Source organism: Erythrolamprus reginae, chromosome Z (assembly GCF_031021105.1).
Source record: "Erythrolamprus reginae isolate rEryReg1 chromosome Z, rEryReg1.hap1, whole genome shotgun sequence".
In the NCBI taxonomy this organism is placed as follows: Eukaryota; Metazoa; Chordata; class Lepidosauria; order Squamata; family Dipsadidae; genus Erythrolamprus; species Erythrolamprus reginae.
In genome coordinates this window covers 29,581,263-29,725,441 of record NC_091963.1, presented here as the reverse complement: position 1 = coordinate 29,725,441, position 144,179 = coordinate 29,581,263, and the positions used below count along the sequence as shown (strand labels likewise).

Here is a 144,179-nt window from a genome sequence, read left to right as displayed (position 1 = left end):
ATCTTGATTGTATTGCTTAGACCACGATATCTTGCGACATAGTAACCCAAAGTGTCTCAAGCCAATTAATGGAGATTTCACAGAGAAAAACGAAAGATGTCCTGGCTGTAGGCAAATACTAGTTTTCATGTTCTCTATGATTCCTTCCTTGTTCTTCCAATCATCTATTTCTTTTTCAGAAATAGATGATTCTTGCTGCTTGTTCACTTCCTCCCACACTGTGGGAGAATGTGCATTGTTCCTCCTATGCCACATGCACAGTGCCAAATAATAATAATAATAATAATAATAATAATAATAATAATAATAATAAATAAAAAAAATAAAATAAAAATAAAAATAAAAATAATAATAATAATAATCATTATCATTATCATTATCATTATCATTATCATTATCATTATCATTATCATTATCATTATCATTATCATTATCATTATCATTATCATTATCATTATCATTATCATTATCATTATCAATATCATTATTATTTGGCACTGTGCATGTGGCATAGGAGGAACAATGCACATTCTCCCACATTGTGGGAGGAAGTGAATAATAATAATAATAATAATAATAATAATAATAATAATAATAATAATAATAATAATAATAATAATGGCAAACATAATTCGCCGCTACATCACGCAGTCCTAGGTGCTTGGGAAGCGCCCGAGTGGTGATGAAATATGAAATCCAGCATAGTGATCTCGTTTGCTGTGTTGTACTGACATAATAATAATAATAATAATAATAATAATAATAATAATAATAATAATAATAATAATAATAATAATAATAATAATAATATAAAATTAAAATTAAAATTAAAATTAAAATTAAAATTAAAATTAAAATTAAAATTAAAATTAAAATTAAAATTAAAATTAAAATTAAAATTAAAATTAAAATTAAAATTAAAATTAAAATTAAAATTAAAATTAAAATTAAAATTAAAATTAAAATTAAAATTAAAATTAAAATTAAAATTAAAATTAAAATTAAAATTAAAATTAAAATTAAAATTAAAATTAAAATTAAAATTAAAATTAAATAAAAACAAAAACAAAAATAAAATAAAAATAAAAAAAAATAAAAACAACAACAAAGCTGAAAACAAGATGGTGATGCATGCTCAGTGCTGGAAACTCAGCTACTGCCCATGCACAGAAGAAAAAAATCCTGGGGAAATTTCCAACAAAAATAAATTTTAAAAATTCCAAAAAAATTTCCCAAATAAAGATGGCAGTGTCCAGGGACTGGCACCGACATAACTGGCTCTGCGACATCATTGTGATGTCAACAGCAGCTTTCTACCAGTTCAGTGAAAAGCAGTCCAACCAGGAAGTACCCATCTCTGGTTGAAGGAGACCAAATTTCCTTTGGAAGGATGGGAGGGGAGGCTGGGATGACAACTCCTGTTGCAGTGTCTGCCTCTTAACCTGGACTGTCTCAAAGGGCTGAATTTGATTGAGCAAGCAAATGCTGACCCACCTTGAAGCAGACATTCCTTGTTGGACTTGCAATCCACCCTTTGGCACATGGGGGAGGTGATGTTGGTGCTGGAATTGTAGGAAGCGTCACCCCTTCAGCCAAATGCTTACAAAGGAACACAGCCCTCTCCTCACAATTGACAACATCCCACAGTCCAGCAGCATCTCCCGTTCTCATGGCAACACAGCCGGGATTTGGGCCTGGCAGAATGGAAGACCAGAGCCAGATTAAGTGCATCGCATAGACAACCTAAACAGTATAAAAGCTCCCCTGCTAGAATGTATTTGCTCTGACAAATTCCATACCAGGCATTTTTGCATTCCAGTGAGTGAACTGAATGGGACTCCCATTGGTCCAGTTGAAAGTTCCTGGATTTGCTACATCTGAAAGGCCGGTCCAGAAATATTTTTCAGGACGGTATCCAATTTGGCTAGTCAGGAAGGCCTGCTCAAATCTGTGGTAAAAATAATTCAAATCAGGATGGTCTCTGATTTTCTCCATTTCCAAATTCTACAAGTGGTTAATCCTAGGATCAATTTACATTTTTTATTAGTTAATCAAACTTAAAGGGTTGTTGTGGGGAAAATAGGAGGATTCGGAACATTTCTATATATTATAAAGCTGGGATAAAGTTAACATTATAATCATCATTCTCTCAGATCTGTATGTACAGATTTACAGATTCCTGATCAGAACTAAGGAGTGTGTTTCCATAACATACATTAAGGCTAGCAGGACTGGAATTGAATATTTGTTACAGCAAAGACTACATATTCTTCTAAAAATTGAGGATAAGGACAGGTTTCCATCTTATTGAGGTCTCTTAGTAAATGCTGTCTGAGGAAGCCATCACCAACTATGGCTAAGGGTAGGGCTTGCCCAATCCTTGCTACAAATAAAAAAGCCACATGCGGTAGCTCTCTTGGTTTAGCTATCTGACCAAGGCTGCAGGAAGAGTGCGGGAGGAAGGAAGAGAGAGAGAGAGAGAAAGAGAGAGAAAGAAGGATAGATAGACAGACAGACAGACAGACGGACAGACAGACAGACAGACAGAAATAGAAGGTAGGTAGATACATAGAGATAATAGGTAGGTAGGTAGGTGATAGATGGGATATTTTGTCCCTTTCAACATATTTACCTATTCTCCACAGAGATAAGAAATCCTTGGTTTGTTTCACAAAATGTCTTTGCTTCTGAAAATGTTCCAGGTGTCTTGCCAATAAAGTAACAATAGAAACCATTTCTTTTCCAGCCCTGTGAATGTAGCATACATACACACAGAACAAAATTAGCCTAAATGTATTTATTTATTTTATATTTTCATCCTGCCCAACCAAAGATTCTCAGATTCACAGAGGTTATCTTGACCAAATAGTGATCTTTAATTATTTTAATTTCCTATTTTATGTGGTACGGTATGTAGTAATAGTCACAGAAGCTAAAAGGTGCTGTGAAATTAATAAATGTTAATAGACATAAATTCATAGAATTTAACTTCTGTATCAACAGCTTCAGATTTGTTTAATTTCGTGAGAACATTGCTGAAATTTGGATATCCATAAAACCATAGCAGTTTACTTTAAAGTAAATTTGTACATGTGCCAGGACAAACCAACATTTTTCATTTTCAGATTCTTTAAAAAAAAATCAAAATGTGTTCCTTCTATTTAATCTCAGATATGCCTTTTTTTGTTTGTTCAGGGTTTTTTTTGTCATAAAGATGAATAAATTGTCTTCTTGTAATATTGCAAAGAAAATCTTTCTATAAATGTGATTGCTGAGAGTCAACATCAATGTTAGGAGTGGAGGGAATTATTCATCTCAAGGCAAAATTAGCTTTCTGGATGGTATCCCCAAAACTTCATAAGATCAATAACTATTATAAAAGATCAAGAGTTCTTTTACACAGTTCTTTAGGCTTACTTTCTGGCAATTTGGATCAGCAACTTCATCTTGTCCAGTAAGAAATTCTGAAGATTCTTTTTTACAGATGTATCCTAATTCCTCTTCACAGAAATGATCCGCCATGTATCCATCCTGAGGATGAAAGGATGAACAAACCTCACTGAAAGGGAATCCAGTCCTTTTTTTTGTAAATGATTTGTGTTTTTGCTTTTATTTTTCCATGAGCTGGATTACTGCACACTTGTTACAGCTTCATTTGTCTAAAACCTGCAGCCATACTAACATCTTGCAAAAAGATGTAAACGTTTAAATAAAGTTGGGAATGATAAACATAGCTTTTGGCTTACATAAATTAAGTTATTTCAAAATAAGAATTCATTAATATTACTTCACATTTCCAAAATATAAAATATAATTGCATTGTTTCTTTTCTCACCAAATATACACCAGTAGCACACTTAATCCAAATTTTAAATAAACTTTTGTTCTTCAATCAATGCAGTTTAAAATTTATTCCCAGTCTTCTGAAAAAAATGCTCAATTGAACTTTGATTATATTTCTTCACTTACTTATTACAATCAGAGAAAGGCTACTAAAATTTTTACTACCACACTGTGGCCATGGCTTATGCAGGACGCCCTGCATTTTCTTTCAACATCTTTCATTGCGAATTGGGTGCTCTGGGGTGGAGCTCCATTTTTGCTACCCCAGGGGTGGGATACTGTCCTGGTCCAGGCAGTATCCCGCCCCTGATTACATACATTCATACATTTTAAAGCAAAATATTAATTACATAGTAGCAATCCACTTAAGTATGAATGGACATTTAAAGGCTCCATTAGGCTTTTAATTTTTGTTTGTTTAGTAGCTAATTTATTTATTGGATTTGTATGCCGCCCCTGTGACTAATCAGGGTTACTTGACATAATTAATCACTTTATTACTAAAGTCCTGTCCCCCTCCAAATATTAAGTCCTTAATCACAAAAGCCCAGCCTTTCTATATAAATAATCTTACATATTCAGTTCTGACTCTGATGAATAATAATGGCTCATGCAGCCATGCAAGCCATTATGGATGTACCCAGATACACCCATATTAGTCCATCATTCTGCGAGCTGCACTGGCTTACTGGCACTGAACACAACAGAGCCACAACAGAAAAGGCCCTTCCCCGGCAAGCCGGCATTGCTTGGCTGACAGGACCCAGAGAAAGCCAACTCTGTGCAATCTAATCGGTTGCTGGGATATGTGAGGCAGAAGACGGTCCCCTAAATAACCTGGTCCTAAGCCATGTAGAGCTTTATAGATGATAACTGTTCTGAATATGATAAATATCAGTTATTTATAAAAAAAACAAAAACTCTTTGAGGGTTGTCTATAATTTTAAAAGTGGATAGAGGAAAATAATTAAGAAATGTTGAGTTATGGAATAAATTATATTACAGAAAATATTTAAACAAATTTATAGGCACACATTTTATCGAAGAGGGAAAAAATGTCCACCAGACAATTAAGGGTTTTTATTGTTACCTCTCCACTCATTACGATACAGTCTTCCTGTATGTTGCTTATAAGTGTGGGTTCTCCTTTCTGCCATTTAATGAAGCTCACTGTAGTACCATCACTCCATTCAAAATTTGAAGAAATCTTCTGGTCATTTAGTCCTATCCATAAAATATCTGTTGATTCTAAAAAGATAAATCCATTTTATTCATTTGCTCTCAAATTTAATGAAGTCCAGAAGTTGAAATGAAATCCTCCAGCCTAGAGGTCTTCAAACTTGGCAATTTTAGGACTTATGGACCTCAACTCCCAGAATTCTCCAGCCAGCATAGCCTGCTCCAGCCCCTAGAATATGTTGGTCAGGATATAAGAGAGTTTATATGTGATATAATTGCCAAATGATAGTGCTAATCTGTCATGGATGTAATTGCGTCATTTAAATCATACAAGCTGATTAGCTACTTTACAAATATTTTAAGGCCTAAATAAATACTCGTCTTTTTGTCCTGCGATGGCTACATCATCAACTATTCTTTTCTTTTCCTGGCATCTATGTACCCACAGAATATACAAAATAGGAAATATAAAATAGAATATACTTACTGTAGCCAAGCTGAGAAAAAACAAAGCTGTATTCCTCAATGTCATGTATACTTAACAAATGTCCACCATCCCTTTGGCAAGAGACTGAGGCATCCTTCCATGTTTTGCGATTTCTGTTCAGACGGTAACAGTGCTTTGCATATCCAACCCAGTTAGCTGGACATTTAACTGGCTTAAGATCGTCTAAAAAAGACAGAAGTTATATGTAAGCCACATGTATATGTTCATCAGTGGTGGATTCCTACTGATATGTCCTGGAGCTCCATCATAATAGTGATGAGAATTCAGCAGCTCCCCACATCTATAAACATAATTGTGTACATAGGATTTTTAGGCTGTTTAGTGGACCTTTTTGGTCTAAGCAAAAAGTGCATTCAGAACCTGAATGTCTGCATCTTCTCCAGGTATCTATTATTTCACATTATTCTAAATAGATTGCTCTGGGGCCAAAATCACCAATAGGAAAAGAATTTTTTCAAAAGTGTTATTTGGGCATGAGCGCCATGCATATAAGTGAAAGAATATTTATTCAGATAACTTAATTTCCAGTTTACAACTTACCTGAAGAAGGTGGAGACGCCTTTACTGAAGAGTTTGTTCTTTTACAGATGTATCCATGCTTCGCTCCACACAGGTCATTTTCCCATTTGCCAGTCTTAGTCTGCATCAATCCACATATTTTTCCTGTTTCTGAAGAGGGGTTACCTGTAACAAAGAGTGAGCCAGGTTGCCCTATCACTGTCCAAGATTATAACATTTTTAATCTATAAAAAGTAATAATATTTTCCTGCGTTCTTCTTCAATTGTACCTCAAGATACAATTAAACTGCACTCGCTGTTGATTAGTCTTCGAATGCAATTCAAGGTGTTGGTTATCACCTATAAAGCCCCTGATCAAATTATTTAAACTGTATTCTGCCTCATACATCCCAGCGACTGGATAGGTTGCACAGAGTCAGCCTCCTCCACACTCCATTGGCCAAACAATGCTGGCTGGCGGATCCTTGGGGGGAGAGTCTTCTTTGTTGTAGGCCCAACGTTCTGGAACCAAGTCCCCCTGAGATTTGCACTGCCCCACACTCTCCTTCCCTTTCAAAAGGTATTAAAAACACATCTATGCTAGCAGGCCTGGGGATCCGACCATTTGTAGGTAAGAGGTATGATTGATTGTTTTTATAGTAGGTTTTATATGTTTTGAAATGTTTTATACTGTATTATTATGTAATATGTTTATTTTTATTATTGTGAGCTGCCCTGAGCTCGCATGGAGAAGGGCGGCCTATAATCTAAACAAACAAACAAACAATTTTATCTGCTATAGTAAATATACATGAGCTTTCCTATATCCTTTGTGGCTGTGCACATATCATTAGGGCAAGACATTGCATTTTCTATCCAATTAGACATTGGGTTATTTCATACGTAATTGACCAATGGTGGTTTCTGACAAATGCCATTTTTCCAGTTGTTGATTCCAATTGACCCTTTAGATCAAATCAAAAGGGCAAGTCAGATCACGTCCGTATATGAGGAAGAACAATTTTTCAAGTTTTCAATTTTTTTTCCAAAATTTTCAAGCACAGCTTCCATCTCAACTGTCATGATTGACAGGAATAGGTGGCATACCAATGAGGAATGGAGCCACTTTGCACTCTACAAAATGCCTATGAGCTCTACAAAAGAGAATAAGCTTACTTTACTGTAACTCTACAAAAGAGAGTTTCACCTTATACCATGAAATTAAATGCCATCTTCAATGTACATCATACACAAGAAAACTATAAAAATAAAACAAAAACACACATCCTTCACATTATGTACAATTGAATTTAAAAACCCTGATACTGCATTAGTATTATGCTATACAGTAATACATATGTGAAGTTGCAAAGATATCAAGTTGCCACTTATACACTATACTATTTTTGCACATTGAGTTAAACATAGCTACTGAATCTGTTTTAAGAGTGTTCTATCGGGATCGGAATCATCTTTGGGGTGATGAAAAAAGTGAAGGCCACAATTCTGTAGGAATCAATGTTTATATACCGTATTTTTCGCTCCATAAGACGCAGTTTTTTCCTCCCAAAGTAGGATGAAAAATCAGCCCCGTCTTATGGAGTGAAGATGCAGGCAGGGAGGGGGGGGGAGGCGCTGGAGCAGAGGGGGGGGCGGCGATATACAGTAGAACCTCGACATACGAATTTAATTGGTGCCGGAAGGAGGCTCGTGAGTCGAAAAGCTCGTATGTCGAAACATTGTTTCCCATAGGAAACAATGGAAAAGCGATTAATGCGTGCAAGCTGGATACTACAGTACTGGCAGCGAACTGGAGCAGCAGCTCCGCCTGCGTCCCGGGAAAGCGGCCGCCCGGGCCGAGTGGATGGAAGGAGCCTGGCGGCGGGCAGGGCTTGTCAGTGGGCGGGACGCGCGAGGGAGCGAGCGATCCGGCGTGTCGTGCTGCCCGGGAAGGCGAGCGGTGCGCGGTAGGCGCGGGGACGGGGACAGGGGGGGGAATCGTCTGAACACGGTTCCGAGTTGGGGGTTCAGGGGGGGTGCTGGAAAGCCCCCCAGGCCGGCTGCGATCTTTTAAAACAGCCGCGCCGCTTCCCAGCTGACTCCTGAAGCCAAAAGCGAACTTCCGCGCTTCAGGAGTCAGCTGAGAAGCGGCGCAGCTGTTTTAAAAGATCGCAGCCGGCCTGGGGGGCTTCCCAGCACCCCCCGAACCCGCTTCCCAGCTGACTCCTGAAGCCGAACGCGGAAGTTCGCCTTTGGCGTTTGGCTTCAGGAGACAGCTGGGAAGCGGCGCGGCTGTTTTAAAAGATCGCAGCCGGACTGGGGGGCTTCCCAGCACCCCCCTGAACCTCTAAAATCTAGGTGCGTCTTATCAGCAGGTGCGTCTTATAGAGCGAAAAATACGGTACTTCTTATATACTCCATATAAGAACTCTAGAGGATTTCTAAAGAAACTGTCAATTAAATCAAAAATATAATAAATACATCTCATCTCATTACAATTTTTTTTTAAAAAAACACTACCTTGACCTTTTTAAGAAAAACAATTTTGGATAATACAACAAGAATGTCCAAATACTGTATTCTTATCTTATTATCCGTACATATTTACAAAATATTTTGTAAATGAAATACCAATGGCCTTCTAACTATAAACATTTACTCACCTGGAGCCCAGTTTAAATATTTTAAAGGTTGGTCATTAATCCACTGCCATCCACTGTCAAAATCTAGATGATTAAGACCCATCCAGTAGTTGGCTTCTGAACATTGTGCTAATCCTAGTTGAGAAAGAAAATTCACATATTGATTAACTCTGTAACTCTGAGGATAAAGACAAAATAGACAAAGTAGAGCTGCTATTATTCCTTCAGGCTGTAGTTCCAACCAAAGATTGGAACTACAGCCTGAAGATGGTGAATGTGATTTCGCCGAAACGTCGCATAGACATGCAAAACATTACACAGGGCAAAACCCAAACTCAGAACAATCTACATACATATACCCGTGAAAATTTACGAAAACAAATATATATATATATATATATACACACATATATATGTGTGTGTATGTGTGTCTGTGTCTGTTGTATCTCTGTGTGTACACAGTATGTAACAACCACTATATAGGACAGACAGGCAAATGTGCAACTATAAAATCAACCAGCAGTCAGAAGACACAATCAAAACACAATGAAAATTCAATTGCATGAAAACAATCAAACTCATTGTGCACCAAGGAATCCTCAATTTCACCATGTCCTATTTATATTCTTTTTTATTTGTACACTGAACATTAACCTCACAACACATGGACAGACTTAACCATGATTTTCACAGGGAAACTATGAGTATCTTAAATCAAGGTAAATTTAAAAATGCTAGGGAACTTTTGAAATTTGGCACTCAGACACATCAGTGTGATGTTTGCTCCCCTTCCATTGGTGAGAGTATTGTTTTCTGCTTAATTATTTGATGTTAATGACTATTTGGGTGTTAGGTGGATGAAGGGGGTATATTCTGATTTTTTTCCCTTCTTAGCTTTTTAATTACCATTTTTGAATGGTATGTAAATCTTATTGATATAGACACATGAAGGTAACTACATTTACATGCTATTCAAAAGTGACAATTAAAAAGCTAAGAAAAAAAACAAAAAATCAGAACACATTCTCTTCATCTATATTACACCGAGGCAAGGAGACATTACCATCACATAATTAAGCAGGACACAATATTTTAATTAAAGAACAGGGAGAAAACAGCACAATGAGGATGTTGTCTAGTTAGGTAATGAAACATCTTCAAGCAAACAATCAAGGTCAGAGGACACCAAGAACTCAACAATTCAACCTGACCTACGAGTATTTTCTTCTATTGATATTAATGTATTAATTTTAAATCAATCTGATAAATGTCCATCTGGGGAGAGGAGCAGCATACAAATCTAATAAATCTATAACTGACTAACTAACTAACTAACTAACTAACTAACTAACTAACTAACTAACTAACTAACTAACTAACTAACCAAATAAATAAATAAATAAATAAATAAATAAATAAATAAATAAATAAACAAACAAACAAACAAACAAACAAACAAACAAACAAACAAACAAATAAATAAATAAATATCTTTGGAATCCAAGTTCAATTATGTCAAAATGCTTGTTCCTTGAAAGTGGATAATTCAAAGCATCAAATATTTTTGAGAAGATAATTTCTCTAGAGGAAAACTGATATTTCTTATATGAAACTTTTAACATTGCAGATGAGAACATATTTCTTATCAGAAATGCCTTTAGAGGCCTTTTAATAAATGTTTTGTTATGTGATACCTGTCAAATATGCTTGTTCATGTAATCCGTTGATGGTCAATAATTCTGAATTTTGTTGCTGACAGCTTTTTCTTGCTTCATCCCATGTTAGAGCTGAGTCGGAATTGATCTGGTAGAAATCTCCTGTCCAGTGATTTTTAGTCCAGAAAAAGGTATCACTTTTATCTGTAAGCATTATGAAAAGTAGAGTCAGCTCACTAGTAATAAAGTCCAAATAGCAAGTAGCAAAGTATTTATATTTTCATTGCATTATTTTTCATTGCATAGTTTTAGTTAATAAGAATTGCCAAAAATTGAACAAGTAATCTGAAAGTTGAGTGGTACTTTGCACATGGCAAGTGGTGCAATGGCAATTGGTAATCTGAAAATTTTGAGTGGTGCTTTGCAAATGGCAAGCCACTTGGTGAAGTAAATCAACTCGCCACTTCTAAACAACATTGCCACATAACTTCACTGGATAACAGAGACCTCTATACATCTATATTAGGAGTAAAGCCAAGCATAGATTTAGATATTCTCCTTCAAGACATACAGTAGAACCCCGACTTACGAGACTAATTGGTTCCGGAAGGAGGCTCGTAAGTCGGAACGCTCGTATGACGAAACATTGTTTCCCATAGGAAACAATGTAAAGTCAATTAATCCGTGCAACAACAAAAAAAACCCGCTGCCGCCGAACGCGGAAGTTAGCGTTCGGCTTCAGGAGACAGCTGCGAAGCGGCGCGGGTGTTTTAAAACGTCGCAGCCAGCCTGGGGGGCTCGGGGGCAAGCCCCCGAGCCCCCCAGGCCGGCTGCGACGTTTTAAAACACCCGCGCCGCTTCGCAGCTGTCTCCTGAAGCCGAACGCGGAAGTTAGCGTTCGGCTTCAGGAGACAGCTCCTTGGCGCTCGTATCCCGAATGTGAGCTCGGGAGGCGAACAAAAATGTCGCTCCCCTCCCAGCTCTTATCTCGAGTAGCTCGTAAGTAGAGCTGCTCGTATGTCGAGGTTCCACTGTAAAACTCAATAATGATCTCAATCATCCAGGTTTTGATTGCACCAAAGTACTTTTTCTAAACGGCAATTGGACTTTATTGGTTTTTAATTTGAAAACATTTCCCTTCTCATTCAAGAAGCTTCTTTAGTTCAAGAAGCTTCAGAACTAAATAAGGTCCTTGGATGAGAAGTCTTGTTGTCTTTTGGGGGGGAAAACATAATGGGACACATTGAAACTAATGCAACATGGTTGTATGGGGCTTTCTGTATAAATGGTTGATAGCAATTGGTTGAAATAGCCTTGACCTTATTACACTGAGAATCCTATATTGATTTCCAAAATACTTCTGGACCAATCTAGGGAGCTGTTTTTAACTTTCAAGTCTTACATTGCTTGGGACCCATATACAGTAGTTTTGTTTAAAATCTCTCTTAGCAAGAATGTGCCTATCCTGTACATACACCTTGAAAGCCTACATATAGGTTTAGGTTTAGGTTTAGGTTTAGGTTTATTGGATTTATATGCCGCCCCTCTCCGCAAACTCGGGGCGGCTCACAACAATAATAAAAAACAGTACAGTACACAATACCAAATCCAATGCCCACCCATCCAGATTCCAATTGAAATTAATAATCTCATAAAAAAAACAGTATATATAAAAAACAGGCACACAGTCAATCAATCAACAAAACAACATGGGCAAGGGGGAGGTGTTTTAGTTCCCCCATGCCTGACGGCAAAGGTGGGTCTTAAGGAGTTTACGAAAGGCAGGGAGGGTGGGGGCAATCCTAATCTCAGGGGGGAGCTGGTTCCAGAGGGTCGGGGCCCCCACAGAGAAGGCTCTTCCCCTGGGTCCCGCCAGACGACATTGTTTAGTCGACGGGACCCGGAGAAGGCCAACTCTGTGGGACCTAACCGGTCGCTGGGATTCGTGCGGCAGGAGGCGGTCCCGAAGATATTCTGGTCCGGTGCCATGAAGGGCTTTATAGGTCATAACCAACACTTTGAATTGTGACCGGAAACTGATCGGCAGCCAATGCAGACTGCGGAGTGTTGGAGTGATATGGGCATACTTGGAGAAGCCCATAATTGCTCTCGCAGCTGCATTCTGCACGATCTGAAGTTTCCGAACACTTTTCAAAGGTAGCCCCATGTAGAGAGCGTTACAGTAGTCGAGCCTCGAGGTGATGAGGGCATGAGTGACTGTGAGCAATGACTCCCGGTCCAAATAGGGCTGCAACTGGCGCACCAGGCGAACCTGGGCAAACGCCCCCCTCGCCACAGCTGAAAGGTGTTTTTCTAATGTGAGCTGTGGATCGAGGAGGACGCCCAAGTTGCGGACCCTCTCTGAGGGGGTCAATAATTCCCCCCCCAGGGTAATGGACGGACAGATAGAATTGTCCTTGGGAGGCAAGACCCACAGCCACTCCGTCTTGTCTGGGTTGAGTTTGAGTTTGTTGACACCCATCCAGGCCCCAACAGCCTCCAGGCACCGGCACATCACTTCCACTGCTTCGTTGACTGGACATGGGGTGGAGATGTACAACTGGGTATCATCGGCATATTGATGATACCTCACCCCATGCCCTTGGATGATCTCACCCAGCGGTTTCATGTAGATATTAAATAGCAGGGGGGAGAGGACCGACCCCTGAGGCACCCCACAAGGGAGAAACCTCGGGGTCGACCTCTGACCCCCCACTAACACCGACTGCGACCGACCGGAGAGGTAGGAGGAGAACCACTGAAGAACAGTGCCTCCCACTCCCAACCCCTCCAGCCGGCGCAGAAGGATACCATGGTCGATGGTATCGAAAGCCGCTGAGAGGTCAAGGAGCACCAGGACAGAGGACAAGCCCCTGTCCCGGGCCCGCCAGAGATCATCCATCAACGCGACCAAAGCAGTTTCCGTGCTGTAGCCGGGCCTGAATCCAGACTGCTGAGGACCTAGATAATCGGCTTCATCCAAGGACCGCTGGAGTTGAAGTGCCACCACCTTCTCGACAACCTTCCCCATGAAGGGAAGGTTGGAGACTGGACGGTAGTTATTAAGCACGGCTGGGTCCAGGGAAGGCTTCTTGAGGAGGGGGCGCACAACCGCCTCCTTATAAAGTGGCGGAAAGGACCCCCTCCCCAAGGAGGCGTTGACAATCTCCTGGACCCAGCTCCGTGTCACCCCTCGACTGGCCGAAACCAGCCAAGAGGGACACGGATCCAGTAAACAGGTAAATGGCTTAGGGATCCATAGGTATTCTTCTTGTGGTAGCCTCTCATTATGCCCCCAAGTCATCACCCACTTTACTCACACTTCGCAAAACTATTAAGATAATTCTTTCTGATAGATTTTTCTGCAATAAATGGATCCAGGCTGCATTTGTGAGATTAACACAATTTAATTATATTCAACTGGCTTTTGTTTCATTTCATTTCATTTCATTTCTTTTATTATTTTGATTTTATTTGATTTTAATATTTTTGAGCCACTCAACTCCCTCAGAGGTTTTTATGTGTCTTCATCATAATGTGTACAATAATGTTACTGCAAATACCTAAAACAAAAAATAATAATGAGGCTCAACCTGAGTCATTCTATGAGTGGACATGAAGATAGCAGCCGTCATGCATTTAGAGGGCAAAAGAGCCAGTTCTGCATAATTAATTTATCTTCATCACATCCTTTAAGAGGACCTCTATGTTTCCACATGAACTCCACTATCAGTATTATTCTCATGCCTGGAAGAGAAAGGCAAGCAACCATGGTTTGCTAGGATGAAACTAGTATGACAACCCCTTGCCCTTTACAAATGAATTTTCTCTGATTGTTTTAAGAGTTTTCCACTGGGTGGTTTGTTCATTTGTTTGTTCTGGTTTGCTAGCTCATAGAATAGGAAGTGGAAGAGGAACTAGCACTTCTAAAACCAACACTTCTAAAACCACAGTCAGTCATACATACGTTAGGCTTATTCAGCAAATTTCCTATTAGTAATTTATTAAAAACTACTTCCTTACCTCTTTTTTAAATTGGAGGTATAAGGTATAATATTTTTTTCATCTTTTCAAGCTAGGCTAAAAGATACAGTGATGCATCTTTGGTTCTGTTTGAGCTTGGCTGTTTTCTTGCAGACTATCCAAATTGGGTGGTTAAATAAGAGTTTACCTTTTATGGGACAATATCCAGATAAAGAGTGTTTGTCCACATCTGAAGTTGTTCCACACCAAGGTCGTTGGTGTTCATCATCATTAATTATGCATTCAGCATGCCATTTATCCATATACTTGAAAGGAAACATGCATGGTGCTCCATGGGCATTTCCTTGTATAGTAAATAGAGCTATGAAAAAAGAAAACATATTTACCTTAGATTTAAAAATATTAATATGAGAGTAGAAATGCTACCTCAGGTTTAGTTCTGAGGAATGCGTACAGTCAGTTTGTGTACAATACATTTAACCATGTTTAAACATTTTCAGAATTTATATCTTAGAATATAGTAATCATGCATCATTTAAATATCTATTCATTTAATGACCATTCAAAGTTACAAGGGGACTGAATAAAGTTTTCATACACATGACTATTGCAGAATCCCCATGGTAATGTGAGCAAAATTTTGATGCTTGGCAGTTGGTTCATATTTATGATGATTGTAGTGTCCCAGTGTCATATGATCATCTTCTTACCAAATCAATGGGAAAGCCAGATTCTCTTAATAATCATGTTACTAACTTGGCAACTACAATGATTCTATGGCAGGAAAGGTCATAAAATGGAGGAAAACTCATTTAACAACTGCCCTGCTTAGCGAAAGAAAATTGGGGCTCAATTGTGCCCATACATTAAAGACTACCTGAACATTCCATTTTTCCTCAGATGATATAAAAGACAACAACCCTAATATGTTAAAGGACAACTAGATAGTAATATAATTTGAAATTATACCTTTAGATTCCAATTTTTTTCAATTTTCATGTAAAGAAATTCAAAGAGGGAGATAAATTAGGTAAGCAAATTCAGGAAGGATTAATGTTCGGATATTTACCTTCATATTTCTGGTCACATAAGCTTTTCTTTGTTCCGTAGATCTTCCAAACACTCTTTAGGGTGGGGGTTGCTGTTAATATAACCCCATTCTCACGTACATTAACAGCAGTTAAAAACAGATCTTGGTTTGCAACGTGTGCAAGTGTGTCATTTCTGCATTTCCATTTTTGTACATTAAGGGTTTTATTGCATGGTGACAGTGTAACTGGAATCATGTTTGTTGTTTGAGGTACACTCAGACATAACCTCGCTGCCATATTCAATAACTGATCCTCAGAAAACCACTTAAAATTTTGCTTGTCGCTATACTTGTTGCAGGTCTCGAGGGACAAGGAATTAGATTCTTGAAGTTTTAGGCAAAGATCAAGATTTTCATTGTATATCAAAAAGGTTTCACTGTCTATAAAATGAACCAAATGATTATAATAAATATAGAGTAACCACATTCATGCTGTGGAGATAGATAGATGTACATATCATTTTCCCCAAAAGAATGTATAGTTTTATGCTATACAGTGTTATACTATTCTACTTTTATCCTATACTATTTATATTATTTCTGTGCTTTCCACCTTCTATACATTTTAAATACTTAAATAATTCTATTTTATCTCAGATTTCATTTATTTTAATTTAACATTTTCTATTATTAGAATTGGTTAAAATATAGCAACCAGTAGAAAAAAGATTTTTTTAAAAAAGGTATAATTAAAAAAAAAACATTTATAACCTTAATTTCTAAAACATTATTAGATACAATCTGTAATCATAGAAAATGCTTCCATACATTTGTGCTGAGGGAAAAATGCAAAAAAAACCTGAAGACAGTTTTGTCACAGTCAGTTCTGTCTATGACAGAAAACAAATAAATTAAATGATTGAATATTTAAATAATTGAAACTAAATACATATATTTTAAAATAATTTAAATAATTGAAGAAATTTTACCTGTTATTTGAAAAGCTGGCTGAATGAGAAATGAAAAAACTAAGAACAAAAAAGTAGGCATTGTAAATAATAAATCATTCCAAAACTACCCTGAAATTAAGAACCAACTGAGGTAACTTCGTTTCAGGAACTCTTTTATATAAGAGCAAAGAAGACAGCAATATTTACTTCTGCCTTCAGTGTTATGAAATGTGTATTGTAATAACAGAGTTATAAATAATATTTGGCTTCTAAGTAAAAGACCTATTTCCATAGAAATTTACTCAGGGATTTACAATTAACCATTACAGACTCATCATTCATATATCTATGCCAGGGATGAGTTCCTCCCAGTTTGGATTGGTTTGTCTGAACTGGTAGTGACCAACTGGTGTTGTCACAATGATGTCACGGTTCTGATTTGGTCACTGCCAGTCCGTGGGCACTACCATCTTTTTTTGAATTTTTTTCCTTCTAAGCATGCGCAGAAGCCAAGTTTTTGGCACTGTGCATGTGGTTGCCATCTGGTTTTCAGGGTTTTTTAAAAATGAAATTTAGAATTTGGGGCATTGTGTATGCAAAGTGTGTGCTCCAATGCAGCACGGGAAGAAGTAAACGAGTAGTGAGGTAAGTTAGAATGCAATCCTGAGCTATACATGCTTACTTTACATGCCTATTAAACTATGACACCAAGAAACAGTTTACGTGAAATGTAATACTATTTATACAGTCAGTGACTAGCGAAATTTGAAAAAATATAACATAAAAGTAAAATCAAATGGATAAGATAAAATACCAGCATAACAAGGAATCTTTATTATAAAAAAATATATCACACAACTATGATGATGTTAGTTGGCAGAACAGTTATGTGTGTAAGTATAAATCTAAAATATTAATATTATGTAATATAATCTGTCGTGTAAAAATTTATTTATTTATTTACTTACTTACTTACTTACTTCTTTCTTTCTTTCTTTCTTTCTTTCTTTACTTACTTACTTACTTCTTTCTTTCTTTCCTTCCTTCCTTCCTTCCTTCCTTCCTTCCTTACTTCCTTACTTACTTACTTACTTACTTATTTATTAGATTTGCATGCCGCCCCTCTCCGTAGACTTACTTATCACCTAAAACAAAATAGTTAACAGGCAGTAAATCTTTTTTCTATTTTTATTTTTATTCAAAAAAAATTACAAAACTCTCACGTTAAAAAAAGTATAAACAAATGAAGAAAAAATACAAAAACAAACGACCTTTAAAAAGTGCATTGAAAAAAATAAAAACCTAACATCTACATACATATTATCCCTCTATTTGAACACTGATTAATACATTACTACAATATTGCAATTTGTGTGGGTCGGAGGGGCTCAGAAATTTTGACTTCGGCTCTGCTTTAGCCTCCTGGTGCGAAGTTTTGGGTGAAGGCTGGAGGGAAGCATTGCTGGTGGCGAAGAGCTGGAGGGCGTCATTCCAGTGGTACTGCATCATGGTCTAGAACTGGCTGACCACCTCAGTCCACTGAGCCTCCAGGTGCCATTACCTGGTCTTGCACTTTCTCAGATCTTCCCTCTGCTTGGAAAGCCTATGCTTATAATTCCCAGTGAGGTGCTTCTGCTGGGCCTCTTTCTTGTTAGTTCCAATTTGAACTGAAACCGCTGTTTGGCTAACTCTTGCTCATGGTGCCTGCTTACCTCCAACAACTGCTTCCTGTTGAGGCCCTAAGGAGCCTAGGCATGCAGATAAGGAGTAGCTGGAAGGGGAAGGGCAACTAGAGGCCAGCAAGGCAACCCTTGATGTGAGCAACATCAAGTTAGATTAGATTAGATTAGATTTATTCAATTTGTATACCACCCCTCTCCGGAGACTAGGAGCGGCTCACAACACAAAACATGGTACAAACCCAACAATAAAAAGCAATTTAAAACCCTGAGTATAAAAAACAATCATACATCTCAGACAAACCTTGCATAAAATGGGAAACGGCCCGGGGGAGTCAATTTCCCCATGCCTGACGGCAGAGGTGGGTTTTGAGGAGTTTGCGAAAGGCAAGGAGGGTGGGGGCAATCCTAATCTTGGGGGGGAGTTGATTCCAGAGGATCAGGGCCACAACAGAGAAGGCTCTTTCCCTGGGTCGTGACAGATGACATTGTTTCATCGACAGGACCTGGAGAAGGCCAACTCTGTGGGACCGAACCGGTCATTGGGATTCGTGCGGCAGAAGGTGGTCTCGGAGATATTCTGGTAAGTTGGACATGGCTACCTAGTCACATGATCACTTAGCCATGCTCCCCCCCCCCAGGTGATTAGGCAGATCATATTAATGGTCATCAGGCTTTAAAATTATGAATATAAAGTTGAAAAGTTGGGAAATCCTGACTATATAATTTATTAACAGAATAACGCCGGCTGACTTACCGGCCCCATGACGATGTTGCGGAAGGGCCGGGCAGACTCGGACCCTTCCGATGGCGGCCACCATCTTGTTTTCGGCCGAAATCTCGCGAGGCGAGATTTCGGCCGAGAATGCCCTGCCCACGTGGCTGGGCATGACGTCGGGTCCGGGCGGGGCCTGCTGGCCCTATTTAAGGGACAGCAGGCCGGGAAGACAGCCTTTTCGCCCGGACCTGGTGCCTGAGCAGACACTTGTTTGGTGCTGCTCGGCCGCCATTTTGGGTCTCCCTCGTGTTGCGGCCGCCATTTTGTGGCCTACCGAGGGGGCGAAAAGTGCTGTGTATCGTAGCCAACGAGGTTTATCCGAGGCGCGATTATTGCTAATTGAAAACTTTTCCTGCTTCAAGACGACGTCGTGGCCTTACTCCTCTCCACTTGGAGCTGTCTTCAGCGATCCCCCTCGGGCCCGAGGGGGACTGGTAACCTCCTCCCGGCTGGGAGGAGGGTGCGGTGGGGGGTGTTCGGTCTGGGCCCCCGGTCTTGGGCGGTTGTTGTTTGGGAGGCCGGATTGCAGGCCTTTAAGGCCTGCCTGCGCAGGGAGGCTTGCCAATAGCAATATAATACAATAAATAATAATAAATACTGTATCAATATAAATATAATTATAAATATTATAATACAATAAAGGGGTCGAGGGGGTAGCAGGGGCTTCCCCCCCCTTTTTTTTCTGGAACCAGGCCCTAGGTAGGGCCCTGCGGTGGGGGATTTGTGCCTGCCACTCGTTCAGGGGCTTCGGTCCTAGGTTGTTTTGGTGGCTCATTGCATTCTAGGGGAAAACCTGTGATGGCTCCTAAGAAGAGGCCTGCCACTGCTCCTATGGCCCCGCCAGCGGCGCGCCCCAGGAGGGCCCTTAGGCCTTCTGCCCGGGCTCGGGCCAGTAGGGAGGGGACTGCGGGGGTGGTCCCTGAACAGGGGGGGGGGTCTCGTTGCCTCCTGCCCCTCAACCTGATCTTTCTCCTGCTATGTCTTGGGCCAGGGTGTTGGAGAGGCTCGACGAGCTCGAGCAGTGGAAGAGCGGTGCGGTCCCCGGAGCGTCCAGCGATCCAGTACCCGCGGCGTTGGGGAGAGATCCGGCGGCGGCCCAGGCTGGGCAGATGGCTCCGTTTGGACGACAGGCCCCGGCAGGGCCTATGGCGGCTTTCCCGGGCCCTGCAGCATTGGGCCCCCCGTGGATGTCATCAACCCCGTACGGGGCAGGTGAGGCTGCACCACACACTACATCACTGTCCTTTCTTCCTCCCCCCGCCCCGGGTTTTCCCCCGGCGGGGGTCGGGAGTGGGTCCAGCTTTTTGGGGGCCTCCGCGGGCACCTGCGGGCAGGTTTGGGCCCCGCCGGTTCCTCCTCTGGGGCCGCAGGCGGCCGGTGCTGCCCCGCTGTCCGGGACGGGCCCTGCGGGGACACCTGCGGTGCCAGGTACAGGGGGGTGGGTTCCCCCGGCCCCTCCTGTCATGCCCCCGCTCCCGGTTTTCCCTTATCCTCACGGGGCGGGAGTTTTTGGTGTGGCGGCCAACTCGATATGGGACCCGTTCGCTTGTATCAAAGCGGGGGCCATACCGTGCGGGCTGCCGTCCACCCCTCTGGGATGCCACCTTCACCCGTCGGTCAAGGAGGCTATTTGGCGGGGTGAATACGTGGATCTTTTTTCGCTTTTGAACCGAGAGGTTCCCAAGCAGGAGAAGGAGATTGTCCCGGGGGAGAAAACAAAGAAGACCAAGGTAACGAAATGCTTCAGCTCCTGGCTGTATGCTTTTCTTACCTATGGGTCTGTGGTGATCCAAAGGCAGCCGGCTATGGCCTCTGCCATGTTTAAGTATATCGACTTGATTGCCCGGGCCCATTTCGAATATAAGGGCACCATCTGGCGCCATTATGATAAGGGTTTCCGTATGAGGATGTCGGTGGAGCCTAACTTGCCATGGGATATGGTGGTCCCGGACCTGTGGTTCCGGGCCACGCATATGTCTGGGAAGGAAGGGTGTGAGCGCACGGATAGTGGGCACTTCATGGAGGAGGAGCCTGGCGCGGCTTCGCCGGCCAAGGCGACTCCTGGTGTGGCTGGCAAGGGGGCCTCGCCCGCTTGTCATGAGTTTTCTGCAAAAGGGGCGTGTTTTCGTCCCTTTTGTAAGTACAAGCATGCCTGCGGGAATTGTGGGGGGTCCCATGCAGCTTCAGTCTGTCCCCGCCCCAAGAAAGGGGCGGAGAAGAAGGGCGGGGGTCCAGGAAAACCTCCCCCACCGGCTGGGGGAAAAGGGGCCCAGCCCAATTAATGTATCTGTGCTCGAGGGTTGGTTGTTCGACTACCACCCTTGCCCGAGAGCCGAGTTGCTCTTGAGGGGCTTCTCCGAGGGATTTAGGATCCCTTATGTGGGTGTTAGGAGGGCCTTCATGTCCGACAACCTCAGGTCGGTTGTCGGACATGAGGACATTGTACGGGCTAAGATTCGAAAGGAGGTGGCTGAGGGCAGGGTCCTTGGGCCCTTCCCGGAGCCGCCCTTTCCGAATCTTCGTGTGTCCCCCTTAGGTGTGGTCCCCAAAAAGGCGAGTGGTGAATTTAGGTTGATTCACCATTTGTCTTTTCCAAAAGGGGAGTCAGTGAATGACTTCATTCCTGACGAGCTTTGTTCGGTCCGGTACGCATCCTTTGATGCGGCCGTGGCCATGGTTAGGGAGTGTGGGGTGGGAGCCCTTATGGGTAAATGCGACATTAAGTCGGCATTTCGGCTCCTCCCCATTCACCCAGGCGACTTCGAGCTGCGTGGCTTCCATTTCGAAGGTGGGTTTTATGTGGATAGGGCATTGCCTATGGGCTGCTCTGTTTCCTGCTCCCTTTTCGAGAGCTTTAGTACCTTCCTGGAGTGGGTGCTCAGGAGGCGTAGTGGCCTGGGGTCCGTCGTTCATTACCTTGATGATTTCTTGATGGCCGGGCCTGCGCAATCGGAGCAATGCTTTGCTTTGATGCGGGACTTCGAAGCCCTTTGTGCTCAATTGGGGGTGCCTTTAGCCTCTGAGAAGACCGAAGGCCCTGCCACCAGGATTACCTTCCTTGGTATTGAATTGGATTCAGTGGAGCAATCTTCCAGATTGCCCCTGGATAAGTTGATTAAAATCAGGTCCAAGCTTGAGGCGGTCTTGGGCTGCAGGAAGGTTACTCTTCGGCAGCTCCAGGAGCTGGCTGGGATTCTTAATTTTGCCTGTCGGGTAGTGGTGCCTGGTAGGGCCTTCTCTCGCCGGTTGTATGATGCGATGAAGGGGCTAAGTTTGCCCCACCATCGTACCCGCTTATGTGCAGGGGTCAGGGCTGACCTCTGCGTGTGGCGGGAGTTTTTGGAACGTTTTAACGGGTTGTCTTTCTGGCGGCAGGAGCTTCTTTTGGAAGCGGAGCTGCAGCTGTGTTCCGACGCCGCAGGGACTTGCGGTTTTGGGGTAGTGTTAGGTGACCAGTGGTGCTGGTCGGCATGGCCTCCGGAATGGAGTGCCTGTTCATTGGTTAAGGACTTAACTTTTTTGGAGCTTTTCCCCTTAATAGTGGCCTTAGAGCTCTGGGGAGAGCAGTTCAGGGATAAGACTGTGCATTTTTGGTGTGACAATCTAGCGGTTGTCCATGTTGTGAACGCCCTGTCCTCTAAGAGTGACAGGGTGATGCGGCTTGTCCGCCATTTTGTGCACAGGTCCTTGTCTTTGAACGCCTTGTTTTTGGCTAGGCACGTCCCTGGTTTAGATAACGGGGTGGCTGACGCCTTGTCCCGTGGTCAGTTGTCCAGGTTTCGGACCCTGGCCCCGTGGGCCCGAGAGTCGCCAGAGGTATTTCCAGCCCACCTGTGGAGCCTGGGCGGGCTCTCGAGAGCTGGAGAGACGAGGCCTCCAGGGCGATCACCTTATCGGTAGCTCCTAGCACCCTGCGAGCTTATCAGCGTGCAGGTAAGGAGTTTGGGGATTTCAGGCTGGGTAAGGGTTACCCCCATTGCTGGCCTGCCCCGGTTGAGCACCTAGCTGAATTCTGTGTCCTGCTGAAGGGGCGTGGCCTGTCAGTGAGGACTATCAGGGCTAGGTTAGCCGGCCTCGCCTTTCTGTCCAAGGCGGGGGGGTTTGGTGATTTTTCGGGTGATTTTCGCATCCGGAGGATGCTGGAAGGTTGGGTCAGGGAGCGACAGGGGTTCCCCTCCGACACTCGTCGGGCCCTGACGGTTCAGCAGCTGTCTCTGATCAATCAGACATTGGACAGTCTGTGTGCCTCTCTTTACGAGGCTCGGCTGTTCAGGGCAGCGACTTGTGTTATGTTTTTTGGGGCCCTCAGGGTCAGCGAGGCGTTAGCTTCCTCGCAGTCTGACTTGTCGCTCCGCGCCTTCCAGCTCACTGATCTGACCTTTAGACAGGGGGGTGTCTCTCTTTTGGTGAGACACTCCAAGACAGATCAGTTACACAGAGGGGTTAGACTTGAACTTAGCGCAGCCACCGATAAGTCTGTTTGCCCGGTGGCTGCTTTGCAGCAATTTTGTGTTTTGCGTGGGTCAGGGCGTGGGTACCTTTTTCTACACCAGGATGGCTCCCCACTGACCCGGTATCAATTCTGGGCAATAGTGTCTAAGGCAATGTCTCAGGTAGGCATGGATCCCGCCGGCTATGGAACGCATTCGTTCCGTATCGGCGCCGCCACTAGCGCGGCACTTTCTGGTTTCCCGGCCCAACGGATTCAGGAGATCGGCCGCTGGCGGTCAGCGGCATATTTGGGTTATGTTAGGCCCGCTGAGGATTCTGGGCAGGGTTTAGGCTAGGTAACCTCTCTGTGTGTGTCCTCTTCCAGGTTCCCAGTCCAGCCAGAAACCGACGGCGCTGCTGTGTGGCCACAGCATGGTCTTCTGGGCCGGCCGCTCCGCAGCCAGAAGCGCCATCGGGACCCAGCTGTCGTTGGGACGGTGGGTCAATGTGGTTTGGATGGGCCGGAGGGGTATGCGGTGGGAGGGGCTCCTACCGACGTTGCTGGGTACTCAGCATCTCAGGGCGGTACCCGGCGCTGCTGGGCGGGCGGCTACCCAGGGTCGCGCCCAGATGGGACTGGGTGGTCGGCAGCCCATAGCCGCACCCAGATGGCTGGTCTTGCACCTCGGTGGCAATGACCTATGCCTGCTTGGCGGTCTACCATTGATCGTCCAGGCGCGCGAAGACCTGCGGCGGCTTCGCACGGTTTGGCCCACCACGCAAGTGGTGTGGTCAGAGATCCTTCCAAGGATCGTTTGGAGGGACGCCATTTCCCTTAGGGCCATCCACCGGGTTAGACGCAGGGTGAATAAGGCCGTGGGAAAAACTGTCAAAGAATTAGGTGGGGTTGTAGTGGCCCATCCCCTCATCACCGTAGATCGGCCGTGGCTTTACCGGGCCGATGGCGTTCACCTGTCAGAACAGGGGAACGCCATTTTCTTACAGGACCTGCAGAGGTCTCTGCGTGAGCTGGCGCAGATAGAGGGGGGGAGTCGGGGGGCCAAGATAGAGATCTGACCCCCGCTCCGTGGCAGGTTAGGGGCGGAAATCTGGGTGGTTTCAGCAACTGCGCGTTCTCCCTTGGGCATCTTTGGGGATGATTGACAGGTTCTCTCCAAGCCCATGGTGGGTGCTACCTGCGCACTTGGGGGGAACCTGTCTTTGGGTCCCGCTATTGAAGTCCCAGGGTAGGGGTGAGCCGGCGGGACCCCCCTCATGCGAGTGTATGGCAGGGTCTCAGGTGAGGGAGAGGTCCCTCACCTGGACCAGCATCGATTACGCCCATAGTTGCCCAGGAATGTTGACCTTTTACGTCATTTCCGCCCCGGAAGTGTTTGTTTGACCCTGCAGGTCCACTGTTTCCGGGTCATAGTTGAGTATGTTGATTTATGCAAATTTATGCTAATTCATGCTAATTTAATTAATAAATTATGCAAATTTATTATAATAAAAATGACCCAAGTTTAAATCCAGCTCTTGTGTCCGAGTCGTTACTCCGTCTCTTCTGCAATATAGAATAACAAAATGGAAGGTCTTCTAATCCAATCCCCTGCTCAGGTAGAAAATCCTATACCATTTGGTTGTCCAATCTCTTCTTGAAAATTTCTAGTGTTGGAACATCCACAACTTCTGGAGACAAAATGTTCCATTTACTAATTGTTCTAACTGACAGGAATTTTTTCCTTAGATCTAGATTGCTTCTCTCTTTGATTAGTTTCTATGTATTGCTTCTTGTCTTGCCCTCAGGGTGCTTTGGGGAATAGGTTGGCTATCATGTCATCCTTAGTTTTTCTTTTTATTAAATTATACATACTCAATTCCAGCAACCATTCTTGATATATTTTAACCTCTAATCCTCCAATCATCTGTGTTGCTCTTTTCTTCACATTTTCTGGCCTGAAGAAGGTTTTATCCCCCTTCTTTACAGATTTGGCAATTTCTTCCTCTTTTGCGGCTTTAGAAGCATATATTATCTGTTTCGCATCCTTCTGTCTCATTTTATACACCTCTGTATCAGCTATACTTCCAGATTCTTTATACCTCCTATAGGCAGCCTTTTTTTCCATTGACTATAGCCCTTACATCATTGCTAAAACATAGCGGTTTCTTCCTCCTTTTACCTTTAGTTATTTGCCTTACATACAGTTCAGTGGCTTTTAAGATGGCCTTTTTTAATACAGTCCACTGGGTGCTTGCTCCTGCCATTTTATTCCTCTCCCTTACTTTTTTCACCATTGAATTTCATTTTGTTCAATAGGGTCCAGTGTTCAAGTCTGTCAAAATCCTCCGGTATCTTAAGCCTATGTTCTGGAGTGTAGGCTATTCCTGCCAGGTTGGTGTCATATGCTAATTTGATGAGTTCCCCATCTATCCCCTCATCTAAATGATAAGGGGTGCTGTGCTGCCTACTTTTCTCCATGTACATGCAGTTCCATTGAGGACTTTACATAGAATGCAGTTGGTCAGCCAATTACTAATCCATCTGATGATTATCTAACCCACACTTTATCAAGTAGTAGATTATGTTCTACTTTATGAAATGCCTTACTGAAGTCCAAGTAAATTATATCCACTGAATTTCTCTGGCCACTTATTCTGTCACTTTGTCAAAGAATACAATAAGGTTAGTCTGGCATGATCTATTTTTGACACATTGTGTTGACTTTTGGCTATGGATTTGTTTGCCTCTAGGTGTTTACAGATTTGTTGCTTGGTTATCTTTTCAACAATGTTCCCAGGTATTGATGTCAGGTTGATAGGTCTGTAGTTTCCTGGATTAATTATTGATTAGTAACAATTAATAACAAAATAATTAACAAAAAGAACATTAATAACTAAAAAAGGAAGGTTAAAGTTTCAAAACCTTCCATTAACAGTTATTGTAAACCACTTGTGTACAATTTACCATGCGTTTTATTCTTCCCAAATTGTCCAAGAATTAACAATAATTCTTTCAGTACCAAATATCCATGTTTGTTTCTTAATTCCATCTCCTAACAATTGTTGTATGGTTAAATAAATTCAATCTCCAAAAAGGCCAAAAATTGTTTTCCAATTAAGTGTGATAAATACATTCCCCAATGTTTTTCAATGTTCCTAGAAAAAAACAGTTTATCACTTCTCCACTCAGTCAAGTTTTTCTGTTATACGAATGTAAAATTGAACTTCAGAGATGCATATGTAATTAACTCTTCTCAGTCACTACCGTCTGTATTTTTTCCAATGGATCTTCTGTTAAATCATAATACTTTTGTGAATCTAATTTATCCAGAGTTACATACATCTAAATATTTTCTACAGCCAATATCATTCCATGAAACTTTAAAAAAGTAAAATGTTCTCTAAAAGAGAAGCAAAACCATGAGTCAGATGAACCCAGTGCCAAAGTTCTTATGAAAGTATTTCAACAAGTAATTCAGAAACATTACCATCTGAAATTTAGTATTCCTTCAGAGGAGATGTAAATATTTAGACAAATAATTACAATATTAAAAAGAGATCTCTTGAGAGATCTCTTAAAACAAAATAACATTCCCATTTATTGGGATAAACTTGAACGGGTTATATTTACTTTTAGAAATCAGCATTCTAGACTAAATTCTGTCTCTAAAGCAGACGATTTTATGAAAAAATATGGATCAGATATTCATCATTTTTCAAAAGACAAAGATCAGTTATCACAAGAAATAAGCCTGAAAAAAGGCAAGGCAAGAAGAGATTTGATCCTGATCAAGGACAGACTGTGGAAATATTAGCCATAACTGGAGTGCCTGGAACTTCCTCTTTGTTACAGATTGCAATATTTTGTCATGAAATTTTAACAGGGCAAATTATCAAAAAATGTTTCATTATTTTAAAAAAGTAAATTATAATACAATATATTTGCAAGAAACTTATATCAAAGAGACTAACAATTAAGACCTCAAGTGTGGAATTTATTTCTGCTAACAAAGAAGAACATTTTGCTGTAATTTTGTGTATAAAAGCTCAATTATATCCATATTTACTGTTCGCTGTTGATCAAGGCAGATATATAATTGTGCAAACTGAATTACAGAGAATCAAATGGTTTACACCAGGAAAAAGCTATCTTGTTGATGAACATTTGTCTGAACATTTGTTCTCTTAGTCTTTTCAGTACATTGGTGTGTAATTGTAAATTTCAATGGGGTGGTACCCCTTACAATTCCTATATTAGCTGATAAAGGAATGGAAGAAACACAAGGGAAATTGCCCCAAACTTGTTTTGAATTGACTGATACTATAGACCTGATCAATGTATGGAGATGTAAAAATGGACTGACAAAATTTTTTACTTTATTTTCAAAAAGAGACAAATATTTTTTTTTCATTATTGATACTGTTTGGATTTTTTTTAAATGGATTGCAAAACAGTTAAAGCTGATTTTATTTTTATTTATTTTATTTTTATTGGATTTGTATGCCACTCCTCTCCAAGGACTTTTTCAGAAACGTTTTCCTTATCATAATTTCTTTACATCTTAAATTTGGTTCTCAGTCTTTCAAATGGAGATTAAATGAGATTCTATTATAGAGGCCATAAATTGTTAAAGAAAGCAAACAATGCTTCAGGATTACTTTAAAATTAATATTGCACACTGCTTTACACTGTTTCTGTTCTCTTTAAGCAATTTGTTCTCTTTAAGCAATTTACAGAGTCAGCAATTTACAGAGTTAGCATATTGACCCCCAACAATCTGGGTCCTAATTTTTACCTACCTCAGAAGGTTTGAAAGGTGGAGTCAACCTTGAGTTTGGTGATATTTGAACTGCTAAACTGCAGGCAGCTAATAGTCAGCAGAAGTAGCCTGCATTACTGAATTCTAACCACTATGCCACCACGGCTCATTAGTTATACTAACATCTATATATCTCTATCTCAAACTCTCAATCTGTCTGTCTGTCTAAAAATAACTATTAGTTATGCAAAAACAACCATGTTAAAATATGGAGTGAGATAAAGTTGGTTTTAAATAGATTACAAAAATTAGAATTGTCATTGATGGGAAGAAATTCAGTTATTAAAATGAATGTGCTACATAGAGTGGTATTTTTATTCCAGACCAAAGCAATATCGATTAAAGATTCTTCTTTCAAAAAATGGCAAAAACATATATCCAAATTTGGCAACATAGAAACCAAGAATTAAATACAAGTTCTTACAGGATTCTAACAGGAGAGGAAGTCCAGGTTTGCCAAATTCTACTAGTTCCTTAGAACTAATCTGAACCAGGAGGAACCCAGCTCTGCTTCATGAGCAGCCTGAGTGAGCAGTGGGCAAAATGCAAAGATCAGCTGAGCTGCATGGCTGGCATGGCAAAAGTAGGCAAGGGGGAAAGATACAGAGATCAGCTGGTTTGCCCACACAGTTTGGGCAAACAAGCGACTGAAGGAGGTGGGCTGCAGGCATGAATCTAGTCACTGGCCAAGGTGGGCAAGGTGAGATAAGGAGCGACTGGGAGGAGAGGGGCAAAGAGGGGTGGGGCTAGCTAGTGGTGTGAATCGCCAGTTCTCCAAACTGTGCAAAATCTTAACAACCAGCTTGACTGAACCAGTACGAACCGGCTGAAGCCCAAGTCCAGTTGCAAATATTTATAATCTGATTATTTGTATTTAGAGCAGCTTTTTACAAGCAAAGAAGCTTTTTGTATTTTTGTACTGGTATTCGTTGACATACAACAGTTCATTTAGTGACCATTGACTGCCCATCTCTTTGTGGGGCAACTCATTGTCACTTACAACAATAAAATGTAAAGTGATTTTTAAAAGATGCAAATACAATAGTAAAAACAGAGTGTCAATTTAAATAATTGTAAGTAGCACAGGAGAGAGCGGGATGCATAGCCAGGAGGTGGGGTTATCTATTAATTCCCCCATTGTATTCAGAGCTGCCCAGGACCCAATGGGAAGTATCATACTGGATGTGACTAGCTAGTCTTCAGGCTGTTACAGATAGACAGGTGAATGGGAGCAAAGTTCTCCCACTCTTCCTTGATCAATGAGATACATAACAGGTCTCCTCTGTCAGTATGAATCCTAGGGCCTGTCAAGTCAGATGAAATGGTTCACCAGATAACCTGAGCCTATAACAAGTGAGGCCTTAATTAATCATCATGTTTAATACAGAACTCGTGCCAGGCTGGCAGGTACAGGCTTAAAAGCAGTAGCAACATACACAGTCTAATATACCACACACAGGCTGAGGCAGGAACCAATCAATACACAGTAACTTTCCCGCTTGCAATGTAACTGGGGATAGGCGACCTATCAGTACCTTGGATAGGGACGCCAATCGCACGGCTCTAACCGGCCGGCTGTTACTAAGCAAACACAGCACTCTTATCCCCTTGAATAATACATACATAATCCTTCAAATATGCTGGTTTGTGACGAATTCTCTCCGAGCGCCGAGGCTCGATTTGAGGATCAACTCTAGGCTCGGGGTTAGGTTCCCTTAATTCCATTTCAGGAGCCGGAACGTTCTCTGCTCGCGGAAATGCCGCTAGGGCTGGCTCCTCGGGATTCCTTACTGGGACACAATGCTCCTGATCGGGGTCATTATTTCCATACCTGTCACCCCCTCTATCCAGACGGATCTGGTCCAGGTGTCTTTTCCAAATCCTGCCATCGGTTAAATCTATTTCGAAAGACCGAGGCCCTAACTCTCGGCTTACCCTTCCTCTTTCCCAATTCCGTCCACCCCCAGAGTACGCGCGCACTAACACGGCATCTCCTACCTTCACCTCTCTTGCTGGGGGTTCTGGCCATGGATCAGTCTGGGAATACCACGGGTGCAACCTGTCTAATATAATCCGAAGCTTGCGACCCATTAGCAACTCCGCTGGGGTCTTACCCGTAGCCACACAGGGGGTGGTATGTTGTGCCAACAGTAAATCAGCCAGCCTTGCCTGCCAGGAACCTTGTGGCATCTTTTTGAGGGCATCCTTTACTGACCGAACTGACCGTTCCGCCTGACCATTACTAGCTGGATGCCACGGCGATGTTAATGCATGTCTGATGCCAGCTGACGCCAAGAATGATTCAAACAGTAGCGCAGTAAACTGCGGGCCGTTGTCCGAGACCAGGAGGTTGGGAAACCCATGCGTGGCAAATAATGTCATTAAGGCATCTATGATGGCCTGGGACTGAGTTGACTTCAGGTGCACGACCTCCACCCATTTGGAGTGGGCATCTACTATAATTAGGAATGTTTGTCCCATGAAGGGACCAGCTAAATCTATATGTATGCGAGCCCATGGCCCAGCAGGCGGTTCCCATGCTAACGGCTCGGCTCGGGGGGGTAATGGACGACTCTCCTGGCATGCAGCACACCCCGCCACCCGTTGTTCCACTTCTTTGTCCATACCTGGCCACCAAACGTAATCTCGAGCCAGACTTTTCATGAGCACAATGCCGGGGTGGCCTCTGTGCAGAAGTGCCAACACCTGGCTACGTAGCCTTCCAGGAATAACCACCCTGCTCCCCCTCAGCAGGATCCCTTTCTCTATGGAGAGTTCTGTCCTACATCTGAAAAACGGGACAAAATCTTCAGCAGGGGTAGCTGACGGCCATCCCCTTAGTACCCATTGCCTTACCTGGGCCAACATGGAATCCCGCCCTGTCTCCCAAGCCACTTCGGGCGCCGACAAGGTAATAGCCCCTTCAGAGAGAGCGAAAACAGAGCATGCTGGAGCGGGGTCAACTAAAACATCGGTCAAGGGACACCTACTGAGGGCATCTGCGTGCGCTATGTGGCGCCCAGGTTTGTAAATCAGGGTATAACAATAGTTAGCTAAAAAGACAATCCAACATGACATTCTGGGGGACAAGACAGTCGGACTTTGGCGGGTGCCGGACAATAACCCCAATAATGGCTGGTGATCGGTTACCAGTTCAAAATGCCGGCCATATAGGTAGTCGTGGACTCTTCAGACCCCTGCTATCAACGCTAGCGCTTCCTTGTCTATGTGTCCGTAGTTTCTTTCCGCCTTTGCCAAGGTGCGGGAAAAGAACGCCAGGGGGGCTTCTGCTCCATTGGGCAGTCTGTGGCTCAAGACTGCCCCTACCCCGTACTGTGAAGCGTCACAGGTGAGCACTAAAGGCAACCCAGGTGAGTATTGGGCCAGAACATTGTTAGAGGTGAGTATTGCCTTAACCCCTTTGAATGCGACCTCCTCCCTTTCACCCCAATGCCAATTTGAGTGTTTGTCCAATAACCGGTGTAATGGCTCGGCCACTGACGCCTTATGCGGAATAAAAACTGCGTAGAAGTTCAGCAGACCTAAAAAGGCCTGAAGTTCAGCCTTGGATGTTGGCCTAGGGGCGTCCCTAATCGCCTGTGTCTTCTCAGGGGTGGGATGGATTCCCTCCCCATCAACAGTGAACCCCAGGAATTCCACCTTAGGGACCCCAAACACACATTTCTTGGCTTTCAACTTAAGCCCCACGTCCCTGAATTTGGATAATACCTTCCTTACCCTTGTCATCAATTTGTCTATGGAACTCCCCGACACCAGAACGTCGTCAAAATATGGGACCGTTCCTTCCAGCCCATATAATAATCTTTCCATCAACCCCTGGAAAATTCCCGGGGCAATGGAGACCCCAAACTGCAAGCGATGGCATTTGAAGACCCCCCTGTGGGTGATGATAGACTGGGCCTCCGCGGTCAGGGGGTCGACGGGGAGCTGCTGATAAGCTTGAGAGAGATCAAGCTTTGCGAATACTCGACCCTTACCCAGGGTATGCAGTAATTGCTGCACAACTGGCAGCGGGTATGAATGGTGGGCCAACGCTTTGTTCACGGAACACTTATAGTCCCCACACAACCTGATACCCCCATCCCCCTTGAATGCAATCATCACAGGGGTCTCCCACTTAGCCTGGTCTACTGGTTCCAAAACCCCTTGGGCAATTAATCTGTCCAGCTCAGCATCCACCTTCGGGCGGAGAGGAATGGGAACCCGGCGGGCTTTTAAACGAACCACTGGAACTTGGGGATTTAAACCAAATGAAATAGGGGTCCCCGTGTAACATCCCAAGTTGCCATCAAATACTGAAGGGAATTCCTTTGCCAAAGTCTCAAAAACCCCAGTCTCGTTAACTGTATTTACCCCCGTAACAGAGAGTCCTAACGACTTGAACCAGTCTAATCCTAAAAGGTTAGAGAATGGCCCATTTACCACAATCAGTGGCAATCTGCCTGCAAAAGTCTTGAAGCGGACCGCAAAACGACCCTCTCCCAGAACCGGAATCGGTGCTCCTTGGTAGTCCTTTAAATGTAAAGTACATGGCTGCAAGCGACCCTTGTTCATAGTGGGGAAACAACGTTTTAGTGTAGCCCAAGAGACTAGCGAATGGGCAGAACCAGTGTCCACCTGCAAGTGGCACCGCGACCCCCCCCAGTTGAACCTCTACCGAAATTTTCTCCGTGGAGTCAGACGTCTCCCTGACATACGTGGTAGCCAAACGTGGCTGGCTGTAGACGGCGTTGCAATCCTCGCGTCGACTTGAGGAAAATTTCCGCTGCCAATGGGGGTTGAAACCTTGGGGCTCCCTCTGCTCCCTGGCGGTGGCTGGAGAAGATCTGCGAGAACGGCAGACCCTGGCAATATGGCCCTTGGCACCGCAGTGCCAACACGCCGAGTCTCGGGAAGGGCAGTTGGACCTGAAATGATTACCCCCGCACCCCCGACAAGGTGACAGTGGGGGCCGGGGCCGTGCAGGAGGCAGGTCTCGGCTCCGACTTGCCGCCAGCTTGCAAACATCTTCCTCCTCTGTTCCCAAACTGCCCTCCTCTTCTGGGGAGACTTTGGCTTTATCCGCTTTTTCCGATACCTTTTGAGTGACATTTACGGTGCTGTCCATGGCAGCCAATGATTGCGTTGACAGCTCAAAAGCACGAGCCTCCGCTAGCGCCGCCTGAAATGTCAGATCGCGGATGGCCAGGAGGCACCGCTTAAGGCGACCATCCCTCACCCCAAAAACTAGCCTGTCAAGCAGATAGTCATTAAGATCAATAAACTCACAGTATAAAGCCGCTCGGCGAAGAGCGGCCACATAGTCATTAATCGACTCTCCCTCGGCTTGGTTTCTTTGATAAAACTTGTAACGCCGCGCACACTGTGAGGGCGGGGGGCATAATGGTCCTGTAAAGTCTTTAAGAAATCTTCCCAAGAAACATCGTGGATGGAGATTGGGGCAAATAGCGCTCGGGCTGTCTCGAACATCTCGGGGCCACAAAACCCGAGGAAATATGAACGTTTCCTATCCCCAGAAATCTCCATGTAGCCATTGGAGATCAGGAAGCAATCGAAACGGGTGACATAGGAGTCCCACGTCTCCCCTTGTGGGGCAAAGGGGGCAAAAGTAAGTTGCACGGACATCTTCACTTACTGTCAGTGTCTACGTATAACAATTCCGCAATGGATGGCTCGAATCCTCGTCGCCAGTATAACAAGTGAGGCCTTAATTAATCATCATGTTTAATACAGAACTCGTGCCAGGCTGGCAGGTACAGGCTTAAAAGCAATAGCAACATACACAGTCTAATATACCACACACAGGCTGAGGCAGGAACCAATCAATACACAGTAACTTTCCCGCTTACAATGTAACTGGGGATACGCGACCTATCAGTACCTTGGATAGGGACGCCAATCGCACGGCTCTAACCGGCCTAGGGCCTGTCTAGTCAGATGAAATGGTTCACCAGATAACCTGAGCCTATGTCATGAGGGTTTTAAGGATCATAACCAAAACCTCAACCTGCTTCCAGAAGAAAACCAACAGGCAGAGCAATTTGAAGAGGAGCGGTCTAATAAGAACCCTTCTAGAGGCCCCAGAACAGTGATGGTGAACCTCTGGCATGGGTGCCACAGGTGGCATGTGGAGCCATATCTGCAGGCATGCAAGCCGTTGCCCTAGCTCAGCTCCAATGTGCATGTGTACGCCAGCCAGCTGATTTTTGGCTCCCTCTGGGAGGGCATTTTTGGCTCCCAGAGAGCTTCCAAGGGGGTGGGATTTTTACTCTCCCTCCAGGGAAGCCTTTGGAGCCTGGGGACGGTGAAACACGAGCCTACTGGGCCCACCAGAAGTTGGAAAACAGGTGGTTTCCAGCCTCCACAGGGCCTCCAGGGGAATTGAATTATGGGTGTGGGCACTCATGGATACAAAATAGCACAAATGCATGCTCTTTCAGCACCCGAGGGACAAAAGGTTCACTATCACTGCGCTAGAAGCTTGCAAGTGAATTTTAGGAGTAGCCAATGTACAGTATATTAAAGTAGCACAGGTAATGATTAGCATTTGAGTAACTGAACACAGGGAGACCTAATCCAGGAAAAGCTGCAGCTGATGCACAAATCAAAGCAAAGATTTTCCTAGTCATCACTGCCAACTGTTCTTCGAGCAGGAGTCACGTTCCAAGAATTTATCATTAAAAGTTCTGTCTGAACATAGATCTGCTAAAGCTTGGGGCAGCCAGTTCATTGTTTCAAAACTATTCAAATTAAAGAATAAAAAACAGAAATTTTACGCAAAAAGTATTTTGTAACAGGGCATTTTCAACATCGGGGTGGAGTAGATTGAAGCCGGAAGCAGAATATGCCTCCTTTCCTGTTTAATCTTCATTGATACTTCTATCAAACACAGATGTGAAAGTCTGAAAGGCATAAAAATACAATTATGTGTGTAATACATTATTTTGCTTCCAATTTTTAAATGACATGTTGATTAAATGAGTTTAGAGAGTTCTGGAAAACATCCAAAGTGGTCTTGGTCAGCTTACAAGACATTCTTATAATATTTATTTATTTATTTATTTATTTATTTATTTATTTATTTATTTATTTATTTATTTATTTATTTATTTATTTATTTATTTATTTATTTATTTAATTAATTAATTAATTAATTATTTAGATTTGTATGCCGCCCCTCTCCGTGGACTTGGGACAATGGGACAACCATGCAGTGAACTGAAGGTTATCAATTCTAGAGCTTTGGGTTGCCAATACTAACAAAAATTGGCTTGTTTGTTTGTTATAATTGATACTTGCTATTTATTTCTGGGTCGGTAATAAAATGGAAATAAGAAGAGCAGCCATAAGGAATTCAATCAATCAGTTTATTTCAAATCAAGGGGGGGGAGGGTGATGGACAAGACTTTCTTTCTTTCTCCCTTTCTTCTTTCCCTTTCCTTCCTTCCTCTCCTCTCTTTTCTTTTCTTTTACATAACTGTAACGAAAATCCATCAGGCTGAGAAATTGCTACAATAGAGAATTGGTGGTTTGGAGGATATTCTACTTCTGCAGATGTTCTTTAGCTAGACTTCTAAGACCCAACAGAAAATAAATTATTGTCTTTAGAGTTGAGTGGCTTTATACTCTCTCCTAAGGACCAAAATCATACAGAATCAAAACAATTGGAAGAATGGCCTGATGCTGTCACCCAAAAATGGGTAGTGGCAAGGAAGTACTCAAATTACTTTCTCTGATTTGTATATATTTTAGTTTTGATTATATAACTAAAACTAATACATTGATACCTCGTCTTACGAACCCTTCATCATGAGAATATTTTGAGATATGAACTTGAGGTTTAAGATTTGTTTGCCTCGTCTTAAGAACCATTTTCACCCTACGAACCTGAGCCTGGATGCGTGTGCTCTCTTATTGCGCGTGTGCGCTCTTACTGCCGCAGGGATTCCCCTGCCTTGTGACTGCCAAAGGGATTTCGCCTTTGCTTGCCGCCCCCGCCGCAATTTCCTGCCTCCATGCTGCCAACATCCATTTGCTTGCTGCAGCAGTCCGGAGGTGGGGAATCCCAGCCATGGCAAGGACCGGAGCTTCAGCTTCAGACAAGGCTCCCTGGCTTTCACTCCATTCCTGGCACCTGCTTCCTCTGGGGGAATCCCTTCAGGGCTCCCCTGTGGTCATAAAGAAGAGGAATGAAGGGGGGAATTTGAAGCCCCCCCTGAAAAAACCAGAGCCCAAGCAAAGCCGTGCAGAAAATCTCCCGCCCGCGCTAATTTTCCCCTCACCTTTGAAAGAGAAATTTTTCTAATATCCCAAAAACACACCCATGTTCTCTTTTCTGCGCTCAGTCTGCTCTTGTTTGTTTTTTCATGGCGGCTGGAAAGCAGTGGAGCTATCCGGCCCAAAATGCGAATTCCTCTTCCTTTCTGAAGGAAGTTTTCAAACGCGAGAATGAGACCGACAGATTGGACCTGAAAAGAGAGATAGAGAATGGGGGGGGGGGAATCCTAAGGGGGAAAATAGAAGTGGCCCAGAGACAATAATTTCAAGGTTGAACAGATGGTTATTACAAACTAGGAAAAAAATTGATAGTATTCTTTAAGGGGTGCTATAAATTCACAAAAATTTATGCCTTTGAATAAAATGTGTTAGTTAGGAAAGATGCCATTAGATATTACGCCAGATGTAGAATAAGAATGCGGACACAAAAGAGCTGGGATTAACGGGTCACTTTATTAATTGACAACTCAATTAAATTGATTGTCAACAAATAACCAGGACCTGCAGAGGCCAATCAGAAAACGAGGTAGAAATTCCTATTGGTAAACCTTCCTATAGGCATAGCTCCTTGCCAATCAAGGTGAGGGGACCAATCCATCACTATGTTCTAGGCCACACCCACAAAGCATGGAGAGGGGGCTCACCATCCAATCCCCATCCGAGAATTGGATTAGGTGAGTCCCAAGGGCATCCCCGCTCCATTTGTTGTTCCTGCCCAGAGTTCCTGGTGAGGGGCCGCCCATCATCTTCCAAAAGATGCCCTAAAGGAAAATGTGCAGTTGCTACTGCTGCCCGTTTCCACCCCTTACCTGCCAACCCCAGTGACCAAAGGGATAAGACAATTGTAACCAGATTGAAGCTAACCTGCGCCACACCTCCTAACCAGTCCATTCTCACTCTTCAGTGTGAAGTACAGGATTTGGGTCAGAGGTGGATTCCTATTGGTTTGGACTGGATCTATAGAACCAGCAGCGAACCTGACTTGGCCCTCCCCCAAGTTGTGCCATAGGCGACACCATCTTAATTTTTTGCTTTGTGCATGTGCAGAAGTTTTGACTCATCTCTAAGTAAACCATCAATAAAGAAATCTGGAACCCACCCCGATTTGGGTATGGCCAGTATAGAGAAAAGAAGGACTGGGAGTTACATGATAGCAGTATTTCAGTATTTGAGAGTCTGACACAAAGAAGAGGGAGGCAATGTATTTTCCAAAGAAGCAGAAGGCAAAACAAGAAGCAATGGATGGAAACTAAACAAAGAGGGAAGCAACCTGGAATTAAGGAGAGACTTGCTAACAGTGAGAACAATTAACCAATGGAACGCCTTGCCTTCAGAGGTTGTGGGTGTTTCATCACTGTAGATTTTTAAGAAGAGATTGAACAGACACTTGACTGAAATGATATAAGGTTTTCTGCTTAAGCAGGAGGTCACTAGCAGAACTCCAATGACCTTTCTATTCTGAATTGAATTAAATTGTTCCATGTTTTATTCTGAAGTAGGTAGCTTTAGTATATTTTTATTATGAATTCCATAAGAAATAGGAGAGGGTTAATATTTTAAATTATTTTGTAAATTGTTATTGTTGTTATGTTGCAATATCTTACATCGTTGTAAGTTGTGATGTTATAGAGGTCTCCAAATAGAACTATCTGTGAATATCTGCTAGCACAAGAGTTGTTATCCTAGCTCAGCTCCAATGTGCATGTGTGTGCCAGACAGCTGATTTTTGGGTCACCCAGAGGCTGGAGGGCTTCCGAGAGGGTGAGAGACTCAAAATATTATGAGATTTGGATTAAATGGTAAATTGGATTGAAAATAAAATTAAAGGATTGTGATACAATGTGAAAGGACATATTGTGATAAAAAGAAAAAAGACATTGCAAATGGACAAATTGTCAACTATATTGTAACTCATAATGATTTTACTGTGTTTTGCAGTACTCAAAAGAGAATTGGGAGAAAATATTGGCACCGAATGAAACAATTTTAAAAAAGAAAGGGGTAACATTGGGGGGGGGGAAATGAAGATAGAATTGAGCAAGTACTAGGAAAAAGCTTGGAGGAAAAGAATGTAATAACTCTCAAAAATAGGTTGAATCAAAAGCAAGTCTTCGGAGAGGGGCGGCATACAAATCTAAATAAACTAAACTAAACTAAACAAGGTTTATTTCTCTAACAGGACAAGGAAGTTCAATTCAGTCAAAAAGCAATTGTGTATTGAGAGCACTATACAATGACAGTTCTCAGTATCTGTACAATTAGCCCCAGCAACAGGGCAGCTTTACAAAGATACATTTTTTAGCGCCAAAAGCAGCCAACCAATCAACCTGCAATAAACAAATCTGAACTTTTGACTTTTACCCTGTAACTGGGTAGGTAACCGGGCAAGATATCTAATAAAGAAGATGGGGCATAAACATAAAAAGAAGAAAAAGTGGGGGAAAGGATTAAGAAAAGTGGGATGGAAACATGAAAATAGATGATTTAATTGAAAAAAAAAAGAAATAGATTTCTTTACCTGTTACTTCTCAATATTATTCTGCTTACAAGGCAGGACATTAACCTTTAGGCTACAGGCTCGCCTCTGAATCACCTTGTTCCAGGGAAGAATATTGTTTAAATTATTATTAATAGTGTAGAAGATTTAATTGAAAGATATATTTTATTTATTTATTTATTTAATTGGATTTGTATGCCACCTCTCTCCGAAGACTCGGGGCAGCTCACAGCATGTACAGAAAGAAACAATAATAGCAATCTAATTAATACATTAAAAAACAGTCTTTAAAATTCTAATTTTAAAAAAACCATCAATAACATTCATTCAACAATCAAACAATCAAACAATATGATTGGATTTAGGAGGCATAAGTTTGTATTAGATAAATAATACGATTATGGAATTTTAAAAAGGATTGTTTATTCAATCTCATATCTTATAGCAGATAGATGTATTTCTATTAAAGGAATTTATAATATAATTGTTGGGAGTAAGAACAAATTGTACAATTAATGTGTTCACATACAAAGTTTTTCTGATACAGGACCTGAATAATCTATAAATGTGAGTAAACCACAATGTAAAAACTATGATAATATTGATGATATTGATATTATACTGTATTTCCTGTATTTTAACTTAGAATGGATATATGTTTTTTCCAGGCATATTTAAATTCAGTTACTGTGGATTTACCAACAACGTCTGCTGGAAGTTTGTTCCAAGCATCTAGTACTCTTAGTGATAACAATTACCAAACAAGGTGACATTATCAGTTCTAGTAAGAAGTGGGATTTCATTTCAGTTTATATTCTAATAGCAGGCCCTGTCAATTTTGGGGGATGGGGGAGGGTTAGAGGTTTTTTACTTAGACTGTTTACTGTTGGCTTGTTTAACAGTTTCAAGATTGAGGTATTGTTTAATTAATTGTTGATCTAATGTTAATTTCTGCTCATTTGCATGCTGGTTGTTGTTGGGAAAGTGTTTCTTTTGCATAGTATATAGCAGAGATGGCAAACCTTTTTTCTCTCAGGTGCCCACACTCATAATTCAATGCCAGGTGAGGGTGAAAACAGCTTCCCCTGCCCTCCGGAGACCCTCTGGAGGTTAGAAACAGCCTACTTCCCAACTTCTGGTGGACCCAGTAGGCTTGTGTTTTGGCCGCCCCAGGCTCCAAAGCATTCCCTGGAGCTGGGGAAGGGTAAAAACACCCTCCCCTACCACCCTGGAGGCTCTCTAGAAGCCAAAAACATCCTCCCAGAGCCTCTGTATGAGCCAAAAATCAATTGGCCGGCACACATATGCATTTTGGAGCTGAGCTAGAGCAGCAGCTCGCATGCCAACAGATATGGCTCCGTGTGCCACCTGTGGCACACATGCCATAAGTTTGCCATCACTGGTATATAGATTTTGTTTATGTCAATGTGTCATTTGGTAGCCAATTTGTCAGAATGCCAGGCTTGTAGAAATACACTTTAGCAGTGTAGTGCATATTACCGGTACGTAGGAGGTAATAGCAAATTTGAAACATTTCTTCAATGGTCCAAGCCTCCTTGTTAAAAATATAGTTTTACAGACTAGTACCAAATGCCCAAAAAAGAATGTATAGTTCCTGAGTTTACCTGAAAACTGTTGTGTAGATTGAAAAAATAAAGTGTCCCAGGTAAAATAAGCTCCAGACAGTCAAGATAATGCAAAATGTATTGAAAAGTGAATGAGCCCCACTTAAACTAAACCCCACTTAGTGAGCAAATCTATCATATGATCAATACTTCCATTAATATTAGTAAATTAGAAATCAACTTAAAATAATGATAAAGATTGACATAGCCTAAGAAAAGTCATTTATCTTTCAGAGAGTACTGTGAAGTGTTCTTGAGACAAAATGGACTTTACTTCAGTTGAATATGAGGGTTCAAATATTCTAATGACAACAAAGACACATATCTCAACCTCAGCAACTTTAAGATATGTAGATTTTAAGTCCCAGCATTTCCCAGCTAGGCACTGAAACCCCCCGACAGATATGAAGAACCAGTTCCTCGAAATAAATTAGAATTGCTTTTACGTAAATGATCAACAACTTCTTCAGAAATTATGAAACCATGACTCACAACTATTTGATAGATACGCGTTTTCTAAGCAGAACAGTATCGCACTATGATGAAAGTTCCTACATGAATAATAATTTAAAAATTAAATATATTTTCCCCTTTCAATAGAATTAGATTGTATGCAATTTCCCATTAGGACTAGCTTGATAAAGACAGACTTCTCAGAATTCAGAAATGAATAGAAAGGAAAGTTATAATAAAGGTTTGGGAGATAGGGAATTATATATATATAATATTATATATATATATATATATATATATATATATATATATATATGACGGTCTTGGTATATTCGGGTTTCTTCCCGTGTAGGATTTGGAAATTTCTGGCGACGTTTCGATGAGGTCTCACTCATCATCTTCAGGCTGGTGTTTCTGTCCTTTTTCTCAGGCGAAGACTGCGAGACCTGAGCTGCATTCCTTCTATAAATACTGGTGGCTGGGTGTGGTTTGATGGCTCAGCAATTGCCTGCTGTGTAGAAACTTCCTGGTGAGTCAGTTGGGGTCGTTGATGTAGCTGAGGTATGCTGATTAGTTAATGGTTGTAGATTAGGCGTGATGTCCTGAGTAGTTGGAACTTGCAGGCTACTTGATTGCTTTACAATGTGTGTCCTGAGTCTGGTTTCTATGGCTGGAATATGCTGATTAGTTAATGGTTGTAGATTAGGCGTGATGTCCTGAGTAGTTGGAACTTGCAGGCTACTTGATTGCTTTACAATGTGTGTCCTGAGTCTGGTTTCTATGGCTGGGATATGTTTGAGGGCTGGTTTCCAATACCGAGTTTATCAAATACCGTGTAAAATCTGCCCAGCCACATATATTGGACAAACGAACAGGAGAATAAATGCACGTGTTGCAGAACATAAGAATGCATTAAAGAAGAAAGAAAAAACCTCCTCCCTTTTCCAACACTTCAAAACCACAGGACATGAAATTGATTTTGACAGTACCAAATTAATTTCCAAAACAGAACACTACAGCAAAAGAATAATCATGGAAGCCATCGAGATAGAAAAACATCCCCAAAATATGAACAAGCGGGATAATACCTCTCGCTTACCAGACATCTGGAAACCAGCCCTCAAACATATTCCAGCCATAGAAACCAGACTCAGGACACACATTGTAAAGCAATCAAGTAGCCTGCAAGTTCCAACTACTCAGGACATCACGCCTAATCTACAACCATTAACTAATCAGCATACCTCAGCTACATCAACGACCCCAATTGTTACCCCTCTGACTCACCAGGAAGTTTCTACACAGCAGGCAATTGCTGAGCCATCAAACCACACCCAGCCACCAGTATTTATAGAAGGAAGGCAGCTCGGGTCTCGCTGTGTTCGCCTGAGAACAAGGACAGAAACACCAGCCTGAAGATGATGAGTGGGACCTCATCGAAACGTTGCCAGAAATTTCCAAATCCTACACGGGAAGAAACCCGAATATATGAAGACTGTCATACCTGTACCCGTGAAAATCTACGAAAACAAATATATATATATATATATATATATATATATATATATATATATATATAGTGGGTATGGCTAGCTGATGAGGCCAAAATAAGGCCGAAATAGATCTATCCTAGTCTCCCTTAATTTTCAAATTCAGCTTAAACATGTGACACAGCAGGCAATTGCTGAGCCATCAAACCACACCCTGCCACCAGTATTTATAGAAGGAATGCAGCTCAGGTCTCGCAGTGTTTGCCTGAGAAGAAGGACAGAAACACCAGCCTGAAGATGACGAGTGAGACCTCATCGAAACGTTGCCAGAAATTTCCAAATCCTACACGGGAAGAAACCCATATATATATACAGTGGTACCTCATGATACGAACCCCTCGTGATACGAACTTTTCGAGATACGAACCCAGGGTTTGGAAATTTTTGCCTCTTCTTAAGAACTTTTTTCGCCTTACGAACCTGCCCCCATCGCAAAAAAGGCGCTGCGCTGGGCTGCAGCGCCACCTGGCTGTAACCTTCTGAAACAGCCGGGTGGCGGCGCAGCCCGTTTTTGCGATCGGCGGCAGCGTTTTAGGCCGGTCTGGAGGCTCAAACAGAGGAGGGGAATCCCAATAGGGAATTCCATGGGCGGAGCTTTGACGTCATGAAGACGTCCTTCCTGGAGGCCAAAGCCTCAAAGCTCCAGGAACGTCAAAACATCAAAGCGTCAAAGCTCCGGGCACATTTGAATAAGGGTGGCTGAAAGAATAAAAGGCAGGGGATCGTGGAACGTTTTGAATAAGGGGTGGCTGAAAGAATAAAAGGCAGGGGATCCTGGAACGTTTTGAATAAGGGGTGGCTGAAAGAATAAAAGGCAGGGGATCCTGGAACGTTTTGAATAAGGGGTGGCTGCCTTTTATTCTTTCAGGGTGTTGGGGGTGTCCTGATACCCCCCACCCCACCGCTTCGCTTCCCATCAGGCAAAAGCGCTCAGGAGGCCACGGGTGAGGGGCGGGGAGGATCGGGAAGCTAAGTCTCCTGCAGCGGCTGCTGCAGTGGGGACCTTTGGGTTTTTGGCTGGGGGGGAAGGTGAAGCGCTGGGGTGGGGTGGCCGGATCTCTTGCCTCCCCCCCCCAGCCAAAACCCCAAATGTCTTCGCCGCAGCAGCTACTGCTCGGGAGGCAGTTTTGCCGGATATGGGCGATGGGTGGGACAGAGAGGCGGGGTTAAGCCTTCTTTGGTGGCGGGGAGCTGCCCGGCTTTGCCTTTTTGACTGGGAGGGGAGGTAAAGCGCTGGGGGGGATATCAGGACACCCCCCACCCCATCTCTTCACCTCCCAGCCGGCTGCTATGGAGGTGAGGGGGGCGCGGCATCAGGAGCTTCTCCCCAAGCTTTTCCCCACCGATCGGGAGAGCAAGGACACCGTGGGGAGAAACTCCTGACACCCCCCTCGCCACCACAGCAGCTTCTGCTGGCTGGGAAGCTTGGCTTTGTACGAAGCTTGGGGGGGGGCATCCGGACCTGGAGAATTGACACCTCCCCCAGCGCTTCATCACAGAAAACTTCCAAGGAGGGTGGGAGCGCCGCCGGTTGACAAGCCTCACCTGTCAATGCACCCACGAGGCTCCCTCCAGGCAGCCTCTGCTGTCTCCCCCCTCCACACACCCCCCAACAAGGATCTGAATGCCGGCAACAATGAGGCAAAAGGGGTGAATTTTGGGCTTGCACACATTAATCGCTTTTCCATTGATTCCTATGGGAAACATTGTTTCGTCTTACGAACTTTTCACCTTACGAACCTCCTCCTTGCACCAATTAAGTTCGTATCATGAGGTATTACTGTATTTGTTTTCGTAGATTTTCACGGGTATATGTATGTAGATTGTTCTGAGTTCAGGTTTTGCCCCGTGTAATGTTTTGAGTGTCTATGCGACGTTTCGGTGAAATCACATTCACCATCATCAGGCTGAAGTTTTAAGCTTCGTGCTGCTGTAAATAGGGCAAAAATAGATCTATCCTAGTCTCCCTTAATTTTCAAATTCAGCAAAAAAACATGTGACACACACACACACACACACACACACACATATATATATATATTGGACACAAATAAATTACTGATAAGAGAGGAGGAAGAGCAAAACATTATTCATAAGTTTTCATTCATATATTTGACATTGTGTAAAGAGATTTAACAAGTATTGGCCTTCAAACAATAAGACTGATTCATTTAGCAACTGTGGCTAAAAAAAAGAGAGGCAAATTTCACTTTTGTCTTGTTTAGCAACTGTAATTTTTGGTTCTGTTGTGGTTGTAAATTGAGGACTACTTGTGTATCCTGTGCAATAATAGAACTTTAATGAGCAGTCCAGCTGCATAAGTTCAGCTTCTGAATTCTTTATACATTCAGGGAGAAGAGGTTGAAGGAGGTTCAGAGCAAGTTGGTGCAAAATGCAGCCACGTGCATGGTTTTGTGCATATGTAAGTGTGCACATATGTCATCTCTCCAATGGAAGCTGCATTGGCTGTCAATTTGCCTCCGGATGCAATTCAAGGTGCTGTTCCCCCTTTAAATCCCTTCATGGCTTGGGACCAGGCTGTCTGAGGGACCGTCTCTTCCAGTCACAGCTACCTTACCCATTACAACAGGGAGGCAAGGAAAGCTATGGGTCCCATCCTCTAGGATAGGGGTGGGCAATTAATTTTGCCATGGGGCTGCATGAGAAATTGGGATGATTTCAGAAGGCCGGACTAATATAATTAACTCAGTTCTACCCAATACTGTAAAGACCCAGATCTTGGCCTGACCTAAACACCCAGACCACTCTACAGACCCCTAAGTGTTTGCTTTATGGCAACACGGTGCACCACAGTCACTGCACTGGAGTGTTTGCATGGTTTCTGTGCTCGGCTGCTCTTGGAGATCGGGGTCCGCTCCAGTGTGAGGATGAAAGAGCTCACCGCGTCTGCCAGGACTACTCCAGTTCCTGCTTTCCTCATGATTCATCAGGAAAGCAGGAACCGGAGGAGTCCCGGCAGACACGGTGAGCTCTTTCATCTTCGCACTGGAGCGGACCCCAACCTCCACGGACCACAGATAGCAGGCGAGGTAGTTACAGACAATGGGTGGGCCGGATACGGCCCACGGCTTGCCCCTTGCCCAGGTCTGCTCTAGGGAGAAATGTCATATTGGCACATCTCGGAAAACCTGAATGTAAATGTTTCCAGGTTTCCCCACCCAAAAGAAAGTCCAAGTCCCTAGCTGCCCACATGTCCATCGATGGTCCAATCAATGCACCATCCCAACTGGAGATGCTTCCCAGTCACATCCCTCCAAATGCAGGGCAGAGTGGTCTTGACTTTCAGAGAAAGGAATGTCATTTTGACTATATATGAGTATCTCCCCAGCTCTATATAATCCCCCCTCCGTGTTTCCCACAGCACTAAATATGGCTGGCTTGAAGATCCAATGCTCAAGATGGCTTGCAGCCTGACACCTAAACCTGCTGTAGTCATCTACAATAACCAAAACATACTTTGCTCCTCCCAAACTGGTGTGTATTGGTCCAAACATATCTGCATTTATCAGCTCTAGAATTCTTGTTGTCTGCCTTGTGCTACTCTTGCTTACTTGGAATGCCTTGGACTTTGATGCTTTGCTAGTGGCTGAAACTATGTGAGATATTCCAATACCAAATGTTTAAATTGCTATAGGTGTCACAGCTGAGAGCCACTTTCTTGGCTGAATCCTCAAAATGGTGTGCCATAACGTTAATGTAGATTGGCTTCAATAACAAAGCATGTCCTTTACACCACCATCTTTCATTAATTAGGCTGGTCACAGATTTCCTGATGGGAAAGTTGCCTGGTCTCAGAGAAATATAGTCTCGTAAAACATAGACAATATACATTGTTTTGTTTGCATCCTATTTCTCTGCCATGACAACATGAAAACAACTCTGCATCTATAGGGTCAATATGAATTGTGTTTGAAGATGAATTATTTTTTGTTTCTCTGCCACCTGTTGGGCTAGTCCTTTAATAGTCAGATGTAGGTCCATTCAGCAAACACTTGAATCAGCAGAATGCTGGTTTCTTAATTAATACTTAGCCAAATCACTAGAAGGTCCAAAGCCATTCTGCTAATTCTTAATTATGTGCAGGAGATGGGCGTCTTCTCATAGCAATGGAAGTAAGTAAGGACAATCAATCTGTCAGGCTCCCCTATAGGAGACTTGATTACAAATCACAGTCTTTGCTTTATTATATACATCTTCATGGACAAATGACAAAGTCTTTCAGACTTCAATCATATTAGTAATAAATCTTTATTGCAAATTAAAATGAAGTCATATTGCCTTCCGTATAAAAGAGTGATGTTCTCTGACATCAATTGGTTCCCCCCCCCGAGCTTTATATTTTTTTAGAAGATTCCTTGTTCAATGCTTCATAACCTTGACAAGCAGTTGTTGACCTTGCTGACATCTTTGCCTAGATTACAGCATGGATGGATCTTGGGTAAATTTTTGCAGTAATGATAATGCTGACAGGCAAATTCTAGAAGTTAATGTTCATACATTGGGAAAGTTGAAGAGAGATGTGTTACATAAGTTTAAACTTTAAGAAAACACTGGGAACGAGGGATTACACAACGAGGGATTACGCAACAGTCTTCATGAAGGCTGTCGTAGAAAAGAAGTCTTGGGATGATCAGAGCAACGATTCCCAAGAGGTTAAATTGTCTTTATATTTCCAACAACTGGTAAACTTTATTCTTCATACTGCTATTAAGAGAACAATGATTTTCAGCCAGTTTTCTATTACTATTTTTTATTACAGTCAATTTTCTTTTCTTTTATTTCTTAGAAATTTATATGCAAGATATATTTCCCTTTTCTCTGGTATCAGACTTGATACTAATGATGAAGCTGTTCCAACACATGAAAAAGTTAATATGAACATTTCATCCTGAAGGATGACTATGAAGCAGGAACTTTCATCTTATTTTGAAATCTTTTTGTTGTTTTGAATTATAATTTGTGGACTATAACATTTATCAATAGACTTTATAAGAAATGAGAACGCCAAACCTGGAAAAATCCTTAGAGTTGCTTACTATAGGCCAATGATGGTGAACCTATTTTGGTTTGCATGTTAAAAAGCTGTGTGGGCATGTGCTACCATGCATACCATTTCCTTCCCCCATGCATGTGCACCCCACCATTGTTGCCCCTTGCACATGTGCACAATCCCTCCTGGTCCCCATGCATGCACACAGGCCTCACTGAAGCCGGGGACAGTGGAAAAGCAGCCAAACAGGCAAACCAGAAGTTCAGAAAAGCTTCTTGAAGCCCTGGAATGTGAAATGAACCACAACGGGCAAACTAGAAAAACTTCTGGTTGGCCTGTTGGGTTGTTTTTCACACTCTGGGGCTTCAGGAAGCTTGCCTGAAGCTTCCAGAGAGCAAAACAGCCTTCCCAAGGCCAACAATGTCACCTAGTGCACACATGCATGCTGGAGCTGACATAGAACAATGCCTCGTGTGCCCACTGATATGGTTTTCACAAGCCACCTGTGGCACATGTGCCATAGGTTTGCCATCACAGCTATAAGTGACCAAAGACAAATATATTTGCCCCAGAATAATGTTGCAGGTTCCAACTGAGTTGGGCGCCAAGACCAGAGGTTTATGCTTCCAAGCTTTCAGACTCGTGCTTGGAGACCATCTCATGGGACTTCCCAATCTCACATATACTGGAGATTGAGAAGTTCCCTGAGAATGGTCTCCAGTACAAGTGTAAAGAGAAAATCTCCAATCCTGATTACTGACTCAAATTGGATCCTATAAAAATATCTACCTCAAGATTATCTTTATTGTTGGTGACAGAAAGAACACTTTCATCAACATTTCCTTGGCAACAATAGTGCATAGCATAAGGTGACCAGATGTCCCGCTTTTGGCGGGACAGTCCTGATTTTTAATAATTTATCCCACCTCCCATGACGTTTTTAAAAAGTCCCAATTTTTGCAAGCTAGGGAACGGCAGGAAAGCGGCATTGTGTGCTGGCTGCTCCATGAGGCGACGTGGCTGGAAATGAAACCTGTGTAACTGGGAGCTTAAGTGGGGAGAGTGAGAGCAAGTGAATCCTGAGGCAGAGCAAACTGAGAAGGAGCCCATCCTTCCTTTTTGGAGATGCTTTGGTAAAGTTTGTGCGCATCTCCCCACCTCTCTACCCGAAAGGTCCCAGGTGCAGCTTCCTCCCATTTCCCCCTTTTGGAAGTTGGGAGCCTGGGAGGCAGCCCCATGCAAAGCCACTACCAGAGGAATAGAGAAGTGGATAGCTCCCTTCCCCAGCCTCTCTTCCCTTTTTTTCCTGGGTTGAACCCAAGCGCAGGGCCGGCAAGGAGGAAGGCAGGCTTGGAATGGGCTCCTGAAGGATGGGACCAGCAGTCTCTCTCGCCTTCCCCTTGCCCTGCCATGAAAAGGGCAGGAAAGGGTTAATAACAGGCAGCTGACACCATAGGCCCCACAGGCTTTGCAATTAACATCAGGGAGAGGGCCATGTAGGCAGGCTCTGAATGGCTCCAGACGGAAGGAAAGAGTGTGGAGAGGTTTAGGCTGATATTTTTCACCATATGTGTGTGTAGTACAATCAGCAGCAAATAAGCACTAACTCAGCGGTTAAAACTTAAGTTTTTGGAGTCTTCGGAGAGGGGCGGCATACAAATCCAAATAATAAATAATAATAATAAATAATAATAATAATAATAAATAAATAAATAAATAAATAAAGTGATCTGTTGTATCTAGATTGCTGGCTCTCCCTCCCCCTTCCCGCTCAATGGTGTCCTGCTTTAGTAATGTTAAAATCTGGTCACCTTAGCATAGCAGTAATATCTTTGCCACCTTTCAGATTGCAGGACACTGAGGTCCTCTCCAGAGCAATCCTGCCATCAATTCCCACCATGCTGATGAAAGCCAAGACATGCTGGGCAAGCTATAATGCATGGATGCCAGATTACTGCATCCCTAAACTGCTCCTCTATAATGAGCTGCCTAAAGGAAAGCAATTGCATGGCGGAGGGGAAGGAAGTGATACAAAGACACTTTGAAAGCCTCCTTCAGGTTTCTTGATATCGTCACCACCTCCTGGGAAACCCGGCACAAGATCAACCAACATGTTGCATGCTGATCCACCAAAACTGCCAGATGTCTGAGGCTAGAAGAACAATCAGAGCAGAAGAGAAGTGAACCCTCCACAAAGCCAGGGCTGCAAATACTGTGATAATGACACATATCTGCCATTTTGTGCCCATATAGTCCTTATACAGAACATTTTGTGCCCATATAGTCCTTACCAGTCACCTGCGGACACATCACATACAGCCCACAACCCATTAGATGTCAAGGTCCCCCTTGAACACGATGGATGAACATTATCATCTGCTATCTTGTACATATTTTTAACAAAATGAATGAATGAATGAATGAATGAATGAATGAATGAATGAATGAATTATGAATTATGAATGTATGTGGCCAGCAAGAAGATAAATGGGGACATTGTTGGCTGTGAGGCAGTAGACAACTTTATCTGGGAATTGATGCAGTCTGTTCTTGGAAATTTGTTGAGACTCACATAAGGAAAAGAAAAAGACCTTTTAAACATGATTTGATGTACAAGATGGAGAGACTTTGATTCTATACACAGGGAACACTAATTAAACAGTAGAAACTTGTGATTTTATATCTCAAACACTTGTTTAGGTGGCATGTTTGATTTTGAAACCCATATTAAGTTGCTTTGAAAGGAGTAACTAAAGGAATCATAACTGATTTAATGAACTTCTACTGTGGTAGAAGATATTTAATAAAGAAACAACTTTTGTGTACTTTTCATGCAGTATGCAAAATATCCACTTCTAAGTCTTCTTTTATTAACATCTTTCATTTTAAAGTATACCATACAAAATATGTTTTTACACAGTAACTAATAAATGCAGTCTTTTCATATCATGAGTTATTTATATGGATAGATAGACATATAGATATAGATATATACTGTATATAGATATATATAGATAGTTTATAAGGTTTAATTTTTTTCAAATATTTTGAAGTATTAATTTATGAACAGTATAATTCAAAACCTTAAATTTTAAATGTATTGTGTCAAACAGATTTTATCCTTGGATAAGATACAGTTATGGGTTAATTTATTTCTTCATTATCTACAAGAGATTGTGAATTCCTAGGAAGAATAACCACATTGTCATTATACAAAGAATTGTCAAATCCATCAGAGACTTGTTGTGGTATGTTTCTTCTTCTATAGAAAATATAGGCTGCGATTCCTGCACCGATGACTATGAGGATAATTGGGATAACTACCGCCACAGCAGTGCCATGTGTTGGTAGAGGTGCTACTTGTTTCTGACCTAAAATACCAAAGAGAAGAAAAATGAATACAATTATATTATGATAAAATGTAACTTATTGTTTTAAGAGATTGCATCCTATCGAGTAGTCTAATAAAGGCAGAGCTAATAAGAGTCAACTATCAACATCAGGAATTTGTGAACTGTAACTCAATAAAAGGAAGGAACTAAAACTAGTGTACAACTATAGACCAATATCTCCCTTGTAAAATCATGGAATCAATTATAAATCGATCAATCACCCTCTACTTAGAATCTAATAATCTACTCTCAAACAAACAATTTGGATTCAGAAAGAAATTATCCTGCAACCTACAACTACTTCACTGCAAAAACATTTGGATTACCCACCTCAACCAAGGAAAATCCATTGATGCAATTTATATAGACTTTTGCAAAGCCTTCGACTCAGTGGTCCACAACAAACTACTCCTAAAACTCAAATCCTATGGCATCTCAGGACTCCTCCACAACTGGATTGCTGCATTCCTGTCAAACAGGCAACAAATTGTCAAAATTGGTAGCGCCATCTCCACCCCCGCCCCTGTCATAAGCGGCGTTCCCCAGGGAAGTGTACTAGGTCCTACTCTCTTCATTCTCTACATCAATGACCTCTGTGACCATATGGAAAGCAACTATGTTCTTTTTGCCGATGATGTGAAACTTGTCAACACCACTGATAACACACTCACTCTCCAAAAAGACCTGGACTTTGTCTCAGACTGGTCTAACACCTGGCAACTTCAAATATCAACCAACAAATGCTCTACCCTCCACATCGTCAAAAAGAATCCAAACCGCACATACGAACTGAATAAACAATCTTTCACTGCTAACCCACACTCAGTAAAAGACCTTGGAATACTAATATCAAATGACCTAAGTGCTAAAGCCCACTGCAACAATATCGCCAAAAAAAGCTTCTAGAGTTGTTAACCTGATCCTACGCAGCTTCTGCTCACACTACTCACCAGAGCCTACAAAACTTTTGCCAGACCCATTCTAGACTACTGCTCATCTGTCTGGAACCCATATCACATCTCAGACATCAACACCCTTGAAAATGTCCAAAGATATTTCACCAGAAGAGCCTTTCACTCCTCCACTCGAAACAGAATATCCTATGAAAATAGACTAACAATCCTGGGCCTAGAAAGCCTAGAACTAAAGCGCCTAAAACACGATTTGAGTATTGCCCACAAGATCATATGCTGCAACGTCCTACCGGTCAATGACTACTTCAGCTTCAATCACAACAACACAAGAGCATGCAACAGATTCAAACTTAATACGAACCGCTCCAAACTTGACTATAAAAAATATGATTTCAACAATCGAGTTATCGAAGCATGGAACTCATTATCGGACTCAATTGTGTCAACCCCTAACCCCCAACATTTCTCCCTTAGACTCTCCACGATTGACCTCTCCAGGTTCCTAAGAGGCCAGTAAGGGGCGTACATAAGTGCACTGGTGTGCCTTTCGCCCCCTGTCCAATTGTCTTTCCTTTCTTTCACCTATCATATATATTCTCTTCCTTTCATATATCCTCTCCTTTAAGTTCACTTTTACCCTTATATATATTACCACATGTCTATTTTTCTTCCTATGTACTTATGTATTGGACAAATGAATAATAAAAAAAAATGCTTTGTTTTTCCAGTTCATTACAGATTCCAAAGGAAATTGATACATATTGCCTGTGGAAGATAAGGATTGAAAGCGTTTTGATGAAAAACCCGGTGCTAGCAAATTTATATTACATTTAGCTGGTTTATTTTTTTTAAAAAATTCCCCCTCTTTCTGTTCTGCAACAAAACATGTTAGAGACCTGTCTTTTAATTTTTTTTAATTTTTCGCAAATGTATAAAGGTATAGTGATTTGAGACTGTATCTATAAAATATCCTGGTTTATGATTGACAACTGTGATATTTGGATAGCAGATGCTAAAATCTCAAGGTTGCCTACAATAAAATTATTTCCAGTACATTCTAAGAAAAGAAAGTTAATAAAAAGACAATTGGCAGCCATGTCAAGGATCTTTCATTTCATTAAAATAGAAAAATATATGTAAAGCGAAACTTAACTACTGTAACTTAATAACTAACTGGACATATAGTAAATCTTCTTTACAATTATGAATACATTATATTGTCATCTAAATCTTTTAATCTACAAACATAGGTTGCTCTATATTTGAGCTATATTCAGCTCACAGATATGGAAAATGTATTACAGAACTTTAAAATAATATTTAAAATTACTTCCTTACCTGAGATTTCTGTAGGCTTTATAGTTAATTCTTCAGTAACTAGAAAATAACCAAAATGTTTTCAGTAAGCAATTATTTTTCATGATTGTGATATACTACTAAGATAGCAATGAAGAAAGATATGCAAAGCAAGATTGTTCACAGATATTTGCTTCCATTAAAAGTTGATATTGTTTGGCATGAATCTGAAATCAATTAAAATTAATTAAATTTTCTTGATTGCATTTAAAGGATGTATCAGGAATAATTTAAGACACAAAAACTAAAAATAATATTTTAGTCTATGGGTAGAATAGCCTGGTAGAAATGCAACATTTCAGAAATAATAATAAAGCAATCCAAAGTTCCTTCTTTAGACAGATTTAAAATATTATGGAATAAACTCTGTATAGACATCATACTTGTCTTTTGATATTCAATTTATTCAGCTCCATGTCCTGGCAATAAAAGATTAGTTCATTGATGTCATTAAAAAGTGGAAATAGTAATTAAGGTGCAACAAATAATGAAAAGAAAACTTTGTTTACTGAAATTTATCAATTGCTAACAATATAATTAATTGTGAACATTAATATGTCATCCAATTATTGTAGCAAAAATTAATATATTTTGCATTTGGTTATATTTTTACTTCTATTGTTTAATGTCAGTTAATGTATTAGTTGAAACATAAATAATCTAAGGAGGTAGGTGAGAAGGCAAGACAAGATAAGACAGGGAGGAAGGAAGGAAGGAAGTTGAAAAAAGATAAATTATAATTAGCTATCTAGAAGGACTGCCATACGAACAACAAAATTCATTAAACATGAGGATTCTTAACATATGTAAGTAGAAAAATCTGCCCATCAAGAAATTAAAAATATTTCAAATATTCCAAGATATATTTTTAAAATAACCAGATAATAACATGGTAAAAATAATTCCAAGGAGATGCATTTAGGCAGAAAACAGAGGAATTAGAATATTTTAGGATATATATATATTTAGGATATATAATTTCATGTATATTCAATAATCAAATATTGTTTTCAATTTAACATTATTGAAATGCTAAGGCTTACTTTTGCTTCTTTTGCAAATAAATGATTTAAACATAAAATCTCCGCAGTGTTCCATGAACCATAGACCAGAATAACTATCCATGTAAACGCATGTGTCAAAAAAGCCATCAACGCCCTCTTCACTATCAAAATGCAGTTCTTCATTCCAGTTGACAAAATCAACTGTACTTTTATCTTGCCACATCAATTTTCCTATAGATAAAACAAATATATAGCATAATCAGTAATGCTGCAAATTACTACCACACTGTGGGCATGGCTTATTGTGTGGGAGTGCCTTGACAATCATGTGGACATTTGTGGACATTTGAAAACAAGATAAGTTTTCAAATAGGTGCTTGGACTCTTTTTCAGTTGATTAAGTCACATTATTTGAATAACCACAAAAAGGATAAATGATAGACAGCATTATTTATTGAGGAGCACAGTTACATTTTAAGGTTTTGTACTGAACCCACAAAGGGATTTCTTGTACAAACAATAACATATTAGGCAAGTACCCCAATTTTCTTTAATTTTAAATAAGTAATTAAAAGTAAGATAAAATACAGGAAATAGTATAAGGGCAGACTAGATGGACCATGAGGTCTTTTTCTGCCATCAGTCTTCTATGTTTCTATGTTTCATTCATTCATTCTTATCTATTTATTACTTACTTACTTACTTACTTATTTATTTATTTAATATTTTATATTTCTAAGCACATTTCCCTCAAAGCGATCCTTGATGTTCTGCCGGCGTATGCCAACAGCCCGTAATTAAAGAGTAATTAGTCCAAGCAGACACACACACACGATTGAATGCAAAAGAAATGTTCTTTATCAACAGGAAAGAAGAAAAAACTCCCTTTTAAACTTCAAAGGGATTTCTTGTTCAAACAATACCATTTCTAACCCAGTAGCTGGGAAATTGAGTCCACTAATGTTCTCCAAACAGTGCTAAACACTCACAATGAAGTATAATCCAGAGTCCAGGAATTCCACACGCAGTCTTGAATACATACAGGAAACAACAATCCACGGTCTTGGCGAAACTACGATCAGATATTCCTCCACAACAGCCAAACCACCACGCTGCTATTTTTATCTGCAGCTCTAATTACTGGAGCCCCACCCAAACACAGGTGGCCTCTCTTATCTCCTGTAATATTTCTTAAGTTGTTCTCTCCTATGCGTAACTCTACACATGCGTGGGTCAGTCATACATTCCTCCTCTAAATCCAAAGAAGATTATTTATTTATTTATTCAATTTTTATGCCGCCCTTCTCGTTAGACTCAGGGCGGCTTACAACATGTTAGCAATAGCACTTTTTTAACAGAGCTAGGCTATTGCCCCCACAATCCAGGTCCTCATTTTACCCACCTTGGAAGGATGGAAGGCTGAGTCAACCTTGAGCCGGTGATGAGATTTGAACCGCTGATCTTCAGATCTATAGTCAGCTTCAGTGGCCTGCAGTACAGAACTCTACCTGCTGCGCCACCCCGGCCCAGATAAGGAAGATAAGGAAGATTGATCTCCTCCTGGGCTGTCAGCAAATCCCCCCTCTTCCATCACACCCACACTTCCTTCATCAGACTTTGCTGGCAGACTCTGTCGGGAGCAAAACAGGCTTGTGGCATGTGGATGTTTCCCCCACCTCCACCTCCACATTCCTTGGGGCAGGAGCTGGGCCAGAGCTAACCACAACACTTGATAAGTTATTTTCCTTGGTAAGAGTCCGTCAACATTATTAATTTGAAAGGGCTTCCAGTTCAGCTTGAGTCCAGTTCATTATTCCAGCTGTGTATATAATTGGTTTAGATAGTTTAAATAGATTTGGATATTTGGATATATTTATAGGTTATTAGAGATTGAATAATATCTAACAATAGTTAACAAATATAATAGATTTAATAGTACTAATAGATTGTTATATATATTACTTATGGGATATTGAATATTATTGTTTATATTTAGTTGATATTGATATAAGAAGAAACTATATTAGAAATAATTTTAGAAATTGTTTAGTCATATTAATAGCTATAAGCTGAAAAAATAATAGAATATTGTGTAGAGGATTTGATGAATGGTGGTTTGGGATAGAATATATGATATATTAGAAAAGCAAAATAAAATATTGAAAGAAATGTCAACCACCAATACAACCACAATAGCTACAAAGGGAGGTAAAAAACAGCAAATAACAGGGGCCACTGGAGGTGCATCTCCAGCATGTCAAAAATCTATTGAGGAATAGAATTTCATTCTATCTAAGAACTAAGGAGAAATTTCCTGACAATTGTTTGTTTGTTTGTTTGATTGATTTTTTAATGCTGCCCTTCTCCTTAGACTCAGGGCGGCTTACAACATGTTAGCAATAGCACTTTTTAAAACAAAGCCAGCATATTGTCCCCACAATCCGGGTCTTCATTTTATCCACCTTGGAAGGATGGAAGGCTCAGTCAACCTTGAGCTGGTGATGAGATTTGAACCACTGACCTGCAGATCTACAATCAGCTTTAGTAGCCTGCAGTACTGCACTCTACCCGCTATGACTCCTGGTCCAAATAGGGCCGCAACTGGTGCACCAGGCGGACCTGGGTGAACGCCCTCCTCGCCACAGCTGAAAGATGGTGTTAGCTGTGGATCGAAGAGGACGCCCAAGTTGTGGACCCTCTCTGAGGGGGTCAATAACTCCCCCCCAGGGGAAGAATAGAATTGTCCTTGGGAGGCAGGACTCACAGCCACTCCGTCTTGTCAGGGTTGAGTTTGAGTTGATCATATTGCACATGCTCAGCGCCTCTTGTGTTGGCCATGCCCTGCCCCTTTCACTAGGGCTTATTTTGGGGTAGGGCTTATAATAGGCACATGCTTAAAAATCAGGGTTTTTTTCAGTAGATTTTATTTTTAGAGAAGCATATATGCACATTCTATATAACATTTTCCTATGTTCTCAATAGCTGTTCTTTCAATAACTTTATAGGGTAGAAGATAATACAATAAAAGTTGAGGTTGCTGACATAGATGTGTTTATTAAAATCACTGTAAATGTAGAATCTGACAAGATTTTCCTAAGCATAGAAAATTGTTTAATTAGGGGGGGCTTAATCAGGGTTTTAGAGTTTTAGATAGTATATTTGACTTCTTTTTATTGCTCTTGTATTTATATTGTTAGTGTAGGCCACTCTGAGTTTGGGATTGGGTGGCAAAGAAGTTGAATTAAATAATAGATAGATAGATAGATAGATAGATAGATAGATAGATAGATAGATAGATAGAAGTCAGTGATAGATAGATGATAGATAGATGATAAATAGATAGATAGATAAATACATAGATAGAAGTCAGTGATTGATAGATAGATAGATAGATGATAGATAGATAGATAGATAGATAGATAGATGATTGATTAATAGATAGATGATAGATAGATAGAAGTCAGTGATAGATAGATAGATAGATAGATAGATAGATAGATAGATAGAAGTCAGTGATAGATAGATAGATAGATAGATAGATGATAGATAGATACATAGATAGATGATTGATTAATAGATAGATGATAGATAGATAGATAGATAGATAGATAAATAGATAGAAGTCAGTGATTGATTGATTGATAGATAGATAGATAGATAGATAGATGATAGATAGATACATAGATAGATGATTGATTAATAGATAGATGATAGATAGATAGATATATAGATAGATAGATAGATAGATAGATAGATAGATAGATAGATAGATAGAATCAAATATTTATGTGAATCTGAAGGCTGTACCAAGATTTAGGTATCAGGCATTCTAAGCCCAGCAGGGTTCTTTCTTCTGCATATTTATTTTAATTTTATATACTTCTTGTTTACTTCTATCTATTTTAAATTTAATTTTACTGGATTGTGTTTTTTTAAACCAAGTTTTGGCAATAGTAAAATTCTCGAAAAGATAATATTCAGGACATATTTTTAATTCATAAAAAGAGCGACAAGTGTAAGACCTGATTTTTTCCCTAGTATTATATCACCCCCTACTGATGAGGAGAAAACACAACAGACTTTATTTAACAGACAGAAAAGAACTGATATACAATCTCTTTTCTTCATTTATGCATTCAAACTTGGGTTTCTCTGCTAATGAGTAGTGATGGACGAACCCAACAGTGTTCAGGTTCGGCAAGTTTGGTCGAACTTCGCACAAAATTCGGCCGAAACTGAACCCGAACGGTTTGTGGTGTCAAAACTCCGCCCCCGGAATCTCTTCATGGGAGGGATTCCCCAGCTCCTTCAAAGGAAGGTCTTTTCATGTAAAAAAAAATATTTTTACAAAAAAGGATGCAGCAGCAGCGCCGCAAGCAAAGGGAGGTCCTTTCATGTGAAAATAAAACTTTTATTTTTACACGAAAAGACCTCCCTTTGCTTGCAGTGCTGCTGCAGTGTTCTTTTTCGTAAAAATAATTTTTTTTTTTAACATGAAAAGACCTCTCTTTGAAGGAGCCCGGGAATCCCTCCCACAAAGAGATTCCGGAGGCGGAGCTTTGACATCACGTATACCGGCAGGTTGCTAAGGATGCCCTGGAATCGAGGAAGTGATCACTTTTTGACATAATATTGCCAGATTTAAAAATTCTGAGCCTTTAAACATTTCATAGAAAAGTATTTTTATAATGCTACTATCAAGCATTGTACACCAGACTTGTCAAATTTCTTGTTTCTGATCAGATTGCATTTCATGATACTTCAAGTGTATAATGGCTTATTTAGTTATATTAAGGGAATATTACTGAATAATTATATTTTAATAATATAATTATTATAATAATATAATATTACTGAATAATAATTAACTGAATATTACTGAATAATCAGTAAACATTATATGTATGTATGTATGTATGTATGTATGTATGTTTTCCTAAATTTTCACGGGTACAGGTATGAAGGTCTTGGCATGTTCGGGTTTCTTCCCATGTAAATTTCAGAGATTTTTGGCAACATTTCGACGAGGTCCCACCAGTGTTCCCTCTAATTTTTTTTTGGGGGGGGCGGAAAAGTATAGTGTCTGAGCGGCAGTCCCTTCGGGACTGGGCGGCACAGAAATAATAAATAAATAAATAAACAAACAAACAAACAAATTAAAAACCCACCCTGTTTTGCCTCAGAGAATTTCAAAATAAAATACTGTACTGTGTGTCTATAACAGTGAGCTCATAATAGGGCAACTCTATCAATATCAAAATGCCACTTAAATAGTTGAGCTAGTTTCAAACTAGATTTTGATTTTCTTTCTCTCTTCCTTACTCCCATTCTTTTTCTTTCTCTTTTCCTTCCTCTCTTTTTTCTATCTGTTTCTCTCTCTTCCTCTCTTCCTCTCTCTCTCCTTTCCTCTCACTCTTTCCCTCTCGGCTGCTGGGCAGGTTTGGAAAACTCTGAGTTGATGATGATTTTTAAGTGAGCGATTGCTCACTGCTCAGCTTAGAGGGAACTATGGTTTCAGGGAAATCCTGCCTTAGCACCACACGAGTCCCATGTCATGCCCACTGACTAATGCCCATCCTGTCACATAACCACCCAGTCACCCCCACCCCCACCCCCATCGAGTCATTAGGACAGAGAACTGGTTGTTTAAAAATTTGCAACCCACACATTCATATTATAGATAGCAAACTGACTTCAACTGACTGCTTCCAATAGCTGGAAGAGAATTTTATGCAAATGTTCCAGAATACACAGTAATTGTACTGTAATTACAATGTAAAAGCAAATAATGTGCGCGACTGGGGAAACCACAGGGAAGGTGGAGGCCCTGTTTCCTCCCAGAAGATTCCTAGAGAGGCCCCATGGACGCTTCTCCCTGCCTTTTCTGGCCATGTTTCCTTCTAGGAGATTCCCAGAGAGGCCCCACGGAGGCTTCTCCCCACCTTTTCTGGCCCTGTTTCCTCCCAGGAGAGTCCTAGAGTGGCTCCACAGAGGCTTCTCCAAACCTTTTCCTCCCCTGTTTTCCCCCAGGAGATTCCTAGAGAGGCTTCTCCCCACCTTTTCCAACTCTGTTTTCTCCCAGGAGATTCCTAGAGAGGTTTCTCCCTGCCTTTTCCAGTTACAGTTTCGGAGGCTGGGGCTTATAAGTAGAAAATGGTTCTTGAGAAGAGGCAAACAAAATCTTGAACACCCGGTTCTTATCTAGAAAAGTTCATAAGTAGAGGCGTTCTTAGGTAGAGGTACCATTGTATGTATGGGGATTGACAACTATTAGCATTTCTGGGTGATCTTTCTTTCATTGCAAAGGATGTATCACAGTAAAAGGGATATTGAGGTATTTGACTCAATGTGAGTCTTCAAATGCAAGTATCTGAAGAATCTCTTCAGTGATGAAGAGAGTAGTTTTAAGATATTCATGAACTGGGAAAGCCAATGGTCACAAGGGCAGCTAATGAATAGGCATAGCAACTAAGTCAGCTAGTGGGAGATAACAGAGAATCTAATCAGATAATCAAAACTGGAAGTTAAACTTAAGGCTGGGTATAGCTCAGCCCACTCTGCTCTCTTGTCTGCTCTATAGTCTCTTTCTCTGAACTCTTCTGAAATGAAACTGACTGTTCTCTCCTAACTGTAACTACATTGAAGAAGAGCTCTGCTAATAGTATTGTAAATTCATCCATTACTATGTTTACAAAGAAGTTAATGAATCCAACTGAATCAGTTATCTCTGTGTGCTTCTGATTTTGATTTTTGCAACAAATTGCAATAAGTTTCTTCCCTGGCCATTTATTTGGACAGGGAGGGTTGCTTTCTGCTTGTTGGGTGAGGCGACTTTTCTCAGGAACTCTCAGGGACCCTTTCTTGTCTCTGACAGGTTCCTGGGTCCTCGACTGTGGGACTGAGGTTGGTGCCAGGCATTCAGAAGCACAATGCCCATGTTTGCCACACCAATAGCACTTTACTTGCTCCTGTTACTGGCAGGGGAGGTGATGCTGCTGGCTTCATTTGGAACCAGCAGCCCAGAGGTTTCCTGGTGAGTCATTTGGCCTGGGCTTTCATGGGGGCCTGGATTTCGTGGTACAGGGCAATGGCAGTATGTACCAATCTTTGATTCTGTTTGGCACCCTCCCTCCTGAATGCTGCAGGCTTTCCTGAACTCCAGGTCTAGGGTTGCTTTAAACATATGCACCAAAAGGGGTTCAAACCAGTCCCACACTTTTCCTGTCGCCCGTCTGAACTACAACACTTGTTCCTTGACCAGGCACCTGCTTGTTTCAGTCCTTGGATCTGTTCTTCAGCTTCCACTTACCAGACCATATTGTTAAATCAGACCTTCATCAGGTGGATGAACTCATCTGCATCATTGAGTTTGGGGGGCACTTTGTCGCACAGTTCTGCCACCAATTCAGCCTCATTCACCCCCCTCATTCATCCCTTCCATTATTGCCATGATCAATTCCTGGTCTGAGGGGCAGAGATGGATGAATTGGTCCAAGTACACCCAGTCTTGGTTTAGGAAGTAGGCCAGTTTCCTGGGGTCCCCATCAAATGTAACCTGAAACTGGGGAGGCTGTGCAGGTGCTGATAGGTCGGCAGCTTGAGCTTGTGCAGCTGGTGGATGATCGCTTGCAGCTGGGGGCCCTTGTTGCATGGGCAATTGGACAAGCCCTGGCTGCATTCTGGTGGTTTTAGATTGGCCTTGTGGCTGCAGGATCTCCAGTGCCCATTGGCATTGCACCCATCCCATGCTGGGAAGAAAGCCCACCCAGCTGGGGCTTGGATTTGTGGCATTGGTTCAGGTCTTAGTAGTGGGCCAGGGGGCTGCAACCCAGCTGTGAGTAGCTGCCAGACTGGCGGTGTCCAGATCTTGCCTTGCTGTGCCATCCGTAGTTCCATGAGGCCCACTCAGGGGTCTCCACTCCGAAACCGGAGTCTCCACTCCCCTGAGCCAAAGTGGTTCACCCTGGATAGGAGAACATTAGCTGTACCAAGCTTCATTTGGGAGTTCTGGTACTCGAGCAAGGGTCTGTCCAATTCAAGTTTAGTCATCCAAATTTATTGGGAAGCCCCGTCAGTGGCTGGTTTTGTGATGGCAGCAGGGACCTTACATCTTTGGACTGTCTAGTTGGCTTTGGCTGCTTCCACTTGTGGTTGGTTCTGCACTCAAGTGTGACTGCCACAGCAGCTTCTTATGGGAGGCCAGTGCCTCAATTGCATATGAAGAGGCTTGCTCCAGCTGAGAGAGGGGCTTAGGGGTCAGTTATTTGCACTGAATCCCTGACTGGCATTCTCTCTCTGTGGCTTTACTGCTTTCACCACTTCTTTGGAAGGCAAGTAGATGGTCTCAACTTGAACAAATGATCCGTCATCTGCCGGCTTCTCTTCCTCCATCTTCCCTGCATCTTTACACCACCCATTGCCAGGTCGGTGCTGGGTCTTAGGACCTCAAACAGTACCCTGAGAAGTCAGGGTAGACATGGTAGGATTTTAAAGAGAGATTCGGGTTAGTGTTAGGGTTCCAAATAGCACCCACAATTAAATCAGAATCAAAGTATTCCTCAAAGTCCCAGTTTATTATTAGAGCCATGTTGGTACATTTGGGTGAAACTCAAATCTGAAGTCTCCAGGGTTTCACCATCCAGTTGATGGTTCAAACCCTTGTCCCCCCACAAGTTCATCACATCTCCAAGTGATATGCTAGCAGATTCCACCCCTCTCCTTCCATGCAGGTGCAGAAGTGCAAAGGATGACCTTGGCTTTTTAGAAAGGAATTAGTTATGGCTACATACTAACAATCTCATACTATCCCCCCTCCCATTTTCCCACGACAGAAAATGCATAATAAAATAGTATATGATGTGGCAAGCCAAAATTCCAATTAAACTGGCTTTGGCATGATACTTTCCCTGTCACACCTACCAAGCCATACCCACCAGGTCATGCCCACAGAACTGGTAGTAATAAAAAATTGAAACCCAACACATCATACCAGCCATTTACTGGGCTCCATCCCGCTTTGTGTTCCTCAGGCCTATTAGCAGAACCAGATCTTAAGTGCCATCCAGTAGAACGGGGGAAATGATGTTCCAAAGAGAGGGAGTCACCATGGAAAAGGCCCTTCTTCTGGGTCCCACCAGGTGTCAGGCTGTAAGCCATCTTGAGCATTGGATCTTCAAGCCAGCCATATTTAGTGCTGTGGGAAACATGGAGGGGGGATTATATGGTGCTGGAGAGATACTAGTACATTGTCAAAATGACATTTCTTTCTCTGAAAGTCAAAGCCACTCTGCCCTGCATTTGGAGGGATGTGACTGGGAAGCATCTCCATTTGGGCCAGTGCATTGATTGGACCATCAATGGACATGTGGGCAGCTGGGGACTTGGACTTTCTTTTGGGTGGGGAAAACCTGGAAGCATTTACATTCAGGTTTTCCGAGATGTGCCAGTATGACATTTCTAACAAAATGGAACTTTGAGGAATGCTTAGCCTTAGAGACTTATTTGGTGGGGGTGTTACTTGGAACCCTGACACCAGATATATCTCCCTAGAGCAGACCTGGGCAAGGGGCAAGCCGTGGGCCACATCCGGCCCACCCATTGTCTGTGACTAGCTCTCCCGCTATCTATGACTGGTCCGTGGAGGTTGGGGTCTGCTCCGGTGCGAGGATGAAAGAGCTCACCGTGTCTGCCGGGACTCCTCCAGTTCCTGTTTTCCTGATGAATCATGAGGAAAGCAGGAACTGGAGGAGTCCTGGCAGATGCGGTGAGCTCTTTCATCCTCACACTGGAGCGGACCCCGACCTCCTACCGAGAGCAGCCGAGCACAGAAACCATGCAAACACTCCAGTGCAGTGACTGTGGTGCACCGTGTTGCCATAAAGCAAACACTTAGGGGTCTGTAGAGTGGGTCTGGGTGTTTAGGTCAGGCCAGGATCTGGGCCTTTACAGTATTGGGTAGAATTGAGTTAATTATATTAGTCCGGCCTTCTAAAACCATCGCAATTCCTCATGCAGCCCCATGGCAAAATTAATTGCCAACCCCTACCCTAGAGGATGGGACCCATAGCTTTGCTGGACTCCCTGTTGTAATGGGTAAGGTAGATGTGACTGGAAGAGACGGTCCCTCAGGTAGCCTGATTCCAAGCCAGGAAGGGATTTAAAGAGGGAACAGCACCTTGAATTGCACCCGGAGGCAAATTGACAGCCAATGCAGCTTCCACGGGAGAGGTGATATATGTGCAAACTAAGATATACACAAAACCATGCACGTTGCTGCATTTTGCACCAACTGGAAACACGGGTGGGAAGGAAAGACTTCAGAACTTGCACTGAACCTCCTTCAACCTCTTCTCCTTGAATGTATAAAGAATTCGGAAGCTGAACTTATGCAGCTGGACTGCTCATTAAAGTTCTATTATTGTACAGGATACACAAGTAGTCCTCAATTTACAACCACAACAGAACCAAAAATTACAGTTGCTAAGCAAGACAAAAGTGAAATTTGCCTCTCTCTTTTTTGGCCACAGTTGCTAAATGAATCAGTCTTATTGTTTGAAGGCCAATACTTGCGAAACCTCTTTACACAATGTCAAATATATGAATGAAAACTTATGAATAATGTTTTGCTCTTCCTCCTCTCTTACCAGTAATATATATAATTATAATTATAATATATATAATTCCCTATCTACCATACAATTCATGATGATAGTTTCACACTCCCAAACTTCATAATAACTTCCCTTCCTATTCATTTCTGAATTCTGAGAATGAAGAAGTCTCTCTTTATCAAGCTAGTCCTAATGGAAAATTGCATACAGTTTAATTCTATTGAAAGGGGAAAATATATTTAATTTTTAAATTATTGTTCATGTAGGAACTTTCATCATAGTGCGATATTGTTCTGCTTAGAAAACGCTTATCCTTCAAATAGTTATGAGTCATAGTTTCATAATTTCTGAAGAAGTTCTTGGTCATTTATGTAAAAGCAATTCTAATTTATTTCGAGGAACTGGTTCTTCATATCAGTCAGGTTTGAGGGGTTTTTCAGTGCCTAGCTGGGGAATGCTGGGACTTAAAAATCCACATATCTTAAAATTGCTGGGGTTGAGATATGTGTCTTTGTTGTCATTAGAATATTTGAACCCTCATATTCAACTGAAGTAAAGTCCATTTTGTCTCAAGAATACTTCACAGTACTCTCTGAAAGATAAATGACTTTTCTTAGGCTATGTCAATCTTTATCACTACTTTAAGTTGATTTCTAATTTACTAATATTAATGGAAGTATTGATCATATGATACATTTGCTCACTAAGTGGGGTTTAGTTTAAGCGGGGCTCATTCACTTTTCAATACATTTTGCATTATCCTGACTGTCTGGAGCTTATTTTACCTGGGACACTTTATTTTTTCAATCTACACAACAGTTTTCAGGTAACCTCAGGAACTATACATTCTTTTTTGGGCATTTGGTACTAGTCTGTAATACTATATTTTTAACAAGGAAGTTTGTAGCATTAAATAAATTTTTCAAATTTGCTATTACCTCCTACATACCGGTAATATGACTACACTGCTAAAGTGTATTTCTATAAGCCTGGCATTCTGACAAATTAGCCACCAAATGACACATTGACATAAACAAAATCTATATACCAGTGATGGCAAAGCTATGGCATGGATGCCACAGGTGGCACACGGAGCCATATCTGCTGGCACACGAGCTGCTGCTCTAGCTCAGCTCCAAAGTGCATATGTGTGCTGGCCAATTGATTTTTGGCTCATACAGAGGCTCTGGGAGGGTGTTTTTGGTTTCCAAGGGGGTAGGGGAGGGTGTTTTTATCCTTCCCGAGCTCCAGGGAATGCTTTGGAACCTGGGGCAACCAAAATACAAGCCTACTGGGTCTACCAGAAGTTGGGAAGTAGTCTGTTTCTAGCCTCCAGAGGGTCTCCGGAGGGCAGGGGAAGCTGTTTTCACCCTCACCTGGCATTGAATTATGGGTGTGGGCACCTGAGAGAAAAAAGATTTGCCATCACTGCTATATACTATGCAAAAGAAACACCAACACTTTCCCAACAACAACCAGCATCCAAATGAGCAGAAATTAACATCGGATCAACAATTAATTAAACAATACCTCAATCTAGAAACTGTCAATCAAGCCAACAGTAAACAGTCTAAGTAAGGAACCCTCCCCCACCCCCCAAAAATTGACAGGGCCTGCTACTAGAATATAAACGAAAATGAAATCCCACTTCTTACTAGAACTGATAATGTCACCTCGTTGTGTAATTGTCATCACTAAGAGTAGTAGATGCTTGGAACAAACTTCCAGCAGACGTGGTTGGTAAATCCATAGTAACTGAATTTAAATATGCCTGGGAAAAACATATATCCATTCTAAGTTAAAATACAGGAAATAGTATAAGGGCAGACTAGATGGACCATGAGGTCTTTTTCTGCCGTCATGCACAGAAGCTGGGTTTTTAGCACTATGCATGCACATTTGCACATGGTACATCAAGGCGTGAACCGGCAGTGAAGAAAATCAGAACCCACCCCTGCCTTGAAGGTAAAGTGCTCAGCCAAAGGGCTGCCTCGAGGTGGTCACAACAAGGCTCATCCACCTTTTGGGCCTGGTTCTTACCATCCTTCTGCCCACATGCCAATTATTCTCCCTCTGCCTCAGCTTGGGGGGGGGGGATATTATTATTATTATTATTATTATTATTATTATTATTATTATTATTATTATTATTATTATTTGTGAGTCTACAAATAATATTTATTTATTAATAAATAAATATTTAAAAATATTTGTTTGTTTGTTTGTTTGTTTGTTTGTTTATTTATTTATTTATTTATTTATTTATTTATTTATTTATTTATTTATTTATTTATTTATTTATTTATTTATTTATTTATTTATTTATTTATTTATTTATTTATTTATTTATTTATTTATTTATTTATTTATTTATTTATTTATTTATTAGATTTGTATGCTGCCTCTCTCCGTAGACTCGGGGCAGCTCACAGCAACAATAAAAACAATGTAACAAATCTAATAATTTAAAAAACACTAAAAACCCCATTATTAAAAGCAAACATATACACAAACATACCATGTATAAACTGTATAGGCCCAGGGGAGATGTCTGAATTCCCCCATGCCTGACGGCAGAGGTGGGTTTTAAGGAGTTTACGAAAGGCAAAGAGGGTGGGGGCAGTTCTAATTTCCGGGGGAAGCTGGTTCCAGAGGGGCTGCCACAGAGAAGGCTTTTCCCCTAGGTCCCGCCAAACGACATTGTTTAGTCAACGGGACCCGGAGAAGGCCAACTCTGTGGGACCTAACCGGTCGCTGGGATTCGTGCGGCAGAAGGCGGTCCCAGAGATATTCTGGTCCGATGCCATGAAGGGCTTTATAGGTCATAACCAACACTTTGAATTGTGACTGGAAACTGATCGGCAACCAATGCAGACTGCGGAGTGTTGCTGTAACATGGGCATACCTGGGGAAGCCCATGATTGCTCTCGCAGCTGCATTCTGCACGATCTGAAGTTTCCGAACAGTTTTCAAAGGTAGCCCCATGTAGAGAGCATTACAGTAGTCCAACCTCGAGGTGAATGCCAGTTCCTTCCTCATACCTGTGGGCCTCTGGACAAATATCTCCTGCCTGTTCATCCATTCTTTGGCCCCGGGTTTTGCATTCAGGCTGTGGCAGGGAGACTCACTGCTTCTGGCAGACCAACCTGCTGGAGCCAAGACCCGTTGCTCTGCTGTGGTGCATGCATGCACATCTGCCTGCCTGCCCAGAGCACCACTGGTACTCTTAACTGATGGGCAGGGCACTTGGACCAGCAGAGAAGTGTGGAAACTTTTGAGCCGTCAGGACAGATCAGTTCCTCTAATCCAGTTTTGCCCCCCCAGAAGGGCTTCCTGGCTGCACTTTTTAAAAAGGACTTATAAAAAATACCATTTTTTGCATATTTTACCATGCAGCCTTTTATATATTTGTATTCCGGGTTCATCTTGAATAACATTTTGTATACTTTAGCAATCAAGTGGTCATCTCCAGAACATAAATTTATATCCAATTTAGTTTTTACTCCTGTAAAAACTAAACTTTTTAATGTCAAATGTAAATCTTTCAATACCATCATGATTAAACCAATCACAAACAAAACCTTCACTAACTAATTGTTCTCTTATCTTTATCTTAAGTCCCCCTTTTTCAAATGTCAACAAGTCCTGATATGTAATAGCATCTCTGTTCTATATATTCATGAGTTGATATCCAAAGTCTTCTTTGATATTTCCACTGTATATGCCCAATCATTTGCCTAATAATATTATTCTTAAATCCAGGGTTAATTTTTACTTCGTTGTATCCCAAATAGACATGTCATCCAAATTTCAAATCACAACTTTCAGGATCTAGCAATCTTGAATTTTTTTAGAGCTATCCAATCTTTTAACCAATATCATCAATCGTTTAACCAATCTTTTAACAACAAATATCATAATATTATCTAGAATTTGGCAAACCTGGACTTCCTCTACCTGTAGAATCCTGTAAGAGCTTGTATTTAATTCTTGGTTTCTATGCAGCCAAATGATTTTGGATATATATTTTTGTCATTTTTTGAAAGAAGAATCTTTAATCTATATTGCTTTGGTCTGGAATAAAAATACCACTCTATGTAGCACATTCATTTTAATTACTGAATTTCTTCCCATCAATGACAATTCTAATTTTTGTAATCTATTTAAAACCAAGTTTATCTCCATATTTTAACATGGTTGTTTTTGCATAACTAATAGTTATTTTTAGACAGACAGACACACAGATTGAGAGTTTGAGATAGAGATATATAGATATTAGTATACCGTATTTTTCGCTCCATAAGACGCAGTTTTTTCCCTCCCAAAGTAGGATGAAAAATCAGCAGCGTCTTATGGAGCGAAGATGCAGGCAGGGAGGGGGGGGGGCGCAAGCCCAAAAAGCAGCCGCAGCGGAGGCCAAGTCTCGCTCCGGGCTGTGCCCCCTCCGAGCGCTCGCCGCCTGTCCCTGTCAGCGGCCCAGCCACCTTCACCCGTCTTCGCGTCACTTCGGAAGCCGCTCTGCATCAGCGGGAAGGAAGGCGGAAGGCAAGCTGCAAAGCGGCACTTGGCGAGCGGAGAGGCGCTTCGCTGGCTGCAGGCATTTCGGAAGAGAAAAGAGCCCGCAACATCGGGGGAGGCAGGGGGTCCCGCGCCGCAAAGCAGCCAGAGAGGCTCCCGCGGGGGAAGAAGAGACTAGGGGCCTCCCCTCGGAGGCGGGCGGGGGAGGGGCAGGTAACGCGCACCGCTGCAGGAGGGATGAGGAGCCGAAGCAGCCCCCCGTCCGCCCAGCTGCCCGTCCGGGGATTTGGCAGCGCAGGCCGCTGGGCCCTCCCGCCTGCAGGATCAGCCTCGACAGCCCCCCCACTCGCCTAAAGGCCTGGCCGGGAGCCCGCGGGCTCGCCCCAAAAGCGCCTTCGCCCCGGAGAGCAGCCGCCGCCGACCTCTTCCTCGCCCGCAGAGTGGCAGGAGCAGGCCGAGCAGAAGCGCCCCCGCCCAGCGCTGGAGAAGTCGCCCCTCCGAGCCCGACGTTCCGGGCAGATGCGGTTGGCGCGCTCCCTATCTCCCTGCTAGCCCACTCGGAATATTCAAAATAAGAAAAGCCTTTGCCGGCGAAGGTTTTTCTTATTTTGAATATTCCGAGTGGGCTAGCAGGGAGATAGGGAACGCGTGCAAACGCCCGTTCTCCCCCGACATTCAATATCACCTTTGCCGCCGGCCCCGCCTCTCCTACAACCCCCTTGCTGAGAGCTCTCGGCAAAGGTGAGGCGGGCAGGGCGTGCGCGCGTCACCGCTAAGAAGAACGGAGAACGAGAGTGAGTGAGAGCAACAGACAGCAAGATAGTGAGAAAGAGAGAGTGAGAGAAAGGGGGGGGAGAGAGAGAAAGAGAGAGGGGGAGAGAGAGAAAGAGAGGGAGAGGGAGAAAGAGAGTGGGAGAGGGGGGAGAGCTAGCAAGAGAGGGAGAGAGAGAAAGAGAGAGGGAAAGGGGGAGAGAGGGGGGAGAGAAAGAGAGGGAGGGAGAGAGGAGATAAAGGAAGAGGAGAGAGAGAAAGGAAGAGAAAGAAAGAAAGAGGGATAGAAAGAGAGAGAGAGTGAGAGATGCTCAGTGAGCCTTTCTTTGAAGTTGCCTTTCTTTCTTTCTTTCCTTTTCTCTCTTGCTCTCTTGCTCTTTCATTCTTTTTTCTTTCTCTTGCTTTCTTTCTTTCTCTTTCTTTCTCTCCTTCCTTCCCTCCTTCCATTTCTTTCATTCCCCCTCTCTATTTTTATTTCTCTTTCATTTTCTTTCTCTCTTTCTTGCTTTCTTTCTTGCTCTTTTTCTTTCTCTCTTTTACCTTCCCTTCCTCTATTTCTTCTTTTCTTTCTCCTTCCTACCTTCTTCCCTCCATCCCTCCCTTCAGTCCTTCCTCTCTTACTCTCCCCTTTCATAAGTTTCCTTGCTTCCTTCCTCTGTTCCTGTTCCTTCCCCCTTTCTTTCTTTCTTTCTTTCTTTCTTTCCTTCCTTCCTTTCCTCCCTCCATTTCTTGCTTTCCTTTTCCTTCCTCCCTTCTTTCCTCCCTCACTCCCTTCTTTCACTCCTTCCTCTCTTCCTCTCCCCTTTTTGGCTCAAAATATTTTTTTTCTATTTTCCTCCTCTAAAATCTAGGTGCGTCTTATCAGCAGGTGCGTCTTATAGAGCGAAAAATACGGTAACTAATGAGCCGTGGTGGCATAGTGGTTAGAATTCAGTAATGCAGGCTACTTCTGCTGACTATTAGCTGCCTGCAGTTTAGCAGTTCAAATATCACCAAACTCAAGGTTGACTCCACCTTTCAAACCTTCTGAGGTTGGTAAAAATTAGGACCCAGATTGTTGGGGGTCAATATGCTAACTCTGTAAATTGCTGACTCTGTAAATTGCTTAAAGAGAACAAATTGCTTAAAGAGAACAGAAACGCTGTAAAGCAGTGTGCAATATTAATTTTTAAAGTAATCCTGAAGTATTGTTTACTTTCTTGTTTACTCTATAATGGAATTTAATCTCCATTTGAAAGACTGAGAACCAAATTTAAGATGTAAAGAAATTATGATAAGGAAAACGCTTTTGAAAAAGTCCTCGGAGTGGGGTGGCATACAAATCCAATTAAAATAAAATAAATAAAAATAAAATCAGCTTTAACTGTTTTGCGATCCATTTTTTAAAAATCCAAACAGTATCAATAATGAAAAAAATATTTGTCTCTTTTTGAAAATAAAGTAAAAAATTTTGTCAGTCCATTTTTACATCTACATACATCGATCAGCTCTATAAAGTTTGGGGGAGTTTCCCTTGTGTTTCTTCCATTCCTTTATCAGCTGGTATAAGAATTGTAAGGGGTACCACCCCATTGAAATTTACAATTACACACCAATGTACTGAAAAACTAGGAGAACAAATGTTCAGACAAATGTTCATCAACAACATAGCTTTTTCCTGGTGTAAACTATTTGATTCCCTGTCATTCAGTTTGCACAATTATATATCTGTCTTGATCAACAGCAAACAGTAAATATGGATATAATTGAGCTTTTATATACAAAATTACAGCAAAATGTTCTTGTTTGTTAGAAGAAATAAATTCCACACTTGAGGTCTTAATTGTTAAATACTTTTTGCCAGTCTCTTTGATATAAGTTTCTTGCAAATATATTATATTATAATTTACTTTTTAAAAATAATGACACATTGTTTGATAATTTGTCCTGTTAAAATTTCATGACAAAATATTGCAATCAATCTGTAACAAAGAGGAAGTTCCAGGCACTCCAGTTATGGCTAACATTTCCACAGTCTGTCCTTGATCAGGATCAAATCTCTTCTTGCCTTGCCTTTTTTCAGGCTTATTTCTTGTGATAACTGATCTTTGTCTTTTGAAAAATGATGAATATCTGATCCATATTTTTTCATAAAATCTTGTGCTTTAGCGACGGAATTTAGTCTAGAATGCTGATTTCTAAAAGTAAATATAACCCATTCATTTATCCCAATAAATGGGAATGTTATTTTGTTTTAAGAGATCTCTCAAGAGATCTCTTTTTAATATTGTAATTATTTGTCTAAATATTTACATCTCCTCTCAAGAAATACTAAATTTCAGATGGTAATGTTTCTGAATTACTTGTTGAAATATTTTCATAAGAACTTTGGCACTGGGTTCATCTGACTCATAGTTTTGCTTCTCTTTTAGAGAAAATTTTACTTTTTAAAAGTTTTATGGAATGATATTGGCTGTAGAAAATATTTAGATGTATGTAACTCTGGACAAATTAGATTCGCAAAAGTAATGTGATTTAACAGAAGATCCATTGGAAAAAATACAGACGGTAATGACTGAGAAGAGTTAATTACATATGCATCTCTAAAGTTCAATTTTACATTCGTATAACAGAAAAACTTGACTGAATGGAGAAGTGATAAACTGTTTTTTTTTTCTAGGAACACTGAAGAACATTGGGTAATGTATTTATCACACTTAATTGGAAAACAATTTTTGGCCTTTTTGGAGATTGAATTTATTTAACCATACAACATTTGAGATGGAATTAAGAAACAAACATGGATATTTGGTACTGAAAGAATTATTGTTAATTCTTGGACAATTTGGGAAGAATAAAAGGCATGATAAATTGTACACAAGTGGTTTACAATAACTGTTAATAGAAGGTTTTGAAACTTTAACCTTCCTTTTTTAGTTATTAATGTTCTTTTTGTTAATTATTTTGTTATTAATTGTTAATAATCAATAATGGATCCAGGAAACTACAGACCTATCAACCTGACATCAATACCTGGGAACATTGTTGAAAAGATAACCAAGCAACAAATCTGTAAACACCGAGAGGCAAACAAATCCATAACCAAAAGTCAATACAATGTGTCAAAAACAGATCATGCCAGACTAACCTTATTGTATTCTTTGACAAAGTGACAGAATAAGTGGTCAGAGAAATTCAGTGGATATACTTTATTTGGACTTCAGTAAGGCATTTCATAAAGTAGAACATAATCTACGGTACTACAGTGATACCTCGTCTTACAAACACTTCATCATACAAACTTTTCGAGATACAAACCCGGGGTTTAAGAATTTTTTGCCTCTTCTTTCAAACTATTTTCAGCTTACAAACCCACCGCCGCCGCTGGGATGCCCCACTTCCGGACTTCCGTTGCCAGCGAAGCACTCATTTTTGCGATGATGGGATTCCTCTGCTGGGATTCCCCTGCAACATCACAAAAACACAAGTCCAGAGGTGGGGTTTCCTATTGAGGGGAACCCCAGGGGAATCCCAGCAGCGCAAAAACGGGCGCTTTGGCTGGCAAAAAGGTTGAATTTTGGGCTTGCACGCATTAATCACTTTTCCATTGATTCCTATGGAAAACATTATTTCGTCTTACAAACTTTTTACCTTAAGAACCTCATCCCGGAACCAATTAAGTTTGTAAGACAAGGTATCACTTGATAAAGTGTTGGTTAGATAACTATCAGATGGATTAGTAACTGTTTGACCAACTGCTTCTATGTAAAGTCCTCAATGGAACTGCATGTACATGGGGAAAAGTAGGCAGCACAGTACCCCTTATCCCATTCCCTCTGGAGGCTCTCTGGAAGCCAAAAGCACCCTCCCAGAGCCTCTGTGTCAGCCAAAAATCAGCTGGCCAGCACACACATGCATGTTGGAGCTGAGCTAGGACAACGGCTTGTGTGCCAGCAGATTTGGCTCAGCATACCACCTGTGGCACCCGTGCCATAGGTTCGCCATCACTGGGATAGGTGGTATCTGGCTCACTAATTGTGAGATGGATCTTGGAATCCTAATACACTATCACTTAAATATGGTCCAACAGTATGCTGCAGCTGCCAAAAAAGTCAACACAGTCCTAGGTTGCATTAACAAGGGCATAGAATCAAGATCATGTGAAGTGTTAATACCACTCTATAATGTCTTGATAAGTTTACATTTAGAATACTACATCCAGTTTTGGTCGTAACAATATAAAAAGAATGTTGAGATTCCAGAAAATGTGAAGGAAAGAGCAACACAGATGATTGGAGGACTAGAGGTTAAAATATATCAAGAATGGTTGCTGGAATTGAGTATGTATAATTTAATAAAAAGAAGGACTAAGGATGACATGATAGCCAACCTATTCTCCAAAGCACCCTGAGGGCAAGACAAGAAGCAATACATAGAAACTAATCAAAGAGAGAAGCAATCTAGATCTAAGGAAAAAATTCCTGTCAGTTAGAACAATTAGTAAATGGAACATTTTGTCTCCAGAAGTTGTGGATGTTCCAACACTAGAAATTTTCAAGAAGACATTGGACAACCAAATGGTATAGGGTTTTCTACCTGAGCAGGGGATTGGATTAGAAGACCTTCAAGGTCCCTTCCATTTTGTTATTCTATATTTCTGTTAATAAGTTATACAGTCAGGAGTTCCCAACTTTTCAACTTTATATTCATAATTTTAAAGCCTGATGACCACTAATATGATCTGCCTAATCGCCTGTGGCGGGGGGGGGGGAGCATTGCTAAGTGATCATGTGACTGGGTAGCTGTGTCCAATTTACCAGAATATCTCCGAGACCGCTTTCTGCTGTACGAATCCCAACGACCGGTTAGGTCCCACTGAGTTGGCCTTCTCCAGGTCCTGTTGCTGAAACAATGTCGTCTGGTGGGACCCAGGGGAAGAGCCTTCTCTCTGGTGGCCCTGATCCTCTGGAATCAACTCCCCCCGGAGATTAGGATTGCCCCCACCCTCCTTGCCTTTCACAAACTCCTCAAAACCCACCTCTGCCATCAGGCAGGGGGAAATTGACTCCCCCGGGCCGTTTCCCATTTCACGCAAGGTTTGTCTGAGATGTATGATTGTTTTTTATACTCAGGGTTTTAAATTGCTTTTTATTGTTGGATTTGTACCATCTTTTGTGTTGTGAGCCGCTCCAAGTCTCCGGAGAAGGGCGGCATACAAATCGAATAAATCTAATCTAATCTAATCTAACTTGATGTTGCTCACATCAAGGCTTGCCTTGCTGACCTCTATTTGCCCTTCCCCTCCCAGCTACTCCTTATCTGCACGCCTAGGCTCCTTAGGGCCTCAACAGAGAGCAGTTGTTGGAGGTAAGCAGGCACCATGAGCAAGAGTTAGCCAAACAGAGGTTTCAGTTCAAATTGGAACTAACAAGAAAGAGGCCCAGCAGAAGCACCTCACTGGGAATTATAAGCATAGGCTTTCCAAGCAGAGGGAAGATCTGAGAAAGTGCAAGACCAGGTAATGGCACCTGGAGGCTCAGTGGACTGAGGTGATCAGCCAGTTCTAGACCATGATGCAGTACCACTGGAATGACGCCCTCCAGCTCTTCGCCACCAGCAATGCTTCCCTCCAGTCTTCATCCAAAACTTCACACCAGGAGGCTGAAGCAGAGCCGAAGTCAAAATTTCTGAGCCCTTCGGACCCACACAAATTGCAATATTGTAGTAGGACCGCCTTCTGCTGCACGAATCCCAGCGACCAGTTAGGTCCCACAGAGTGGATCTTCTCCGGGTCCCGTCAACTAAGCAATGTCGCCTGGCGGGACCCAGGGGAAGAGCCTTCTCTGTGGTGGCCCCTGCCCTCTGGAACCAACTCCCCCCAGAGATTAGAACTGCCCCCACCCTCCTTGCCTTTCGTAAACAACTTAAAACCCACCTCTGCGGCCAGGCATGGGGGAATTGAGATCCTCTTTCCCCCTAGGCCTATACAATTCTATGCATGGTATGTATGTATGGCCCACCTCTGCGGCCAGGCATGGGGGAATTGAGATCCTCTTTCCCCCTAGCCCTTTACAATTCTATGCATGGTATGTATGTATGTATGTTTGGTTTTTATATTAATAGATTTTTAATCATCAATACCAAATTACTATTGTACACTGTTTTATTGTCGCTGTTAGCCGCCCCGAGTCTCTGGAGAGGGGCGGCATACAAATCAAATACTGTAAATAAATAAGTAAGTAAGTAAGTAAGTAAGTAAATTTTGCTAGTCACTGACTGTATAAATAGTATTACATTTCACGTAAACTGTTTCTTGGTGTCATAGTTTAATAGGCATTTAAAGTAAGCATGTATAGCTCAGGATTGCATTCTAACTTACCTCACTACTCGTTTACTTCTTCCCGTGCTGCATTGGAGCACATACTTGCATACACAATGCCCCAAATTCTAAATTTCATTTTTAAAAAACCCTGAAAACCATATGGCAACCACATGCACAGTGCCAAGAACTTGGCTTCTGCGCATGCTTAGAAGAAAAAAAAATCAAAAAAGAGATGGTAGTGCCCACGGACTGGCACTGACCAAACCAGAACCGTGACATTATTGTGACAACACCAGCTGGTCACTACCAGTTTAGACAAACCAATCCGAACTGGGAGGAACTCATCCCTGGTATAGATATATGAATGATGAGTCTGTAATGGTTAATTGTAAATTTCTATGGAAATATGTCTTCTACTTAGAAGCCAAATATTATTTATAACTCTGTTATTACAATACACATTTCATAATAGTGAAGGCAGAAGTAAATATTGCTGTCTTCTTTGCTCTTATATAAAAGAGTTCCTGAAACGAAGTTACCTCAGTTGGTTCCTAATTTCAGGGTAGTTCTGGAATGATTTATTATTTGCAATGTCTACTTTTTTGTTCTTAGTTTTTTTATTTCTCATTCAGCCAGCTTTTCAAATAACAGGTAAAATTTATTCAATTATTTAAATTATTTTAAAATATATGTATTTAGTTTCAATTATTTAAATATTCAATCATTTAATTTATTTGTTTTCTGTCATAGACAGAACTGACTATGAAAAAACTGTCTTCAGGATTTTTTTGTATTTTTCCCTCAGCACAAATGTATGGAAGCATTTTCTATAATTACAGGTTGTATCTAATAATCTTTTAGAAATTAAGGTTTTAAATTATACCTTTTTTTAAAAAAAATCTCTTTTCTACTGGTTGGTATATTTTAACCAATTCTAATAATAGAAAATGTTAAATTAAAATAGATGAAATCTGAGATAAAATAGAATTGTTTCAGTATTTAAAATGTATAGAAGGTGGAAAGCACAGAAATAATATAAATAGCATAGGATAAAAGTAGAATAGTATAACACAGTGTAACATAAAACTATACATTCTTTTGGGGAAAATGAAATCTTGTCATTAGATATTTCCGTAAAACAGGACATTCTGCAAGCACTTCATATTTAGTATTGGCTTGTTTAATTATTTTGAGTATTGCTAGAACAATTCAATAATAAGCTTTATCAGTATTAGTGATAATTATATGTTTCCTGGTATTGTCAGTGAGGAAGACCAACTGTCAAACAGTAAGAGTTCGTTCTCATCAGCTGTATTCTGTTTCCTAATGACTTAAGTCAAACACAACAAGAGGCGGAAATTGGTTTATGGATGAGATAAGTCTAGGCCAACCTTTTATTGAAACAGAAGATTTTCCAGGTCATAATTCTGCAGAAAACCTATCTATTGCCTCTCAGGAAGAAAGTATAAAGTATAAAGTAAAATGTAGTGCAATTGAGTTAGAAATTACTTACATGACAAATATAAACAATAAAAGCTGGCTTTACTTTATGTGGCAATAAAATTCCAAAAGACCACCAGAACAAACCAAAACCTCTTGCAGCCTATAGTAGTTATTCATATGTTTGGAGTTCAAGTAGTATGCAATAGTATTTCAAATTCCCAGATAGAAATAGCACATTTATATACTACCGTCTGTAGAAAAACAGATAAGTGGTATAATTTCCATAAAAGATTACAATTTGCAAAACTGTGATCAGAAATTTAGCTGTTAATAGTGATTATACTGTTTCCTTCTATTTAAATATATCAATCCTATGAAAGTTTAGCATGCTCAAATTCAATATGTGTTAACCCTTAACCCACTTTTAGCAATTGTCCATTTAGGAGTTGTATATTCAGTCTTCTAATCTGAAAGACATATGTTTAATTCATTGATATGCAAGATGAGTTTTTTTTAACTAGTTCTATGGCCAGTGCTTGCTTTACTCACCTTTAACTTGTTTTTATATCTATAGATACAAGCACATTTCTCATATATAATGAAGAGCATAATGTCTGTGTATATGTTCAGGCTGCCAACTACGTCACAGTAGCTGGTTGTAGTTATGAAACTGAGGCACAAAAATTCAAGTGGATTTCCAGATACCAGGTGATGAGTGTTTCCAAGAAATTATGTTTGGGAGTAGCTTCAAAAAATGACTGGACACCAGTTCAGCTGTACCCATGCGACTCAACAAGTAGCCTTCAAAAATGGGAGTGCAAAAATGACACACTTTTTGCTATCCAAAATGCAAGCCTGCATTTCAACTATGGCAACAGAGATGAAAAAAGAATTATGCTCTACCAAGGATCAGGCTCATGGAGTAAATGGAAAGTCCATGGAACTAAAGATGATTTATGCTCCCGGGGCTATGAAGGTAAACTGGTCATGCTTTCTCGCTTTCTTGTATCCAGTGATTTCCACAGAATATAGTTTTTTTTTAAAAAAAATTGAGATGTTGGCACATTAAACATTTTCTGAAAGAGAAAAAATAAAAACACATTAAAATATACAAAACATTAAAACCCTGTTAAAATTGCAAAACATTAAAACGAAATCCACAGTTATTCTTAAAAGTCACATTAGATTAGAATAGATTACATTCAGTGCTTTTTGAACTGTTAAAGAATGTTCAGACTCAGAAGATGAAGGTGAAATGGAAACTGTCAATTTACCTGATTTAGGAGATGAAGAGAATTTTAGTGAGGAGGAGGAGGAGGAGGAGATAGCAGAGCAGCCTGCAAATGAAGGCATACAGACAGATGTATTTTGGACAGTTTGAGCAGCCAAAATACCAGATGGATAAATCCAAAATTCAGAAGGGTGCAGAGAAGAATGGAAGAACTTAGTGGTAGGAAGTTTTGAGGTGCATTTTAGAGTGTAAGCTAATTAATTAATTAATTATTACATCACATCCAGAATTGGACGGAAGCAGAAGCTGCTTTCGTCCAATTGAAATTCAGCCAACATGGCGATTTTGCCTTCACTCTCCGATAAATGAGTTTTCTTTTGTGTGATTTATTGCTTTTTAATCAGCAAAAAACGGGTCCAAGATTTAGAGAATGCTTTCTAGTAGTCAGTGAATTAATTAGAAAGATAAATGACCTGGTTTTCAACCTAAAAGAACCGAAAGTATTTTGCTGCGTAACAGAACTGTAATTTACTAGAATTTAAGTAGAAGAAATTTTAAAAAGTGTTATTGTTTGAAAATTAATCATCTGAGAAGCAATTATTATTAACAGTAAGCCGACTCCAGCCTCAATCAGAACAACTACCAGATATCTCGGAAGCAGAGAGCCTGTGTAAGCTGAGGGTCTTTATGGCTATAATAGCCACTCCTCCCCCCCCTCTCCCTCCCCACTTTCCTGGGGTTGCAGCCGATGCCACACCTGAAACCCGGCTGGGCACATTTCAGAGAGAGGAATTCTCTCAGTCACACATGCCAGGTCAGCTTCCTCTTCTAGGAGTAAATCCTGGATGACAGGAGATTTATTTACAACTGACCTGCCATTAAGCAGCAACAGTCTGAGCCAAGGGTCCAGATTTTGCCTATCACCAGTACTCCAGGTTGAGCTCATGGGGCCAGAACAGGAGTAGCGTGCAGCTCCATTACCGCTGGGCATGCATGTGCCATACATGTGCAACTGATGTGATTCTGGAAAAAATACCCAGTTTCTTTGCTTCTGTGTATCTGTGGAAGCAAAGAAATCAGAGATTTTTCCCAAATCTCGCTGCCGGAAGGACGTTCATGTGAGATTTCAGCTGTTGCACATGCACAGCAGCCAAGTCTCACTGTAGCGGCTAGAGTGGCATTTGGGGCCAGTAGCAACAGTGGCAGGCCCGAGCTCTGGATGTGCAGCCTGCTCTCTGCTTTCCTGCACTGCAGGCATCTCTCAGCACCCTGGCGATGGTGCCCTGATCGTTTTGTGCTCTTCAGGAGCAGTGCTATCACCACACTGAGAGATGCCTGTGGCGTGGGAGAGCAGAGAGCAGAGAGCAGGCTACATGGCCAGAGTTCAGGGCCACCAGGCCTGGTGCAGCGAAGGAGAAGCAATCATGCAAGCATCGGGGTGAAAGGAAAGGCAGGCAGTAGGCAGCAGAGTACTTGGGCCACCCGCAGTGAAGCCACTGCTCGCAGCAGAGCAGGCGGTGAGCTGTCAAACAGGCAGCAGGTTGCAGGCAGACAAACAGGCAGGACAGGCAGCAGACGGGCAAACAAGCAGGATAGGTGGGCAAATGGGCAGAGCAGTCAGCGAGTGAGGAAAGGCGGCAATGGTAACTTACCTGCTTTTCATTGATTTTCACCTTTTTTGCTTCTGCACATTCGTGGAAGCAAAAAAACCCACCAGAAATCGTATGTCCTCACATGAGATTTGGCTTCTGAGCATGCTCCTGGCCCATTCTGGTGGCACCGGGAATGGTGGGCTATCGCTGGGCTAGAACAAGGGAACACTTTTAAGCAGCGATTAACACACACACACACACACATTTGGCAATCAACTATGGAGCAATATTCCAAAGAGAAAAAAATGCCTTGCATCAATTTATTTGAGTGTAATATTGACACAACATTCCCAATCTTGCTTATAAATTGTCCTATTTAATTATGCAGCTGTTTAATTGTGCAATCTTTGAGTTCAGTTTCTGAATCATATTTCTGTAAAATGTTTGTACATACACACTCAATAAATATTCTGAATTTTGTAGTATAAGCTTTTCAAAGTTGGTCAAATCTCCAATATTCCACTCTGTTTTTGTAATTCCTCCTTCCTACATGCTAGAAGATGTTAAAAAATATTTCTGACCTTTCAAATGAAATAGCCTCAAAATATTTCATCTTGTTTTATTAAAGGTTAAACCTTGCAATCAATATGAATTGTTATATTTTCATTTATCATTTTAGCATATTTGCCTCTATTATAGTAAATGTTTAATACTGAAGCAACAGAATCCTTAAACTATTTTCTTATTTGATTCATACTCTAAATAAGATATTTATAATCAAATGCTCTTTTATGCACATCTATTTGCACCTGACCAAAGATATTTGTCCAGGGCTTCAGATTTCTCATTTCTTTATTTATGTCATACACAAAATTAAAATTGAATAATGCACTTCAATATTCCACCAAAATACCTTAAACATTTAATGTTTATTCTTTTCTTTTCAATTTCATGAAAAAGAAATTGGTAAAGTAGAAGGCAGATAAATGTGAACAGGCAGAAAACAATGGAGTAATGTTGAGAGATTTATTATAGAATCATCTTGAAATTCAGCAATTCCATGCATGCCAAATTCTTTTGTGTAGGTGTGATATACATATGTGTCAATACTGATTCCTGGCAACTGCCTGTACAAGGCGCTGTAGTTTTCTTGGCAATATTTTATTGTCTGCTTTCTAGGGTTGAGAAAGAATGACTGTAAATTATTATTTCTTCTCTCCTTCATTTCAGACTTATTTACCTTAAAAGGTAACAGCAATGGGGCTCCTTGTGTATTCCCTTTCCAGTTTGGTACCAACTGGTATGCGGAATGTACCATTGAAGGAAGTACTGATGGCTTGCTGTGGTGTTCAACTACAAGGGATTATAACAAAGAAAAGAAATATGGATTCTGTCCTATGAATTGTAAGGATTTTTCAAGATAAGTTTGGATCATGAAGTGTTATTATGGCACTATGTATCTATGTAATACTGTTGTATGGAGGAAATACTTGTTTTATAAAGACTAATATTTGTTTGTTTAGTGAGAGAATACAAACAGATTATCTCCGGGTGGTATATATAAAAACATCAAACATCAAACAAATAGAAAACAATGCATACCATTAAATAGCAACTAAAGGAGTAGAGAATGATCAAAATTCATTATAGCATATAGCCCAGCCAATTGGAAAGTCTACTAATCCAGAGCCTGAGCCCTGGGCAAAATGCTAGGTCTTGACTATCTTTCTGAAAGGGTTGGGACCAATAGTGAAGATGGATAAATATTATTCCAGGTGGGAAGTGCTACCAAGAAGGCACACGTCTAGGGTCCTTAAGGTGACTTCACTTCAGTAAAGGAGCCAGGTGTGTGTTCATTTTGTTAGACATGTGGGACTGTCAAATACATTTGGGAGCAGAAAGTTTCACAAATAGTCCTCTCCTATGCAATGTACGGTGGTGGGGACTAATATAGTATAGAAACTAAGGTATGATCCTAGGAAGCAGGAAATCAGCTCATATTAATCAGAAAACCAGTTGAATAACATTGGACACTGAGGGCAATGGCAAAAGGTAGGGAGGGAGGGAGGAAGAGTTGGAGGGAGAGGGAGACAGACGGGGATAAAGAAAGGAGAGAAATGGAGGGAGAGGGAGGAAGAATTTTCATTTCAAATAATTCATTTCTGCCTTTTCTTTTGGAGTTAATATTGATATAGTGGAGATACTGTTCTGCAGACCATTTCTATGTTAAGCAGTAAGTTAATTAGCAACCAGTTTTCTTCTCCCAAAGGTTCTTTTTCAAAAATCAACTGGACTTCATTTTTTCCTTAAAGATGTTTCACTTCCACCCAAGAAGCTTCATCAGTTCTTTTTCTTTTCTTCAGAACTGAGGAAGCTTCTTGGATGAGAAGCTTGTAAGACAACCATGACCTGGATGACTGATAATTCTGCTTTCTTCTTTCTTCTTACTTGATCCTAGTCCCTATAATGGGTGCCTTGGAGCAGAAAAACTCAGAGGCATTGGTTCTATGATTTGTTTATTAAAATAAGGGATGATTTGCTCATTTGTAGCTTCTGTGAAGATATTCACATATTATGCTCAGTTAAAGTAAAAATAAATGATTTATGACTTAAAAACAACTTGTTACGCCATCTAATCAATGTTGTTTAATATATTATGTTCTAATGAAATTAGGCTTTAGACCTAGATGGACAAAAGACTGCTATTAAATACATGCATGCATGCATACATACATACATACATACATACATACATACATACATACATACATACATACATACAAATACAAACAGTTTTACCATTTGTTCAAGCAGTTATCATAAGTTGACTGTAATTCTATGCTTTGTGAAGCCTTTGAGAATTCTGGTGACCTTCAGCTGCGTTAACATTCCCTCTACAAGACCTGACACAAGGTTGACTCAAAGGCACAAACTTGTAAATAAATCATGGAATCTATAGTCTAATATGTTAATAGAAAAATGGTGTGGGGAAGCCTGGAGCTCACATATCTGGAATGTAGCAATTTCAGGCATTAGTGCAAAATTGCCTCTTTTCTTTGTATAAACCATCACTTAGACATCTAGTCTTCAGCTATTAAAGCCTTATTTATTTATTTATTTATCTATCTATCTATCTATCTATCTATCTATCTATCTATCTATCTATCTATCTATCTACCTATCTACCTACCTACCTACCTACCTACCTACCTACCTACCTACCTACTTATTTATTTATTTATTTATTTATTTATTTATTTATTTATTTATTTATTTATTTATTTATTTATTTATTTATTTATTTATTTATTTATTTATTTATTTATTTATTTATTTATTTATTTATTTATTTATTTATTTATTTATTTATTTATTTATTTATTTATTTATTAGATTTGTATGCCGCCCCTCTCCATAGACTCGGGGCGGATAACAACAGTAAAAAGACAATATGAACAAATCTAATATTAAAAGTAATGTAAAAAACCCCAATTTAAGAAACCAATCATACAACCAGACATACCATGCATAAATTTTATAAGCCTAAAGGGAAGGGAATATCTCAATTCCCCCATGCCTGACGACAGAGGTGGGTTTTTAGGATTTTGTGCTTTATGCTTTCTTTAGGCTGCTTGACCAAATAATTTTATTTTTAAATACAAATAGAATCCTCACAGTACTGAATTATGAAAACAATCTAGTTTTAAGCATGATATTGTTTTATTGTTTTAAAACCATGGGAAACCATATGGACACATCTTTCTTTTAACAGCTAATGAAGAGGACTTTTGGACTAAAGACCCCGTGACAAGTAGCAAGTATCAAATAAACTCAGAATCTGCTCTGACCTGGTTCCAAGCTAGTAAAAGTTGCCAACAACAAGGTGCCAATTTGTTGGGTATCACAGAGGTACATGAACAAATGTACCTCACAGGTAAATGAACTAAAGTCCATTAATATTTAGTTGTATTTCCTACAGTACAATCAGAGTTAAAATAAAGAGGAGGCTATAACATTTTATTCCCAATCCTACTTGAAGTAAGTACTGGCATGTCTGGGGTTATTATCTATCTATTGTTATTGTTACTGTTATTTGGAAAATCAGGACTCATAAATGCTTGGAAGTGATTCAGTTCCACCATGAACTATGAATGTGAACTGACTTGGTAATGTAGGTGACACAGTTAGTATTCTTCTACCATAAACAATTTAGGATATAACAAGTTTTATAGCATTGTGGTTGCAGAAATATGAGAAGCAACTAACTGTATGCTTCATACCTCCAAATAATTGTTGTAATTGTTGCTGCACGCTACTCAGTGTATATTCCTGAAATAGATGCATTGTTAAATGTTGATCCTTTTTCAGGGTTAACTTCTACTTTGAGTACTGCACTCTGGTTTGGTCTTAATAATTTGGATTTCAACAGTGGATGGCAATGGAGTGGTGGCTATCCTTTCAGATATCTAAATTGGGCACCAGGTAATTTTGTCTTTTATTGAAATATACATTTAAAAAAATTACTTTAATTTGTTTTTGCATTAAAACCTTATGTCACCTATTTTTTCCTATTTTATTTTGATAAAAGAAATTAAATGGTTTCCTCAGCAGTTGGTAACTTTCTCCATTCTTCCTACTCTTTCTGAATGCTTTAATTCAGTGGCCCCCAAGATTTTGGGCACCAGGGACCAGTTCCATGGAGAGAAGTTTTTCTGCAGACTAGAGGGGGCAGGTTTACTGTGTTGCCTGGATCCCTTTGATGAGGCTTGGCTTGTTTGCATGGCCTGGTTTCTGGCATGCCATGGACCAATGACACTACACGGACCAGGGATTGGGGACCCCTGATTTAATTCCTGTCTTCAGTTTAAACATGCACAGAAAAATCAACATAGGTTATTCTTTGGACAGTGTGGAATGCCATTGCCTGTACTTTGTGTTTCCAACGTACACAACTTAGGGAGGAAAAGTGCAGGATTGGGATAGAATGAATGTTTAATATGTTTGATTGAATGAATGGTGATGAATGTTTTTTTTTAAATTATATTAGAGTTTTTAAGTCTTTTTATAATTAATCATTTAATAATAATAATAATAATAATAATAATAATAATTTATTAGATTTGTATGCCGCCCCTCTCCGTGGACTCGGAGCGGCTCACAACAAATAATACAATATAACAAATCTAATATTAAAAACATCTAAAACCCCACATTAAAACCATACAACACAATCATTCCATGCATTAACTATATATACCTGGGGGTATCTTAGTTCGCCCATGCCTGGCAACATAGGTGGGTCTTTAGCAACTTACGAAACTTACTTTTAGCTGTATTAGCAACTTACTTTTTAGCTATATTAATTGGATTTTTAGATGTTGTTATGTTGTTCTGATATGTTGTGAACCGCCCCAAGTCCTAATAATAATAGGGAGAGCAAGAAAGGACTGAAAGATATTAGGAGTGACCCTACATTATCATATTATATGATAATAATATATTAATATTATATATTATGCAGGTATGAACCTAGTCTTTGTATTCTTACATATTCTGAAGATCTTTTGAACATGTTGCACAGTCTTCTCCATATGCACATCTCCATTAGGTTCAACAAAGTTTTACCAAAATTATGTGAGAACTTAATTATATCCTTTTTGCCTTCTATTTGTTTCCTGAAGGAAGCCCTTCCCCAGAACCTGGGAAGATATGTGGAGCCTTAAATCCTAGTAAAGCAGCCAAGTGGGAAAACCTGGAATGTGATAATAAACTTGGTTACATTTGTAAAAAAGGAAATGCCACTTTGAACAACTTCATTATTCCTTCAGGTATGTTAGCAATGTGAAGATAAATTGACAAACATGGAAAATAGCAATGCCATTTTTACTTATATACATTTACATTCTGTAAAACAGTTTACAGAGTCAGCATACCACCCACAATAATCTGGGTCCTCATTTTACCTACCTAGTGTTCTGTCTGGGTTCCCCCAGACGTCAACACCAACTAAAAAGAGTAGCCAGACACGCTGGTAAAAAGCAAAGTCATTTTATATCTTTGAAAACAAACACAGATAACAAAAACTGTTCTTACAAACTGGAATGCTATGAAGCTTCACAGAAGAGTCACGATGGCCAGACAATACAACAGGCTTCTTGCTGGCACACACACCACTGTAGATAATAAAACCCACGCCTCCCCCAGGTTTTCAGCCTTCGAGGCCACAAGCCAGAATCAGAGACGCCAAGGATCGAAGCAAGGTCACAGGACTCCCAAAAGATAACTCTCCACAATACAGGAAGGGCGGGCCTGCATTTTCAACCTTTCTGAGGAGAACCACACCCAAACCCAGCTGTTGCCTATTAGGGATGGAAATACCTGGCTAATTGTCCCCTTCGTTGTGCTGCCCTTCTCTGCCTCATATCTATGATGGCTTGTGCGTTCTCATCTAATGACTCCAGGCTACTCGCTGGGGAGAGCTCCCCCCCCCGGGGGTCTCAGGCTGTTCTCCCTCCTCCTCGTCCTGACATTCCTCTTCCCCGTCTGCCTGGTTCTCCTCCTCCTCCTGTTCCTCGTCCTCCCCCTCTGAGCATGGAGCCGGCAGAGTTCCAGCCATTCCCTGAGCAGCCTCAGACTGAATCACAACACCTAGGAAGGATGGAAGGCTGAGTCAACCTTAGCCATTGAGAATTGAACTGCATCTAGCAGTCAGCAGATGCAGTCAAACTGAATCTAGCAGTGAACAGAAGTAGCTTGCTATATTCTAACCACTGCTTCAACAAAGTTCATAGTGTTCTTAAAAAAGATAGTGCAGTTTTCTTAAAATGGATTTGTGAATCCTGTTATAAAGTTAATACCAAGGGAACTCTTTAAATTGATGAAGGCTGGGAGAGAACTTTGTTCTGTCCGAGTTTGATTCTTTTTTTTTTTTTGGCAGACATTTGATTACCCAAACAAGGAAGCACCATTGTGTTAATCAACAATAGGAATGTTTCAATTAATTCCTATATAAAGCTTTGGTAGCCTTAATTTAGGCATATGCTATCAATTCCCCCCCCCCCCCCCCATTATTTTCTCATCACATTTATGTCCCAGCATATCTTTAGAAGTTTAGGATGGTGTAGAAATAAATATTTTATCCTATTCCCCACCTCCCAATCTTGTGTATGAGCCTGCATTAAGAGATGCTGGCCGGCCCTTTAGTCACTGAAAGAGCTTCCATGGCTGAAAGGAATTATTTATTTATTTACTCAATTTTTTAATGCTGCCCTTCTCCTTAGACTCAGGGCGGCTTACAACATGTTACCAATAGCACTTTTTAGCAGAGCCAGCATATTGCCCCCACAATCCGGGTCCTCATTTTACCCACCTCGGAGGAATGGAAGGCTGAGTCAACCTTGAGCCGGTGATGAGATTTGAACCGCTGACAGTCAGCTTTAGGGCCTGCAGTACTGTACTCTACCCACCTCAGCTCATTTCAATGCTTCTGATGCTAGCCTTTATTCTTAACCATCATATCACACTGGTTCTTTTTGCTTTATTATTTTCCCTTAAAACTGTGAAATCTACCAAGGCATGCATGAAGTTAATACTGTCTTAATAAATAGTTTTTTCAGTGTTGTGGAAATTAGTTGTTTAGCAGAGTGATGGCATGGGGGAACAAGCTATCCTGTGTCTAGATGTTTTGTTGTGCAGTGCCCTATCACATCATTTTCGGGGTAGAATTTGAAACAATTTAGTCCAGTATGTGAAGGATCTGTAGATATTTTCAAAGCCTTCCTTTTGACTCATGCAGTATACAGTGTGAATGCTTGCAAAGATGCTCCAGTTTTATGATTGCTGTGCAATCCATGAAGACAATAGAATCCAATTCCAACAAAAGATGACAGCAAAACATTATATTTTCTGTATCTCTTTACTGGTATATTGATATTCCAGGTCTTATTAAACATTCTCGTACTCTCTCAGGCATCTCTAAATTCTTAAATCATTATCAAACTCCAAATACTGCACGAACTGCTTCAAGGTACCAAACCATTTTTCTTTAGATGATTTTCAGATAGTACTAACATGATTTTATTTTTAAAGTTAGGTTTTCCTAATTCCATATTCAGCACTCTTGAAATTTGCTTCGAGATATTCCCAGTTATCTGATTCCCCAGTTATTTCAATAATCTGGTCACTGGAGTTAAATAGTGGTATAATATTGCTGCTGGAACTAATATGTTCTACTCCAGTTGGGCATGACAGCTCCAGTCCTCTTTGCCAAGAATGACATGACTTTCCAAGAAAGGTGATGGTGAATCAGTAATACATTCAATCTAACTTCTTTGCTTTCAGATTGTTTCCAAAAATAACAGGAAAATAACTTCTGAATCTATCCATGTCCACCTCTCCCCTCTCCTGTCCTAACCTAAGCAACCTTACAGTAGCAAGTAGTTATTGATTAAATGATGGGTTTGTAATTGAGACAATAATTATATATTGCATATATAATTCATGGCTGAGAAGTTATATACAGATGCTAATATATATTTAGTCTAGTTCCCATTTTATGTATGCTAATGATGTTAGCTAGTTGGTTAATGGAATGTTTGCAAGTAAACCATCAAGCCCAGAGAGCATTCTAGGCCTCCCCTCAACCAGCCCACTGGATTGAGATGGGCAGCCATATAAATGCAATCAATCAATTAACAAATATCTGAACTAAGCAGAGCTTTTATTATTGTTGATGTTATGATGTTTTTCAGGTTCTAATATACTGGCTGATTGCCCTGAAGGATGGATATTTTATGCGGGTCAATGTTATAGGATTCACAGACAAACTACTTCCTGGCAAGACGCTTCTAGTTTGTGTAGAAAGGAAGGTGGTGACTTGGCGAGCATCCATAACGTGGAAGAGTACAGTTTTATTATTTCTTTGCTTGGGTATAGTGAGTATCAGTTTGGGTTTCTGTGAATGTTCAGCCATTTTTCAAAAACATGATTGGTTTAGTTGAAAGGAAGAACAGTGATTTATTTTGACAATACCAGTTTCATATATCTCACTAAATGATTAAGACTTTAAGAGATTAAGAGAGAACAGGAACAAATAAGTTGAAGAGCATTATTTCCACCCTTGAAAATTTCACTATTGTTTTCTTTTATTTTGAAAGAAAAATTTAAACCACCTTGTTCTTATCCAACTAAGAAGAACTTGGAGAATAAAAAAATACTCCCATGAGATACTAGTTTGAGGACTCTAGGAGCAGGAAGTAGCATTCAAAGTTTGGATTTTCAACTGGCAGTTGAATAAACCTTTGCTTTTTCTTGCATTTTCACATCAATTTGTTGCATATTTAGACCAGTCTATTAGCTTTATTAAACATACTCACATTATCCAATCTATCCATCATGATTAGAAAGTTTTGCTTGAAGGTGTGGCAAGCAATGTCTATTGATCTTTTAGGAATTGGAAGGGAGGAATTAGTATAATTCATCCTGTGGATATAGAAGGTTACAAGTTCAACTCCTCTCTGAGTTCAAAGGATCTGATATTAAATGACTGAAAAACTTTTAGCTTAGATTTTTGAGGAACCGTTGCTAAATGTGTCTAAATATTTCACGGCAACTACATTACAGTATTTGGTTTTGTTCAAAGCTGCTTGCTTAAAAATATGTTAAATGGGGTTTAATATTTAACCACTGAAGGTTTTTCAATAGTTAGTAGAAGTAAAATAAGTAATACAGTAGCAGCAGACAAATATTGAAGTTCCATAATTTATGTAAGCTACAAGATTAAAATCTTCTTACTACAGGATTACAATTTATATGATGCAGAACTTTTAATTTGGAAGGCTTATGTGCTTTGGAATGATTAGATACTGGACATATCCATCAGGGAGATTAAACTTGTGGAACTTCTCCACATATGAGCAGCATAACTGTGGTGGATTGCAAAAAATATTTCATTATTGTGAAATATTTTTATGCAATGTTTGTTATGCATTTCAAATCTAAAAACTGTTTCAGTTAAAATGAAATGTTGAGAATTTTGGATAGACCACAATGTTCCGCACTTGAGAGAAGGATTCTGCTTCTTGCATCATAATGTCTCCAATGTTGGTAATAGGATGTGTAGGGATGGGTGTGAACGCAAATAGGAAAACCTTGTGAACATTTCAGGAATTCAAAAAGCCGTACCTCTGTCATGAGACAAATGACAGTAAGAACAGGAAGCCAAATAATATAGTGTGCTCTGCTCTTTTGGATTTTGTACAAGTCTGAGGAAATCATGTGCTCATTTTATTCATAGTATTTTAGCCCCATGGAAAGGAAACACATGTTATATTCTGGCATAGAGTCAGATTATACTGACTACTCTTTGATGTAGGACATTTTAAAATTATCTCCTCTTGTTTAGTGATTGATCGGTATAAAAAATTCCTGCACAAGGCATCCAATTAGAAAATTATTACTGAAAAGCAGCCCCTTCATATTTTAGCACTGTTCAGTGGAGGAAAGGTTGAAACCATTCCTTATATATATATCACTTGTAAGGCAAAGATTCCTGGATCCATAGGAATGAGAACTGATTGGCAGGATGGAAGGGGCAGAGATGTCTAAATACAGCCTTACAATTTTCTATCTGTTTCATTGTTCATGATGGGCAATGCTTACTGAGAATAAAGAAGATGATCTTGATGGAATCATGCAGGCAAAAGTATTTTTTTAAAAATCCAGAACAAAAAGTTAACATTCATAAATGGCTCAGCCAGAGACACCCCTGATTTACTGAGCTATAAGAAGGAAGAGGGGGTACAACAAAGACTTCCAAAGTTCTATTATAGACTATTTCAATAAGCGTAATTTTTTTCTTCATGTGGAGTTGATTTCCTGGTCTGGTCTACCTAGTGGGATTGACAATGCTTGATCTGCTTTCATATAACCCAAACATAGTAGGAAAGAGTTAGTGGAGAATTTGTGGGTGACTTAATCTTACTGACTGGGAATTCTGGGAACTTTTTAACCTTAAAAATGTGCATAATATCCTTTCAACCCATTCTTTCAAAATAGTTTGAAATATTCTAACATCACATTAAACAAGCACACTAAAACCTTCACTAAAATGGAAAGTAAACTATAAACAATAAAAACTTAAGTAGAAGATTGATTATTTAGAAAAAAATCATTGCAGCATATAAATTGAAAATATTAATATACTTTTTGTTTGCCTGCAATGAATTAGGACAAAGTGATGAATTATGGATTGGCCTGAATGATCTCAAGATTCAAATGTTCTTTGAATGGTCAGATGGGAGTCCTGTTACATATACCAAATGGCTCCGTGGGCAGCCAACACATGCTAATAACAGGCAAGAAGATTGTGTGGTAATTAAAGGAAAGGTAAATAAAGTTTTGACATCTTCACTATATTCTAATGAAATATTGTAAGAATCCACTTAATACTTGACTACTATATAGTATAGCCAACTGATTGAATCGAAAGAATATTTTAAGTTTATTAGGAGCCACAATGGCACAATGGTTAGAGTTCAGTCCTGCAGGTTACTTCTGCTGATTGCTGGCTGCCTGCAAGTTGGCAGATGAAATCTCACCAGGCTCATGGTTGACTCAGTCTTCCATCCTTCTGAGGTGGGTAAAATGAGGATCCAGATAGTTTGCAGAAAATATGCTGATTCTGTAAACAGCTTAGAGAGAGAGAGCTATAAAGCACTGTAAAGTGGTATATAAATCTGTGCTATTACTATTATTGAACCTGTTGTGCATGGCGAATCCTCAATGTTAATACCTCAAGTTGACCAGGTAGTGGGGATATTGAAGAAATGGCTGAATAACGATAATAGAAATAGAGCAACAGCATTAAAAACAAAGAGTTTTAGGATCTGTGCTACTACATACTAGTTTTTACATTAACTTTAAATAACAAATAAATAAACAATGAAATAATAAATATTTTAGATAATTTCCCACCTCTTTTTAATGAACTGAGCTCATGTTTTGCATTTAAAGGGTCCCAAATTTGCTCTGTAACATTTCTAAAATAAGGTGGGGAAAGCTGTCTTGTCATTACAAGAATAAGGCAGTAGCCTGGAGAAGAAACAACAAACTTTGGTAGACCAGCACAGAATCTATAATCTGCACCAGTTCTCATATCACTTTACAAGTTTAAAAGCTGCGTTTTATTTTATTTCTTTAATTTGTTACTATAATTTCAATTCCCTTGGTGATAAAAATATTCTTTTTATAAAATCAAGAATAATAAATTATATAATATAGTTTTGGGATTTTATGGCTATGAAAGGTTAGGCCGTGCCAGCAAAATAACTCAACTGCGTGAGACCTAAAGAAGATGGAGACATAAAGCCATCATTCCTGAAAGATAATACACATATCTCATTGACAAACGATTGAGTAATTCTGACGTTTTCTTCTTCTGCCCAACACAGGATGGATATTGGGCAGATGAACCTTGTGACATGGAATATGGATACATTTGCAAAAGGAAACCTTTAAAACAAACACCAGAAAAGGAAATAATTGATGAAGGATGCTCTAGAGTAAGTGGAAAATTGATGATATGAAAGTGCTGAGTAGTTAGTTACTCTTCCTGGTTCTGTGTAATTTATTCAGTAAGTATGAAAACGGAACAAAAAAAAAAAATTCAACTGAGTCATCTTTATGTGTTCAGTGCTGATATTTACAGATCGCTTAAAGGAATTTTAAAATTATTTCTTCTATGTTTTGGATGTAATAAAATATTAAATGTGTCCTATAACCTTAGAAGAAAACTGCAAAGATGCATAATTGTAAAAGCAATTAATTTAAAATGGAGGAACAACCAATATTGTATATAATATTAAAACTATTTCAATACATGAATGTCCTCAAAAATATTTTCACAAGAGATTTGTACTTAAATATTTTTAAAAGAGCAGAAGCAGAACAAATATTATCTCCTACATGCTAATATGTTATATGAGTTTAATATCCCGATTAATAGCATATTCATTACAACAGGTGGGATATCCCAACACTTTTCATTGATTAAGCTCATATCATATTTCATTTAAGGACAACTATTTATCAGAATTATTTTTGTATCTGTCTGAATGTTATCCCTCAAAATTAATTATTGCTTTTGCTTCAAAAGCATAAGTTCTCAACATATTTTCTCTGTAATCATCCATACTTTAAAAAAAAGGAAAAAACATAGATTGCACACATACCATGGAACTAGACTAGGAAGGTCAGAGAAAAGGGCATGAGATCAGATGAGTCGGTTACAATAACAATGCTGGGATATTAATCACCCTTCCTCGTGAGATATGATTTATTCTTTTAGAGTATACAGACAGGAAAAAAGGATGTCAAAATTGAATTTTGGAGATGAGAGAAAGAGAGGGGGTAAGGATTAGATTAATGTAGAGTTGCTGCTTTTCTGAGGCATTTAAGTTTTTTGTAATATCTGTAATAAAACCATCTTACTCAAATATGTGCCCTTGAAATCTTCCCCTGCTATCCTTCAAGTTTAAGTAATGGTTAAAGTGAATCCTTACACAATGCTGTACAGGACAGCCTAGCTATAGCAAAAAAAAAAAGGCTACATATATATGGTTGGGTTTCATTCTCTTTTCTTTCCAGGGCTGGAAAAGATACTCTTTATACTGCTACATGATTGGAAATACATTTGAATCATTTGCTCAAGCGGGTCAAAAGTGTACAGATAATGGGGCTACTTTAGCTTATGTTGAAAATAGGTAATTAAATATTGATTTAAAATGGTTTTATTTAAAGAGTGCTAATTATATATTTTTCCAGTGTCTTCTGAAAAAAATACATTCTTGCTGTTACCATGCAGTTGTAGTCTGCTTCAACTTCCCATATGTCCAGTCTTCATGACCAAATATAAGTTTAGATAGTTGGAAATAATGAGTAAAGTAATAGATGTTCAAACTGAAAAATATTTAATTCTGTTGAGACTAACTTTGATGCAATATTTAACTAAATTTAAAGAGATAATATCTAAAACTGTTCTAACTAACTGGAGCAAACAGGAGTAAAGAGGTTTCAAAGGGAAGAAGGAAAAAAAATAGACAATTCCTGTTTTATGGGTGTGATCTATTCCATTTAGGATGGAGCATTAAGTTCAAATTGATAAAATATTCTCCAAATGTTGGAGCCATTCTAATAGTCTCTTGGCTATACTGGTCTGGATTATTGTAGGAAATTGTTTTCTTCCATGATCTTTATGAGCGCTATCTCCATTTCAAACGCAACTATTACAGTATCCGAGAGAAACTTGTTCTACTTATCACTGTATTCGGGCAATTCTCTGCTGACAACCAGAGAATAGGTCTATCAGTGAACATGCTCTCTTTTCATATCTAAAAACAGTACTGAAATTTTGTTGCATATTTACTAATCACTAAGTCATGCCCAATTCCTTGCAATCTCAATGAACCACAGAATATCAGGCCCATCTGCCCTCTGCTATCTGTCTCCCAGAGTCTTCCCACATTCATGCTCATTGTGTTGATGACACTATCTAACCATCTCTGCTATCCCCTTCTTTTGCCTTCAATCACTGCCAACGTCAGTGTGTTTTCAACAAGTCCTCTCCTGCTATTTTGTGGGAATCTCATAGTATTTGAGTTTCAGCTTCAATATCTGTTCTTCCAAAGAACAGTATGGGTTGATTTTCATAAATATGTAATTTCTTCAAAGAATTTATAAATAATTTTGGACACTGACATTAGCAGAAAAAGCACATTGTGACAAATATTGGCAAAATTGATAAAGCTGGCAAAAATATTGTTTCTTTTATTATTATTATTTCTTTTCTACAGATATGAACAAGCTTTTCTCACCAGTTTGGTTGGCTTCAGACCTGAACCTTACATCTGGATTGGACTTTCTGACATACAAGAAAAAGGAACATTCAGGTGGACCAACGGACAACCAGTCCAGTTCACTCACTGGAATTCAGAAATGCCAGGTACATATAATTAACACTTAGAGATTGATCTACTCTAACTATTGCATTTAATAAAGTTCTCACTTAATATCTTGATCTCACTGAAATCTAAGGATACATTCATTTATTTTTCTCAGTCACAGAAACACTTATTCTGAAAATTAGCTTCCTTGGAATTGATAGAATGCAAATACAATGGCACCTCTACTTAAGAACGCCTCTACCAGTGATGGGCTACCAACATTTTTACTACCACACTGTGGGCGTGGCTTATGTATTTTGTTTCAACATATTTCAGTAGGAGCCCATCACTGGCCTCTACTTAAGAAATTTTCTAGATAAGAATCGGGTGCTTAAGATTTTTTTGACTCTACTTAAGAACCATTTTCTAGTTAAGAATCCGAGCCTGGAAAAGTTTCCCAGGAAATTTGAGAGCAGCATGGAAGCCCGGCCAGTTTCTTGCCATTCCCCCTTTAATCCCGGCCATCTCAGGCTTTTCTGGGCTGCCAGAGGAGCCTTTTGGAGGTGCTTAAGGAGGCTTTGGCAGTCCAGAGCAAGCGAAACATTTTCCTTTCCCTCGCGCTGCCTCCCATACACCCAGCATGAGGTTGCCTCCCAGAGCGTCTGGGCATGGAAAGGCAAAAGGGAGCACTCACCTCACCTTCTTCCTTCAGCAGTGACTGTCCTCCTCCTCTTCTTTTTCCTCCCCCCCCCAACCAAATTCCGAGCTTTTATTTCATTCCTAATAGGTTTGCAACCATTATTTGCTTTTACATTGATTCCTATGGGAAAAATTGCATCTATTTAAGAATGTTTCTACTTAAGAACCTGGTCATGGAATGAATTAAGTTCTTAGGTAGAGGTACCACTGTAGATCCTAGGTCATTTTCTTTAATTGGCCAACTTATTGTTAATTACTTGCTTTCTTAGAATTCTCTTGGTCTGACAAAATCAAAAAATGAATTAATGAGCAATATTTTGAAAGATTTTCACTCTGTTCTGTTGAAGATAAGGATAAGAAATCTAAGCCTGGCACAATGCCAATTTGGCATGAAGTTGTTTTCTTTAGAAATAATTTTCCTTCTTTATTAGTCTTTATGAACAATGTAATCTCAAAATAAAAAAACCATAGCATCCTCTGGGGATATGTTTGGGAAGTTATAGTAAAATAAATCAAGAGGCAAATAAATATCTTGAATCAGATGTCTCACTTTAAATGATACAGGCATGTTTATGACTTGATTCTATCTTGAAGGTCGGGAACCAGGTTGTGTTGCAATGAAAACTGGAATTACCGCTGGATTATGGGATCTTCTGAAATGTGAGACCAGGACACGGTTCCTTTGTAAGCGCTTTGCTGATGGTGTGACCCCTCCACCGATACCAACTACAACACCTGCCCCTCTGTGTCCTGAAGGCTGGGCAACAAGTGAAGAAAGGAATATGTGCTTCAAAGTATGCCCCTTCTATGTAGAATATATAATATAAGGAAAGCTAAACTCAATTCCTGGTACTTCGTGGATGTTGCATGTAATCTTTTTAGCAACAGTATGGCAGTAATTTGCTTTGCCTTATAGAAGGATTTTTTTAAAAAAATCCTGTCACAATAACAACAATGATAACAAACTTACTTGTCTTACTTCCTTCTGGTCTCTTACCTCCTATCAAAATCAAAACACAGAATTTCAGCAACATAACTTTGGAAATACATTTGCATCATTTGCAAATGCTGAAAGCAGCAATGTTGTGTGTGCGTGTATGAGAGAGAGAGAGAGAGAAAGAGAGAGAGGGAGAGAGGGAGGGAGAGGGGGAGAGGGGGGAGGAGAGAGAGAGAGAGGGAGTCAAATTGGCCACAATAATGAAAGCCCCACTTTGTTCATATGTGTTTAAACCATTAAAAGGACAGGGTTTTGATTGCATAGTTGTGACTGTCAGCTTGACAAGGTTAATCCCCCTCCATCTTTCCTTTCATTTTTGTATCTATAAGTATTTATTTATTTATTTATTCATTTATTTATTTATTTATTTATTTAATTTTTATGCCGCCCTTCTCCTTAGACTCAGGGCGGCTTACAACATGTTAGCAATAGCACCTTTTAGCAGAGCCAGCATATTGCCCCCACAATCTGGGTCCTCATTTTACCCACCTCAGAAGGATGGAAGGCTGAGTCAACCTTGAGCCTGTTATGAGATTTGAACCGCTCACCTATAGATCTGCAGTCAGCTTCAGTGGCCTGCAATACAGCACTCTACCTGCTGCGCCACCCCGGTATATCCATGTAGCATGCTTTGCTCATTCCCACATCTCTTGAGAGAAATCCTACCAATTCAATATAATTCCGGGTTTTTCAAACTGTCTCAATAGATATGAAAACCTTGGTTTATTCAGCTAAAACTAAGCAGGCTTGGAACTTTTTTGTATATGGATAAGAGATTATGAAAGAAAGACATTTTGGAAGAAGGCATTGGTGAACTTCTTTTGTATTTTTGACAAAAAAGCTACATGTCCACAAAGTCATCAGATGTTTAGGCTCAATCTGAATACATTATGTTACTAAAAACTGAGATTTTTTTAAATTATACTGTATTGCTATTGCCATCTGTGAGCAAGATGAGAGGAATCTAAATTTTATAAAATAAATATAGTCTTTCATTTCCATCCATGGGAAACTTATTTTATTTATTTATTTATTTATTTATTCATTCATTCATTCATTCATTCATTCATTTGTTTATATTTGTCAAACAATTATAGTATGGTAATTTATATAAATAAAACATTAGAAAAATAATGATGAAAAGTAATGATAGAAGACAATAGAACAGTAGGACAGGGACGGTAGGCACAATGGTGTGCTTATGTAAGCCCCTTACAGACCTCTTAGAAAGGGGGAGAGGTCAATCTAGAAACCACAGAGTCAGGTAGAGCATTCCAGGCATTGACTACTCTATTGCTGAAGTCGTATTTTTTGCAGTCTAGTTTAGAGCGGTTGACATTTAATCAGAACGAAGATCAAAGAATTTCAAGTCTGGCAGAGTAAAGTATTTTGTTGTAGGAAGAGGAGTGAAGGACTCTTCTTGTGAAATATTTCTGGACTTTCTCAATTGTGTTGACGTCAGATATGCTATGTGCGTTCCAAACAGGTGTGCTGTATTTTAGGATTGGTCTGATAAAGCGCTAGTTAGCAGATCAATATTACCAGAGAAGAAACTGTGAAGGATTAGATTAACAACTCTTAAATCCTTTTTGTCAATGTTGTTACAGTGGACTCTGGAATATGAGTATTCCAAGGTCATTGACAGAGTGAGGGTCATCAATACATTTGATTCCTTCAAGTTTATATTTAGCATTAAAATTCTTTTTACCAATGTGAAAGACATAGCATTTAGTGGTAGAGATTTGAAGTTGCCAGGTTTTTGTCCATTCAGCTATATAGTGAAGATCTTTTTGAAGGGTAGCAGTGTTGTCAGTAGTATTAAATAGTTTAACATCATCAGCAAAGAGAACACAATTGCTAGTGATGTGATCACAAAGATGGTTTATGTAAAGTATGAAGAATATTGGTCCTAAAACACTGCCTTGAAGGACACTACTGTTGACAGGAGCAGGATTAGATTAGAACTCAGTGGACTCTTCCATTATTAACTGTAAGCAATTTAGAAGTCTAGCTAATGGTGGGGATGTTTTCCATTCTTTCTGAAGCAGAAAAAAATGGAGATAAAACTATGAGTTGCAATGTGGACTTACTTACTTACTGACTTACTTACTGACTTACTTACTTACTTACTTACTTACTTACTTACTTACTTACTTACTTACCTACTTATTTATTTATTTATTTTGTCCAATACACAATACATATAGAAGAGAATAGACATGAGGTAATATATATAAAGAAAAATATAAAACAGAGGAGAAGATATATGAAAGGAAGAAAATATATATGATATATGAGATAAAGGAAAGACAATTGGACAGGGGACAAAAGGCACTGTCCTCTTAGGAACCTGGAGAAATGTTGGGGGTTACAGGTTGACACTATTGAGTCTGGTAATGAATTCCACGCTTCGACAACTCAATTGTTAAAGTAATATTTTTTACAGTCAAGATTTATATACTTTTATACTTTTATATCTTTTCTTCTATTCGTTTCTTTTGTTAAATTACTACATATCTCTTCTCTTCAATGTGTATTATGTATTGGACTAAATAAATAAATAAAAAATAAATAAGTTTGTAGTGGTTAATATTAAGTTTGAATCTGTTGTGTGCTCTTGTGTTATTGCGGTTGAAGCTGAAGTAGTCATTGACAGGTAGGATGTTGCAGCATATGATCTTGTGGGCAATACTTAAATCGTGTTTTAGGCGTCGTAGTTCTAAGCTTTCTAGACCCAGGATTGTTAGTCTATTTTCGTAGGGTATTCTCTTTTGAGTGGCGGAGTGAAGAGCTCTTCTGGTGAAATATTTTTGGACGTTTTCAAGGGTGCTGATGTCTGAGATGTGGTATGGATTCCAGATAGATGAGCTGTATTCTAGGATGAGTCTGGCAAAAGTTTTGTAGGCTCTTGCGAGTAGTGTGAGACTGCCAGAGCAGAAGCTACGTAGGATCAGGTTAACAACTCTAGAAGCCTTTTTGGCGATATTGGTGCAGTGGGCTTTAGCACTTAGATCATTTGATATTAGTATTCCAAGGTCTTTTACTGAGTGGGGGTTGGCTGTGAGAATTTGTTTATTCAGTTTATATATGAGGTTAGGATTCTTTTTGCCATATTTCCATATTTCTTTTATTGTTGTGATTTTGATCATTTTGTCAGCGTTATTACCATGGTTGGCTAATGACATACTTCTCAATTTATCATGTGCACATCTTTTCTGCTTAATTGTAAATAATGTATTGTCCTTAGGCTTTCATAAACCAAGGCAAGAGGACATGGGCAGATGCTCGGACTTTCTGTTTAGCAATTGGAGGAGATCTGGGTACCATTTTTCATTCGAAAGAATCCAATATGCTGCAGAATTACTTGCGGTGAGTCCATGCATGTATCCTTCAATCTAAACATTCATTCTAGGGACATAATCAAAATTCCTTTGAACCCATAACCCGTACATTGTGTTGATAATAAAGTATTTATAAGCTGGAATTCACATACCTTAACTCACATATCACTGCTTAGTACTATGCTGGGGATTCTAAGAATTAAAATAAAGTGACAGAACAATCTAATTAGGTTTTTTTTAACCATGGCAGCATTAAATTATGTGGGAGTTGAAGTCCAAACATCTTAAAGTTCCAAAATGAGAAATATTGAATTAAATTTAGGTCCAGACTCTGACTTTATAGTGTGTAGCACAGGAGGATCAAAGTCAAGGTCTGGGGCTCAGATCCAGCCTGATGGAGGCTTAGATTTTGTCCATGAGGCCATCTGGATACAACAAAGGACTGATTCATAGTGCCTCTGCCAGCAAAAATGGAATTTGCATGGAGTTTTGGAGCCTGTTTTTGTCTGGCAGAATGCTTTAGTCTTCACAGATGTCCCTAACATGAGTGACATCAAGCTGGCCATGACCCCCCGCCCCACCCCAAGTTTAATACAACAGTGATCTCACTTTCAATGAAATCAAGCTTGACACCCCTTGTATAACATTCTCTTTAAATGACTATTTTTTTTCCTACTAAAGATCAGGTTCCCAAGGAATTTTTTAATCTGGGACTGTATTACTTGACAGTTGGGGAAATGGAGTAAACCCAAAGTAGAAAGAATTCCTAGCTTTCCTTTTTGTTTGCCATCCATCTATTTTTTTCCCCTGTTTGTCATTTTACTTTCTCACCATTCTTTACTCTGACAATCCCGTTATCCTTTTTTGCCGGTAGATGGGGCTGGGGGCATGATCAAAATTCCATTTCTTCTCTATATCCTGGTAATATACATATTAAACTTATTTTAAAGGTTTTATTTTAAAATGTGAAAAATTACATTTGAAAATTAGTTTACATTTCCATTATGTAGTGAGTTTATCTTTCAAAAAAGCATTTATTGCTTTATTCTTTCAGAAATGTTCAGACATTTTCAGATTTTAAGGGAAATCAACCATAGTGCAGGATCTATTTCACTTTTTAAAACCATTGCTTTTATTTCTGTTTGTGTTATGTTGTAGGACCTCTGGAATCACCAATTTCCGTTACTGGATTGGTTTAAATTATTTAAACCCAGAGGATGGGTTTAAATGGAGTGATGATTCACCAGTGAGTGATTTCAACTTTTTTCTCAGGCTTATTCTTCGTTTTGTTTTGTTCTTTTAATATCATTTGTCAAAAGTAGACTGGGGAATCGAGTTGAAAAAATAAAGAATCTCGAAAGTAGCACTGAAATATTCCACCTGACAATATTAATCTGTACTAAAAAGTCGCTAGGGGGCAGTTGCAGGAGCGGGAATTATATGAACCGTGATTGGATAGTGAGAGGCTGCAATATAAAAGGGAGCTGTCAGCTAGTGATAGCTCAGTTGCTATCAGACACATTGGTTCTTGTTATGCTGTTATCAGTAATAAAGCAAGTTGGAACTACCTCAGCGTCTCCTTGATAATTACGCCCATGAACACTTCATTCTTCTCAGCCTTTCAGAGGCCTTTGATGCCATTGACCATGTTACCTTTTTGGCCAGCTGCAGGGTGTGAGGCTGGGCATGCAGTTTTGTGCTGGTTTGACTTCTTTCTCCAAGATCAGTCCCAATTAGGGTTGATAGGAAGTGAAAGATCCAGTCCATGATTGCTTCCGCATGGCTCATTACTTTTTCACTCCTATTTGGCATGTACATAAAGCCGCTGAGTGAGATCATCTACCATCAGTGGGGGAGAGCAAAAAAAAAAGGGGGGGGAACAACTTGAAAAAGCCTTGGTTGCTAATTGAAGCAAAAGATTCATTACCAAATTCCGTCCCTTGGATCAGAATTGAATAGTTTGATAATCTCCAGAATATTGCTGTCTTCCTCCAGAAATCCCATTGCCAAATTTTGTTGGCAAAGGAGCACATTCAGTTATTTTTCAATTAATTAAATAACTATTAAACCTCCACAAGGTTAGTTTGCTTATGTATTTATATCAGACGTTCCTTGGCATATAAAGGGATACCTTTTACTGCAACCCACCCTACACAATATAAAAACCAAAGCCAAACATTTCTGTTATGCCACTTTCTGGAAATGTGACCGCCCTCCAGTGGCCAAAGAAAGATGATCATAATAATCCAGCTGAGTGACTTTGGGCCAGTCACTCTCTGAGCCCAACCCATAGGTCATAGGATCGTTGCTGGGAGGAGGAAGGTGTGTCAGCTGAATTACAAACAAGCAAACAAGCAAACAAATCTACATGAAACCGCTGGGTGAGATCATCCAAGGGCATGGGGTGAGGTATCATCAATACGGCGATGATACCCAGTTGTACATCTCCACCCCATGTCCAGTCAACGAAGCAGTGGAAGTGATGTGCCGGTGCCTGGAGGCTGTTGGGGCCTGGATGGGTGTCAACAAACTCAAACTCAACCCAGACAAGACGGAGTGGCTGTGGGTTTTGCCTCCCAAGGACAATTCTATCTGTCCGTCCATTACCCTGGGGGGGAATTATTGACCCCTCAGAGAGGGTCTGCAACTTGACCACCTCCTGCCGCACGAATCCCAGCGACCAGTTAGGTCCCACAGAGTCGGCCTTCTTCAGGTCCCGTCAACTAAACAATGTCGTCTGGCGGGACCCAGGAGAAGAGCCTTCTCTGTGGGGGCTCCGACCCTCTGGAACCAGCTCCCCCCTGAGATTAGGATTGCCCCCACCCTCCCTGCCTTTCATAAACTCCTTAAAACCCACCTCTGTCGTCAAGCATGGGGGAACTAAAACATCTCCCCCTTGCCCATGTTGTTTTACCGTCTGATTGATTGATTGTGTGTCTATTTTTTATATATATTGGGATTGTTTTATGAATTTTTTAATTTAAAAGTGTAATTAGATTGGTGGGAATTGGATTTGTTACTATGTACTGTTTTTATTATTGTTGTGAGCCGCCCCGAGTTTCTGGAGAGGGGCGGCATATAAATCCAATAAATCTAATCTAATCTAATCTAATGATAAATGGTGAAAATGAAACCCAGCTGAAATGACAGTTTCACTTAGAAACCAGGAGATTGTAAGTTCTAGTTCTGCCTTAAGTAAAAAAGCTGGGTGACTCTGGGCTGGTTATTTTCTCTCAGCCCAGTTCACCACACAGCATTATTGCTGAGAGAAAGTTGAAGAAGGAATATAAGTTTATATAAGTTTGCCAATTTGATAATAAAGATGGGATAAAAATAAATAAAGCCTAACAACAAACAAACAAACAAATAGGCAGGCAGGCCAGAAAGAAAACAAGCTAACAAGCTTGCCCAGACTACAGTCTGGATGGAGAAATGATATCATTAACATCTTAAAATTCAAGCAAAATGAATTCTCCAAAACTGTCCCTGAAAAATTAGATTTCCTTAATTATTGCAGTTGATAGTCTCAATAGCAGAACACTGGCTTAGCCTGTAAAATAAATCATTATTAAACCTGAAATAAATCTAATATAGATTTAAAAACTTCAGTCTAAAACTATGGCAGGGGTGTTAAACTCGTAGCCCACCCACCCCGAATCCACAAAGGGGGAAAACATTGTGATAATGTCATATGATGGCAATGTCACACTGCTAATCAGTGTAAGCAAAGTTGCTGAGGTTGTCTAGTTTTCTGACTGTAGTAGGGAATTTTTTACATACAGTTAGTTTGAATTTTGCATCACAAAATGTATTTTTTCAACAAATTAATATTCCCTATTTCTATATTAGGTAGGTTATGTCAACTGGCAATATGGAGAACCCAATAATTATAATGGAATAGAACATTGTGGAGAGATAAATCCAAAAAATATGCGTTGGAATGATGTACATTGTGAGGAGGCATTTTATTGGATCTGCCAGATTACGAAAGGTACAACTTTCTTTGTCATGTGAAATCATAACATCTTCAGATTGATATCGGGTTAATAGTAACTAATAACAACGTCTTTACTTTTTTAAAATTAATCTGTAAATTGGCTGGATTTGAGGAATAACAAACATAACAAACTATATTTGTTATGTTGTACGCCGCCCTGAGTCGTCTGAGAACAGTGACATAGAAATATTATTATTATTATTATTATTATTATTATTATTATTATTATTATTATTATTATGTCAATACAACACAGCAAATGAGATCACTATGCTGGATTTCGTATTTCATTATTTCATTATTTCATTATTTCATTATTTCATTATTTCATTATTTCATTATTTCATTATTTCATTATTTCATTATTTCATTATTTCATTATTTCATTATTTCATTATTTCATTATTTCATTATTTCATTATTTCATTATTTCATTATTTCATTATTTCATTATTTCATTATTTCATTATTTCATTATTTCATTATTTCATTATTTCATTATTTCATTATTTCATTATTTCATTATTATTAATAAAGCATCCTGGCTTAAAATTTCTATTGATAACATTAATTACCCTGGTGAGTATAAACTTAACAGGGCAAGTTGGGAGGATATCAGATAGTAGTGGATTTACTATATTCAAAAATGCCTATAGGCTCTTGCACTTCCCTTCAAGGAATTTAAAAATTAGATTTTTAGATTAGATTTGGAGCTTGCATAATCCTCTCATTGATATTAAGGAATAAAATGTTTATATGGCAGTAAAATCTATATGTTTTTAGGCCGTGTTTAACAAATATAGCAAAGTAAATTTTATAACGATGATATTTTAAAGATGTATGTTCATTCAGTTATTGACTTTAAGGCAGAGGTGGATTCCTCCTGATTTGGACTGGTTTGCCTGAACCAGTAGCAAGCCTCTGGTGACATCACAATGATGTCACAGAACTGGTTCTGTCAGTGCTAATCTGTGGAAGCTGCCATCTTTTTCTTTGGAATTTTTTTGGAATTTCTTTTTTTAAAAAAATTGAGGGGGCGATTTTTTCCCCCTGGGTTTTTTCTTTTTCTGCGCAGCTGAGTTTCCGGCACTGCGCATGTATCACCATCTTATTCTTGGCTTTTTTGGGCTTTAAAATTTTTTTGGTACTGCAACTGCACACGCAGGCATGAGATGAAGTAAACTGGCAGAAAGCTAAGTTAGAACCCACCCCTGGTTGAAAGTAATACCTGGGGTTTATCAATAGAATGGATTATATTAAGCAATTCCCTGTGTGAATGCTGAGGTTTTGGAGCAAGTAACACTTGCAAATGTTTGCATACAAATCCAACAATGTAATTAAATTGAGCCAATCCACATTTTCATATTTTTCTTTGTCAGCATGATGCCATTCCATTTTGTTCTTTTAATAGAGATTTTACTTCAACTTTTCTTTTTCAGGTGTGCAACTAAAGCCAGAACCAACAAAACCACCCCTTCCAAGTATGTTTCTATGGCTTGTTGTGACAAAATGTTTCTAAGCTAAATGATAAAGCTAAAATTGTCTTCTTGAGGAAATGTGGGCCTGTGGCTTTATCATGCAAATGCAATGTAAAATATAGGACACAAGTATGTAAAGGCAGCACAATGATGTCATAGTTTATACATTGACATGTTGGTTTGTTGCAATTTGGTGATGGTATTGTTGGCTGAAAATAGTGAAAAATAGTGTTTCATTTGAATTTTTGGAATTTTTAAATTTTTTGAAAATTTATTGATAAAACATAGGCATGGACAAAAACCATTGACATTGTTGTGATTTGCATAATATGTTCCATGTGTGCATTCATGTCTATAGAAGACCCAAATTACACATCGACCAAATGTAAACTAAATAAACTACTTGAAGAAAAAGTAAACAGACAAGTCTAGATACTATGAGACTCAACCTACAAATTGAGAAACTCCAAACAATGTAAAAAAAGAGTTCACCCAAACTGAATATAGTAAGGAACAAACACTTCCAGAAGAAACAATCCTTTACATAACTTTTAGAGACACAATAGGTTATGTTCCAGAAGGATCTTATTATTATTATTTATTAGATTTGTATGCCGCCCCTCTCCGTAGACTTGATTGTATTAAACAATGAACCCTATCTAACAAAATGAAATTCGATGGTGAGAAAAATAATGTTCTACATCTAGGAAAGAAAAAACAAAGAAATGCACAGGTTTTGAATACGTGGTATCTGGCCTAATGGTAGTACCTGTGAGGGGGATTTAGAAATCCCACTTGACAGTCACTTAAATACAAACCAGCAGTGTGTTGCAGCTGTCAAAAAAGCCAACAATCATAAGCTGAATTAATAGGGATAGAATCCAGAACATATGCTGTGTTAGCACTTCTTTATAATGCCTTGGTAAGATCACATTTTGAATATTACATCCAGTTTTGGTCATCACGATATAAAAAAAGATGTTGAGATTTTAGAAATAATGCAGAGAAGAGCAACGAAGATGAAAAATGGTTACAGGAATTGGTCTAGTCTATTAAAAAGAATGACTGGGGTGACATGACAGCAGTGTTTCAATACTCGAGGGGCTGTCGTAAAGAAATGGGGGTCAATCTATTTTCCCAAACACCTAGAGACAGGAAAAAAAGCAATGGATGAAAACTGATCAAGGAGAAATTTCCTGACAAAATAATTACTGGAAAGGCTTGTATTCAGAAGTTATCAGTAGAGGTTTTTAAAAAGAGATTAGACAGCTCTTTGTTTGAAATGTTATAAGACCATGATGATGAACATATGGCATGCGAGTGTGCCGCAAGTGGCATGTGGAGCCATATCGATGGGCACCTGAGCTCAGGTTTGGCACACATGGGTGCCCCAGCCAGCTAATTTTCGGGCCTTCTGGACATAATGGGAGTCAGGAAACAGGCTGTTTTCAGACTCAAGAGTGGGTGGGAAGACTGTTTTCACCCTCCCCAGGCTCCTAGGAAGCCTCTGAAGCCTGGAGATAGTGGAAAATGGGCATGCCATCATGTGCCAAAATCAAGGGGGGGGGGTCATGCATGTATGCGCAGGTCCCCCTCCCCCCACATAAAATTATGGTTGTGGGCATGCAAGTTCATGACTCCCCTCCCCTACTTTTGATACGTGAACCGGAGCTGGGCCCAGGAGATTACCAACGCTTCCTTGGGGAGGGGAGTTTTTCCATCACTCTATAAAGAAGCGCTTGTGCACCCCCTCCTCAAGAAGCCCTCCCTGGACCCAGCCGTACTTAACAACTATCGTCCAGTCTCCAACCTTCCCTTTATGGGGAAGGTTGTCGAGAAGGTGGTGGCACTCCAGCGGTCCTTGGAAGAAGCTGATTATCTAGGTCCCCAGCAGTCGGGTTTCAGGCCCGGTTACAGCACGGAAACCGCTTTGGTCGCATTGATGGATGATCTCTGGCGGGCCCGGGACAGGGGTTTATCCTCTGTCCTGGTGCTCCTCGATCTCTCAGCGGCTTTCGATACCATCGACCATGGTATCTTTCTGCACCGGTTGGAGGGGCTGGGGGTGGGAGGCACTGTGCTCCAGTGGTTCTCCTCCTACCTCTCTGGCCGGTCGCAGTCGGTGTTAGTGGGGGGTCAGAGGTCGGCTCCAAGGTCTCTCCCTTGTGGGGTGCCTCAGGGGTCGGTCCTCTCCCCCTTGCTATTTAACATCTACATGAAACCGCTGGGTGAGATCATCCAAGGACATGGGGTGAGGTATCATCAATATGCCGATGATACCCAGCTTTACATCTCCACCCCATGCCCAGTCAACGAAGCGGTGGAAATGATGTGCTGGTGCCTGGAGGCTCTTGGGGCCTGGATGGGTGTCAACAGACTCAAACTCAACCCGGATAAGACGGAGTGGCTGTGGGTTCTGCCTCCCAAGGACAATCCCATCTGTCCGTCCATCACCCTGGGGGGGGAATTATTGACCCCCTCAGAGAGGGTCCGCAACTTGGGCGTCCTCCTCGATCCACAGCTCACATTAGAAAACCATCTCTCAGCTGTGGCGAGGGGGGCGTTTGCCCAGGTTCGCCTGGTGCACCAGTTGCGGCCCTATCTGGACCGGGACTCATTGCTCACAGTCACTCATGCCCTCATCACCTCGAGGTTCGACTACTGCAATGCTCTCTACATGGGGCTACCTTTGAAAAGTGTTCGGAAACTTCAGATCGTGCAGAATGCAGCTGCGAGAGCAGTCACGGGCTTACCCAGGTATGCCCATGTTTCACCATCACTCCGCAGTCTGCATTGGCTGCCGATCAATTTCCGGTCACAATTCAAAGTGTTGGTTATGACCTTTAAAGCCCTTCATGGCACTGGACCAGAATATCTCCGAGACCGCCTACTGCCGCACGAATCCCAGCGACCAATTAGGTCCCACAGAGTGGGCCTTCTCCGGGTCCCGTCAACTAAACAATGTCGGTTGGCGGGCCCCAGGGGAAGAGCCTTCTCTGTGGCGGCACCGACTCTCTGGAACCAACTCCCCCCAGAGATTAGAACTGCCCCTACTCTCCCTGCCTTCCGTAAACTCCTTAAAACCCACCTCTGCCGTCAGGCATGGGGGAACTGAAACACCTCCCCCGGGCATGTTTAATTTATGCATGGTATGTTTGTGTGTGCGTCTGTTAGTTTATGGGGTTCTTTTAAATCTTGTATAAATTTTAAAGTTTTCTGATTATTTATGATTTGTTCTATTCTGTTGTGAGCCGCCCCGAGTCTTCGGAGAGGGGCGGCATACAAATCTAAATAATAAATAAATAAATAAATAAATAAACCAGAAAAAGGTTTGCCATCACCGGTATAGGATTTCCTGCCTTAACAGATGATGGACTAGAAGGACCTTCAAGGTCCCTTCCAACTCCATTATTCTATTGTTCTGTTATCATTTTCTAACAAATTGGAGAGTCTCAATCTGCAATTAGCTGTAATGCAAGAAGAAAAGGCTCAATTCCACCTTGCCTGTTTATATTATATTATGATTTTTGCTCTAGTGTACAGGGGATGGGGTGGTCTCCTAATTTATCACCACAATAATCCTATAAATTAAGTTGGACTGAAAGAGAATATCCCAAATCACCTAGTGACAGTTTTGAAATTGATTACATTTGTAATATTGAAGACTGTTTGCTCATTGATTGGTGGGTTGGGACTATAGAATATGAGAGTATTGTGTATCTTCACTGCCTTAAGTTACTAAGTAATGAATGTGGAATGAAAATAAAACAAACAAACAAACAAATAATATTTCTCATAGATTATTCATTTACTACTGATGGCTGGCTCATCAATAAAGACAAGCAATATTATTTCAACACCGATAAATTTCCAATGCACGACGCCCGTGCATTTTGCAAAACAAGGTCTGGAGATTTGCTTGTCATTGAAGATAACACTGAAAGGAACTTTATCTGGAAATATGTAAGACATTCACTTATTATTTCTGATATGAGGACAAGGAATGTGCATTATTTGCTTATTTTTATTTAAGGGATTCCTGTGGCTGTCAAACAGTGGTTCTTGATCAGTTACAATAACCATAGCCTTCTTCATAAATTTGTAGCACAAAATCTGCATTATGAGTATATTTGAGCTTTTCCCATTACTGAATTAAAATTTAAATTGCATAAAAATTGTATCTATTCTACAATTATTCATATCAAAATATTTTAATTCAGACATGTTCTCGGAGAGGGGTGGCATACAAATCCAATGAATGAATGAATGAATGAATGAATGAATGAATGAATGAATGAATGAATGTTAGACTATATTTCATATGCATTAGCTTTCTTCTTTCTCTTTTGCCAGTTAACATATGGGTTCCATTTTTGGAGCCATGCCAGTCCTAGTAAGAGGAGCCTCTCCATCCCATGATAAAGCTTAGGGTTTCCTGGTGGCTCCTCATCCACATTACCATCAGCTCTGTTATAAAATGAGCTTGGGTTCCTCCAGCCAAAATCCCATTTAGTTGGCAAAATGCTTTAGGCATCCTCATGTTCCAACATTTATTGAATATCTTTATAAGAATAGAATAACAGAAAAACAGAAAAAAGGAATTGAGAAATACCATGTAAGTCATCCAGCCCAACTTCCTGCTCAAGCAGGAAAGCCTAAACCATTGTAGAAAAATAGTTATGTTTATATTTTTTTATTCAAGGAGAAAAATGCTAGCTTAACAAATATTGGATCCTGACAAGTTCTACTTTATGATTGCGATTAAAAGCTGGCAAATATTTACCTATTAAGATTTACATTCATGCCCAACAAGTCATAAATCTCTTGTCAGGTTAGACTCAATGTAAAGAGAGCTGGAAGTGACCTTGGAGGTCTTTTTGTCCAATCCTCTGCTCAAGCAAGAGATCCTATTTCATTCTTTATAATTTTTTTAAAAAATATCCTCCGCTTCTTGCTTTTATCTGGTTTGACTAACAGGAACTGCTAGTTCCTGGGAAGAACTAAAATTTTATCAAGTGTATCTGTGATTAAGCAATGGCCATTGCTAAAAGTTACAAAAATCCATATTATGGAATATAAGAAGAAATGGCTGGAGTTGGGGTGTTTAACAATTTCCCTGCCTGATATTTTTCTACTTTTATATAGGAGCCAATAACCAGTGAACGCTCCCCTCCATTCAGTTGCCTTGACTCCACCTTGAATCACAGAGTCATACAAATTATTTAGGAGCTAATAACTGGATTATTAGGAACTTTTATTATTTTTTTCCCCTTAAAGTAACAGTGTTTGATTTCTAAAATAAATTCTTAAAGCTTAATATATTCTTGCTTGAGACATAATTCACATGTTACAAATATATATAATGGCCTTCTGTTTTGATTTTTTTAGATCTTGCAAAATGAGCTGGTGACTAGTTATTACATAGGATTGCAACAGAGCCTTGATAAAGTAACCAGGTAAGCAAACTAAAAAGATTGCATTTTATTGCAGCATATCTTTTTGCTTGTTTTGTTATCCTCGTACGGATAATAAGGATTTTCATCTAGGAAAGACCAGTACTTTGGACTAGTTCACATGACATATTGTCCTTATTACTCCATGCAGGAAGTAACAGAATACTGTAATAGAACTGAAAGGGACCTTGGAGGTCCTCTAGTTTAACCACTTTCTGAGGCAGGAAACCCTATTCCATTTCAGACAAACAGCTGTCCAATCTTTTCTTAAAAACTTTCAGTGTTGGAGCATTCACAACTTCTGGAGGAAAGCTGTTCCAATAATTAATTGTTCTAAAATTCAGGAAATTTCTCCTTGTATCTAGGTTGCTTCTCTCCTCTTCCTAGCAGACAGGAAGCTTCAGGTGAAGGTACATAAAATCATATCAGATACCTGTACAATTAGTAGAGACCCTCCCCAAAGCTGTGTGCTCTCACCACTTATCTTATCTTTATATACCAATGACTGCATCTCAAACGATCCATCTGTTAAACTACTGAAGTTTGCAGATGATACAACAGTGATTGGTCTCATTCAAGACAAAGATGAAACCTCATAAAAATGTGAAGTGAACAACTAGCCTCATTGTGTGACTGGAACAATCTTGAACTGAATACATTCAAAACCATAGAAATGATGGTAGACATTTGGAGAAAACCTCCCATTTGACCACCTCTAACAATATTAGGCAACACAGTAGCAACAATAGAGACTTTCAAATTTCCAGGTTCTATCATATCTCAAGACCTAAAATGGCCACCTGACATCAAAAACGTCATAAAAAAGCACAACAAAAAATGTTCTTTCTGTGCCAACTCAGGAATCTCAAATTGCCCAAGAAGCTGTTGATACAGTTCTATAGATGAATCATTGAGTCTGTCATCTGCACCTCTATAACTGTCTGGTTTGGTTCTGCAATCCAACAAGACAGACACAGATTTCAGAGGATAATCAGAACTGCAGAAAAAAATAATTACTGCCAATCTGCCTTCCACTGAGGACCTGTATACTTCATGAGTCAAAAAGATGGCTGTGAAAATATTTACTGACCCCTCGCATCCTCAACATAAATTGTTTCAAACCCTACACTCAAAATTACGCTATAGAGCATTGCACACCAATACAACTAAACACAAGACAGTTTTTTCCCCTGAAATGGTATCACTCCCTAAAGCTCATAGGTAAGAAAGTGAGGACAAATCAAGGGAAATATTTCTTCACCCAGAGGGTTGTTGGTTTATGGAATTTACTTCCAGAAGAGGTCGTGACAGCTGTCAGCCTTGATAGCTTCAAGGCAGGATTAGACAGATTCATGAATGCCAAGCATATAGATGGTTATTGAAATAGATGTCCAAGTGCTGTTGGTTGAGGCAGGCAGGATTCCCTTGAGTACCACTTGTTGGGGGTCAAGGGAAAGGGAGGGTCTTGCCTTCCCTTTCTGCTTAAGATCCCCATGGACAATTGGTGGGCCACTGTGTGACACAGAATGCTGGACTTGATGGGCTTTGGTCTGATTCAGCATGGCTCTTCTTATGTTCTAATGGGATCTTTACTTTTATACTGATTGACAATAATATGTTAACTTGTCTTAAAGATGGATGGATGGAACTCCTGTCCAATATGTTGCCTGGGCACCTCATGAACCTAACTTTGCAAACAATGATGAAAACTGTGTGGTCATTTACAGCTCTACAGGTACAGTATGTGGTTTGCTAATTTATAATACTAGTTTCAAATGTATTTCTGTATGCATGATAAAATTCATGGTTTTAGTAATGCTGACAAACTTCATGATGTAGTATGTCTTCTCCACTTTTTGCAAGGCTGTCTCACATTTTCTTGAATGTTTGACCTTTACTAGTGGTAGTTCTTCCTTAGGCTTAAAGGTAATTGTGATATTTCCTTTTGGTTTAGCTGCTGCTCTGTTTGGACAAATTTCATTTTCCTAATTTGGTCATCTGAGTAACAGTATTTTAACTGGATTTATTTAACAGCTGCAATTGGAGATTAGGTACACCAGGAGTAGCTGTGAAATCTGGTTTTCAATATGTTCTGTGACTACCAAGTTAATCAATAGAGATGTCTGGGGTTTACATACAGTCTGGTTAACCACAGTGCATCTATATCACCAATGTTGTCTTCTCTCGGGATAAGGGTCTTAGTAATAGTAATTATTAATAGTGGTAATAGTATTAGTAATAGTAAAGCAATAGTAATATGCTTATGTTATTTGAATGTGACTCAAGGAACATGCTCAGATTCCTGTTCAAAAGCTTGAAACTTGCCATTTTTAAGACATTTGTTTCTATAGATTGGATGGCCAGTTTGGGCTCTTTCCCCAAATCTGTAAGGAATTTAGAATAAGCTGATTGGCTGAAGAAAGAAATTGATTGATTTTCAGTACTGTGATTTTTATGTTAGATTTTGTTTCATCTGCTGGTCATATAGTCTTTCAAATTACTTTGCCAACAGTTTTGTTTTAAATGTCTTTTTACCCTGTTTCCTCGAAAATAAGTCACTCCTGAAAGTAAGACCTAAGAGGTTTCATAGAATTGCCTAATATAAGGCATCCCCCGAAAGTAAGACGTAGGAGACGTTTCTAAACGTTTGCAGCATTTCTGAACATATATAACATATATTTTAAGAAAGTATAATCATTGTACATGGAAATAATGGTGTGATAGTAGTAAGAAATTCTTGGTAGGATTCACAGTATGTCTGGCTATGCTGGTTTGTGATGACAACTACTGTACAGTATATAATAAATGTTCCTTTTTTTTGTTCAGCAATAAATGTGAGTTATACATCTCCACCCCATGTCCAGTCAACGAAGCAGTGGAAGTGATGTGCCAGTACCTGGAGGCTGTTGGGTCTGGATGGGTGTCAACAAGCTCAAATTCAATCCAGATAAGACGGAGTGGCTGTGGGTTTTACCTCCCAAGGACAATTCCATCTGTCCGTCCATTACCCTGGGGGGGGAATTATTGACCCCCTCAGAGAGGGTTCACAACTTGGGCGTCCTCCTCAATCCACAGCTAACATTGGAACACCATCTCTCAGCTGTGGCGAGGAGGGCGTTTGCCCAGGTTCGCCTGGTGCACCAGTTGCGGCTCTATTTGGACAGGGGGTCATTGCTCACAGTCGCTCATGCCCTTATCACCTCAAGGTTCGATTACTGCAATGGTCTCTACATGGGGCTACCTTTGAAAAGTGTTCAGAAACTTCAGATCTTGCAGAATGCGGCCACGAGAGCTATTGTGGGGCTTCCCAGATTCGCCCACCTTTCTACAACACTCCGTGGCCTGCACTGGCTGCCAATCAGTTTCCGGTCACAATTCAAAATGTTGGTAATGACCTTTAAAGCCCTACATGGCATTGGATCAGAGTACCTCCGGAACTGCTTTCTACCGCAAGAATCCCAACGGCCAATAAGGTCACACAGAGTTGGCCTTCTCCAGGTCCCATCGACCAAACAATGTCATTTGGCGGGCCCCAGGAAAGAGCCTTCTCTGTGGTGGCTCCGGCCCTCTGGAATCAACTTCCCCCGGAGATTAGAACGGCCCCCACCCTCCTTGTCTTTCGCAAGTTACTTAAGACCCACCTATATCGCCAGGCATGGGGGAACTAAGACATCTCCCCCAGGCTTATTTTATGTTTGATGTGTATGTGCTGTATGGTTTTTAATTGCTGAGGTTTTTATATATTTTATTATTAGAATTGTTCCATTGTTATACTGTTTTTATTCTGTTGTGAGCAGCATACAAATCTAATACATTGAATTGAATTGAATTCTTCATTGAAAAAAATGGGTACTACTCTGAGTTCAGAATATGTGGATATAGAATCTGGAATTCCATTAGTCAGTCAGCCTTAACCTGTATCTCTCCAGTAGTTTCTTAAGAACTAAAATAATGTTATGTTTAATAGCAAATAAAATAGAAAGGAAACAATTCCTTACCAAAAATGGGACAATTTATGCAAACTAGACAGTCTGAGTAATATGAAGGCTAAGAGGCATTTGGAGACAATGCTGTCTTGTGAGACTCCCACCAATATACACTTCTAGCACAGATGAGTCCAGGTTTGTGGATTTTCTAGATAAATTCTCCTCTAATAATCTCTTATGCAATAGCAGCTCATGAAGTTATAGCTGTCATTTGGTTTTAGCTATTGCCGTGACACATTAGAAATGTTTGGGATTTTGGTTACAAGGTTTCATGCATCTTCTGGGTTGTTTAACCACTCTGTAGTCAACCATTTTTTTTCTTGCTTAGGACTTTGGAATGATATAAACTGTGGCTACCCAGTTTCTTTCATATGTGAAAGACATAACAACTCAGTCAATGCAACTATTGCTCCCACACCACCTTCCATTAGAGGAGGATGCCCTGAATCTTGGCTTTTGTTTGAAAATAAGGTATAGTAATTATTTCCTTTTTTAAAAAAGAGTCACTCAAAGAAACAAAAAAATAACAAGAAGAGAGGGACATTTTATGGAAGGTTTTTTTTAAACAACTAAAATAAATGCATTGATAGGATGGCATCACCGATGAATTTTGGGCATATGTAGTTGACATAAAAGTAAAATCTTATTAGCATTACTACACAGTACACATGACCAAATAAACTATTTCTACTTTATGGTAAAACTACATCAGCACAATCTTTCAAATCTGAAAGTACAATTCTTCTATTTTCACCTTTATTGGACAAGAACCTTCCAAGCCTATTGCTCTGCCCACTATTCAGCTAAAGCCATGTTATTTCTTATCTGACAGTTCCCTAGGCAGCATCTCTTCACACACATACACACACACACACACACACACCATCTTCCAAAGCCTTTCTTACAAATAATTGCAAGGGTTCCTTCACATTGAACCTGAGAGCCAATGTCATTCACAAAATAGTTGGAAGGTAGTTGCTACTGTTCCTGAAATGGCAGAAGTATGTAACATTATTATCCCTCAGGCTCAGTCCCTTTCATCCATGTGTACACCAATGAAATACATAAATGAAAAAAAGATAAGGCTTGCCTTGCTATTGGTTTGACTCTCTTTGCTCCTCAATCCACGGGTGCCAATATCAGTTCCTGCGGTTGATTTGGCAACAATAAGGGAACACATTGTCCAAGTTGTTTTCTGGAGTCTTTTTTTATTTTCCAATACAGCACGGGTGTCAAACTTGCAGCATCATGTTGAGTCACATGACATTTCTCAACTCCCCCCCCCCTACATGGAGCTGGGGTGGGCATGGCCTGCTTGTGACGCATCAGTTTGACAGCCTTCTGCAATCAGGGATGGGCTACTGCCCAGATGGGAGGGAACACAGTGGGGTAGCAAAAATGGAGCTCCACCCTAGAGCAGCCAATTTGCACTGAAAGATGTTGAAAGAAAATGCATAAACCACGCCCACATTGTGGTAGTAAAAATTTGGTAGAGCTTCACTGCCTGCAACATGTTTATTTCCAGGCACCAATCGGATCCAATTTTCCAAAATCAATCAATATAATTAATTTTATAATATAAGCCCAGCCCAATCCCCGTCATAGAATTGCTGTTGTGGGCAAAATAAGAGGAGCAAGAAGTAATATGAATGTTCTCCACTTTGAGTTACTTATAAAGTAAGGTGGGTTAAAAATCTAACCCATGGTTTTGCCAGAAACTGGAAGTTCGGGCCTCCGTGGAGCGGCACGCAGCGTCCCCCTGCTCCGGTGGCAATTTTGCCCGGCGGTTTAAGCTGCTGGTCGAGCATATGTGTTGACTTCTAACTGTTGGCTTTTTCCTGGCTGTTTGATTTTTAAATTGTATTTTATTGTTGCTTTTATTCTCTAGGACCACATACAGTACATTTTTAAAAAATTGATAATGAAACAAACCTTTAATTGTATTTGTCTCTCTCCTTGCGCTTGGATTTCTTTTTTAAAAAGTGCTACAAATTCTTTGGATCTAATAAAAATGAGCAAAAATCTTGGAAAAATGCCCAGAAAGATTGTCAGAAGGAAGAATTTGGAGGAACCCTGGTTACAATACTCAATCAAAGGGTGCAAGGTATAAAATCACCTTATCAATTAATAAAAGTTTATTTATTTGTGATATTTTATATCATTGTTGGTTATGTTTTACGGGACAAATATGCCATTGATGAAACCAACTGACCATTATATGTGTTTGAACTCAGAATTTTAAATGAGAAGTTATAATATCTTAATTCATATTTCCCTCCTTATTACTACTATTTTCTTCCTTTCTCATTTTCTTATTATTACATAGACATAATGGTAAACCTGTGCTTGTCCCAAAACAAATATAGTTGTAAAAGTCATTTTCCATCTTTAAGATAAAATGGAAAATTGTGAATTCATAGAAATTACAGAAGAAAGTTGTTTTTTTATTATTATTATTATTATTATTATTATTATTATTATTATTATTATTATTATTTAGATTTGTATGCCGTCCCTCTCTGAAGATTCGGGATGGCTCACAACAACAAGTTGTTAGATGTTCCCTTTTATACTAAAAGCAAAGGGCTGGGGTGGGGGATATACCTGTTACTTGCTTTGCATTTTCCCTGTTGGCTATTCGTGCTAAGACAGTTAGGAACAGTCCTGAGAAAGAGACGGCTGCTTTAACTATTTGTAAAAAAGATGCTTTATACAGTATGTGCTATTGAACACTCAAGCGCATCACTTTCCAAGAATTTACATAGCCATAATATTTACAAATTTTTGCAGCCATAAATGTGTAAATCATTTAGAGTGGCTTCTGTGATTGAGATGCTATATACATTGATAACACACCCGCACATATTTTATGATTCAGTTGTATTGCACTAGGATCAAAGGGATATTAAAATATTTTAATCAATACATAAATAAATGTGCTGATAATATCTTTAGCTCATTGGGTTAATAATAGCAAATTACTGTATCTAAAAGCAGTACCTCAGTGGAATTTCAGACTTCAGTGACTATTTCACATGCTTATTATGGATTTATTAAAGTCTACTTTTCAATGTTTTAGTTCATTTACGAACTAAATTCTTTATTTAATGAAGTATTTGCTTTGGTTTCCTTCTGTCCCAAAAATTAGGTATGTCTACTTTCTCTGATCACATTCTTCTTCCATTACTTTTTATTTTTAGCCTTTCTCACTTTCCATTTAAATGAATTCCAACATGATCTATGGATAGGATTAAATGACATCCATGAGGATCAAATGTATCTCTGGACAAGTGGAAGAGGGCTCAGCTACACAAACTGGGATAAAGGATTCCCAAACAGCGTAGGTATTTGACTACAGGAGGGAATCTGAAAACTCCCAATTTCCTTCCTTTGTCTTTTTCCTCTCAACCTCTGTTACATGAGTCTGAAATTAAAGGCACATGATTAGAAGAAAGAAAGTAACAAGACTGGGCGAAATAATTTAATGCAGAACTATTAGTGGTTATTTGTTTGTTTTGTTTTCATTTAGGTTTGAAGGAAAATTTTCTCTTATATACACATAGGAGCTCACATAAGATACTCCTCTATAGTTTCTAAAACTAGATGCTATGATGTAAAAAAAGATGTTGAGACTCTAGAAAGAGTCAGAGAAGAGCAACAAAGATGATTATGGGGCTGGAAACTAAAACATATGAAGAACAGTTGCAGGAACGGGGTATGTCTAGTTTAATGAAAAGAAGGACCAGGGGAGACATGGTAGCAATGCTCCTATATCTCACTGGCTGCACAAAGAAGAGGGAGTCATGCTGTTTTCCAAAGCATCTGAGGGTACAACAAGAAGCAATGGGTAGATTTAGCTCCAGAAACAACTTCAGATATGAGAGGGGTGGTAAAGAACCTCTCTCTATATATATATTCTATGTTTCTGTGTGTTTTGTATTGTGTTATCTTAAAAAAATTAATTTAAAAAAAATTAAAAAAGAAGCAATGGGTGGAAACTAATAAAAAAAGAAGCAACTTAAAACTAAGGAGAAATTTTCCGACAGAATAATTAATCAGTGGAATAGTTTGGCTCCAGAAGTTGTGAATTTTCCAACACTGGAAATTATTTTAAAAGGTACTGGATAACTATTTGTCTGAAGTGGTGTAGGGTTTTCTGTCTAAGCAGGGAATTGGACTAGAAGACTTCCAAGGTCCTATTCTATTCTATTCTATTCTATTCCATTCCATTCCATTCTAATTCTGTTGTGTGTCATTTCTCTGGAGTGGGCTGCAACTGCAGAGGGCAGCCACAGGAAAAAGTGTGGCTGCTTTAAAGAGTTACAAGCTGTGCCTATGTAGTCTATCCCTTGCAGTCTGAAGCACTTTTCAGCTCGATTGCATACCTCTATCAGCAGAATAAATCAAAGGCAATATTGAAAATAAAATGTCAAGTTACTTCCTTTGAGAGTAGGATATAAACCAGGTTTTTTTCCCCAACATTGGCAAATGTAAAAAGTGTCAGTTTCTATTCCCAGCCAGTTTGCTGATCTAAATATTCAGCTAACAGGGACAAATGAGGGGATATCCTGTAGATTGGACAAAACAATTAAAGATAACAATTGAGCAGGTGACTGTTCCGATTGTTACCCAGGTAAAAGCTGATCTTGACCAATGGCCTCTGTCAGGAAAACAAATAGGCATACAAATCCAATGGTTCACAATAAATAAATAAACAAGCAAGCAAGCAAGCAAGCAAGCAAGCAAGCAAGCAAGCAAGCAAGCAAGCAAGCAAGCAAGCAAGCAAGCAAGCAAGCAAGCAAGCAAGCAAGCAAGCAAGCAAGCAAGCAAACAGACAAACAAATAAATTGCTTTGATGCATAGCAGGTCTCATAATAAGGTAGTATACAGAATAAGAGCAGCTGTGACAGCTGATATTTCTTATGATATCCCAGATTTATCATATCTTGACCAATACATCCAACTATGTTTCCAGGAACATCCTGTGGAGCTATGATTGTTTGAGTATGTGTGTGGGATTGATCATTTGCAGCAAACAGTTGATTAGTCACTTTATGGATATGTGACATTCTTGCTTTTACATACTGCCACAAACCATGATGACTCATTCTGCATAGGAGGTTCTTGCTTTATGGTCACAACTGAGCCAGATATTTCATTGCTAAGTAAGGCATTTGTTGAATGAATCATGCCCAATTTTACAACATTTTGTTATTAAGCTTGTTAAACAAATCACTGCAGTTGTTAGGTGAATCCTGTCATTACTAAATGAATCCGCTTTTTGCCATTGACAGAAACCTGCGGGAAAGGTTACAAATGGTGATCACATGGCCCCAGGATACTATACTAGTGTAAATATATGTTAATTACCATGTGTCTCAAACTGTATAATGTGATTGTGGGAAATGCTGCAATTGTTTTAAGGACTGATCATAAATCAGTTTTTTAGTGCATTTCTAAATAATAACAGCAACAACAACAATAACATCAGCAGCAGCAGCAACAATAACAACATCAACAACAACAGAATTGGAAGGGACCTTAGAGGTCTTCTAATTCAACTTCTTGCTTAGACACTACTTCAGACAAATGGTTATCCAACATCCTCTTAAAAACTTCTAGTGTTGGAGCATTCTGGAATTACTGGAGGCAAGCTGTTCCACTGGTTAATTATTCTAACTGTCTGAAATTTCTCCTTAGTTCTAAGTTACTTCCCTCCTTGTTTAGTTTCTATTCATTGCTTCTTGTTCTATCCTCAGGTGCTTTGGAGAATAGGTTGACTCTCTCTTCTTTGTGGCAACCCCTGAGATATTGGAATACTGCTATCATGTCTTCCCTGGTCCTTTTTTTTCATTAAACTAAACATACCTAGTTCCTGCAACTGTTCTTCATATGTTTTAGCCTCCAGTCCCCTAATCATCTTTGTTTATTTGTTTATTTATTTATTTATTTATTATTTAGGTTTGTATGCCGCCCCTCTCCGAAGACTCGGGGCGGCTCACAACAAGATAGAACAAATCATAAATAATCCAGATAACTTTAAAATTTATACAGGATTTAAAAGAACCCCATATACTAACAGACACACACACAAACATACCATGCATAAATTAAACATGCCCGGGGGAGGTGTTTCAATTCCCTCATGCCTGACGGCAGAGGTGGATTTTGAGGAGCTTACGGAAGGCAGGGAGAGTAGGGGCAGTTCTAATCTCTGGGGGGAGTTGGTTCCAGAGAGTCGGTGCCGCCACAGAGAAGGCTCTTCCCTTGGGGCCCGCCAACCGACATTGTTTAGTTGATGGGACCCGGAGAAGGCCCACTCTGTGGGACCTAATCGGTCGCTGGGATTCATGCGGCAGGAGGCGGTCTTGGAGATATTCTGGTCCAGTGCCATGAAGGGCTTTAAAGGTCATAACCAACACTTTGAATTGTGACTGGAAATTGATCGGCAGCCAATGCAGACTGCGGAGTGATGGCGAAACATGGGCATACCTAGGTAAGCCCATGACTGCTCTCGCAGCTGCATTCTGCACGATCTGAAGTTTCCGAACACTTTTCAAAGGTAGCCCCATGTAGAGAGCATTACAGTAGTCGAACCTCGAGGTGATGAGGGCATGAGTGACTGTGAGCAATGAGTCCCGGTCCAGATAGGACTGCAACTGGTGCACCAGGCAAACCTGGGCAAACGCCCCCCTCGCCACAGCTGGAAGATAGTTCTCTAATGTGAGCTGTGGATCGAGGAGGACGCCCAAGTTGCGGACCCTCTCCGAGGGGGTCATTCCCCCCCCCCAGGGTAATGGACGGACAGATGGAATTGTCCTTGGGAGGCAAAACCCACAGCCACTCCGTCTTATCCGGGTTGAGTTTGAGTCTGTTGACACCCATCCAGGCCCCAACAGCCTCCAGGCACCGGCACATCACTTCCACTGCTTCGTTGACTGGGCTCTTCTCTGTACTCTTTCTAGAGTTTGCATCGTGGTGGCCAAAACTGAATGCACTATTCCAAGTGTGGCCTTTCCAGTGCATTATAAAGTGGTATTAACACTTTGTGTTATCTTGATTCTGTCTTTCTGTTAATGGAGCCTAGAACTGTGTTGGCTATTTTGGCACCTGCTGCACACTGCTGGCTCATATTTAAATGTTTGTCCAGTAGGACTCCATTATCCCTCTCACAGTTACTACTGTTGAGCAATGTACTACATATACTGTACCTGTGCATTTTGTTTTGCTTGCCTAAATATAGAACTTTGCTTTTTTCACCATTAAACTTTATTTTGTTAGAAAGCGCCCAATGTTCAAGTTTGTCAAGATCTTTCTGTATTTTGCATCTATCTTCTGGAGTGGTGGCTATTCCTGTCAGTTTGGTGTCATGTGCAAACTTGATGAGTTCCCTATCTACCCCCTCGTCCAAGTCATTGATTAAAAAGTTGAAGAGTACTGGGCCTAAAACAGAGCCTTGGGGTATACATCTCTCAATGCAGATGCAGTTCCATTGAGCATTAGACATTGAATGTGGTTGGTTAGCCTGTTTTGAATCCATCTGGTGTTGTTATTGTCCATCACAATTTTTTCTACTTTAAAGTAAAGTAGAAAATGTGCTCAATGGAACTGCATCTACGTGGAGAGATGTATGATGTATAATCATTTATTATACATCAGAGATGTATAATCATCACTGAATAAGTGATGGTAGATTGAGGACTACCTATAACCTTCTCTACCAACTTTCTCTGTTTGATGCTAATTTGGTATGATTGAGGAGTTTATTCATACTACTTTCAATGTTTATTGTTTTTGATTTCATATAGCAAGATTGTATTGTAATGAAGTCATATCCTTACAAAAGTGCAGGCTTTTGGAGAAATAGTTACTGCTCCAATACAAGACCATACATATGCGAAGCCGACGTTAGTGAGTATTTTGTCTATTTTTGCTTCCTCGCCTTTTTTTCTTTTTGAGAGGAAAAGCATACTTTCTTTCTTTCTTTCTTTCTTTCTTTCTTTCTTTCTTTATTTATTTATTTATTTATTTATTTATTTATTTATTTATTTATTTATTTATTAGATTTGTATGCTGCCCCTCTCCGTCGACTTGGGGCGGCTAACAACAATAATGAAACAACATATAACAAATCTAATATTTAAAATAATTAAAAGACCCTTATTTAAAAAACCAAACATACACACAAACCTACCATGCATAAATTGTATAGGCCTAGGGGGAAGGGAATATCTCAATTCCCCCATGCCTGATGACAGAGGTGAGTTTTAAGAAGCTTACGAAAGGAGAGGAGGGTGGGGGCAATTCTGATCTCTGGGGGGAGTTGGTTTCAGAGAGTTGAGGCCACCACAAAAAAGGCTCTTCCACTGGGTCATGCCAAATGACATTGTTTAGTCGACGGGACCCGGAGAAGGCCAACTCTGTGGGACCTAACTGGTCGCTGGGATTCGTGCGGTAGAAGGCGATCCCGGAGATATTCTGGTCCGATGCCATGAAGGCCTTTATAGGTCATTACCAACCCTTTGAATTGTGACCGGAAGCTGATCGGCAACCAATGCAGACTGCGGAGTGTTGGTGTAACATGGGCATACTTAGGGAAGCCCATTTGCTCTCGCAGCTGCATTCTGCACGATCTGGAGTTTCCGAACACTTTTCAGAGGTAGCCCCATATAGAGAGTGTCACAGTAGTCGAACCTTGAGGTGATGAGGGCATGACTGACTGTGAGCAGTGACTCCCGATCCAAATAGGGCCGCAACTGGTGCACCAGGCGAACCTGGGCAAATGCCCCCCTCGCCACAGCTGAAAGATGTGAGCTGTGAGCTGTGGATCAAGGAGGACACCCAAGTTGCAGACCCTCTCTGAGGGGGTTAGTGATTTCCCTCCCCCCCCCCAGGGTAATGGACGGACAGATGGAATTGTCCTTGGGAGGCAAAACCCACAGCCACCCAATCTTATCAGGGTTGAGTTTGAGTCTGTTGACACCCATCCAGACCCAACAGCCTCTAGGTACCGGCACATCATTTCCACTGCTTTGCTGACTGAACATGCGGTGGAAATGTAAAGCTGGGTATCATCTGCGTACTGATGATACCTCACCCCATGCCCTTGGATGATCTCACCCAGTGGTTTCATGTAGATATTAAATAGCAGGGGGGAGAGGACCGACCCCTGAGGCACCCCAAAAGGGAGCAACCTAGAGGTCGACCTCTGACCCCCCACTAACACCAATTGCGACCAACCGGAGAAGTAGGAGGAGAACCACTGAAGAACAGTGCTTCCCACTCCCAACCCTTCCAGCCGGCACAGATTTAAGTATCTCCACCATTTCCCTCCAATGTTTCAATGCAACAACAAGACCATGATGGTTTTTGATCTCAAAGCATAAATATGGCGTGGAACAATAATTAGGAGTTTATTTATTTAGACCTGCCTCTCCATTTGAAAAATGACTGAGAAGCATAACATATTATCGATTAATGCAATAATAAAGTCAAAATGCACAATACGTTCATGTAAAATTTCATCAGTTGCTAACTGCCTGTATTTCATTTATTTTGTGAGCAAGGATGGGGCAGCCTTTAATCTAAGAGTGTATGCTATTGCAGAGAAAAGATTTGACCAGGGATAATGTTCTCCTATGTCAGGGGGTGGCAAACTCTTGGCCTGTCGGCCAGATGCATCACAGTCCCATGCCTGGTTTAGTGAAAGGAGAAGTCAGGATACATCACATGATGATGCTGTGACGATGCTAATTTTACATGTCTTGACATTTGTGGTCCTTGATTATGAGATCTAAAGCTATCAGATCTCATCAGACCGGTGAACGTTTATTCAGAGCAAATTGCAAAGATACTTAAGTCTTGATTCATGCACTGCTTTAAGAGTGACAATTACCATCTTGAATTGCACTTAGTAATTAGTTTAGCTCTTAAAGCAAAGAGGTAACTGAGTTAAATCACTATGTAAGATGCTGCAGTTGGGATTAACTGTAATATCTGAGTGATCTTCAAGGACAATCCCATGCAGAATGAATTGCATTAATCCAGCTAAGAAGTGTGGAGGTGTCACATTTATTATTCGGTCATGAAATAAAAACAAAACAAAACATTTATTTATTCATTTATTTGTTCGACTTCTATGCCGCCCAATCCCAAAGGACTCAGTTTCCCAAAACATATGTCAATTTACTACAAATATTATTTCCATTGTACGTCTAAAATGGGTTTTCCTCATTTTGCATTTTATGACTTCATAGTTTTGAAAAGAGACTTACAATGTTTGTTTTTCTTTTGTAGATCCCAGATATTCTATTCTTCCATCCACCACCCCAGAGCAGCGTTTCCGTTATAGAAATAGCAGCTACTTCATCATTGAAGCCAAAATGACATGGGAAGATGCAAAAAAAAGTTGTGAAAGGAGAGACTCGAGTCTTGCTAGCATTTTAGATCCCTTTGGCGTCTCATATCTCTGGCTAAAATTATTAAAACATAACACAATTGTGTGGCTTGGTCTCAACAGTAATCAGGTAAATACAACTTGTATCATGTATTCAAATTTCTATTTGTTTATTTATTTTGGAGCATTCAAGAATATGCTATTAATTTTGGGTGACAGATTAGTGGAAATGAACTGTTTCAACTCATACCCTCAAAACGTCACTGCACAGAACTGCACACCAAGACAACTAGCCACAAGAATAGTTTTTCCCTGAACGCCATCACTTTGCTAAACAAATAATTCCCTTAACACTGTCAGACTTTTTACTAAGTTTGCACTACTAATGTTTCCAAATGTAAAATAATGCACTTGGGGAAAAGGAATCCTCAATCTGAGTATTGCATTGGCAGTTCTGTGTTAGCAAAAACTTCAGAAGAGAAGGATTTAGGGGTAGTGATTTCTGACAGCCTCAAAATGGGTGGGCAGTAGGAAAAGCAAGTAGGATTGGCTGCATAGCCAGAGGCAAGTAGGATTGGCTGCATAGCTTGGCTGCATAGCTAGAGGTATAACAAACAGGAAGAGGGAGATTGTGATCCCATTATATAGAGCGCTGGTGAGATCACATTTGAAATACTGTGTTCAGTTCTGGAGACCTCACCTACAAAAAGATATTGACAAAATTGAACGGGTCCAAAGACGGGCTACAAGAATGGTGGAAGGTCTTAAGCATAAAACGTATCAGGAAAGACTTAATGAACTCAATCTGTATAGTCTGGAGGACAGAAGGAAAAGGGGGGACATGATCGAAACATTTAAATATGTTAAAGGGTTAAATAAAGTTAAGGAGGGAAGTGTTTTTAATAGGAAAGTCAACACAAGAACAAGGGGACACAATCTGAAGTTAGTTGGGGGAAAGATCAAAAGCAACGTGAGAAAATATTATTTCACTGAAAGAGTAGTAGATCCTTGGAACAAACTTCCAGCAGATGTGGTTGGTAAATCCACTGTAACTGAATTTAAACATGCCTGGGATAAACATATATCCATCCTAAGATAAAATACGGAAAATAGTATAAGAGCAGACTAGATGGACCATGAGGTCTTTTTCTGCCGTCAGTCTTCTATGTTTCTATGTTTCTACTATTACTACTATTTTTTTCTCATCATTCCTATCACCCGTTTCTTCCCACTTATGACTGTATGGCTTTAACTTGTTGCTTGTATCCTTAAGATTTTTATTAATATTGATTGTTTCCTTGTTGCTTATTTGACCCCTATGACAATCATTAAGTGTTGTGCCTCATGATTCTTGACAAATGCATACACTGGGAGCATACACACTAGTGTGTCTAATCATACTTGGCCAATAAAGAATTCTATCTATCTATCTATCTATCTATCTATCTATCTATCTATCTATCTATCTATCTATCTATCTATCTCAAAATGTTTTAAAACAACAAAAACAGTAAAAGCCATTAAAAGGCTAAACAACATAAAGATGTCTAACATGTGTCCTGTTAACCATACATCTAGGAGGCAAGGCTCAGGGCCAGACCCAGGTCTTTCAAGCTTTGCAGAAAGCTAATAGAGTTGGGGTCATTCTAATCTCGAGATGAAGGCTGTTCTACACAGCAAGGGCTGTTGCAGGAAAAAAACCCTCAGTTTCCAGTCTCCATCAGCTGATATTCTTTGGCTGACTGGATCTGTAGAATGCCCATCCTATTTGATCCAATTGGACAGATAGAAACTTTTGGGGAAAGGTGATCTCTCAGATTTCTTGGTCCCAAGCTATGTAGGACTTTATAGGTAATTACCAGCACCTTGAATTCCATCCTGTAACAAATTGGTAATTTGCTAATATTTTTAATCATTTATTTGTTAAACAGTCTTAGTGGCCAGGTTTAAACATGTATGTATAGCGTGTGGATTCTCAGAACAGTCCAAATGATAAAATAATCTTATTCTGAAGGGTAGAATTCAAGGTGCTGGTAATTATCTATAAGTTGTTGTTCTTTCCACTACTCAAAACTTTTATTCAAGTCAGAGGTTACTAATGAGCTAAACTTATTATGTGACTTCATGAGCATTTGGCAAAATTATTGGGAACTGGAATTTGAAATCAAATGCTTTTCTTGGTTCATAAAGAGCAAACATGAAGCCTTAGTGCTCTTGTGAAATCATCCGTAAAAACCAACCTACGTTGCATTTACTTTACTATTTGTATTTCAGATTGGATTGTGGTTGTTACTGAAAAAAAAAAAAAAGACTAAATTCTGACAGGATCTATTTTTAGTGAATGAATAATGTCACATTCCTAGATCAGCCCAATGTGTTCAGATTAGTCTATCTCAAGCCTCTCATTCAATATGTGTTTTTTGTTTGTTGGTTGGTTGGTTTTTTTAGACTGGTGGGCAATACATATGGATTGATAAGTTCCGGATGAAGTATTCTAAATGGGGAGCAAATGAACCAAAACAAAAATTAGGCTGCGTTTATATGGACTTGGATGGGACCTGGAAGACAGATTCATGCAATATGATGTATTTTCCTCTTTGCAAATATCCCAAAGGTAACGTAAAGGATAGGTCAAGATTTTTCTTAAAAGACTACTCTACAGAGTGGAACACAATTATTTTTCACATGCCGCTTGCTTTCATGTGATCTAAGTATTTGGTGTCAATGAGTGTGTGCTAAAAAAAATAGCATATTAGGAATAGATGTATACCCACCAGTGCATATTGTGAATTAGGGAGGGTATTGTTGTAGAAATGTGAAGATAGTGACCACAAATCTATGTTATGCCCTGTGTTGGTGTAAAATTAAAAAATAATTAACAGTAGCAAGAACAAGAATGCTTACTAAAAACACTGTGGATTTGACAAGGTTCCTCATAATAATATTTCTATAACTTAATTAGAATTAAAAATTGTATTGCTTTTTTAAAAACAGTGCTTCCACCTACTGTACCACCTCAAGAACCAGGAAATTGCCCAGTTGCAGTGGATAAATCTTGGATTCCATTCCGTGGTCATTGCTATCATTTTGAAGCTTCATCGAAGATGAATTGGCCAAAGGCATCATTAGCTTGTTTACAACTAGGTAAGGGTTACCACTCACTAATTATAATACGTGACTTTATTTTAAAGCAAGTAGAAGAAATAATTATTGAAGAAATACTAAGATTTGCAAGTATTTTAATAGAAAGGATGTGGATTCCTTAAAACATAGAGTAATAGGATTGAAAGGGATATTAGAGGCCTTCTAGTCCAACTCCCTACTTGAGAAGGAGACCTTATAGAATTCTGGAAAAATCGCTGCACAGTCGCTTCTTGAAAGCTGCCATTCTCAACTTCCAGAGGTAAGTCATTCAATTGATTAATTGTTTTTACTGTCAGGAAATTTCTCCTTAGTTCTAGGTTAGTTCTCTATTTAATGATCTTATATCAATTATCGCTTGTCCTGCCTTCAGATATTTTGGAGAATAGGGCAATCCTGACTTCTCTGTGATAGGTCCTCAAGTACTAGATGAACCAGGAAACATCCTAGTTACAGTGGTGTTAAATTTACTTAATGGACTGACTAAAGTACAGATATCCTATATCCCTAATCCAGGGTTGGATGAACATACCTAGTTACCAAAATTTATGGTTTAGCCTTCAGACCATTATCACCTTTGTTGTTGTTTTCTACATTCTTTTTAGGATCTCAACATGTTTTAAAAATTGTGGTGACCAGAACGGGATGCAATATTCCAAATGTGGTCTCATCAGCGCAATATAAAGTACTACTATCTTTTCATGTGATCTTGAAACTCTCCCTCTATTGAGGCAATCTAAGATTACTTTGGTTTTTTTAATACCCGCAGCGCACTGCTGGCTAATATTTAAATGGTAGCCTACAAAAACACAACATTCCTTTCATAGTTACCATATTTGAGCCAGGTGCCACTTATACATGTGCATTTGGTTTTTCTGGCCTAAGTACAGAACCTTTTCTCACTGAATTGCATTTTGTTGGATAGAGTCCATTGTTCAAGTCTGTCACTACTGTATTTCTATATGCTCCCAAATGTGTTGCTTGATTATCTTGAAGATTTTCCTAGGTTTTGATATCAGACTCGTTGGTCTGTAGTTTCCTACATTCACTACTCCCTTCTTTTGTATGCTAAAACTCTCATGCTCCAGGATGGGTGGTGGTTTTGAGATCATGTCTGACAGCTGCTCCAGAACTCTGGAATATAATCTGATTTTGGTGATTTGGTGATTTAACTTCACTGGAGTGGATAGGTTACTATTTTCTTGCCTATTTTGATTCCCAATCTATTTTTTATAGTATCCCTCTTGATTGATTAAACTTTCTTTTCTTTTTGCATGAAGATAAATACAAAGAATGAATTAAACAGTTGTACTTTCTTCTGCGATCCATCACCACCTTGACATCTCCTATTAGTTGACTAATCACTTCCTGCCTTTTTCTTGTTTCTTACATTTAAAATGTTTTATTCTTATCATTGACATTTGTTCCAAGTCTTAGTTCATTCATAACCTTAGCTTTCCTGATCTTATCTTTGCAGATTTGGCCTATTTGCTCATCTTCTGTTTTAGTTATATGTCCATCTCTCCATTTTTAAAAAAATCTTTGTTCTTTTTTCTCAGTTTGTCGGTTTGAGTTCTTTATGCAACCAAGCTCGTTTCCCCTGGGATCTCTTGTTTTTCTATTTTGTGATATTGTGTTATGTTTGACTTTTATAATCTCATTTTTTAAAGAATTTTCCAAGCTTCTTCGCTTGTTTTTCCTTTTAGCATTTCCACCCATATAATACTTAAGCTCTCTTGGTTTATTGAAGTAAGCTTTCTTAAAGTCTAAGACCTTGTTTTGATTTTGTTCTATTAGTTGTGATTGGGTTATGCTCAATTACAATATGACATTGTCATTCTCCTCCAAAATTGCTACAACTCCATTCCCTCTATCATTTCATCTCTGCTCATAAGAATTAATACAGATGAACCTTTAGTTCCCTTCTCTATCTTTTGGATGTCAAAGCTGTCTGCTAATTCTATCAGAAACCTGCTCAATTACTGCTCAAACCTGCTCACTTACTGCAGAATTTGTTAACATTCCTGATTACAATTTTTATGGTCTATTGGCTGCTGCAAAAGAAGCAGCAGAGTCAGGCAAGGAGGAAGTTGATGAGGAGCATGGGTCAGTTTATGAGCCTTTGGAAGACTCATATGAGGAAGCAGAAGCAGATACAAATGAAGAGCTGGGGCCTTCTGGCCACCTACAGGTAGCGAGGCAGCTGTCTTCAGGGCTTGAGATGAATGAGTGGGAGGAGCAGATGGAGCCCATGCCTATCCTAGGTGTGCGTATGTGTAGAGAGGAGAGAAGAACAACATAAAGCAATAAGCTGATTTTCAGGGAAAAGAAGTTGTAGACACTAGCCAGCCACACTCCTGGAGTGGGAAATAAATAGTAGGGAAGCAGTGAAAGTGATGTGCCGGTGCCTGGAGGCTGTTGGGGTCTGGATAGGTGTCAACAAACTCAACCCTGATAAGACGGAGTGGCTATGGGTTTTGCCTCCCAAGGACAATTCTATCTGTCCGTCCATCATCCTGGGAGGGGAGTCATTGACCGCCTCAGAGAGGGTCCGCAACTTGGGCGTCTTCCTCGATCCACTGCTCACATTAGAGAACCATCTGTCAGCTGTGGCGAGGGGGGGGCGTTTGCCCAGGTTCGCCTGGTGCACTAATTGCGGCCCTATTTGGACCGGGAGTCACTGCTCACAGTCACTCATGCCCTCATCACCTCGAGGCTCGACTACTGCAATGCTCTATACATGGGGCTACCTTTGAAGAGTGTTCGGAAACTTTAGATCGTGCAGAATGCAGCTGCGAGAGCAGTTATGAGCTTCCCCAAATATGCCCATGTTACACCAACACTCCGCAGTCTGCATTGGTTGCCGATCAGTTTCCAGTCACAATTCAAAGTGTTGGTTATGACCTATAAAGCCCTTCATGGCACCGGACCAGATTATCTCAGGGACCGCCTTCTGCTGCATGAATCCCAGCGACCAGTTAGGTCCCACAGAGTTGGCCTTCTCCAGGTCCCATCAACTAAACAATGTCGTTGGGTGGGACCCAGGGGAAGAGCCTTCTCTGTGGCATCCCCGGCCCTTTGGAACCAACTCCCCCCAGAGATTAGAATTGCCCCCACCCTCCTTGCCTTTCATAAACTTCTTAAAACCCACCTCTGCCATCAGGCATGGGGGAACTGAGATATTCTTTCCCCCTTATTTTTTAAGGCCTTTACAATTTACACACGGTATGTCTGTATGTATGTTTGGTTTTTATAATAAAGGTTTTTTTAGTTATTTTAGTATTGGATTGGATTGTTACATGTTGTTTTTATCATTGCTGTTAGCCGCCCCGAGTCTACGGAGAGGGGCAGCATACAAATCCAATAAATAAGAAAATAATAAGATTTGGGAATGGCCTGTTGTTGCAGACAACTGTTCATTTTCAGGTGTACATCAATCAAGTCAGGTTCCTTTGCCAGGACCAGATTTGTCGGGACTATCTGTATTTGAATGCCAAGTGAGTCTGCCTGCTGGGAATTAACAGGGAGTGAATTTGCTTCAGCAGCTGTGAACAGGGACTGTTTCTGCTTGCTTAATCATTGAAGGGCTTTTTATCTTGAGTTCCCATGTGAACAGAGATGGTTTGTGCCTGTTTCAGAAGGGGGAAAATGTTGCTTTGTGATTTTTGGTTTTGTCTATCCAGTGTGAATAATGAGTTTCTTTTCTGTTTTAAAAGGGGACTTGCTTGTGAGTAAGTTTTTCTCATTGCTTGCAAGGGCTTGGTTAGATAACTACTATCATGTGTTTCTCGAATACCTTAGTTAAGTGACTCCGAGTCCTCGGAGAGGGGCGGCATACAAATCTAATAAATTAATAATAATAATAATAATAATAATAATAATAATAATAATAATAATAACAACAACAACAACAACAACAACAACAATAATAATAATAAAATATTTCTAATACCTTTTGTGCTTTGTTGTCCGTACTGTGATATATATGTATGCAGTATCATTTCCTTTTCATTTTGTATAACCCATGTATATTCAAAAAGGATTTCACCCTGAAGTGATTTCTCAACCCAAACAAGACCGAGTTGCTATGGGCATTTCCTCCTAAGGACTATTTGATCTGTCCATCTATTGTGCTGGGGAGGAAGAAACTCTGACCCCGTAGATAGGGCCTGCAACTTGGGTGTCCTCCTGGACCCACAGCTGAACCTTCACCACCATCTCTCAGCTGTGGTCAGGGGGACTTTTGCCCAGGTTCACCTTGTGTACCAACTGCAGCCCTATTTGGTCCAGGAGGCTCTGTGCACAGTTGCTCAGACCCTCATCACCTCCCGTCTTGATTATTGCAATGTGCTCTACATGGGTTTACCTTGAAGAGTGTTAGTAGATTCCAAATTGTCCAAAATGCAGCCGCGAGAGTTGTCATGGGTGCACCTCGGTACCCCCATATAACACCTGGTCTCTTCAAGCTGCACTGGCACAATTCAAGGTGTTGGTTATCACCTATAAAGCTCTATATGGCTCAGAGCCAGATTATCTATGGGACCGTCTCTTGCCACATAGCTCTGAGAGACCAATTAGAGCACACAGAGTTGGCCTCCTCCAGGTCCCATCAGCCAAGCAATGTAGACTGGCAAGACTTTGGGGGAAAGTCTTCTCTGTTGCCACCCCCGCTGTATGGAATCAATTCCCCTCTGATGTCCGTACTGCTTCCACCCTGGTGGCATTTTGTAAGGCCATAAAGACATGCCAGCACCCCTGGGGGCCCTAAGTTAACAACCAGCTTGACCAACTGTATAATTATGACTGTGGATGAATGGCATGTATGTCCTTTGTGGACAACCCTGTATTTGTTTCCTATTTCTCCTACTTTGTATCTGAGTTCCTCTATCTTCTCACTACTCTATATTTCACTGTTTGATTAGTTGTCTTGGGACTTATGCTTATGATTAGGTCCTAAAGATCCTAAAGATGGATTCTCTGCCTTTCCAATTTTAGTTTACAGCCTTTCAGATTTGCTGAGCTGATTGTTTTCCACACACATTTATTTATTTATTTATTTATTTATTTATCCAATACACAATACATATTGAAGAGATTAGACATGTAGTAATATATATAAAGAAAAGGATAGAAGAAAAGATATAAAAATAGAGGAGAAGATATATGAAAGGAAGAAAAGATATATGAGATAAAGGAGAGACAATTGGACAGGGGACGGAAGGCACACTGGTGCACTTATGTACGTCCCTTACTGACCTCTTAGGAACCTGGAGAGGTCAATCGTGGATAGTCTAAGGGGAAAATGTTGGGGGTTAGGGGTTGACACTACTGAGTCCGGTAATGAGCTCCATGCTTCAACAACTCGATTGTTAAGGCTCTTGACTGGATTGCGCCGTTGCGACCTCTCTGTGGCACTAGACCCTGTTGAGCTCCATGGTTCAATGAGGAGCTCCAGAAGTTGAAATGCAAGAAGAGATGTCTAGAGAAGTGATGGAGGAAGAGTAAGTCCGAATCCAACTGAACACTTGTAAGAGCTCACATTAAGACTTACAAAGTGGCGCTCAAGGTGGCAAGATGTGCGTACCATGCTGCCTTGATTGCATCAGTGGAATATCACCTGGCCACTCTGTTTAGGGTGACCCACTCCCTTCTTAATCAGGGGGGAGTTGGGGAGCCCTTTCAGGGCAGTGCTGAGGATTTTAACATATTTTTTGCTGATAAAGTCGCTTGGATCCGGGCAGACCTCGACTCAGATTGGGTAACAGAGTTGGCTGACAATGAGTCTGTCAAGTTGACTGGGGCCCGTACTTGTCCATCTTTCTCGGAAGAGTTTGATCTGGTGACGCCTGATGAAGTGGACAAGGCCATTGGAGCTGTGAGTTCCGCCACCTGTTTACTGGATCTGTGTCCCTCTTGGTTGGTTTCGGCCAGTCGAGAGGTGACACGGAGCTGGGTCCAGGAGATTGTCACTGCCTCCTTGGGGAGGGGGTCCTTTATGGCTTCTTATAAGGAGGCACTTGTGCGCCCCCTCCTCAAGAAGCCTTCCCTGGACCCAGCCGTGCTTAATAACTACCGGCCAGTCTCCAACCTTCCCTTTATGGGGATGATTGTTGAGAAGGTGGTGGCGCTCCAACTCCAGTGGTCCTTGGAAGAAGCTGATTATCTAGGGCCTCAACAGTCGGGTTTCAGGCCCGGTTACAGCATGGAAACTGCTTTGGTCGCGTTGATGGATGATCTCAGGCGGGCCCAGGACAGGGGCTTGTCCTCTGTCCTGGTGCTTCTTGACCTCTCAGTGGCTTTCGATACCATCGACCATGGTATCCTTCTGCACTGACTGGAGGGGCTGGGAGTGAGAGGCACTGTTCTCCAGTGGTTTTCCTCCTACCTCTCCGGTCGGTCACAGTCAGTGTTAGTGGGGGGTCAGAGGTCAACCTCTAGGTTTCTCCCTTGTGGGGTGCCTCAGGGGTCGGTCCACTCCCCCCTGCTATTTAATATCTACATGAAACCGCTGGGTAAGATCATCCAAGGACATGGGGTGAGGTATCATCAATATGCGGATGATACCCAGTTGTACATCTCCACCCCATGTCCAGTCAACGAAGCAGTGGAAGTGATGTGCCGGTGCCTGGAGGCTGTTGGGGACTGGATGGGTGTCAACAAACTCAAACTCAACCCAGACAAGACGGAGTGGCTGTGGGTATTGCCTCCCAAGGACAATTCCATCTGTCCGTTACCCTTGGGGGGGGACTATTGACCCCCTCAGAGAGGGTGCACAACTTGGGCATCCTCCTTGATCCACAGCTGACATTGGAACATCATCTTTCGGCTGTGGCGAGGGGGGCGTTTGCCCAGGTTCGCCTGGTGCACCAGTTGCGGCCCTATTTGGACAGGGAGTCATTGCTCACAGTCACTCATGCCCTTATCACCTCAAGGTTCGATTACTGCAACGCTCTCTACATGGGGCTACCTTTGAAAAGTGTTCGGAAACTCCAGATCATGCAGAACGCAGCAGCGAGAGCCATCGTGGGGCTTCCCAGATTCGCCCACGTATCTACAACACTCCGTGGCCTGCATTGGCTGCCGATCAGTTTCTGGTCACAATTCAAAGTGTTGATCATGACCTCTAAAGCCCTACATGGCATTGGACCACAGTACCTCCAGAACCGCCTGCTACCGCACGAATCCCAGCGACCGATAAGGTCCCACAGATTTGGCCTTCTCCGGGTCCCGTAGACTAAACAATGTCGTCTGGTGGGCCCCAGGGGAAGAGCCTTCTCTGTGGCGACCCCGGCCCTCTGGAATCAACTCCCCCCGGAGATTAGAATTGCTCCCACCCTCCTTGTCTTCCGTAAACTACTTAAGACCCACCTATACCGCCAGGCATGGGGGATTTGAGACACCTTTCCCCCAGGCTTATTATAATTTATGTTTGGTATGTATGTGCTGTTTGGTTTTTAATTATGATAGGGTTTTTAGGTTTTTGTTTTTTTTTTAAATATTAGATTTGTGCCAGTATAATATTGTTTTTATCGTTGTTGTGAGCCGCCCCGAGTCTTCGGAACAGGGCGGCATACAAATCTAATAAATTATTATTATTATTATTATTATTATTATTATTATTATTATTATTATGTGTATTCTTTATTTGAAAATGTGAGTGACTGGCTTGATCAGGGTATTCCTACATTTAAAAAATAGGGAATTAAAAAAATGTATTGATTTTAAACAAAAACTTTATTTTAATTAGCTACTCAACTTGTTATGGGGCAAAAATTAAAGTTGCTGATTTTTTTTTTTTTTTTTTTTTTTACAGATGCCTCTTTGGTTTCAGTAATGGATACAGCTGAAGCAAACTTTCTAACAGAATTTACAGAAAATCTTGAAAGCAAATCCGAAGGATTTTGGATAGGAATGTTCAAAAATCTAAATGGTATATTTTAATTTAAATTTTAAGCTCAATGTTTTTTGTATTGTGAATATTTTATTATAATCAGAGATGAACCTTCTGGCAAGTACTAAATAAGGTTTGATTATATGTAAAAAAATGAGAAAAACAGATAAAATGTAGACATTGTCATGACTTCTAATTATAACTCAAAATTTATAGTTAGAAAATAATAAAAAGCATATTTGACATATTTCACACAGTCACATTCTAATGCATTATTAAATTATTTAGATTAACTGGCAGATAAGTCGGTGCTGGATTATTTATAAAATAATCATTAGGGATATATGTGTATGTGCATGTGCATGTATGGTAAAATGTTTCACTGTTTATGGGGGGGATTTGAAACTACGGCTCAGTTTCAATACACTACAGGACATTTTACATCTCCTGCTCTGGAAAAATAATGCATCTAAATACAAAATGAGCAGATTTGCCCATTATGTTTCAGTAAAAGGACATTTGGTTTTGGCTTTGAGGAACAAATTTTATCTGCTCCCTAAAAGCTTGTAGAGTAACTGAGAGTCCCCCCCCCCCGAAGTATTTAATATGACTTTAATTATATATAACTTACATTTAAAGAGAGGTAGTGGTAGGGACTTATTATTTTTATTGTTTCTATATTGGGTTTTTATATTTTGAAAGTTGCCCAGAGTCACTGATGGAGTGGTCGCCCATATAAACTTTTTAAATAAATAAGTAAGTAAGTAAGTAAGTAAGTAAGTAAGTAAGTAAGTAAGTAAGTAAGTAAGTAAGTAAGTAAGTAAGTAAGTAAGTAAGTAAAGAAAGAAAGAAAGAAAGAAAGAAAGAAAGAAAGAAACCAACCAACCAACCAACCAACCAACCAACCAACCAACCAACCAACCAACCAACCAATAAATAAATAAATAAATAATTTGACATGACATTAAATTTATTTCTGTTATAATCCCTTGTTTCGTAATAAGATGACATTTCAAAGAAATGAGATAATGTATTATGTTATAATAACTGAAGATCTACCATTGTATGTGATATCGCAAATATGAAAGAGGCACAGTTTGCAAAGTGATATTGCCATGGATATTTCATTGTCTGCTGCCCAATGATGCCTCTATAGATACTCATAGTTCAATCCACCAGCACCCTTTTATTTGGTCCTGGCCCACTAATGTTTTTGCATCCACACTTGGCATGTTATACAGTACACAAAAAGAGGACTGTCTTAAAATATTTTTGCCTTAAAGTAATGTATAAATCCAACTTTGTGCTTTCTAAATTATGATTCATGGCTTTGAACATTTATGAATTCATCACTATGTCAAATTTTAAAACTGTGATTTAAAAAATTGGCATATGATTTTGTTCTGCCTAATTATATAATCCTGAATGAAAAACAACAACAAAAATCAATAACATCATCATTTTATTAAATTGGCAAAGGAAAAGGGTATTTCCAAATTCTACTGCTCTATGTATACCTGGTCAGGACAGAGTCTCCCTGCATTATTTGTTTTAGAAATTAAAATAAATTTAAATTTCTAATAACTGTAGCATAACGCTAAGGTACATGATTGAAATTCTTTATTTTTGTTTAAACCTAGCAGTCTTTTAATTGATCCAGGTAAGTAAGTAAGTAAGTAAGTAAGTAAGTAAGTAAGTAAGTAAGTAAGTAAGTAAGTACCAGTAAGTAAGTAAATAAAGTAAGTAAGTACTGTTAAGTAAGTAAGCAAAGTGAGTAAGTTAAGTACTGGCAAGTGAGTGAGTGAGTGAGTGAGGAGAGAAGGAAGAAAGGAAGGAAGGAAGGAAGGAAGGAAGGAAGGAAGGAAGGAAAGAAGGAAGGAGGGAAGGAAGGAAGGAAGGAAGGAAGGAAGGAAGGAAGGAAGGAAGGAAGGAAGACATTGCCAGAGCTGATTATCTTGGTGTATTTTCTAACCCCAAATTAGATGATTGGTTATGGATTGACAATACAGTTGTGAACTTTGTCAACTGGAACATTGGAAAACCTTCAAGTCAGAATGAAGAACATTGTGTACAAATGTTTGCTTTAAATGGGTTTTGGAGTAACATTTATTGCAGTTCATATATGGGATATATCTGCAAAAAACAAAAAAGTAAGTAATGTGTCACATTTTTTTTATTATTCTATTTCATTATTTTTATTTTCCTAGCTTTTCTCTGTTTGGCCTTTTTGGTCGCAACCTAATTGAAAACGAAAAGGATAAAAGGAGCAAATGGGATATAAGTTTACATCAGCAACTATAAGATGACTTTCATGCTTATCTTGAATTTGAATGAAGTTAGTCTGGAAAAGGATTTCCAGTTAATTCACCTAGCCTTACCACCAAATTGTCTTTCTGCATTTAATCTGATTTGCACTATCAACAATTGATATCCATAGGAATAGAAAGAAAGAAAGAAAAACCAACACTTCTGAAATTTTGTAAAGGGATGAATCATAAGTCTCCTCAGAGGGATTCAACCAAGATGATGTATGACGAGTCTATGATCTTTCACCTTATACTGGTGATGGGCTACCAGAAGTTTTACTACCACACTGGGGGGCGTGGCTTATGCATTTTGTTTCAACATCTTTCAGTGCAAATTGGGTGTTCTGGGGTGGAGCTCCATTTTCGCTACCCCACTGCATTCCCCCGTGTCTGGGCAGTAGCTCACCCCTGATTATCTACTACATAAAGTGTATGTACACACACAATGCACAGCTCTTCTAAAATTATACACATTCAACCTCATTTACTGTGATAGGAATAACATATCCAGAGCCCAGAAGGGAAAAAAAGGGAAAACAAATCAAAATTTTGCTACCAGCACTATGTACCTGATCAAAATTTTGTTACTGGTACTGTGTACCTGACCATAATTTTGCTACTGGTGCTGTGTACCTGACCGTACCTGTAGGAGCCAACTAATGCCGTATACCCTACACAATGTTTTGACTGTAGTATGAATCCAAATTATAGCATCCAAACTGATGACCATCCAGCCTTTGCTTGAATATACAGTATGAAGTGATGGAGAATAACCTTGGTCATTGGACCTTATACTGCACTGTCTTGCTATTACTATGTCTTTTCTACTATTCAACCAGGATCTGCTTAATCTCCTCAGCTCTTACTTCTTTTCCTCAAAGCTAAACATAAGCAGCATCTGACTGGTGCAGTATGTAGTGGGAATTTTACTTCCTTTGAGCTATAATTCTATTAGTAAACCAATTTATACAAAACTCAATTTGTAATAAATGATAATTCCAATGATAATTTATGAAGGAATAGAATTTATTCTGCCTACAGCACTGAAATATAAAGGACTTTGAATCTAATATAATTCATAATATTTTCCTTCTTTTAAAGTTGTTGAAGCAGTACCTACTAAGATGTTAGAAAACAAAGGTAAGAATTTATGCACAGTAAATACATTTTAAAACTGCAGATCAGAAACATATTTTTCTCTCATCTACTCACCTGCCTATCTGCCCTCTCTATTGTTCTCTCTTTCCCTTCTTTCATGTATCTTAAAATAATTAATTTACATTATTATATTTTCAAATCAGTTTCTCAACAAGCTGATAAAATTTAAATGTTAAGATTTGAGACAGTTTTTGTTGCCTTTCTGAGAATACAGTGCCAAAGAAATGAATATTTCAGTTTCCTTAAACTTGATGTATTTAGCAGTATTAAAACAAAATATGTATCATTCCCAATTCACATGAGTTTTGATCTAATACAATCAGATTGTATTTAATCTAACACAATCATGCTATTATCTTCTGTAGTCAGAACATCATCCAACAAGTAATTTTTAGGTAAATTCTTAATTCTGATTTAAATCCTTTGGGCGGGGGAAATAATAAACCAGAGAACAACTTGCAATGCCATCCATAATGAATTATGGAGTAATCCTACTCCTTATTTATAATGCAAGTTCTCCTCAAGGATAAAACCCATAGCATTTGGTGCAGAAGTTGCAAATAATGAGAGGGGGGGGGGGGGAAACCCCAAAATAAATAATTTCAGTGTCCAGGAAGACAACATTTATATTCTTGGGAGAGGGAAAAAGAAAGAATTAAATGTCACTTAAGCACAGAAGCTGGTAAATGGAACTATTTGAAATTCTCATCAATGAGATTCAGATTCAACTTTACAGGGGGAAAAAAAGCTGTTAAAGAAGAAACTTGGGCCAAAGTGTGTGTGTGGGGGGGGGGGGCAGATAGATCTGGGGTCAGTTTCATATTGGCCCAATATGGTGTTTTAGTGTTGATGTTACAGTAGTGGGCAAACAAGCAAAGAAATGCATTCAAATGCCACATGACTTCAAAGATCACTGAATTCTCATTTAGCTACCTCACAATGTTATTGACAAAAATAAATGAGAAGGAATAGTACTCAACGCTCTTTGCAAGATCCAACTGTGCTAAGAAGAATTCCCTTCAATGCTGTGTTTTGATTGCCCTGCATTTATTTACAGAATCAAGAAAGACAGATGACATTCCTCCACCAACCCACAACAAAGCCATCATTGTGGTGGTACTAGTGATGCTCATTGTTTCCGGAGCTGCTCTCGCAGGTTTCTATTTCTACAAAAAAAGGAATCAACATACCTTGATAGAGGGGAATTTTGAGAATTCTTTTTATTTTTCTAGTGGAGCTGCTCCAACAAGTAGCGATGGAATAGATCTGGTCATGAACATGGAGAAATATGAACAGGAAACCAATTAGTCTGGCAACCATCTAAACTGTGTCTTGTTTAATGAACATTGACTTTTGAAAGCACACTACCATGTCAAATTGACAAAATAATTACAATGAGTCTATCTGTTTCAGCATGTTTACTCTACAATGAAATGCAACAATCATTTCATTGTAGACACTAAGTCAGTGATGGCAAACCTTTTTTGGGTAGGGCGCAGGTAATAGCGTGTGCATGCCCACACCTATAATGCAATGCCCGTCCCTCCACATGTTCACAACCCCCAAATTGCCCTCACGTATATGCACATTTTACCCCACACTGCCCTCTCAAACATGCACACAGGCCTCACTGAAGCCTCTGGATGTCTGGTAGGCTCTTTGGGCTGTTTTTTACTCCCCCCAGGATTCAAGAAAGCCTCTTAGAGCCTGGGGAGAGCAAAAACCGGACCAACCAGAAGTTTGTTTTTGCCATCCCCAGGGTTTTTGCCATCCCCAGGGTTCAGGAGGCTTTCTTGAAGCCTGGGGAGAATGAATGAATGAATGAATGAATGAATGAATGAATGAATGAATGAATGAAAACTGCCAAAAAGAAGGCCCAAATTCAGTGCGTGCATATGTACTGCCGCTGACATAGGGCAATGCTCTGCGTGCCCCCAGATATGGCTCCACATGCCACTTGTGGCACATGTTCCATAGATTTGCCATCACTGCACTAAATAATGCAACTGTTTTGCATTCAAAGTAAACAATACTACTGATGGCTAAGTTGATGGGTAACAAGAGGCAATATACAACACTTAAGTAAAGATCTGTTCTCAAATTCATACTGCAACTGCTAAATTTGATGATATTTCTGGCACCAGAAAAAAAAATAGGAGGGAGAGGGAAGAACAACAGAACATTACCATATTACTGAGTCAGTAATCTATATTCTAATGCTGAATTCTTGGAACAAATATAATACAATGATTTACATTAACTTGAAGGGCATAATAAGTAAGAGATGTGTAAAAAGTGTCTTGTCTGGAGAAGTATTGTAGTTGCTTCACTAAATTTGCCTTTGCTTAAATTATTCACAGAATAACATCATTTGATTTCTGACAGATGGATAGAATGTAAATTTAATAAATGAATACATAATAAATTTTGATATATTCCCCTTGAGTAAGTCAGATCTAAGATTCTACTAAAATATTCAATTGCTTTATTGAATGTGCTGTACTTTTTAAATCAATAGCAAATTTGCAAATGCAAATGTACCTAACATATATTTTTGTAACATCATCAACTGCTCAACTTGTTATTCAACAAGAAGCCTGAAAATTGCATAACAAAGTATTGGAATTATATTAGTATTACAGGAAGAATTTCAGATTAAATTCATATAGTCATATGGTAGAGTTGGAAAGGATCCCAAGGATCATTTATGGTTCCTAAGGATTATCTAATCTAACCCTTTTTCCTATGCAGGAAAACCAATTCAACCACTTTGAAGAGGTTAAAATATTTTCTTTTATTTTTTTTCCGGTACCAAATAAAATATTTTCTTAAAAGCCTCCAGAGATGGACCCTGAAAATTGGAATGTTTAACTTTCCATCAGACCATCACAAAGTTTTTATTTCCGTGCACATTATTTCTGGTTCTAGTTTTAAGATGGTGCAAAATAATTTGTGACTATTTTCTCTGTATACTGATCAATTACTACAATAAAATCAATTATGTAAAATTTTCTCTCTGATATGCTTTCACTTTATATAATTTTAAAATTCATATGATGAAATAATTAATTATTTCAAATAAATCTGAAGTTTTCTTTCCCCATTTGGATCAAAAATGTATTTGAAGCTGTTCATTGATGCTTAGAATAACCCAGAAGATAATTTTGGTCTTGTATGTCTAAAGAGGAACCCTATGAAATTGTACTTTTTTCAAGCTATAAAATACTGGATTCCCCTTGTCAAATACGAATGAACAAAAATAATCTGTGCATTTCCTTACAATAAACATATATCTCTATCTGTCTATACATATCTCTCTCTCTCACACACACACACACACACACACACACCCCTATCATCTATCTATCATCTTCAGTGGCAAAATCCTCCCAGTGTAATATAATTACTTCCTGGTTTTCTTTCTTTCTTTCTTTTTATTTTTTAAAACCTTTCCCCCTGCTGGTTCACCATAAATAAATAAATAAATGAATGAATGAATGAATGAACGAACGAACGAACGAACGAACGAACGAACGAATGAACAAACAAACAAACAAACAAACAAACAAACAAATAAGAAAAGAAAGAAAGAAAGAAAGAAAGAGAAAGAAAGAAAGAAAGAAAGAAAGAAAGAAAGAAAGAAAGAAAGAAAGAGGAATGTTTAGAAGGAAAAATTAGGACTCACTTTCCAGCTGGTGATCACTTGCCTAACAAAAACAAATGCTATTGCTTTAAATTAGGACTCTCCAAATTTAGCTGCATGGCTGGCTGAGGAATTGCAGCAGAGGCAGAGTAACGACACGGACACAAAGAGCTGGATTTAAAATGGGTCAT

At 40.0% G+C, this 144,179-nt stretch overlaps 2 protein-coding genes and 1 pseudogene across 2 annotated transcripts in view; 2 read left to right on the top strand and 1 right to left on the bottom strand.

The window, feature by feature from the left end:
• The window catches only part of LOC139152989 (macrophage mannose receptor 1-like), a 67,056-nt gene extending 50,654 nt beyond the window's left edge, over positions 1-16,402 (bottom strand). The window contains exons 1-12 of the mRNA XM_070726473.1: positions 16,329-16,402; positions 15,379-15,780; positions 14,497-14,670; positions 10,365-10,529; positions 8,692-8,805; positions 6,071-6,214; positions 5,510-5,692; positions 4,934-5,091; positions 3,418-3,531; positions 2,633-2,748; positions 1,800-1,948; positions 1,495-1,694 (exon numbers count right to left, since the gene is read on the bottom strand). Coding sequence (XP_070582574.1) covers positions 1,495-1,694; positions 1,800-1,948; positions 2,633-2,748; positions 3,418-3,531; positions 4,934-5,091; positions 5,510-5,692; positions 6,071-6,214; positions 8,692-8,805; positions 10,365-10,529; positions 14,497-14,670; positions 15,379-15,780; positions 16,329-16,389 — 1,980 coding nt within the window. The 5' untranslated portion in view covers positions 16,390-16,402. The remainder of the gene's footprint in view (positions 1-1,494; positions 1,695-1,799; positions 1,949-2,632; positions 2,749-3,417; positions 3,532-4,933; positions 5,092-5,509; positions 5,693-6,070; positions 6,215-8,691; positions 8,806-10,364; positions 10,530-14,496; positions 14,671-15,378; positions 15,781-16,328) is intronic.
• A 2,626-nt stretch (positions 16,403-19,028) lies between these two features.
• Positions 19,029-19,106, top strand: LOC139155041 (U4 spliceosomal RNA; annotated as a pseudogene).
• A 57,781-nt stretch (positions 19,107-76,887) lies between these two features.
• LOC139152988 (macrophage mannose receptor 1-like) lies at positions 76,888-143,353 on the top strand. The gene is made up of 30 exons (XM_070726472.1): positions 76,888-76,948; positions 78,315-78,716; positions 81,794-81,967; positions 84,336-84,497; positions 84,932-85,045; positions 86,245-86,391; positions 89,314-89,496; positions 91,791-91,948; positions 93,013-93,123; positions 94,208-94,323; positions 95,413-95,561; positions 96,796-96,995; positions 100,446-100,567; positions 101,698-101,785; positions 104,389-104,530; positions 105,976-106,017; positions 109,814-109,977; positions 111,403-111,470; positions 113,102-113,202; positions 115,782-115,924; positions 117,437-117,557; positions 118,654-118,793; positions 123,262-123,364; positions 125,750-125,979; positions 128,298-128,463; positions 128,844-128,993; positions 136,804-136,920; positions 138,864-139,031; positions 140,289-140,327; positions 141,403-143,353. Exons 1-30 carry the CDS (start codon positions 76,888-76,890, stop codon positions 141,651-141,653), a joined length of 4,332 nt encoding a protein of 1,443 aa, XP_070582573.1. The 3' UTR covers positions 141,654-143,353.
• The last annotated feature ends 826 nt before the right edge of the window (positions 143,354-144,179 follow it).

Coding starts and splice junctions, on each gene's coding strand:
- LOC139152988 (XM_070726472.1), top strand. CDS start 76,888: ATGTCTACTTTTTTGTTCTTAGTTTTTTTATTTCTCATTCAGCCAGCT. Junction 93,124..94,207: donor TTGATGAAGGATGCTCTAGA/GTAAGTGGAAAA, acceptor TTTTCTTTCCAG/GGCTGGAAAAGATACTCTTT. Junction 100,568..101,697: donor ATGCTGCAGAATTACTTGCG/GTGAGTCCATGC, acceptor GTTATGTTGTAG/GACCTCTGGAATCACCAATT.